We start from the raw sequence: 128,987 nt of genomic DNA, 5'->3' as shown, positions 1-128,987 counted from the left end.
CTCCCGGGCAGCGGGCCCAGGTGGATAGGTAGCATGAAGGGCACCGGCGCCTGGCAGGACGGCTCGCGGAGATACGGGGGTTACGGCTCCCGGGCTGGAGTGGGAGAGGGAGGGTACCCGCGCAGGTTCCCACGCCGCCGGCGGGTGCGCCCTGCCCGGCGGAAGGCGTGACCCAGCCGCGCCCACGCGGCGCCTGAGCGGGGCGCCGTCCTCGCCGGTCCCCGGCTTCGCTAACGTTGAGCGCGCGCGCACGGCGGCGCCGGCGGCTTGATCCCGGAGGCGCAGCGGAGTGGGGTGCAGTTTGCTTGGGGAGGTCGGGATCGGAAGACTGGGTCTTCTGAGAAGCTCGTGGGAAACTTGGGTGTCTCTCTGACAGTCGACCTCGCCTAGATCTGGGCCGAAGGAAACCGGAGGAGAGGCTCGCAGCCCCGGGGAGACGCGACTTTCCCGGTCGTAACCGTTCCCTAGCTCCAGCCGTCTCCAGAACACATTCTGATTTTGATCCTAGAGGATCTTGCCACCTTTGGAATTACTGAGCGTGCTCAGCGCCCAGCAAGGTGACGGCGGCCGGCTTGCAGACCACTTTGGGGACAGGTACCATTTTTTTTTTTTTTGAGCAGCGTTTTTCTGTAATTCCTCCCGTCGTTTCTTCCCTCCCTACCCTGAACGTGCATAACCTCAGCCTCCATTCTTTTTTTCTTTTATTTTTTGGTAAATTAAAATTGCTTTTTACCAAACCACATCAAACTGGAGAATTATTTCAAGCGACACTTTGAAGACTGAATTCATAATACCCACTTCTCAAAATACACGTAGCCTTATTTTTCTAGTGCAACTCCTAATAAAGTCAATGTTCCCGATGAATCTGGCTTGACTTATTCTTCTAGATTCCAAGTATTATTTAACTTGCATTGACCTTCTACTGTAATCCTGAAACGCTATTTTGAAGTACTAAAGTTCTTTATTCCAATATTAAGCTTTATCGCAAGACGCAGTGTCTTAAGCCATTTTTGTTTTTCTGAATACATGAAGAAGCTGCAGGGTTTGGAAAATCAAGATCCTGTTTTGACAGATCTTCTCTCCCTTCTCCTTCCCCCTTCCTTCCTCCCCCCCTCTCTCTTTTCCTCCCTCCCTGTCTCCTGGTCTCTCTCCCTTTCTCTGTTTCTCTCCCCACCCCCAAGTACAGGGTGGCTTTTTTTCTAGGAAGCTGGTGCTCTACCACCTGAGCCACACCTCCATTTTTGTTTTTTGTTTTTTTTTTGTTTTTTGGGGTTTTTTTTTGCTGCTAATTGAAGAATGTTTTGTCTCAACAAGCTTGGAACCAGAATCCTCAGATCTTAGCCTCCTTGGTAGTTAGTATCAAAGGTGTGAGCCTCCAGCACCCCAAGGAAAAACATTTTAAAACCATTACTTTTCCTAGGAATTACATTGCTTCTTTTTCTGCTGGCATAAAGGTAATTATTAGGGTTACATTATCTGGAAGGAAAAGTGAGTTTATTAGTTGAAATCATGAGATCCCAATTTTTCAAACACTTTCTACTGTTCCATGACAAAATAAGAAACATCTACATTTAGTAATAAAAGCAGTGTAACTACAAAAGCATTTGGAAATGAACACCAAAAGCAAGGATAGGGTTGGTCAGAGTCCTTACCGTAAAGTTTATGAAGGAGACTGCAGGTACAAGATACTGGGTTAATGATTTAATATGATCCTGCAAGTTAATTTTTACTATGAATCATATTTGTGTTGAAAACAGCTCTTGTTCAGATGCATAGTTAATGAGCTGTTCTGATTTGTGGACTATTAAATATAGGTATTTAGTAGTTTTCTAATTGAAATTTTAAACTAGACTGAAATCATTAATACATAGTTAAAATGTAACATCAAATGAATTAGGGGTATAAGAAACTTCTTTTGTCATGGACAAAATTGGCTCAGAGCTTTTCTAAACTTGGACTTGGACATGTCCAGTGATAGAAAACTATTAACTACTATTGAGTATACCCATTTATTTATTTGGGGTGGGTGCTTAAAAATTATGAAGTAGTAACTATTACACATTGATATTTTCCTTAACTGCCATGCAACCTATGTAGTGTAATTAATGGTCCTTATTCTGTACATAAGGTAAACTTGTAAAGAATAAAACTATTCCAAAGATTCCATTTTGGTTTTTGTTTTTGTTGTTGTTGTTGTTTTTGACCAGTCCTAGGGCTTGAACTCAGAGCCTGATCACTGTCTTTGGGCTTTCCTAAGGCTAGAGCTCTACCACTTGAGCTACAGAACCACTTCCTGTTTTTTTCAGTGTATCCAGTACGGAGGAATCAAACTCAAGTTTTCGTGCATGCTAGGCACGAATTACATGTGGAAAGATGGTCCTCATGTCTCTCCTAAGCTTCTTCTTAGGTTTCTGGTTCTCCAGTATTCTGGTAAGATTGAAGCTATTGCCCTGACCAACCCATCCCTCCCCATCTCTAAACAGAAAAAAAGCTTGATTGGAATTTGGAATGGATATCTATTTAACATTCTTTAAAACTTAGGTCTGTACTTTTCTTTTCCATGCTACTCAATATAACAAACACTTTCAGGATAATGGATTTTTGTTGTTCCTCAAAATTTTCATTGCAAATATAGAGAAGACAGGGCAATATTGTTCTCACCTTCCTTGGATAGAATTTGTATTCCAAATAGTATTTTTCACAAGTCAATTCATTTGCCTTTATTTTAAAATTTTAATCTACAGACAAAACCTCGGATGAAAAGGAAATTTGATAATCTTATTTTGTACATTTTAACATAATATCCATTAAAAGATCAAGGCAATATTTTATATAATAAATGAGGAATATTATTTAAAGGCAGTAAATATTCAAAATAAAAAGTGCTTCTGAGGAAGGGAAATACTTAACAGCCCACTTTCCATACAGCTACATATGGTAATTCAAGCCACATCTTAAAATAAATGTTCAGTATGTATCAGATTTGAAGGTAGCTCTGAAACAGTCTGGCTGCCCTAAATCTTTATTTTTATATATAAGATGAAACTATGTCATTCCTTCATGTTTTATTGTTGAGATGTCTAATCTTGAAGATAGTTTAAAGATTTTTCTATTATAAATACCGAAAGGAATGATTTCTAAAAGAATCAAGCCCATCTCAGTCACTTGTAAACATCATACAACCCTTGAAATTTGAAGTATTTCTCCTAAAATGTTCAAAGAACTTTTATGTGGTAAATCTTTCTTAGGTCAAAGACAAATGCAAGTTACTCAACATTACATGTCATGTAATTCTCAAAATTTGAGGCTAGCTTTTTGTTTTGTTTGGGGGGGGAGGGAGGGTTCCTGACCCATGGCTTGAATTAAGAGCTATTCCTTTTAATTTTTGTGCTCAAGGCTAGCACTTCAACCACAGCTCCGCTTCTGGTTTTTTTGGTGATTAACTGGAGATGAGACTCACCGATTTTCCTGCCTGGGTGGCTTCAAACCATGATCCTCAGATCTCAGTGTCTTGAGTAGTTAGGATTACAGACATGAACCAAAGGCACCCAGCTAGAGACCAGTTCTTATTCACACTGATTTGTTTCCATCAGCTAATATCTTTATTTCATGAACTAAAACTCTTGTGAATACATAAAACCAGTCATATTTCACCTTTTCTAAGAGGGTATCAAATCATCAATGAGGGAAATCTTACTTTGCTGCTGTTCACTTATGCTTATCTAGTCCCAGCCTGTTCTGTTTCCACAGAATGACTCCTCCTTAAACACAACTACTTTCTACAGTGTCCATCCTTGTTATCCATGACCTGGAATCCCAGATACCTCACCTACATGGACAGAGCAAGGCAAGAGATTCCTGAGGTAGGCTTATGTCCCAAATCAGAAGGAAGAAGCTAAAGACTAATTTGGACTTCTCATGCCCTACAGATTCCAGTCCTGAAAGGAAGCTATCAATAAGCACTGGGGAAATACAAAGGAAACTTAAAATGGCAGATGCAATTACAACATTTTCACCGAGAGAGAACATTATGAATAAACTTTCCAACTTAAGATGAACAGCATACGATAGCCCACCCTGGTCACAAGATGCTGCAATAAATCTTTAATATACCTAGGCCTGTACACCATGGCCTAGAAGTCAGTGGTATTTCAGTACACCTCTTCTAACCAGTGAGTCTGCCTCTGCCTCTTGGGTGATCCTAATAGACAGTGAATGTGTGTGTGTGTGTGTGTGTGTCTGTATGTCTGTGTGTCCTAGGGCTTGAACTTGGACTGTGTGCTGTCTGTAAGCTTTTACTCCTCAAGGTTAAGACCTTACCAATTGAACGACAATTCCAATTCTACCTTTTTGGTGGTTAACTGTAGGTAAGGCTCACCCAGTTTTCCTACCCTGGTGGGCTTCAAACTCATATCTCAGCCTTCTGATTGGCTAGGATTACAGGCATGGAACCACCCAACCTGAATAGACTTTTAACATTGTAAGCACCTTACATAAACATATCTGCTCAGGAGATCGAGAACTAATACCTAGTTTATTAGTGTTTTAGTATAGCACATGTCAACTGGTGATCACATGCTTTTTAAACGAGTGTGTGTGTGTGTGTGTGTGTGTGTGTGTACCAGTCCTGGGGCTTGAACTCAGGGCCTGAGCACTGTCCTTGGGCTTTCTCAAGGCTAGAGCTCTACCACTTGAGCCACAGCACCATTTCTGGCATTTTCTGTGTATGTGGTACCGAGAAATTGAACCTGGGTCTTTGTGTATGCTAGGCAAGCACTCTACCACTAGACCACTAGGTTTAGTTTTTAAAATACAAAATTAGAATAATACAAATATTATGAATTTTGTGACATTTTCAGTAAATCACATAAATGTTTGACAGAAAGCTGTTACACATGTAATTTTCTTACTAGGCCCTAATGAATACTGACTCCTTGTCAAGTAGATAAAAATATTAAAACTTTGACAAGTCATAGAATTTATACAGCTAGATAATAGACTTTAAGTTTCCAATTGAAGCTGGGTGTGGTGGCTCACGCCTATAATCCTAGCTACTCAGGAGGTTGAGATCTGAGGATCAGGGTTCAAAGCCAGCCACAAAAGGGCCCGAGACTCTTAATTAACCTCTAGAAAATGAAAGTGGGGCTTGCCTCAAGGGTAGGATGGTAGCCTTGAACCAAAGAGCTCAGGGACAGCACCCAAGCAGAGTTCAAGCACCATGACTTCCCCAAAAAAGTTTCCAATTGATGAATATATTGTTAATGTATATAATTTCCATTAGTTTTTATTATGTAAAGTTGATTGGAAATATAAAATCTAGCAAAAATAATTCTTTTATACTTAGGGATAGATTCAACATTCCTCCTGTTCTGCTAATAAAGGCTAGTATAATTATAGGGCCACTGAATTTGAACAATGGATGTCACAGCAAAAAGCAAACAAATGCCTCCAGTACACAGAAATCCCAAGGTTAACTTGGTGGATTTTCATCAGAATCTTAAAATTTTTCTGTAGTTAATAGACAAAGTGCCGTCTGTGTAATCCAGTTGCTTCCAAGATGATTTGTGGCAATTGCTACATGCTCCTGACTTTTCCCTGGACTTTCAAAAACGGTGTCTGTTCAAGCCTTCAGGCCAGCATAAAATACACATCTGGATGTTTGAAATTAGGGTCCAAAATGGAGATTAACACCCCACAGGTTATCCTCAGGCATGTTAGTTCTCAGAATTATGTAACTAGAAGGCTGTTGTTTTATTTTAAAAAATTACATAGTTGCACAAAGTTGTTTCATAGAGGTTTAACTTTGCTGAGTTCTGAAAGTTATTTCAATACCGAGCTGTTTTTACATCAAATGATTGGTAAGAGAAATATTGCTGTTTATGCGATCACCTTTAACACAAAGCAGACTGCACAGTAACATAGTATCAAATTGCAGGCCAAACATTTACTTCACATTTAACAAAATCTGTCTTTCCCCAGATTTGAATGTGAAACTAAAGTACACACATACATGCATCTTGCTAATGAACATTATTTTTGTGCTTTATAAATGTTTCACATTCCTGTTCCTAAATGCCAAAAAATAAAAGGGGAAAAACAGGTTAAGTTTGATAAAACTTTCTGTGTTTAAAATTACCTTCCAGAGATACAGTATTCCAACTAGATCTGACAGATCAGGTACGTGATAACTATCCCAAAGATATAGGGGTTACCTTGACCTGTGCACTATATATTTAATGTAGCGGGAGGTTACATTAGTATTTTTTGGCAACAGAATCAAAATTTATATTGATCAATATATATGAATCACTTTCAAACCATATTCTATCACTTTACTTTTATAGTCCACACTGTAAACCTAAATGATTACCTGGATTCAAGGTACATCCTATTCGATTCAACAAATCAAAGTTCGATTTGGATCCTTATTTTGACTTATTTTAATGTGTTTATGTCATATTATGATCTGGTGCGTATGGCATGGCCATAGGACCTGACTTTTACAAAATAAAGGTATTTCAATGACTTTTTTCCTACTCTTTTCTCTAGACTTGATGACATCCTCTTTTTCTTCTCCCTCTGTCCTTTCTCCTTTCCTTCTTTTTGTGGTACTTAAGATTATTAAACCCAGGGACTCACACATGCTAGTTAGCAAATACCCTGGAGATGATCTTATTGGGATGTTACTAAAAACTTGCTTTATAAAATATAAACAATGCTTAAGAAAGTTTAAAAGACAGACATCCATTTACATATACTCTTTGTGGAAACATTTGAGCAACTTTACTTGCTGACTTCAAGAGTTCTTGAACCCTTTCTTGCAAAAACTTCATGGTGTGCAAATGGAAGTCAGATGAAGCATGCCCACCTTTATAGCCAAGCACAAACACTCTATATTTAATGGGGAATGAATATGTCAAAATGGAAAATCTATGGTTTGCAAACTGGATTCAGAAAGGATCAACTTTTACAAGAGAAAAAAAACCTGAAAATTTTAAGCTATAATGAAAAATTGCAAAAATGAAATTACAGCAAAAGATAATTTATTGCAAAGTCCACTGCCTGAATTTGAAATAGTATATCCAATGTCATCTCAAGTATTATCAAGCACCTGCTGTGTCCCAATTTCTGTGACAAAAATGACAAGCAAGATAAGTGGTTTTATATATACAGTTATGAACTTAAACTTTCAGATCTTAATTCAAGTTTATTGTATCTCAGGAAACTATGTCAGTGTAAAACCCTTAAAATGGAATTTTATTATATAGATTGTAAGCACCATTTCAAAGATGACAGATCCTTCCAATAAGATTACAACTCTCTTTTTGTGATTTAGTCTTTGTATACAACTGTTTTACTTGTTCTATCTGGAAAAAAGAACAGAATTAAATCTAAGAAAATGTGAAATATATAGGTTAGGTCAACTATGTGTGTCATCACATTATAAAAAAAAAGGAGTGTAACATCATTTAGAGTTTAATGTATTTTAAGAGTTGAAATATTCTGGTATTGTAAAATTAGTTTCAAATTTTAATGATTCAGGATAAAAAGAACTCAAAATGTAACACATTTGTAAAATATGTTTATGGCAGTTAAAAAAAATGAATTGCAACAAAACTACTGAAAATGAGCTATCTTCTTTTTCTGACAATCTTGCTTCAGCTGAAATTTTGTATCATGTTTGTAAAGAGTAAGGATGCTCACTGTTTTCTTTCCATTTGTCTTTTATGACTATATATGTTGTATTTTACAATTATTATGAAAAGAGCTTTTATTGTTAAATAAGTAAAATAATTTCTAGTAATTTGACTTTGATGTCTGTCAAATGTTAGTGTTCTGTAATTGTTTTCTACTGTGGTCTATACTGTACTTACTAATAAGCATGATCTTTCCTACTGAGGAGATCCTTTGGTTTCATTTGGAAAGACTAAAAAATCCTGATATTTTAGTTTCTACTACTTCAAAATACATATCAAAAGGCAATTTTTAAGTCACTTCACATTCCTGACATACAAATAGTAATAACACAAATATTTAATGTTCAAACATGATTTGGTAAATGCCAAAACACTTCTTATAGAAAAAGTTAAAAGTGAAAACTTAAAAAAAGTCAAAATGTTTCTTTTTTTCTATGCTCTAGCTCCAATTCTCCTTTGGTAGTTTGTCTTCAGGTTATTTTTTTTTTGGGGGGAGGGGCAGTCTTGGTGCTTGAACTCAAGGCCTGAATACTGTGCTCTACCACTTGAGCACCACTTCACATTTCTTCTATGTATGTAGTACCAAGAAATCGAACCCAGGTCTTTATGCACGCTATGCACCAACTCCTGGCCATCTTCAGGTATTTTTAAATATAGTGTCAGATTTAGATGTGAAAGTCCCCTAACTTGTACTTATGAGACAAACTGAGCCAGCAACCTGAAGGGTAAAGTCACTTTGCTTTACCTTAACTCACACATAATTTCATAAGTTTATCAAGAAATTTCTCTTAAGTTTCTGATGGAAGAAAAGTTTTTTGTTTGGGTCCCAGAGTGTTGAAGATGTTTAATTTGTAATGTTGCTATAAAAGAAGTTTTCTTTGGTTAACACTTCGAGTGACTGGATTTTTAACCTACAGATAAAATGGACCACTGTGGTTCCATTAGATTACTTGTTGAAAGCTGAAATGAATACCTTTACAATGTGACCATTCAGTCTGGTATTTGTAAAACTTCAGTATTTTCCCCTATTTCTCATGTTAAAGAAAGAATTTCGTAATTTCAAATCAAAGTCAACACTGCAATGAGGAGAGCTTTTCTACTTTATTACAAAGAGAAGAAGCCTTTATGTGGTCAGAAAATACAAGATTGATCTTTTTCTCTTCCTATGAAACGCTGCTGTTCAAACAGCCAGAGTGAATTGTCTCAGTTCACTTCTTCAAGTCCCATCACATTCACTTGGGTATGGATGTCCTTGGCTGCTGAAAATCTGGCCCTTTAGTGCACAGGGCGACAAAGTCCCCTGACCAGCAGTTCCAGAATGTCCCATTTTCATATATTGCATCCATGCACACCTCCTAAAAATGAGGTACAGCAGGGCAAACATTTTCCAAAATAGATGTCATATATATAATATATACACATTCGTACATACATACCTTTATTCATGTGATGTCCAAAAATTTAAAAAAAATGTACACATTTATTACAAAATCGTAACAAAGACTGGACAGTGTTTTGCTCATTCTGGAAAGATGAAGCTCAGTAATAACACAACCCTGGAAACCATCCAGAGATTGTGGCAATATCTTTCTTCTAAACAGTCAGATATTCTTGCATTAAGCTTGGCGAAACTGCCTTTCAAAAACAGAAGGGGAAGTAAAATGAAGGAAGCAGACCTTGCTCATCTTTCCAAATGAAATACGAGAAGGATCTTCACATAAAAATGCACAAACATTTGTTATTTTATTACCAATAGTGCTACAATGAACAATGCAAATTTTGTGGTCTAATTTTGTTGAGTCTTTTGTGGGTTTTCTTTTTTACATTTAAGAAACTAAATGGTAAACTTCTGTCAGTGTACTTGCTTGTCTTTACAGACCCAAGTATGTCTGCTGGCAAAAAAAGAAAATAAATGAAGAAATTCAGACCCTGCTCAAACTAGAGAAAACAAATTATAAATTTAGTTGTTGGGCAGCACATAATTAGTAAGGCAGGACCTCAAATGGTGACCCTCTGCGTAAGCCAATTGCCAGATCCTCAAGGAATTAAAACCAGGGTGCCTGAGCCACATCAGTTCTGCAGTTATGTTGAGTATTGTGCTGAGACAGCCATACCCTAAGAAAAGGGAAGTCTTTTTAGAAGGCTTGCTGAGCAGGGTTGTAGTTGAAGGTGGATGGCAGGTGAGGCCGTTCTTCTAATTTGTCATATTCCAGATGGAACTCCTATAAGTAAAAATTAGGAAGTTAGGTTACCTTATCTTCTTTTGATCTGTCAAAACATATTTACTATATGGAAAGGCTCAAGGTATGGCTCAAGTGGGAGAGTGCAAGTAGCTACTATGAAGTCTTAAGTTTTAAGGTTATTATAATCACAGTAACACCATAAAATAAACACACATATAGTATAGACATGTCAGTTTTGTTTTTCTAAGTAAAACGCAAACTTTCTGTGTCCCAGCTGAAATTCTGTATCTCTATTATGTATCTAAAATACAGTCTCTGCTGGGTGCTGGTGGCTCACACCTGCAATTGTGGCTATCAGGAGGCTGAGACCTGAGGATTGCAATTTGAAGCCCATCAAGACTGCAAAGTCTATCAAACTCTAATCTCCATTATCACCAAAGGGAGGGAGGAGTCAGAAACTGAGTTGTGGTTTAACTGGTAGAATGCTATCTGAGCAAAAAAGCTCCATGACAGTACCCAGGGGCCCTGAGTTGTCAAGCCCAGAAACAGCACAAAACAAAACAAATGATACTTCCCTTTTAGTGACGTAGACAAACTGAAATATTTGACTTAGTCTATGAAAAGTTTATAATGAATATTTCACAACTACTTGTTTTAAAAAGCAAACATATTCTAGCCTTATTAAAACCTGAGTAAAGCAATGAGCTTAAAGCCCCCACATCTCGAAATCCTGACAACATACAATTTATCTGCTACTCAAAATTAGACAGTAGTTTTGTTGCAGGCATGTCTGATTGCTCAGATTAATCAGCAGAAAACTGAGAGATTCTGTTCTCAACAGAAAAAGCTGGGTATGGTGGTGTGCATCTGTCCTACCACATACAATGGGAAGCCTAAAATAGGCAGGTTTCAGCCCAGACCAGGATGGGCAGGAAGGGTGACTCAGTACTAGAGTGCCTGCTTAAGCAAGCTCAAGGCTGGAGTTCAAAACTCAGTAACAGCAAAAACCAAACCAGACCAAATCAAATCTCTTGAGCTCCAAAATTACTAATTTTCAAATGTGAATTTAAAGCTACTATTACAGAGCTGCACTTGTCTGATTATGAGTCTTACTTGTATTGAAGACTAAACAAATAACACAAAAAACCATAGACTGATATTTTACCCTATGTTTCTGGTTTCAAACATTCATAGTGGATGTTTCCATTAGTAAATGAAAATTTTCATCATAAAATGAAAAATATAAACCTAGAACACAACGATTTAATTTTCTGACATAGATACTATTTTAACAGACTTAAGTACAATTTTAAGTCTAATAAAAAAACAAATTTTATTCTTATCTAATTCTATAAAGCAGAAGCTATTACTTGATTTTACACCGGAGGACAGCAGGCTTATCATAACTTACCCACGTTATATAACACTGGCACACCAAGAAACAGGATCCAGACCCTTGATAACAAGGCTTGTGTCTTTTCTTATGTAACATTATATTATTTTGAATTATTTTGGACCTCCCCCCACCCAAATTTACTTCATTATACCTCAATCCAAAAATGTAAAAATCAAGTCCCCTTACAAAGGTTAGTAAAGAAGGTACACCATGGTGACTTTACCCTTTTACAATATCAAGTAATCAAAGAGCAAACAGTAGTAAAGAACAATGAGCAAACAAGCAGCATCCCACAACCGGTCTGCTTCTACTTCACTCGCCTTTCCTCACCTCTGTACAGACATTAATTTTTTTTTTAACTGTCTGAGTACTGAAATTAGTGGAAATAATTTGTTAAGGCATCTTTTGAAATTATAATTGGCATTTTTAGTTTCCAAGATTTTTTTTTTTTTTTTTTTTTTTGCCAGTCCTGGGTTTGAGCTCAGGGCCTGACCACTGTCCTTGGACTTTCTCAAGTCTAGCGCTCTATCACTTGAGCCCCAGCACCACTTCCAGCTTTTTTCTATGTATGTGGTACCAAGGAATTGAACCAGGGTCTTTGTGCATGCTACGCAAGCACTCTACCACTAGGCCAAACTCCCGGCCCCTTAGTTTCCAAAATGCACAAAAGGTTTTCAAAAAGCTTTTTGTAACTTTGACAAATTACCAGCTCTATTATTTACATAACAGAAACCTAATTTTATTCAAACCGGTGAAACATGTCGTAGTACTAGAATTTAGATACATTAACTTCACCAGAGTACAAATTCTTTCCTTACAAATGAGAAGATCACATTAAACACAGGAAGCCCAAATATCTTAATAATTTAAAATAACTGCAGACCCAGAAATGATACAGATCAAATTTTGATTTTAAATTTTTGTCTTTACTATATATTTATTTTCCTTAAAGTATATAAAGCTAAACACACACTGGTGCCTACTTGTTCCCTTACCTTATTAAAACTCAATTACTGATAATGTTTTCTTTTTTATGCTGAGGTTAAATGTCTGTATAAATCATAGATACACACACATATACCTTGCATGCTCTATAAGATGTTCTATACTGTTCTGTACACCAGTCCGAATGCTTGGAATACTTGTGGGCCCCTAGCAGGAGTGTAATTACCATCTGATAAACTAATAAAAACAAATGTATTTCATTTGCTTTAGCAACAGAACACTTAAGTTTTCAAATAACATCTAAAACACATGTACTAGATGGTCTGAGTACATCATTAGTTTTTGAGGAAATTAAATTAGGTAGGTTTCAATAAACACAAAGTACTACACACAAAAACACTGATGAAAGGTTAGCACATGGAATAGTTGGAAAACTGATTTTTGTCAGCAAAGTTACAAAAGAAAAGTAGAACAAAGTAACTTTCTTCAGTCCATTTTTCTCTCAATATTTAGTACAAGAGTCTACATGAATAGTCAATAGTTCATATTTGCAATCCTTATAATCTGTAAATTAAAACTCAGACTTTTTCCCTGTGATGACTAGATAGGTGAAAAGCCAATTAGATACTGTTTTTAGGAAAATCTTAGCTTTGTACAATTTAACACAGTGACTATCAAAATACATGACAGGGTTATATTTATTGTGTTATTCAGTAGATATAAAACTGTTTTGTATGTTTTCAATACTTACGCAAAATTACAAAATCTCTTCTTTAGTTGAATACTTTTCCTAATAGGGAAATTAACTGTTTTTGGATACTTTCCGAGGTAGAAGCAAAAGACTTAACTAGTTAACACATTACTGGAAAAGATGTACTAGACATTTGAACTTCCTTTATAAAATCTAGTATTTATACAGTTGCAGATGGAAAAAAAATATACCTTAGCTACTTTCCTCCAGTTAAGACAGTCAAAGAAGTAATATGTTCCCCTCTCATATGTATTGGTTTTCATTGTTGGTTCCATGCCCGGTGCCCTGGTAATCCATACTCGTTCTTCTTTGTGGTATCTCCAATCACGGTTAAAACTTCAATTTTTAAAAGAAAAATATTATTTTCCTGTGACCCATACCAAATATTAAAAGATTTTGTATAATTTTTCTCAAAAAATTATATGTGAAATACTTAACATGGATGGTATCTTAAACCTGACTTCTGTTATTAAATATAAAAGCATTAAAATACACACATATCTTATTTAGTTGAAGAAAGCTTCTATGCAAACAAAAATGGATTTTACAATTTCTATGCACCAGGCACTAGTGGCTCACACCTGTAATCCTATCTACTCAGGAGGCTGAGACCTGAGGATCGCTGTTTGAAGTCAGCCCAGACAAGAAAATACATGAAATTCTTATCACCAATTAACCACCAGAAAACCAGAAGTAGAGCTGTGGCAAGCCTTTAGTGCAACAGCTCAGGGACAGCATTCAAGTCCCATGAATGACCCACTCCAAAAAATAAATAAAAGTTTTAGAGCAATATGATTAAAAATCATGTCAGGCCAAATAGTTATATTCCAGAAACTTCATTTATTTAACAATCCAACGATTTTGTATTAAAAAAAACAAACAATAAATGTAGGGGCAGGGAGTTTGGCCTAGTGGTACAGTGCTTGCTTAGCATGCAAGAAGACCTGGATTCGACACCTTAGTACCACATATATAGAAAAAAAACAGAATGGTGCTGAGGCTCAAGTGGTACAGCTCTAGCCTTGAGAAAACCCAAGGATAGTGCTCAGGCCCTGAATTCAAGCCCCAGGACTGGCAAAACCAAAAACAAAACAAAAAAAAACTACTGTCTATTTGAATTAAATATTTAAATTCATACATTTTACCATAAGTGATAAAAAAGAATATTCATTCTGAAAATATTGATGAATTTTAAAAGTTTAAACTTTTTTTTTTGTCTGGGCCTGGGCGCGGTCCCTGAACTCTTCAGCTCAAGGCTAGTGCTCTACAGCTTGAGCCAGTGCCAATTCCAGTTTTCTGGTAGTTAATTGGAGATAAGAATCTCAAAAAAAAGAAAGAAAAAAGAACTAAGAGAACATCAGAATTCATGCAAGAAGCAATAGGGGAAGTATACCTCTTTATAAACTGGTGAAGTAATACTTAGAGGAGGCAAAGTGTCTCACAAAAAAGAAACCTCCACATGTAAATAAAATGTCCTTCCACCAACATGATAAGGTAGTTTACAAACTTCAAAAACAGATAAAAGACAACTACCAATTATAGATGCAAGGACTAAATGTATCTTATTATGAATAAATTACAAGACTAGCTCCGGATTCTTACTTTACAAAAAAATAAATCCACTATAATGAACAAGTGATAAAATATTTTGAACATACAGCTCTACTGCAGCTAAAAGTTGTAATACATCTCCTCCATTCATGTAATAGAGATAGAAGAGAAGGTCTTCTCCATATCGGCCAAGTTTTATTGCAGCCAGCTAGAAAACAAAATAAATTATTCTGAATGTAAAACAAAATTTAAATTCCTAAAGTAGGACTGCTACCACAAAAGCAAAAAGTGAAAACTCTCCATATAAGATTAGATAACTTACTATGTAATTACAGATAGTTCTAATTTTAAAACTGTTTACTTAAATGACTAAAGTCATTTCAAATTCTTCCTTTTAAGGATCTGTATTCAAGTCCCAATTCTATTATTTATTAATTTGACCAAGTTCAAGGTACTGAACATCTATAAATTTTTCTGTAAAATGTAGACAATGAGGGGCCGGGAGTTTGGTCTAGTGGTAATGTGCTTGCCTAGCATGCACGAAGACCCGGATTTGATTCCTCAGGACCACATACATAGAAAAAAGCTGAAGTGGTGCTAAGGCTCAAGTGGCAGAGCTTCAGCCTTGAGAAATCCCACGGACAGTGCTCAGGCCCTGAGCTCAAGACCAGGACTGGAAAAAAAAAAAAAGTAGACAATGACAACCATGGGATTATTTTTTAAAGTAAATAAAATTAAATAAGTGAGAGTATATGAAAACATCCCAGTAGAATGTCAGATACATGGAAATTTTTAAGTGAAGGTTTGTAGGAATCAATATTTAAGAATGATTCATAACCAGTTATATGTTTTCAGCAATTCAAAAAAAAATTGAAGATGATGCTATTTTGATAAATGACATTCTTAATTTCCTTCCATAAGGTAGAAAATAACTGCTTATCAAAGTATAAACTGCAGGGGAATTTAACAGTTTCAAAAGCTCACATTAAAATAAACCTTAGAGAGCATTCCAAAACAAAATCTTTTTTTTTTTTCTTTCCCAGTATTGGGCTGGAGCTCAGGGCCTGAGCACTGTCCTTGGGTCATCAAAACATTAAGATCATAAACTAAAACTGAAATAAAATCCCATATATAATTGAACGAACATACAAAAACATATCCCCGGGCCACTGCTACTTATTTAAAAAATATTTTGCTATCTGAATTGAAATGGCACCTGAAAAATAGATAAAGTTCATGCTGTCTGAAGTAGAATAATAAATTATACTCACCTTATCCCTAATGTGAATGTTCGTTAAGTACTCAGATGGAACATGGAAATCTGGACAATAAAATGAAAAACACCTTATTAACTGATTCTCAGAAAACTCTTTTTATAAGTTCTGAACAGAAACAGATTCTCCTACCTATGTCTTGCGGTCGACATGGTGAAGATGCCCAAGGTGATGCAAATTTGGGGTAGAGATTTCTGGATAAAGGAAGAAAAGAAGCCACTCTGAAGTCCAAAGTAGAAAAACAGCCTTCTTACTTTATACTATGAAAACAGACCTCAAATGCAAAATGAACATGTTTACTTCTAACTTCCTTTCTTGGGTTTACTATGATTTTTATAGCAGGAAGCTAAAACAGGCACATATATTACACTTACACACACACACAGAAATACACTATATATATATAGTATACTATATATAGTATAGTATATATATGCTATATACATATACATATATGTATATATATATAGTTTTTTTTTTTTTTTTTTTGCCAGTCCTGGGCTTGAGCTCAGGGCCTGAGCACTGTTCTCAAGGCTAGAGCTCAGCACCACTTCTGGCTTTTTTCTATGTATGTGGTACCAAGGAATCGAACCCGGGTCTTCGTGCATGCTAGGCAAGCATTCTACCACTAGGCCAAATTCCCGGCCCATACATATATATAGTATATACACTATATACACTATATATATATGTGTGTGTGTGTGTATATATATATATACACTGCAGTATTCCAGCAATGTAACATAAATGTCAAAATACACAAAGTATACAATTTAAATTATTTATTCTTTTTTTTTTTTGCCAGTCTTGGGCTTAAGCTCAGGGCCCTAAATTATTTATTCTTAATTGGCTTATGAAATAAGAATGCTTTAAACCATCCATTCTATGCTAAGTTATATTACTTTCCCATTAATGTTTGGCCCTACTTCCTAAATCAGTAATTAGGAGCAAAATTTCAGATCCATCAAATACTTACTGAGTTCCGATTATATACCAGGAACTGTTCTACGAGGTGTTTAGAACACATTAAACAAGCAAAATAAGGATTGCTAGCAACATATGGGGTGACTGGATGAAAGCAGAGAATTAGCTTAATAAATAAACATGTATTAGGGGAAAGTCTGGAAAGAAAAACTGGCATCCTAATTAAGAAAGATGGTCAGTTTAGGTCTCATAGGTTGTTAAATGGGAATAATTGACAATATAAGGCAGATAATCCAGTAGAAGACTATTCTAATGAAAGGGAAATGCTTAAGCTAAGAAAAGACAGAATTGACATCTGAGGATAGCAAGAAGGCCAGTTGAAGCTAGAATGCAATAAGCAAAGGGAAATGTTATAAAAGTGTAGCAGGAGACAGATCCTCCCAATGCAAGATCTCACCTACTAATTGGCTAAGAGAGTATCCAGGAAATCAAGCATTATGATTCAAACCAGAATGGTTGAATTCAGTCATGTGGTTAGAATTCTTGCCTAACATGCATGAAGACCCGGGTTTAATTCCTTGGTACCATATACACAGGGGAAAAAAAGCTGGAAGTGGTGCTGTCTCTGAGTTCTTCAGCTCAAGGCTACTGTCCTACCCCTTGAGACACAGCACCACTTCCCATTTTCTAGTGGTTAACTGGAGATAGGGGTCTCATAGTCTTTAGTGCCCAAGCTGGTTTTGAACCGAGATCCTCACATCTTAGCCTCCTGAGTAGCCAGGATTACAGGGGAGAGCCACGTCGTCGTCGTCAGGCTGCTTCTACCTTTCTTACTAAAAACAACAAGATCATTACCAGACAGAAAGGACAAGACAGGAAGAGAAGGAACTTGGTATTCTCGAAGTGTAAAACAGTTGCATAGAACACTAAAAGAGTGAATGGGGACCTAGAGATGTGGCACAGGAGACACAGCACCAGCTTATGAATGAAAGCACCACATCCAGCATTCAAGTCTCCACCCAGAAAGAACAAGCCTGTATTCTAGCTACTCAAGAAGCTGAGATCTGAGGATCATGGTTCAAAGTCAGTCCTGAGCCAGCCCAGGCACAAAAATTTGTGACTCTTATCTCTTCATCACCAGAAAACAGGAAGTGGTGCTGTGGCTCAAAGTGGTAAAGCACTAGCCTTGAGCTGAAGAACTCAGGGCTAGCACCCAGGCCTTGAGTTCCAGCCTCACAACTGACAAAAAAGAACAAGTCAGCATATCAAATACAATTATGTTTGGCAATATTAAGGCCCCAATTTTGAGATTATTGGTCAAGAATACAAAGAAAAGACAAAGCAGTAAAGTTGTCAAGCTATATAACTAGTGTTGTAGATTTCATCATTCAAGTATGACAAAGGGGAAAGGCAAAATATTAAAAGCCATATGTAAATAAATAATATTAACCAGAATTTAATGGGTTAGAAGAAGCAGTACCCTGAAGACAGAGACAAGGGTACTGAGGAACAGTGAAAAGGTAGAAGAATCAATGTATTAAAAGATCCCAAAGGAATTCAGTGATTATAAAAGTCACAGTCTTAAAACAGGAACAGCTGGCAAGCAGAAAGCATGGCAGCATTCATTTAAAACTATGGAGACTGTAGTTACTAGCAATGGTAAAATCAAAGGATGAATAAAGATGTACACAGCTGATGTATAACAAAAGAGAAAATGATTGGAGAAAAATTCAAGAAATCAAGATTTCAGCATTTTGGAAAATTTGTATGTGTATATATTAAAACTGCAAAATTACAAGAGAAATACTGTTTCAAAGTGAAAATTATCTAAAGGTTAATATAAAAAAGAAAGATCCAAAGACTAAACTGATGATAGGAACAATGAGTAGCAACAATAGATGATAGAATTTGATGGCATGAAATTAAAAACTGAAGTTTTCCAGGCACTAGTGGCTAACACCTGTAATCCTAGCTACTTAGGAGGCTGAGATCTGAGTACTATGGTTTGAAGCCAGCCTGGGCAAGAAAGCTTTTGAGATTCTTATTTCTAATAAACTACTCAGAAAACTCCAGAAGTAGCAATGTGACTCAACTGGTTGAGTGCTAACCTTGAGCAATAGAAGCTTGGGAACATCACTACGGCCTAGAGTAAAACCCACGGAATCAGCAAAAAATAAAAATTGAAGTTTGAGATTGAGCATAGTATGGAATGTCTGCAATCATAGCACTCAGAAGGCTCAGGCAAAAGGACTCTATGTTCAAAGATAGACTGGATTACGTGGAGTGATCCTATATCAAAACAAAAAAAAAGGCACAAGTCTGAGATTCAGAAATATTACAGTCAAATATGGAAGGAAAACCCGACTTACTCAGGAGAGTTCAGATTGAGGCCTAATGTTGTTAAGTCACTTCCTAAAGCAAGATGTACCATTCCTGGATCTGTCTCTGCTGCCCTGATAAATGTTAACAGGCCAATCATTCCAAATTGGTCCGTCACCATCCCTTGAGGAATGTTAGTAACCCGACCTGGTTAAGAAAAATAGTCATTATTATTTTTGAGGAAAAATTGAAAAAAATGTATTATATAATATCTTTGATATATTTATAAAGTCCCACCATCAGGTAACACCTGGATCCCTTTTTTCTGTTGATTATTATTTTGTGTTGTTGAACTTTTATCTCCGGGAAATTTGGGTCCATCTGTACTTGAAGTTGTCTTTCCAGATGTGTTCAAATTCTAATATGAAAAAAAAATTAAATGTGACGTTAGAATTTGTTAAGTGTATAAATTCAAGTTTATATATTAATGCTTTGCTATCAACTCTTTATTATATTTAAATCGGTAGTAAAGTATTACCTGTTTTTCAAATTCTATGTGAAAACTGTTTGAATTGTCTCATGACAGATAAATAAATCCTGTATCACTACACTTTAATATGTAATGGATAAGAATTGGCAGAAAATGTTTTTATCTCGGATCTTACGTGAGAGGATAAAATAAGTCATCTTTCACATTCAGGGCTCTATGTTTTGGGACACACTTTAAATTACATCTTCAAGGCTTTCAAGTAAAAGAAGGACTACACATAGTATAAAGTATCACCTAAAAGAATTATCACCAAAATAAGCTAGGAATGTACTTTCAAAATTCATACTTAAAAAATTCTTACCCAATAATCTTTATGATTTATTTCAATAATATACAGACTCCCATCTCACACACACACACACAAAAAGCTATTTTCAGTAAATGTGGAAGAAATAAACACATTTGTTATGTCAGAAAGAAGCTGAGTTGGCTGAATCAACACAGGTATAAAATGTGTATAAAGATTCTTCAAGGAGAAAACTTACTCAAGAAAAACACAGCTCCTTAGAAGTCTATATTATCAAACTTCATGGGATCCAGCTGACAGGGACTACAATAAAAGTCTAAATTAACTCTGAGAAGTTCAACAGAAATTTGCAAACCTATATGAAATAGGAAAAAAATAGGCTATCTTCTAAGTTAAGGTTTTTCCACATTCTTCAGAAGTTAGAATATTATACATATTCAAGATAAACAGTTTTGTAATATTATTTAGTAAGTAATTGTTAATATAAGAGAAGTATGAAAGGAAGAAAACTGTAACACTCACATACATAATTCTCACTACTTACAGATTTACTGTCATCATTACTTGACGTTGGATCTTTATAGCTGGAACCAGGTAATGCTGGAAAATCTTCGTTGTGTATTGAGAAGTCCTGGGATTGCTCATTTGCTGGTTTTGTTACCATTCCAACTATATAGTAAAAAGAAAAAAATTCAGAAAAGCTATTAATAATTTTGACCTAAAGGCTTGCATCAAATATCTGACTATATATTATAAACACCAGCTAATTGTATAATAAAAATAGGCAGAATAACTTTTAAAAGAAAATGTTAGTATTCTATTTCAAAGTAATGTACAGCAAGAAAAACTGCAATCAATTATAAAAGTTTCATTTCACTTTAGATTTTCTTGAGTCCACATTATACATGTAAAGTATGTAAAAATAGCGAAACAATTCTTCCACTACACTTGTCATAAGTAGGCTCTTATTAGTCGGTGCTCCACAATTCAAGAACAATCTAGACAAACTAGAGATATTCCAAGGAGAGCAACAAAAATGATTAAAGGATGAAAAAACCAACCTATGAGGGAAAGTTCAAAACATTGCAGTCTGAACTGAGGAGTAGTAGCTCAACTTCCAGCACAGGATCATTTTCTGTAATTTTGGAAGACTATTTTGGAAATTAAATTGTTTCCTTCATATATTTCCAAGTCAAATAAATCCTTCATGGTTGACAACAGAAAAATATTATGTCTATTACAGAATAACTGATGAACAGGTCCTTCCTCAAAGGAAACAATTACATGGTTTTTTAAAAAAGAGTTATGACTACCCTGTCATCAGAAGATTTTTCAGGTCTAAATTTCTGTACTGTTATTGTGTACGGTCCCTTCTCATTTTTATTTAGCCAAATACCTTATTAGACAATAAAAAATGGCAACAAAAGATATTTATGATGATCAAGCATTTACAAGAACTATATATAACTCATGAGCAGTGGTGCTTGAGGGGGCAATTTTTCTGCTAGAGGCCATTTGCTGAAGTCTAGAAACATCTGTGTCACAATGGAGGGTGCATCCAGTAGGAGGAAGCAAGGAATGTTGCTAAAATTCTATATAAAGAGGATGAACTTCCCCTACCCACCATATCCCTCCTCTACAAAGAATTAGTAGGGTCAATGTTGGGAAATTCTGGCTGAGAGAAACATCTTCATTATACAGTTATTCTTAGGCACTGAGAATGTACTCTCAAAAATAGTAATATCTGTAAAATTATAGAAAAGGTCACAAAATAAATCAGTTAAGATAAACTAAATTAAGTAGAAAGCACAAATAAATATGTGTTTACAAACATATTTATGCATATGGTATGTGTGGGGGAAACTGAAAACTTCCTTGAGCCATCAGAATAAAGCTTAATTACCATAAGGAGCTCTTCCAGCCAAGGGATTTATTAATGGAGTTGGGTTACCACTTCCTTCCCTTCTGTTTCGGTCTGCTAATGCTGGAAAATCTGAAAGGTCCAATCCTGTCACATTTTCACTTCCATCTAAATAATAAGAATGAATACTAGTTACTGATTCGACAAACATTTAAAACAAAAACTAGAAAAATAACCGCAAAATAACTTTTCCTAAATAACAGAACACCATAGTGGTATATGAAGGTGCTCAAAAGTTCTGTGGATTGATTTCCTAAGAATTTCATAACAACTGAAAAAAGCAATATGCAACCACAAATCCTAGAGATTAAAGAAAAAAATAAGGAGTTAAGATTGTATATTATGTCCAGATGGAAGGTGGCAATCTAAAATTATAGCTTGCCTGATAACGAGGTAAACTGTTGGAATATAACTTCCCTCCTTATTTTATCTATATACGTTGTCTCTGAAATGCCTGGAGCTTTTGGAGACATTATCTTTAGCAAATGGCCAGAAAAATACAGAGGCATAGATAGTGGAAACTTGTCAGTTTCATAGACAAGTATGTTTGGCTGTATGTCTGGCAGGAGAGTAACAGAGAAAAAAGATGGGTAGAAATAGAGCTCCCACATCTGGGCAGTAGTGGGGGTATGTGATGTATAAAATGCATAAATTTCTATTACCTCTTACACAGTAGGCGCTCAATAAATACAAACTGAGTATTTTTTACTTTCATGCATGGAAAATCTGTTTGAAACAAAAATTCTTTTTTCTTTCTTTCTTTTTTTTTTTTTGCCAGTCCTAGGCTTGAGCTCAGGGCCTAAGCCCTGTCCTTGGACTTTCTCAAGGCTAAAGCTCTACCGTTTGAGCCTCAGCACCACTTCCGGCTTTTTTTTTCTTCTATGCATGTGGTACCAAGGAGAGGAATCAAACCCGGGTCTTCATGCATGCTAGACAAGCACTCTACTACTAAAACAAAAATTCTAAGCCAAATTTTCAACTTTTTTATTTCAATTATCTTTTTCCCACTTCAACTTTTAGTACTCATAAACTTCTACCTTAATGTTTTAAGAACTTAATCCTCAACTTACAACTTAGCCTATGTATGTTTTCTGTTTAATATTGCCTTATCTAATGTCTTATATTCATTTCAGGTTCCTGTCATTTTACAATTTATTTTTCTTCAACTTTTATAATGAAAAGAATCTCAAATTTTATCTTAAGATTACTTGTTTGATAAACAAGACTCTAGTAACATGCCAAGACAGGTGTTGAATAAATTTTAACCCCCAAAATTTAATAAACGCCCAAATTTGTATGTTTAGGAAAAGATTTGAAAATAATTTTCATTATATAAATTATAGTTAAAATACAATTTTCTTAAATTATAAAATTCTATATCTGTATATAAAACCACAATAATAGTCAGATACACTTACTTTATTTCATTTACATTTGGGAAAAATAAATTCAATTTAGCTAAGCACCAGTACCTTATGCCTATAATCCTAGTGACTCAGGAGAGTGAGATCTGAAGACTGTGGTTCAAGGCCAGCCAGGGCAGGAAAGTCTGTGAGACTCTTACCTCCAATTAACGATCAAAAAAACTGGAAGTGGAGCTGAGCTGAGGTTCAATGGTAGAATGCTAACTGAGCACAAAAGCACAGGGACAGTGCCCACGCCCTGAATTCAAGCCCCAGTACTGGTACACATACAAAAAAAAGTTTCCAATTTTACTGTGGTGTATAGCTTAAGTACATAGACATTAAACTATGACAAAAAAGTAAAAACAATGAAATACAGCTAAATACTAACTTGTATTATTTTATCATCTTGAATGCTAAAATTTGGAATTCCTCAAATGTTTTAATTTTGTTTAATCAACATATGCTATTAAACATATATTAACATCTAAAAATTAAAAGCTCACAGCCACAAATGACATCTTTTAGGTTTTCTTTCACCCTTTTAAACACGTTCCATCTACCATATATATGTACATATATATATACACATATAAACATATATATGTGTGTGTTTTTATATATTTGCACATTTTATTTCAATAATCTTGTTCAGTTTGGCTCCAATAATCCTAACAACATCCTTTATTTCTTTTCTCAGAAAAATGTCTGGAGACAAAGGTAAAACAACAAAACAGCAGTATTGCTCCCTATTCTCTAACTGAAGTACTTGAAATAAATCAACAGGCTTTTTCACATACACAATTCTGAAACATACATAGAACGGGATCAAAATCCGTAAGAGTTAAGTGATAAAATTAGTATTAGAACTTTTAAATTGTGTTTTAATGCAACTGTAAATTTTCTTCAAGTTGCATCTCTATAATCAGAATGCTCTAGTCAAAGTAATTATTCTCATAGGGACAGGGTTGAGGACAGGAAAAGTTGATCTACTCTCCCTATAATTTTACTGCTATTATACAAATCACTATCATATTACTATGCCAGGTGAAAAAATTTATCTCTATTATTCAATTAAAATTTATTTCTGATATTTTGTCACTAAATTCTACCATTTCATACAATAAAAAAATCCTATAATAAAGAACAGTGTGTTGTCCATATTTCAGAAATCTACCATATTGTTTTTATAGGATACTAGCTCCAGGATAAGCTTACCTGTTCCATTAAAAATGTTACTTGATAAGGAGTTATTCATTCCAAATGCCTGATTCCTGTTCATTCCAAATCCAGACATACTGGGTACATAGAAAATAATTTTAGATATGCAATAAGAACACTAACTTTGAGATGAAGAGAAACAAAAGTGCAAACTTTTGGTCTCATACAAAACAACAATAGGTTTCAAAATCAGTACTAATTTTATTTCTCTGAGTTTAGTATTTATTTTTATTTAAAAACTTCTCTAGAGTCCTTTCATGAACAAGTGAGAACCACAATACTTTAAACAGATGAACTGAAATACAAGGAATTTATATGAACCTTGAAAAGAAAGGGTATCATCTTATACTCTTGGTGAACCACCTTACCACATATTAGATATACTTTAGCATACTTGGTTTTCTTTGCTTTATTGTTGAAGCATGTTGTTACTTTTCAACATATTAATACTTATAGTTTCTTTCCCAATTTAAGTATAATTTCCCTCATTGTCAAAGTCCATGTACATCATTGTAGCCTCTGCTTTTAAGTGTTCATTAAGTCATAAGAGGCATTTAATAAATGTTATGCTGACCTAAATTAAGTGTTTTTCCTTAAATGAATTCAGTTTTCTACAAACACATTAATAATCTCTCTATAATATCCTCAATTCTAGAATAGGGTTCATCTGATAGTTTCTCTTTTTTCTGCAAAAGCCCAATAAGCATTATAAGAAAAAAAAAAAAAAGAAAGAGGCTTAACTTAAAATGAGGCCAAACAATTGTGTCAAAAGAATGTTAATATGGGGCTGGGAGTTTGGCCTAGTGGTAGAGTGCCTGCCTAGCATACACAAAGACCCGGGTTCAATTCCTCGGTGCCACATACATAGAAAAACCCAGAAATGGTGTGGTGGCTCAGGGTAGAACACTAGCCTTGAGGAAAGCCCAAGGACAGTGCTCAGGCATTGAGCTCAAGCCCAGGACTGGCCAAAAAAAAAAAAAAAAAAAAATCAAAAGAATGTTAATATAGATTCTAAAATGAGACTATATATCTTTAATATCAAATAATTGTCTAGTAAGAGTTTGTTAGTGTTGAGCATGGTTAAATTGTTTGAAGATCCTTTGTAACATTCAGCCCAAATCTGTAGAACTTTTTGATATAATATGCAGTTGGTAAAACAATACTCTAGAAGTGAATAGGTGAGTGAAATTAAGAATTTAACATGACATTTTAACTATTGAAGACATAGGGACCTGCAGACATAAGAGTAAATGCTAAGAGACAAAAACATGTATTTTATAATATAATTCATCAATAATAAAAATAATCAGGGCTTTAGAAATTCATATTATATTTACAATTTATATGCAAAGTAATTTAAAAAACAATTAAAATGTGAAAAAAATGGAAAGGCAAATTTTGTGCATTCAATGAATAATGCAAATAATATTGCCTAAGCAATATTATGCAATTAGGAAGCAATGAAGATAAGAACCTTGATAACTGTTTATAAATAATAATTTTTAAAAGTAAGAGGAATAAAATTATAGAAGAAACACTCATGAGCCTACATAAAAGAATTGGGAATGCCAGGAGTTTGGCCTAGTGGTATAGTGCTTGCCTAGCATGCATGAAGACCCGGGTTTGATTCCTTGGCACCACATACATAGGAATCAATCAATCAATAAAAGTTTATGGGATGTGGATTGAACAGGAAATGTGCTATTTTAACCCAGATTTTACAAGTACTATATATAAGAAAGTAAAGGAAATGAGTATAGGATGACAACTGGAACCAGCCCCTTTAGTCCCCATATATATATATATATATATATATATATATATATATATATGTATATATATATTCATATGGGTATATATGCGTATATATGTATTTGAAACTTAAATGATGCTTTTCAAGAAAACTTTCTATTTTGGGAATAATTATACAAATAAACCAAATAGTTTGAAAATATTATCAAAATGGTCAATAATTACTAATTGATATAGTATATGCAATAGACAGTACAAAAGGAAGTGAAAAAGCAAAACAGCTCATTACTGTTTTGAATCCTAGAAACAACATTGTGCTTAAACACTTACACAAAATCTTTTAAAGTCTTTGGTTAATAAGCAACCACAGCACAAAATTATATCTTAGCTGAGAAAGTACTTAATCAAAGGGCAACTACAAAAAAAGACAGCAATGGCAGTGAAACATGTCTCCTTCCAGTCCTATTCATGAACCTAGAACTTTTAGCACACAGGTGACCAACCTCACTTAAAAAGGAAGACATATCAATAAAAGCTTTTTGGTGCCAACCTAAGAATGATCCTTTTCTAACAATACCAAGATTTAATGTGCTTTCAAAAATCATGCTTATTTCATGAAAAAATACTTTTTAGTTTCAGGAGGGTTCAAGTTGTGATATGTAACAGAGTCTTTACTCACAAGTATGAAATGAAACACGCTTATGAGAAGCCAAGATTCAAGAAGAAGAACACAGTGTAGAATATGAAAAGGAAATCGAGGATGCTCCCCCCCCAAAGACAATTATACACAGTATCAATAAACATCTTACCTGTTCACAGTAAAAGGCTGTCGAGAAGGCTGCTGCTTTGGCATACATATTATGCTTGGCGAGCTTCTGTTGGGGCTACCTAACCCTGAACTGCTCATGCTATTTGTCCTGCTAGGAATTCCAATGCCCTGACCAACCTGGGAGTGGTTCATCATATTCCTAGGATTCATAGGCAAAATACCCCTGAAAAAGAAGTCCATTAAACTAAATAAGCTCTCTACAATCACTCATTAAAATTCTCTATAAATAAATGGTCTAATCCTAGAATCTCAAATATACTTTTAAGTTTGAATTCCTAGTTTTTATTGAATTCCTGAATTAAGTCATCTTCTATAAAAAAATTAAACGACAAAATTAAAATGGGCAAATACAGTGGAACTAAATAAAGTACTATGTAAAGTAGGAGAATCATTGGTGTGATTACTAAATTACAAATGTATTTCACATAAACACTTAGAATAATTTCATTCAAAATCCATGTCATTCTAATTTCTCCATATTAATATGCATAATCTACATTATCTCTTATTTTATTTTCATTACAGCAATGGATGTGTGGTGAGGGAACAAGGACTAGAATTATTTGAGGAAGTCATTTTAATTTGCATATCTTTAAGAAAAGAGAATAGATTTTGCAAACTTTCATCAGGTGATTATTAAACCTTGATCCACTCAGTTGACCAACTAGTATACTAGCTGCATGATAAAAACATCTTGCACAATACTTATCAACTTGCAACATATAATAAGCATAGGTATTTTTTTTCCCGCTAGTGAAAGGAACTGGGCCAGAAAAATCAAATAATTACCTTAATAAAAAAAACTACAAGCTTGCTTACTCCACAAAGATACAGCCTGATAAATAATTCTAGTCCATCAATAAATACCTGCTTGGAGATGGAGGCGTGTGAAGTGACATTGTTGGTACCCCTGTTGTTGGCGTGACGTGGCTCGGTAACTGAGTGCCTTGTGATAAGCTGCGATTTAACTGAGGGGTATTGTTGCTCATCCCCCTCATTGGAAGGCCTAGTGCACCTAATAAAAAAATTCAGAAGAAGGAAATTCATTGCCCTCAGGAATGAAATTGATATCCATCTTCTGGAGTTGGTCATTTTAAACATTTGTAAAAGATCTAATGTAATATGCAGATTTTAAGTGGACACATTCAGTTCACTCCAAATGGATTCTGATTTTAATTTTTAAAAAAGTTCTACTCCGAAATTTATTATTTTAGGAATCTTTTCCATATTTCTATTTTACAACAAATTATGTTTATCAAGGATTGTAAATATAATGAATATTATTTTTAAATTTATTAAGGGCATAGTTGCAAAATTTGCACATACAAATATGCCTTTAAGAATTTTTGCAAATTTCTCTGTGTCATACACAGAAAAAACATTCAGCCTCACCTTGCTAAAGTAACTTTATTCTTATTTAATCCTTTCAAATGTGTTTTAGAAAGTCTCTTTATTATGAATATGTATGTTTATTAACAAACATAAAATGCCAGCAGCCATTAAAAACCCAATCTGATATAGATAAGACAAAAACTTAAGATATGTATATAGATTTTAAGGTATGGTGGTCTTGTATCTTTTTTGGGGGGTAGCATATCTGGGGCTAGATAAAGGGATAAACACGTTTCATAGGTGTCACTTTTAGTAATAGTAAGGGTTTACAATGAGATATAAAACTATAAAAATTAATCAGCTTGGTCAAATTTATTTTTTTAATGTATGGGTTTTACTCAGACAAATACAGATTTTCTTTAAAATTCAGAATTACTATAGCTTTGTACACATTTTTCCTTTTTTCAAAGAAAGAATGTACAGCTGTCATATATGTTATTATCCTACCTATAAATGCCTCCTGTCTCCATCTTCCCAACCCACTTTTTAGTGCTTTCTGTTTCTAGTCTGTCGAAGAATGGTATTTTGGTTAACCAAACTTATTTTGAACTGTGACTAAATAGAAATCAAAATAGGATAAGAATGAATTAGTAAGTGCTAAAGTATTAGTGCTAAAGAATGTAAGGGTTTGTTTTTTTTTTTAAATCTTCTTTTGGTCTAAAATTTTCAAAGACCAGATTTGGAAATTATGACCTCTAGATAAATGGAATACTACATATATGATGAGTATTTATAAATATTTTCTTTCGATCATCTTTGCAAATTTTATCTTTGGCATAACAATGTATAGCTTTCAATATAGAGACTTTGCTAAGAGGGACCTCAAACTTCGAAATTGTAGGTAGGTTGGGGGTGTGTGTGTGTGTGTGTGTGTGTGTGTGTGTGTGTGTGTGCGCCCATCTGTTACAGGGGCTTGAATTCAGAGTCTGGGTGCTCTCCTTAGCTTTTTCACTCAAGGCTGGCTTCTCTAGAACTTCAGTCACAGATCCACTTCCAGTTTTATTGGTTACCTGGATGTAAGAAACTCACAGACTTTCCTGCCTAAGCTGGCTTCCAACTATTACTCTCAAATCTCAGCCTCCTTTATAACTAGAATTAGAATTACAGAATTATAGGTATTAACTAGAGCAGTTAGCTCTAGTTAAGTTCTGTGACAAAGAAAATGCCACTAGCTCTGGCAGTTACATCTAAATCTAAGACAAAATAGAGATTTGGTATGAACCTATTTAAGGTTCCTTTTAGAAGAACTCAGTCCTCTCCTTTCCTCACATATGCAAGTTTTCCATAGATATTTCCATAATGAACCACCAAATTTCAGCTTTTCACGTAATTTGTTCAACAAATACTTACTGTGTGCCTAATATGTGGTGAGCACAGTTGTAGCTGCCAGGGATACAACAGTAAATAGGACAGAGAAGACTAGCCCAGGGAGCTTAAATTCTAATACCTAAACCCCACTGTCCTAAAGTCAGCTATGGCTGCAAATTTCCAATAGGAACTGTTTCCCAGTTACTGATCACCAAAACATATGCAATTTTAGGTAAAAAAAATCACCTAGTCCAATGTTGACATTTTACAGATAAGGAATTAGAGCCTCAGGTAAGTTAACTGAATTCTCCAAGGTGACATCAAGAACCAGGACTAGAATTTAGATCTCTTAAGACCTTGTGTTCTTTAAAGGCAGCATTATGGAAGGCAAGGACAAGTCTGTCTCTATTAGCAATATGAGGGCCTACTGAATCATAACCTCTCAGAATTTTTTTTCCAGCCTTTTCTTTTTAAAGTATGTTCTAATTTTCTTCACATATTGTAAATGTTAACTTCTGTCATCTTGCCTTCTTGTTGTCAGTCTTTTAAGTTTGCTTTACCTTTTTACCCTTTTCACATATTACTATAAACATATATGGACTTTCTACATTTGTATTATCCTCTTATATAATAAAGTTACTTAAAAATATTTTAGATAATGGAGATAAACTGAATATTAGCAAACAAAATTTCTGAGGAAAAAAACTACAAAAGGTAAGGATATTTGCTCAAATTCTAAAAGTAGAGAAGATGAAATCAAATAATTTAATTTTAGCTTTCAAAATTCAACTTTATAAAAACAACTAATAAATTTAAAAATCTGAGCAACATTTGTTGAGCTAAACAGGAAAGATGAAAAGAGTGAAGTACATGACTAAAAGCTGAACCATCAGCCTGGTGCTAGTGGCCTATGCCTATAATCCTAGCTATTCAGGAGACAAGACAGAGAACTGAGGATTGTGATTTGAAGCCAACCAGGCAGGAAAGTCCATAAGTCTCTTATTTGCAAGAAACTATCCCCAAAAAAGACATAAGTGGAGTTATAGCTCAAGTAGTAGAGCGGTCTTGAGCAAAACAGCTCAGGGACAATGCCCAGACCCTGAGTTCAAGCTCCAGGAACGGCACAAAAGAGAAGGAAAAACAAAAACAAAATAACTGAACTGTCAATCTTGAACGTTTGGTTATTTTAAATTTAACTTAAAACTGAAGTTCTTTAAACAGAATTAGTAGCACTAACTAAGCACATGCAAAGGTCTATTTTCAGGAAAAAATATTAAGTCATTAAATGAGTTACTTCAGTCAAAATATTACAATTGGACATGTTCAGGGGAAGAGAAAAATTAGCATTTTACTAATCAATTGGAAATAATCCACAAAATAATCTCCAAAATATTAGAAGTCCAGACTAGGGGAGAACGGAGGAGGAGATGGAAAAGAGGGAAAGGAGGAGGGACAGAAAATTATATATGAGTCTATATGTGAGTAAATAACCAAGAGGACAGAATTAAAATTTACTGACCACTGAAAAAACAAGCATTTGCTATTATCTCATTTTCTTAACAATCCTATAAAGGATGCACATGCACATGCATGCAGCGTGTGCACGCACACAAACACTTTTATAAATAAGGTATTAAAGAATGAACAGTGAAGGGGGTACAACTCTTTTTCTTTTAGGATTATATGAACATACTCTAAATAAATGACTTCTGAATTGTTTAAACAATTATGAATGAATTAGATTCTTCATTGATCTTTTTCAGAAAACCTAAATATGATCTAAGAAATTATTCCATTAATTATTTCTGATGCACAAATATCTTCTCTAAATACTTATGGCAAGATGTGTCATCCTATATTTAACCTTTTCCTAGTGCTAAATAATATTACAAGTTATATGGAAAACAAAATTGTAAGAACAGCAACCAAATCCCTAATAGTCATCTTTAATGAAGTTCCCTGAAATTTTTATTAATTGACACAAGGGAGTTTAAAGTACCCGTTCTATTCTCTAGTATTCAGTTTTCTGTAGAAATCCATTGTTATGCCCATACTAAGAAAGTGTCCCAATCCTAAATGATGCTTTATCTCAATGTCTTATTTCCAACCTGTCATGCATGCAGTTGATAAACATTTCCTGTAAAATGGTTTTATGAGCTAGCGTGGGATCTTTCTCTGCTTTCTGGACACATGACTCATGTCATTCTGCTCTGTCATGCCAACGCAGAAACTGGGATCAAAGTAAGTTTATCTTTTTAAATTGTTTATGTCAGAAATGTCACATTACAGCAAAATACATACATACTGCTTTTCTCATAATGCCTTGGATGTGTGCTTACCAAACTTTTTTTTCCTTGACAGTCCTGGGGCTTGAACTCAGCCTGGGCACTGTCCCTAATATTTTTTACACTTCACCACTTGAGCCACAGTGCTATTTCTAGCTTTTTCTGTTTATGTGGTACTGGGCTTCAGGTATGCTAAACAAAAACTCTTACCACTAAAGCCACATTCCCAACCCCTTACCAAACTTTGGAATAACTGATCTAAAAGTAATAGAAGGTATAGTTAGTAGTAGGTTATACTCTCAATGAGCGTAATATAAAAGCTAAGAACTACATTTTACAATCAAAGAAATTAATCCCCCTAAGCACACAGTAAAGGACTTAACCCAAAAGAAGTTATTATTTGAAACAAATAGCCCAACAATCCTTGGTAGTGCTAGTGCAGTGAGACCTCCCTGTTGCCCCTGGGATGCAACCCTAGGCAAGTTTAAACTGTGCTTGAGTCTGGGCCCCAGGCCCTGCAAGTAACCTTAGGGAGCTAGACATCTGACAGGACAGAGAGCAGTCAAGGGAAAGACAACTGCAATTAGGAGTTTGTGCACTGGGGAAAGAATAAATATTGTTTTATTATACAATTTTCTTCACTAAATTTATAGAATTCAGAAGTACACAAAATTTCAAATATCCAACTAAAGTATAAACAACAAACAAAATTGGACATAAATATATTTGCTCAAGATCACAAGCAGAGAGGCATAAAGATAACTACAGAATTTCTGATTCCTATTTCAATATCTTTTCATAATTTACGGTAGTTGCTAACTTTCATATTACTCAAGGAACCCTACTATCTGGCTCCCATTATCAGAAACTGATTTAGTCTGATTCTAAGTAACCTGTTAGAGAGTGTGGATTGTAGCAGCATTGAAAACTACTATTTCATAGCAATAAGTCCAATCACAATTAGAATTCTGTAAGAACTCAAAAGATTTCCTAATTACTATTCTAGGATTTATAATACTACATATTCAATTAATAATCTTCTTTGTTTCCCTATTCCCTTCTTCAAACCTGTCCCTGTGCCTTTAATACTCATAATACCATCCTACCAAAAATGTTTTCAAGACTTACACAGACATGTTCACCGCTACACTATTTACAATAGCCAAGTTATGGAAACAGCCCAGATGCCCTTCAATAGATGAGTGCATCCAAAAAAATGTAGTACTATACACAATAGAATTTTAGAAAAAATAAGATTATTCCACTTACAGGGAAATGGATGGACCCAGAACAAATCATGATAAGCAAGGTAAGCCAAACTCATGAGAAAAATGGTGCATGCTTTCTCTCATATGCAGAAGCTATAGCCAAAATATACTGGGAGATACAAGACTTTGGCAGTCACACAGGGAGACCAAAAGAGGATAATTTCAGGAGAGGAATTCAAAGGCACAATGCCTTTGTGTCTCTGATCATACAGATTTGTTTTTCTCTTTGTCTTTCTTGTTTGTCTATCACTGGGAGGAATGGAGGGCAAAGAAGTGGAGGGACGAAGGGTGAACAAATGCAGTACACATTACACTGAAAATGAACTATATAACTTGTGGGTGGGAACAAAAGAGAAAAACTGGGAGAAAGCAAAGGCCAGGGGTGACATTGTATGTACAAAGTCTTTACCTGACTTAGGAAATGGTAACCCCTCTGTACATCACTTTATAAAAAAATATATATACATACATATGTGTGTGTGTGTGTGTGTGTGTGTGTGTGTGTGTATCGATATTTAAGGCTGGTCTAGTGGTAGAGTACTTGCCTAGCATGCATGGAGCCCTGGGTTTGAGTCCTTGGCATCACATACACAAAAAATGCTATAAGTGGTGCTGTGGCTCTAGTGGTAGAGTGCTGGCCTTGAGAAAGCCCAAGGACAGTGCTCTCAGGCCCTGAGTTCTGGCCCCAGGATGGTGAAGTGAAAGAAAAGGAAAGGAAAGAAAAGAAAAGAAAAAGAAAGAAAAGAAAAGAGAAAAATTGTTTAAAAACAAAAAAATGCAATTAAAAAGAAAAATGACAGGAAAAAATACTCAAGAGGAATTCTTGCCCATTTACTTAAATTTAGAGATACAAAACAGACTACTTAAAAATAAACACATAGGAGTCTGACCTTCGCCACCACCAGGAAGACACCATTGAAGACGCCATGGGAACTTCAATGGATGATGAAGTGATACGGAAGTGTCTCCTAATTGATGGAGACTGCATGGGTGATGATTGGAGAATTAATCTGCTAGTGAAAAGTTTTGTTAAATGGTGCAACTCTGGATCCCATGAAGAAGGCCAGTACCAATGATGCTGAGCACCTTGTCTCACTTTGTGAATTTTCAATGGGCAAAACTTTGCTGGTGCATGATATGAATCTCAGAGAAATGGAAAATTATGAAAAGATTTACAAAGAAATAGAAGGTAACATTGCTGAAGCACATAAAAAAAAAACTTGCTGAGTGCAAAAAGGAGATTCTTAAGCAAAACGAATATGGAAGAATCACCAAGGATGTGGTGCTTTGGCATCAGACATTAAAGGAACTAGAGGCTCTGGGACAAGAATTAGAACATTTTTCACATAGTAAAGAAGTGTTGAAGATAAGCTAAACTTGAGATGCAAACAGTTTCATGTTCTTCTTAGTACTATCCATGAACTTCAGCAAACATTGGAAAGTAATGAGAAGCTGTCAGAGGGAGAAGGTAAGAAACTTTCATGGATATAGAACCTAAGTCATAGACAGGCTAGTCACTCATTCCCATGGATATTAAAATAGCTACATGACTGTGGTATGTTTAGAATTTGTTATATTCTTGAAATATTTAGTTTTGGCAGAGAAATATTTTAGTTTTAAATATTTACATTTTATTCATATTTATACAAAAATTATTTCAGTATATATTTGATTTTATTGAAATGAGGGATTATTTGTTGTTATTGTACTATAGTTTGAACTTAGGGCCTTGCATTTGCTGGGCAGGTACTTTACTATGTGAGTTTCAACTCTCACCTATATTTTTTTCTTTCCCCACCCTTTTCTTTTTATTGGTACCAGAGATCAAACTCAGGACTTGGGGCTACCTGATCTCGCTCTGCTTTCTTGCTCAAGAGTGAGCCATGCCTACTGCTTAGCTGAAAATGGGAGTTTGAGATTTTTTTTTTATTCAAGATTCTTTTGAACTGTGACCTTCAGATCTCAGCTTCCTGAATAGGGCAGGTTGCAGTCCTGAACCACCAGTACTCAGCTCAATTTTTAGTCTTAAAAATAGGAAATAACATCTAAAAATGTTTTAAAGTTGCATGATTTTGTTCCTTACCACTCTAGGTAGTTTTTGATAACATTGATGATTTTTATAAAGAAAGACTGTAAGAGGGTGGCATTTCTGGTATGTACATGAGGCAGTAAAGTCCATGAATAAAACTTTCGGGGACCCAGAACCTATAAACTATATGCATGATGTTTGTATATTCCTTGTGGGAAAGGATTCCCACAAAGGAATGTTGGGGATTGCTGATTTAAGAGATAAATCTTAAGTATTCTATACTTGAGTATTAAATGCTAGTATTAAGTTTTAGTATTTTTTAAATTTTATTTTAATGTATAGAGGTGTTACAGTTATATTCGCCAGAAAGTGCATTACTTCTCACACATTGATATCCCTTCTCATGTTTTTGTCCCCATTTCCCTCCCCCACCTCCTCCTAAATTTTAGTATTTTAATACTTGCTTTAGTATGTAATACTGGAGAAACGTGGTTAAGTGTTTTGTTGTTTTTTTTTCCTCTTTGGTTCCTTAAAATCCATTTTTAGTAGAAAACTAATAAAGAGTTGTTTTAGGGAAAAAAACAAAACACATAGGGTAAGACACCTGTAATCCAAGCTCCATTTGAATGCTAGGCCAGGCAGGAAAGCCTGTGAGACTATGATCTCCACTTAACTACCAGAACACAACTTGGAAATGAAGCTGTGGCACAAGTAGTAGAGCACTAGCCTGAGCAAAGAAGCTCAAGGACTGTGTCTAGGCTCTGACCGCAAGCCTCAGAATTGATTAAAATAAATAAATAAACAAACACAAATCAATGCTATGTTTGAGGTATTTTGAGTTTGTTCAGAAAGAATTAATAACTCCAATTTAGGGACTGAGAAGGTCAGAACAAGCTTCCTGAGGAAACAATGTATGAATTAAATAAAACAGGAGACAAATTCAATCTGAGAATGACAAGTCCTATGAGGACAAGTGAGACAGGTCTAGCGCTATGACTGTAATCTCGGTTACTCAAAGACAAGATGGTAACTAGTCCTTCCTAAAGTTTTGAAATCCCTGTCTTAAACACAAACATGTTTTTAAAAAGAAAAAAAAAAGGAAATTGAAGACTTGATCTCTCAGCATTAAGGATATGTAAGAGAAGCAGCATGGATGTAGCTAATTTCAGCAATTCCAATTATGAGAAAATTTTGCTGTCAGTACCATTTTAGAACCATAGACATGTGGCTGAACTTTTTTTTTTTTTGCCAGTCCTGGGCTTGAGCTCAGGGCCTGAGCACTGTCCTTGGACTTTCTCAAGGCTAGAGCTCTACCACTTGAGCCTCAGAACCACTTCCGGCTTTTTTCTATGTATGTGGTACCGAGGAATCGAACCCGGGTCTTCATGCATGCTAGGCAAGCACTTTAACCACTAGGCCAAACTCCCGGCCCGTGGCTGAACTTTTTAGGACTTTCATAAGATCATAACATGTATTATATGCATTTCCCAAGTGTACTCTATATTCCTCCTTGATCTACATTTTTATTATAGATTAGTGACATTCATTCACAAAATAGTGCAGACATCAAAATTTAGAACTATCCCTGCTCTTCTCTTCCACACACATCCTATATCAAATATCCCAAATCTGACCAGTTTTCCAATACCTCCATCACAAGTCCAAGTCCTCATGCTCACACTACTACTGCTGCAGTCGCAGTTGTGATGTGATACTTGTTTCTTGCCTAATCTAGTCCACTTTCCACAGAGTAAAATAATTGTTAAAAAAAAAAAACAGGAGAAACTTCCTTAAAATTTTATTTAAAAAATACAAGTGTAGGGAAGAAAGATGGCACCAAAACAATGGGGACCCCGTCTAGCTCTCTCCCACAAAAAATACAAGTATATCTTAAAATCTTTGTCATTAAATTTAGAAAAAAAATCTAAATTTTTTCAGATGTGGTCTACACATCCTACTTCACTTGCCTTCTCTCTTGGTTCAGTTTAATAAGCTTTCCTACTTATTTAACATATTAGTATTCTGTGAGGTACAGGGGTTCATATTACAATCCCAACTACCTAGAAGATAGATTGAAGATCTTAATTTGAGGCCAGTGCAAGATAAAGAAGTTAGCCATCCATGCCAAAGAACAATCTGAATATATTGTAATTCCACCAACACAGGAAGCATAAGCATGGTCCAAGTGGTAGAGTGCCTAGGAAGCATGAGACCCTGACTGAATTCAAAACTCCAGCACCACCAATAAATAGTAGTTCATGCCTGTAAATCTAGTTAATCAGGAGGCTAAGATCTAAGGATCACAGTCCCAAGCTAGCCCAGGATTCCATCTCCAATTAATTAGCAAAACACTATACTGCAGGTGTGACTCAAATGGTAGTACCAACTGTAAGTAAGATTGCTGAGTGACAGCTCAAGGCTCCACTACAGTCTGTTATTACAGTCAGCTACACAAAGTAATGCTATCCGTGTAACATATAAATTCCTTAGTCTCTCAAGCAGTTGTGAAGATTAAATGAGTTATTTTACATAAAGTACTTAAAATAGTATCAACCACACTGTAAATACTTCATATAAGCTGTCGGGGGTTTTATATAAGGGGGACAGTAAAACATGCCTATGACAGAAGCCAATAGGTGATACTAATGAGGAAAAATGAGACAGTCCGATAAACTGAAGGTTTTCAGCAGAAAAACAGATGTTATATGGATGAAAGTCTTAGGCTACAGATTTGCTTTTCAATTTGGCAAATGGCAAGGGCTTCAAATGCATCTCATAGGAAAGGGAAGTTGTATTTTTGGCTGAAATCAACTTGACAACCTAACAGAATTCCTTTACCTTAATAAAGTGGACCACTCCCAAATCTAAATTATGCTGAGAATGTTGTTCCCCCTGCCAAAGTAACTTATAAGTTAGTTTCTTCAAAGCCAGTATCTAACATAAGTTCATCTGTAACTTTTTTACTGTTTTTCAAAAGACGTAATTACTCCTGCTTTTGAAATAACCAGAAGAATCAATCTCTGACTACTTCATAGTAAAATTATCTGTATACTTACACTATTAGATTAGATATCCAAATATCTTGCTAAACGCGCATTCACCAAATATCTACCAAGTGCTTGCCTATTTAATACAGGGTACTGAAGATACACTGGTAATTAAAATACACAATGAACAGTGAAACATCACAATAATGTCTACTGCATAGAGATGAATGGTCTCTACACACAATCTGCATTATGTAGCATGGCATAACACAGATGGTAGGTACTCCGAAATAAACATCAATTCAATTCCATAAGCAACTAAAATGAGCCTTTATTTACAATTCGAATAGCATCACATGTGAACCTCCCATTAAGTTCTAGTTCTCCACAAAGTAAGCAGCCTTCACAAAGTTCTTTAAAATCCATGCATCCATGCATCCATGCATCCATCATCCATCCATCAAAAGGATATCTGTTGGAAGCATTAGATTAGGTCACCAATCTAAAGCCAAAGCCTAGATCCCAGAAAGATTTGTATCTTCTTCCAACTAAAGCCCGTCTTTTAAATAAATATTATAGTTTCATCCACATAGCTAATTATTTTGCATATAGGAAGCAATGGACACTATTCTCAAATCCTACAACAAGGAAAGGTCACCCCAAATAACCTCAATGTATTGAAAAAGAATGCTTAATTCCCTGTTCCCTGCTGGTTTCAATCTAGTAGATAACTACAGGAAACTTAGAAGCCTTTAAACCTATAAGATCTCAAATCTTACATATACATTCAAAGAAAACAAGTATGCTTGTTTCTATAGACATTATTTAGTTCACAGAAGTCACATGAATCTTTAGATGAAAAGCTACTTATACTTGTAGATAAAATCATTCTATACTGAGATCATACAATCCTCTAGAATTTCCTAAGTATGAACTATTTACACAATCATTTTACCCAAATCTTAAAAAAACACAGGTTCTAGCAGTTGTACATCTATTCCACAAGGAACCTTCCCCACACCTCACCCCCCACCAGTATTGGCCTTTCGCTCAGGGCCTGAGCACTGTCCTTGGGCTTTCTCAAGACTAGCACTTTACCACTTCAACTACCATATCACTTCTCACTTTTTTCTATGTATGTGGTACCAAGGAATCAAACCCAGGTCTTTATGCATGCACTCTACCACTAGGCCAAACTCCCAGCCTTCCATGAGGAAGTTTCTTACCTCCGATGAGTTTATCCTTCCATCTTATTTTTTCTAATCATCAAGAATAAACAACATATAAAAGACCATTTGAATGGCGTGAATTTCTGATTAACTTTGCAAATAAATAATACAAAGTTAATGGTGCTCACTACTTTTTTGTAGAAAAAAGAACTTTGAATTTTATCAACCTTAGTGTACAATTACTATAAATACTACCATAAGAATACCATCTCTCATGTACTCCTATCCACTAATTTCTTATTTATCCATCCTTCATCAGTGCTGGATCCTCATATTTCATCATTCTGACTTAAAGTTAAAACTCTGACACTCAAAGTCCTACAAAGGAGCAAGGACTCTTCTGTCTAAAACGGTATTTGTTCAGATTTTGCACTGTTGGCCCTTCAAGAACTCTCCTAAAAGAAACTGGCAATTAAGTTGCCTTTTAGTAGCAGGTTCTAAATATATCCTGTGAAAAATAACTGCAACTTGACACAAAATGATCAGTTCAGTTGATCTAAGGTTCAATTTTTCAGTAGGTTAATACCTAAAATATCCATTTCAAAGAGTAAGCTACACATTCAAAAATGCTATCATGCCTTGTTAATTGAAATATATACATTTAATATAGTGAAGTTCAACATGAATGGTAGGCATAAATAGATTTTTAAACTAGTAAGTACTTTCAAAGTATTTTCCTAAGAAAAATAAATTCAAACATTGATTTATACAAATCTAGAAGCTAACAAAAATCTATCACAAAACTGATGATACCGTTATTTCAAACCCAAGAAATTTGTGTCGTGCCAAACTACAATTCATATTGCTTTTTTAAAGTCAGATTGGATTTTAAAGAGTCTATATAGCTGATTATTATCAATGTTATTCTCTCATAAAATAAGATCTGTTCTCATGAGAAATTTTTCTCCATTCTGTAATATTTTCTGCCATGATAAACTGGGGCATTATGATAGCAAAATAATATCTTTACCGCTGCTCTATTGAAATAATAGATACATTTAAAATAGCTACATAGGGCAAGGAGTTTGGCCTAGTGGTAAGAGTGCTTGCTGAGCATGCACAAAGACCCAGGTTCCATTCCTCAGTACCACATACACAGAAAAAAGCCGAAGTGGTGCTGTGGCTCAAGTGGTAGAACACTAGCATTGGGGGGGAACACAAGGACAGTGGCTCAGGCCCCGAGTTCAAGCCCCAGGAATGGCAAAATAAATGAATAGAATAAAATAGCTACATATTTCTATGGTAAGGCTTCCCAGAAGGGTAAGACAGTCTAAACATAACACTTTACTATCTAATAGTAGACTGAACATCTAGAATCTACTTGTGTGGCTAAATCAGCTATATCTTAGGCAAAAAAAGGCTTTAAAAAATTTTTTTAATTGGAAGAAAGCTGCATATACATATATGAATTAATAACTATTATTTAGTAATTTTGTACTAGCCAATTATATTTTACAATAAAGAGGAAAACCACAAATGATGGGGGGAAAAGAAACAATGCTTGTACACAAAGTAAGTTTCATCCTCCCACTAAGCTAAAATTGATATTAAAGGTAAAATGGTGTGAAGAGCTATTCTAATGCCTATCAGAATCTTGTTTCTCCTTATATAACAGGGAAAATTCCAAACCATACAACCAATTTTTATTTGAAGGTGGTTAAGCTAATCAGTCATTAAGATGTCTTCTCAAGTTATTCTATTCTTTGATAGGAATTTATGCACTTACAATTCTTCCTTTCCATTAACAGCGATACTATTAACTGAGGTAAGATTTCAGCTAATTTTCAAATAAAAATGGCTACAATCATTTTCATGTAATATTTTGGCAAACTGATTTTGAAAAATAAAAAGATATTTTATAATTCCAAGTTTCATAAACATTTTATTTGGTGACAATATCTATCATTTATTGAGCGCTTACTATGCGTTAGGCACTGTGCCAAGCGCTTCATAAGCACTATCATTTAAAAAAATCTATAAAAGATTATAGATTTTCATTATAAAAATGAAAAAAGAAGGAAACTTCAAAAATTAAAGTTCTACCACTAGAAAGAGCTAAATAAAGCAAAAGAAGTATTGTTGAAGAAAAATATACACAGATCTTTACATAGATGGCTTACAATAGAATAAAAAATAAATAAACCAATCAAACAAAAAAGTCTTTTAAGCTTCTCTAAGTGAAAATACAGACTGCCTACTTTTGTTAGAAACTAAAAAAAAAATAACTATGGAGGAACATACAGATACAAAAGATATCAAAAGGAGTCTCAATCTATGTTACATACAAATAATAACAAATTTAGAATGAGTAAGGCCCGAGATGAAGTTTTGCTAATGTAAGTAAAACAAAACTCTAAAAACTATCTTTTCTCTTAAATGCAAAAGAAATCCACAGGGTCAACATGGCTGATTATTTACTTTTCTTTTTAAAGAATATCAGAATAAATGAAATTCTTACTTTGTTGCCCGTATAAACTTGCCCCAAATTGAGACAGCTGACCTGATGTAGATGGTGATGCCAGCATCTAGAAAAAAATTAATTATATTAGAACACAAAGCAAGATGTACATCATATGCTTCTCATTCTTCATAAAACATTAACAAATATTTTGGTTCCACATTTCCTAAAGAGAATACCAGATGAAATTAAACTTTGGAATGGAAGTAAATTTTCACATTGTTAAGAATCTTTATAAACAATTACACAAAATTAAACTATACATTCACTATTACTTCATTAAAAAAAAAGACTAAGCCAATAAAACACAAGGCTAAAATCTCAGAAAGTCAGCTCTGTAATGTTTTAAACTACTTGATTCTCAAGAAAAGAATACTACCTACAGAAGTTTGTATTTTGTTATACTATATTCTGATTTTTATACATATATATGAATGGTGTTTATCAAATGGGGTGAAAACTTATTTGTACATAACCATGTAAATGAAGAGGACCTAATGGTAAAAGACAAAAGTACCAAAATATAGATATGGCTAATTGTTTATATGAACAATCAGGACAGAAGTAGGACTAGAAATAAGGTACTCTGGTGCTAGAAGTAACAGTAGGGAAAAGGAAATGAGTAAAGAATCGTAAAGAAAACAGAGGCTGCTCTAACACTTTTCTGGAAAACGAAAATCATGCTGACACTGACTACAGTTAAGAAAACCAAGGAAAAAGAACATTTAAACAATGGCAATTTTATAAGTTTTCATGATTATATTTCTTGTTAAAATTCCTAAATTGCTCCAATTATTCTCAAGTTTGTAGAATTTGTTATACAATTAGTTTGAAAACTCATACACATTACCCAAAAAAGAACAGTATGTATAATGTACTTATTAATTTTGTAATAAGGCATCAAATCTTACATATAGTCCTTCTCAAATTCCTATGTTGTATAATCTAGACAAACCATACTAACATTCAAACTATATATTCTTAGAATGTGCAGTCATTTTAGTCTAATTTCTCCAAAGGTTATGCATAAATGAGAGACAATGAAATCAAATGCCCTCTGACACATGGGGAAGGGAAGGAATAGAGAAGAAGAGGAGTATATCACAAGGCAGACAGGTTGTGGCTTCCACGGCCAGATACTGGAATCCAAGAGCTGTTAAGAGTGATCCTACATACTACAGTATGTAATAGCAATTGTCATTTTCTTTATTGCTCCTACATGAAGTTTAGTAATGTATTACAGGAATAATAATTTAATGTTAGGTATTTATCATCTTTACTTATTCATATAAAACAAGCATTGATCTGTGGGCATGTGGATGTATACTCCCATAAATGTGTGAAAACTACAAATATATCCTGGTACAAAACCTATCCTTATTCATATATTTAGAAATTACGAAGGCATATTTCATGAAATAAACCAGTGCTAAGAATGGACCTAAATAAGTTAAGGAATGTGAATGGAACAGGATTGCTGTTCTTGGGAGCAAAGAAAATTTGCAAGACATGTATCACCACAGTATCAACTATGACTAACACACAACAAAAGTCTGATCAAAGTCAATGACAAAAGTGAACTTGTTAAGAATATATATAAAAAATCTTAGACCAAGAACACCTTACAGTAAGAAATGTAGCCTATTTAAAATGATTCCAGTTTGTAGTCAGAAAATAATCTGGTGTAAATCCTGGTTCTGCCAACTTACCTATGAATAGTGCCTCAGTTTTCTTCCTGTAAGTTGAAATATTTCACACCCACCTCATAAGAGTTGAAGTGTAGATAGATTAAAGTAGGTAAGAAACAGAGCAAATACTTAATAAATTATAAGAGCTGTTAATAATCTAATCTATAGTCCATACAAGACTCTTAATAGCACAGAAAAACATTTAGCTTGTGAGAAATGTATTAAATAACATTATTTCTAACATTTTTGTCAGAAGATCTAAATATGGAAGTTAATCATAATAATCCAAATGTTAAGCAATCTACAACATACACTGTCATCAAATGATATAATACCTAGAAAAGATAATAATGCAATTCCAGTTACTTTCCTAACACACCAAATGGCATCTTTATCACTTTCATATAGCATATTTGAAAGCAGTCAATAAATTAGGACTGCATTTTTGTGTTTCTTGTTACACAGGCACTTTTCCAATCATCTGCAGACAAGGCTGTCCTGTTCACTTTCTATACAGCTCAGGCTGACTTTGAATTTGTGATCCTCCTGGCTCTGGCTTCTAAGAGCTGAGATTAAGAGTCTAGTAAAACTGTACTTTCAAAATGCTGTCCACTGCTTTTGTTTGTTTGGTCTATCATGGGACTTGAATTCAGAGCACCCAGGCGCTGTCCCTGAGCTCTTTTGCTCAAAGCTAGAGCTCTACCACTTTGAAGCCAGTTTTTGAGTAGAACTTTTCATCTTCAGATCTCAGCCTCCTAATTACCTAGGGTTATAGGTGTGAGCCACTGGCATCCAGCAATTTCCACTGTTAACACACACAACACTGACATTTATGAACCATTAACAGTCTAAAATTTTTAAATGTGTATTTGAAGACTAACAGGCAAACCTGGCTCTGCAATCTATAATGACACATACATTTAATCTCATTTTCCTCATCTTAGGTGACTACTTCAAATATCTTTCTCTTCCAACAAATATACTACCAATCATTCAATGACTGTAAAGAAACATTGCAACGAGTTTGGTGAAGATAATATTATTGCCTTGGGGCTCTAAAATAAAAAAACTGTGTTTAATAAAAACTCTCTAGCAAAATTTTTAAAGAAGTAATTTAAAGTTATGCTTGTGTATGTGCCAGTACTAAAGCTTGAAATCAAGGGCCTTGAATTCTTGCTTAGCTTTTTTCCACTCAAGATTGGTATCCTACATCTCCATACCAACAGTTTAAATTTTAAGCTGGTTTTTTAAAAGTTTGTTGTACAACATGCCTAAAGGGACAGTGACAATGCACGGTAACCAGGAAAAAGCAACAAATAAAAGATAATTTGGGGCTATATCTTATCTACACAAAAGATCCAAGGGTAAGGAAGAAAGCACATGCATACCTGTGTATATACACTCACAGAACAAACAGGAAAGAAGCCAGGGGTGGGCAGAAAACTAAAGTAGCCACTAAGTCATAAAATTTGGTATTTATGAATCAGATAAAGTGAGATGACTTCGTTAAGTATTCCAAGCACTTTTTAAAATTAAAGTGTTCAAGTATATCTAGCTATAAAAAAATAGTGAAAGGCTCAATGTAATTAATTCCTGAATTTTTTTAATAGTCTAAGCACAGATGTACAGATGATTAGTTTAAGGAATGTTTTACACTTGAAATGCTCTTAGTATGAATCTGCTAAACTGTTTTTTAAAGACTATTAATTACACCTCAATAGCAATCACTGCAATGCTTTCTCAGAAATGTTAGCTGTTTTTAACTTAAAAAACAAAATCATGCCTGGTACTGGTGGCTCATGCCCACAATCTTAGTTACTCAGGAGGCCGAGATCTCGGGATTATGGTTTGAAGCCAGCCCAGACAAGAAATGCCATGAGGAGCCAGGAGTTTGGCCTAGTGGTAGAATGCTCACCTAGCATGCATGAGGACCCAGCTTTGATTCTGTGGTACCACATACACAGAAAAAGCTGGAAGTGGTTCTGTGGCTCAAGTGGTAGAGCTCTAGCCTTGAGAAAGCCCAAGGACAGTGCTCATGCCCTGAGTTGAAGCCCCAGGCTTGGCAAAAAGAAAAAGAAAAAGGTCATGAGGCCACCAAAAGCCAGAAGGAGAGCTGTGGCTCAAAGTGTTAGAGCACTAGCCTTGAGCACTAAAGCTCAGGGTCAGCACCCAGGCCCTGAGTTCAAGCCTCTGAACCAAAGCCCCAGGATGAGGACCAAGACCGAGACCCACACAGAATAAAATCTTGCATGTATAGGTTGAGCATTACTCAAATTATTCAAAAATCAAAAAAAGTTCAAAAATTCTCAATTTCTAAAATATTTTTGACACATTAAAAGTTTTGGATTTTGGAGAATTTTTGTATAAAAGATTCTCAATCATTGAAAACTTGTTTTGGAATATTTACCAATGTTCCAAACACTTGTTTATTTGTCTAGGGATAACTTAATCTGTATTGTAGCAACATTTTCTTGTTACTTGAATGACTGAAACTAAACAGTGTATCTATTTTTTGATATTCTGAAATTGGTTATACTTTGAAGATTTATCATTTTACCTCCATTTTGTAACCTAACTAGGTTTTCAGTCTTTCAGTTATTAAATTCAAGACACAAACATGAGAAGGGGTACCAATGTGTGAGAGGCATGCACCCACTACTTGACAAATGTAACTGTAACCCCTCGGTACATTACCCTGACAATAAAAATATTTAAAAATTATTTAAAAATTTAGAGGATAGTAGGAAGAGTGTGGACACATACATAGCCATTTATGGCTACTCAGATAGGATATTTTAGCTGAGATCTAGATGTAGCAAGAGAGAAAAAATGACAAACTTTGAAAGTACCATTTTCCTTAGAGAGAAAAGGATTCAAATAGCTTGAAATTCAACCAAGCTAACTCCTTTCTGCATGTAAATACTAATATGAGAAAACCCACTGTAGGCTAACACTACACGAATTCAAACTAATTCCTCAAAATAGTATATAACCTATTATTTATAGTTTTCAATTTTTTAAAGTAAACAGTGAATATTTCAATTCATATCTTTTGAGAAATGTTAAATAAAAGAGGTCCCCACAACTTTGTTCTTCTTATATCATTATGCTTAGGCATCATCAAAATGAGTACACACCTCAAAGAAGTCTAGGTTTTTGCTAACTCCCAAGAGTTATCCATTATTATTTGCAGATTATATATACATATATATGCATATAATCATTACACAAATATCTAAAACATTAAAAACCGGAAATTAAAATGGAATCTTGATAATCACATAGAGAAACATTTGTTGAAAATTACTTAATCAGCTCCAAGTTTTAGCTATTCAAACTTATACCTACCTAGGAATTATGTTAGATAAGACAATTGAGATATACACAAACTGAGTAATAGATCCTAAGACAGATAATGATATAGCTGATAGAAGCTCACTGTAAGATTTTCAAAGTCCACATTCTGCCACCAAAATCTAACATAATAATGCCATTAACTGGGTGCCAATGGCTCACACCTATAATCCTAGCTACTCAAGAGGCTGAGATCTGAGGATTGTGGTTCAAAGCCAAACCTGGACAGGAAAGTCTGTGAGAATCTTACTGCCAATTAGCCACTAGAAAACTGCAACTGGTGCTGTGGCTCAAATGGTAGAATGATACCCTTGAGCTAAAGAGATCAAGGAGAGTGCCCAGGCCCAGAGTTCAAGCCCCACAACAAAAAAAAAGGAAAAAAGAAAAAAAGAATATTGTTGGGCAGTTGGATATAAATTAAATATTACATACACAGAGATTCTATACATTGGTTTAAAAATCAAAGTTGAAAAGGCATGAAAATGGCAACTATAAACAGCCTTTTTAAAAGACACAAAAGTTAAAAGGATTATAGTGATATCCTTTTGAGAAGTCAATATTGGTAAAGATGGGCATTTTTATGAAAGAAAAGAGATATATAAAGGACTTTAAGATGATAAAATGGATATGGAAACAAGAGGTTTATCTTGTGTGATTATTATTACTTGAAATAGGAAAGGGAAGGGGGGAAAACAAGATGATTGGGAGGGGTGGGGTGGAGGGAAATGGGGAAAAGAACATGAGAAGGGATATCAATGTACAAGAAGTAATGCACCTACTACCTTTAACTGTAACCCCTCTATACATTATACTGACAATTAAAAAAAAAAGATGTTAAAATGGTCTTTATAAAGCTAAAGCTATGATAAAATTTTTTGTAGTTTTGATACAAATATTATGACAAAGCAGAATAAGTTTAAAAATAGGTATAAGAATAGATACTACATATTAAGATTTTAATTAGCAGAAACTAAACGGTCTAAGTCAGTAGGGAGCAAATCACAACATGTGGGCCAAATTTGGCACACCGCTTTTGTGGAGAGCATAACAGTACACTTTTTTACATTATACATTGTATAATAATTATACAATGTGCATAATTTTACCTCTTCATCTACAAAGCCTAGTCCCTATTTGGCCTTTTAAGAAAAGTTTTCTGCCACGCAGTGGCTCATGCCTGTAATCCTAGCTACTCAAGAGGCTGAGATGTCAAGATCGAGGTTCAAAACCAGCCAGGGCACCAAAGTCCAAGAGACTCTTATCTTCAATTAACCACCAGAAAACCGGAAGTGGTGTTGTGGCTCAAAGGGTAGGGTAGTAGTAGCCTTGCTGAAGAGCTCAGGGACAACACCCAGGCCGAGTTCAACTTCACAACAGACAAAAAATTAAATAAAAAGTTTTCTGACTCATGACATGAAATATAAAATGGTGAAAGAACAACTGGATAGCATCAGAGGGGAGAAGGGGAAAATATATGACACCTTACAAGTTATACTTTAAACATACATTCCTAACAGGCATAAATTCCTAAGAGAAATAAAACAGAAAAGTACTAGAAGTACTGGAAAAAGTACAAGATCTCCAAAACAAACAACAACAAAGAAAACATTGAAAAATTCCATAAAGAAATGCTAAATGTTTGAAACACATTTAACCTAATTTAAACATTATAGAATATCTTCATGTAATAAAACAACCACAAAGTATATCGTTCACAGAAACAAGTTCTAGGTAATTATGTACCAGTTTGAAAATTAAATTTTGACTGATACCAGTGCCTCATAACTGTAACCTAGCTACTCAAGAGTCTAAGATCTGACAATCACAGTTCAAATCCAGCTCAGGCAGCGAAGTACATTAAACTCTTATCTCCAATTAAACACATACACACACACACCAAAAAAAAAAAAAAAAAAGGAAGTGGAGATGAGGCTCAAGTGGTGGAGTGCTAGCCTTTAACACAAAAATTCAGGGGCAGCACTCTGGCCTTGAGTTTGAGCTCCAGAAATGGCAAAAAGAAAGAGGGGGGGGGGAGGAGGGAGGGAAGAAGGAAGGAAGGAAGGAAGGAAGGAAGGAAGGAAGGAAGGAAGGAAGGAAGGAAGGAAGGAAGGAAGGGCAGACAGATGAGGGAATGGGAGAGGGACAGGAGAGGGAAGAGGGGAGGAGAGGAAAGGAAAAGGGAGAGGAATATGCTGAGACTTATCATCTCAATAGAGAAACAAGAAATGACACTAAAGTAGGTGACCCACCAAAGAAGAAAAGACAAAGGGGAAATAACTATACAGAAAAGTCATATGTTCCATGAGTGTGTGTGTATAAAATTAGTGATATGTGTACATGAAAAGAACAACCTTTGAATATTAGCAAGACAAAAAAGCTGGCATTCTTTTTTGTCAGTAAGGGATTTGAATTCAGGGCCTGGGCTTTGACACTGAGTTTACTCAAATTTAACACTCTACCATTTGGAGCTACAGATCACTTCGATTTTTAGGTGGTTAATTGGAAATATCTCACAGACTTTCCTGCCCAGGCTGGCTTCGAACTGTGATCCATAGATCATAGCCTCATGAATAGCTAGGATTACAGATGGAACCATCCGTGCCCCCCTAATAACTGGCATTCTTGATGGCATAAAGTTTTCAAGCAAGGCCTGGTGCTTGTGGCTCACACCTGATTCCACTCAGAATGCTGGTATCTGAGGGTCACTGTTCAAAGCCAACCCAGGCACTAAAGCTCATGAGACTCTTATCTCTAATTAACCACAAGATAACCGGAAGTGAAGCTGTGGCTCAAGTGGTAGAGTGGGTGGCCTTGAGCTGAAGAGCTCAGGGTCAGTGACCAGGCCCAGAGTTCAAGGCCCACAAACAACCAAAGTGGAGGGGGGGAGATTGCTAAAGAGACAAAAATTGGTACAGACTTTCTGTCAATATATTACAGAAATTTATATAATCTTAAAACACTAACAGCAAATTTTTAGATAGCTACTATGTAATTATAATCATTTTAGAGATGAGAAAACTGAGTATCAAGAGAAAGTTCTTGATAGTAGGCCACTGAAGATATAAAAACATACTTAGTTGGCCCAGTGGCTCATGCTTGTAATCCTCGCTACTCAGGCGGCTGAGATCTGAGGATCAAGGTTCAAAGCCAGCCTGGACACAAAAGGACCTGAGACTCTTATCTCCAATTATCCCCTAGAAAACGGGAAGTGGGTCCTGGCTCAAGGGTAGGGCAGTAGCCTAGAGCTGAAGAGCTCAGGGACAACACCCAGACCCAGAGTCCAAGCCCTACGACTGGGGGACGGGGAGAAATTATTGGACCAAACATGGTTATTTCTGTGATGAATCAATTAAGTGTGACAACTAACACACACTGAGTAAGTAAAGTATATTCACTGTGGAAAACAAATATTGAGGTTCTTATTTTAGTAAAATATTGTTACTTTTGTGATGGATCAAACAGACTGATATGACAACTAGCACACACTGAGTAAGTAAAGCATACTGCACTCTAGAAAACAGATATTGGGGTTCTTGCTTTGTCAGTCCTGGGGCTTGAACTCAGGGCCTGGGTGCTGTTCCTGAGTTTCTTTCTGCTCAAGGCTACTACTACAGTTATGAGCCACTGGCACCCGGCCATGATTCATTTTTTTATCCATGCTCTAATCTCATGATGCAGTTGGAAATATTCATACTTTTCTTGTTAGAATTGCTACCATCATATTTTATTACCATTTTTCTATCAAACTTAACTTTGATTATATGGTTATACAATCATAGCAACATACCCTATGTTGTAGTTTGATAGTTTCTGCAGCAATATTATCAAATATATACCCTCATTTTTTTATCTACATAGACATATAAATAATTTATATTAAGTAGAAAAAAACCTGAAGGGTAAGCAAGATAACAGAAAATTACATGATATCCTTCCATAAGGTATTTAAGTATATACTAATCATAAACAAAATCATCACTCATATAATTTGAAAATAGCACCCCAGAAAGTAACTGTTTCTTCCAAAAATGATACAATTTTCAAATAAAATAAAAGGGATGGAGGAAATACTAAAACGGGTGTGGGGATGAGGAAACCAAAGACCAAAACCAAAATCCTGACTTAAACCTAGATGAAGCCAACCTGTGATATTCTAGAAAGACATAGAACGACTTATTAAAATTAACTTTAGTGAATGAGGATAATATTTTTACATACCTTAGAACATTAAAAGTTTTAAATCAGTTAGAATATCATAAGGCTAATAGCCATAGATTGTTATGTAGATAGGCAAAATAGAAATTGTAAATTTGTGAAGTATGAAAGGAAAAGATCAGGACAGGTACAAAGTACAACAATGAAACTGGTTTGATTAAACAGGTAAAATATAATTTAAAGTAGTTGAAATTTGAAAAAATGACCTTATTTAAATCTTTGACAAAGTTGCTACTTATAACTTGGTTGTATTCTAGGCAGTGTGTGTGTGTGTGTGTGTGTGTGTTTTTCTTGCTTTGTTTTGTTTTTGTGGGTCCTGGGGCTTGGGCAATGTCCCTGAGCTCTTCAGCTCAAGGCTACCACCCTACCCTTGAGCCAACCCCCACTTCCCGTTTTCTGGAGGTTAATTGGAGATAAGAGTATCAGGTCCTGTAGTGCTAGGGCGATGCTCAGATCTCAGCCTCCAGAGTAGTTAGGATTACAGTAGTGAGCTATCACGCCACTCTTTGTGTTCTTATTGTTAGTACTGTTTTGTTTTATTTGGTGCCAGCACTGAAGGCTAGCTCTTACTCTTTTGTATGTTTTTATACTCATTCACAGCTAACTTTTTAACAAGGGAACCAAGCCCTGAGTTGCCACTTCACACAGAGTAACTGAAGGTAAAGACTCTTAAGGTCTGCAGGGACCTTGATCCTCAGATCTCAACCTACTGAGTAGCCAAGATTATAGGCATGATGCCCACTGGTGCTCAGCTCTTAAGACTTTTTTAATTTTAAAAAAATAATAATAAATTGCAGAAATACTAGTATTCCAAAGAGTACAGTTCACATCTCTATAGTAGCAGGCATTCTATCACTTGAAGGCTATGTACCAAAAATTTAGAATATATTTCTTCAATATATTCTATGTAAGTATCCCTAGAGCTGAAAGAAAGATATTCTATTCAAGGTCTAGGATATGACTCAGGTGGTTACCCAGTAAGGATAATGGTGTTTTATTTTCTGTTTTTTGGTTGGTTGTAAGGGCTTGAACTCAGGCTCTAGGCGCTATACCTGAGCTTTTTTCACTCAGGATTAGCATTCTACCACTTTGGAACACAGCACCACTATGGGTTTTCTTGTGGTTAATGGGAGATAAGTTTCCCATGAACTTTCCTGCCTGGGCTGACTCTGAACCATGATCCTCCACTCTCAGCCTCCTGAGTAGCTAGGATTACAGGTGTGCCCTAGTACACTAGCACCCAGCAAGAATGCTTTATGAAGCTCATCAACCTCTTTATATCTCTTCCTTGCTTAGCATGTATACATTTGCTGTAATACAAAGTTATTTCCCATGTTAAATAAAAAAAGAAACAGATGACCCCAAAGTTATATGTTTGTTCCACTCCTACCACAGTACTACGAAATCTCAACTGAAGAATCACAACACATTTATTTTCCATTTGTATCTCATTAGACTAGGTCTTTATCTCCAGGACCTACCACTATGCCTTAGCACAGGGTCACTGGACCACAGAAAATATCCTGAAGCTAAAAATGACTTTTCAGGACCTAGAAACAGATAGATACTGCTGAGTAAATACAACGTAACTGATTAACTTACATCTTTTTCTGACCGATGTGGAAACATAGAAGATTGGCTGTAGTACATGTTTTCATCATGGTAGTCACTGTCGACCCCCTCTACAAACTTCTTTCTTGAAGCACCAAACATGCTGTTTGTCACCTAAACAAAAATATTATTTTTATCAAGAGTAGTATTTTGGAGTGTCCAGCTTAACCTTACTCTTAGGTGAAAAGCAGAAGAAAGCACTGTCAAGACCTAGAAATTGATCACCTGAGGGCTGATGGGGCTCATGATATTAGCTATCACATTCTAACTTATGTTTTATTTCTACGTTCTAAAATAAAGAAGTTAATCTTAAAAGTTTGTCTTATGTAATAGTTCTGCTCACTTTTATTAAGTTAGAATAGCCTAATCTTGAAAAATGATAGTCCCAAACATATATTTTCCTGTAAGATTCTTTGAAGCATTATGTGGGCTCTTCAAAAGTATCTTTCATTATTAATGTGTATTATCACTAAACCTACTTAAGAAAATTGTTTTTCAAAGTATATTTTTTTTATAGCACAACTTCATTGAAATACAAAATTTTTAAATGATTAATGTAATGGCATACTAGAAATCTTATCTCGGGCCAAAATAGTCATTTTCATTCATCGTGTCTGTGTAAACTTCCTAAAATTTCTAAACTCTGTGCTCTTTTTTTTTGTCAGTCATGGAGCTTCAACTCTGGGCCTGGGTGCTGTCCCTGAGCTCTTCAGCTCAAGGCTACTGCCCTAACCCTGGCACCACAGTGCCACTTCCAGTTTTCTGGTGATTAATTAGAGGTAAGAGTCTCACGAACTTTAGTGCCTGGACTGGCTTTGAACTTTGATCCTCAGATCTCAGCCTCCTGAGTAGCTAAGATTATACGTGTAGGCCACCACATCCAGCAGCTGTGCTAATTCTTATGGGCTTTTTTCTTCTAGATCTAAAACTATCAACTGACTATGTTAATCTAAGGCCAATGTACTCTGAAATTCAAAACAAACTGTAGAGAAATTGTAGAGAAATTTTAAAGATTTTAATACGATGGCTACATATTTTCACAAGTATCAACTTGAAGGGAAAGTCACCTCAAATATGATGTCTGCACATTCATTGTGACTAAGGGTATATTTTCCACTACAAATAATAAGTGCCCCCACTTTTTTTTTATTTTTAGATTTAAAGAAGTATGGTTAAGGCACTCTACCTAGTGGTAGAGTGCTTGCCTAGCATGCACGAAGACCCGAGTTCGATTCCTCAGTATCATATACATAGGAAAAAAGCTGGAAGTGGTGCTGTAACTCAAGTGACAGAGCTCTAGCCTTTAGGGGGAAAAATGCCCAAGAGCAGCACTCAGGCCCTGAGTTCAAGCCCCAGGACTGGCAAAAGAAAAAAAAAAGCTATGATCAAATGTTATTTACCAAGGCATGATAAACATATTATAGACTATAAAGCCAAATTTGATGTGAAACTTTGTTGAAAGCATCTACAATATTTAATGATAGATTTATACCTTAAGTTCCCTGTGAAAGCTGTAGAAAATACAATTACTTAACTATTCTTCCTGAAGTCTGAGAAAAATCTGCTCAAGTAGACATATCTGAGAAAAATCCACTCAAGTGGACATAATCTTAAAAACACTATAACCTTAATTTCCTATGCTTTTAAGCTAGTGAATTCTTTTGGTGTTAAACAGATTTTTTTTTAATCTATTAACTCATTAAAAGGTAAATACTTATTCTTCTTGCAGAAGTAGACTTTCTGAAGAATATCATAAACAATTCTTCTATGATTCTTAACATTATTTCACAGTGAGGTCCCACATATCTATCCACCAATCTCTAATAAGTATTCCATAATAAAGACAAAAATCATTTTTTCTAGGGGAAGGAGAAGTTCGGTAGTTAAAATGCAGCAAAATATGGGGCTGGGAGTTTGTCCTAGTGGTAGAGTGCTTGCCTAGCATGCACAGAGGCCAGGGTAAGATTCCTCGGTACCATATACATAGAAAAAAAGCTGGAAATGGTGCTAAAGCTCAAGTGGTAGAGCTCTTGCCTTGAAAAAGTCCAAGGACAGGGCTCAGGCTCTGAGCTCAAGCCCAGGACTGGCAAAAAAAAAAAAAAAAAAAAGCAGCAAAATATTAAAAAATTAAGTAAAATATAAAAAATTGTAGCAAAAATTACTTTGTAGTCTACAAATTAATACTCAATATATATGAGATTTTTAAGTGCTTTGTAAGTATTAAGACTATAAAGACATATTTAACTCCACAGAACCTGTATAGTTAAGTTCTAAGTCAAAGAATCTGAAGAAATATCATATAAAATTCAATGAAATTTCAGGTCAATACCAGGGCATTTCTCACTAAATTTTATAACATTCAAATTATTCAAACTTAACTCTTTTTTTGACAGTTTGTATATTTATCATGAAAACCAATGATAAACTTCTAGAATTCAAAAACTGTAATTAACTGTAATAGAACTTTAAAAATCAATGTTTAATACTGTGGAAGACAAAATGTATCAAAGAAAATCACAGAAATATTCATTTTAGATCAATACCAGAATTTTTCAAGTGTATATGTAGAGAAAGAGAAGATATATATAGAGAGAGATAGCTATATCTTCTTTCTATATGAAATAATGACAAATGCTTGTAACAAGAGAATTCCATTAAGAGATAGCAAGACCTTCCATGGTATGACTAAAACTAAACTTACTGCTGAGTACATTACTTAAAAGATACTAGCTAAGAGTGAGATTACTAAATACCCTGAAGTTCTGAGACGCTTTGGACTTTATTCTGTAAAAGATGGAAAATTCAAAGAGGTATTTGGATAAAGTTTAAGAATGACATAACTTGGCTTCTGTTTTGTTTTGAATGATTCTATGGAGGAGATAAACAAACTTCCTGTACAAGTGCTCAAAAATGACAGAAATACTAGATACCAAAACTTTTAGTATGGTCAATACAACACGTGTGTAGAAGAAAAATGCTAACTGGGAAAAACAGGAAGAGGTCCTATTTTTTTTTTTTGCTAGCCCCTTGGAAGGACAGAGTATGAAAGTCAGAGGCAGAGAAACCAAATACAAAAATTTAGGTGATAAACAATGCCAGGTTCCCCTCTTCTACATCTCTGTAATTTCAATTTTCTCTATCATATCCTTCCATTTCTATTATTTACTAGCACAGGGAACTCCAACAATATCTATACAGATCTTTATCAATCTACTTTTACTCCTACTTTCCCACACTATTCCAAATGATATCTGTAAGGAAAACTTTCTGAATTTCAACATAAACTTTAAGACCCTCAGTAATCTGACTTTCTTGCCTGGTGCCTCACACCACTAAGTCAGTTACCCAAGTACAAGTAAATTATTTTCAACTTCAAATCCATTTGCATATGCTAATATATCTATTTAAAATATTCCTCCTCTATTGTTCTTTGAAACTTTCCTAGTAACTTAAGATTCTTGCTTAGTCAGTAAAAATATTTTATCATAGCAATTATACAATAAAATTTATGCTACTGGCCATGCATCAGTAAATATTCTACAATGCTACAAACTATATTTATGTAATCATTATGCTAATATAGAATAACATTTACTAACCCTATTTTGTAGCTGGGAAATTCTAAGGAATACATTAGTTAGGTAACTGGTCTTAAGTACTCTAATATTGTAAGTAAATAGATAAGTTTTGGCCTCAAGCTAATGAAGTCTTCCTTTTAGCCATTGTAAGACACAATTTACACTGCTGTATGTTTTCTTCCTAAACTCCAGAGAAAAGCAGTAAAGGATTAGTTAAAACAGCAAACAACAAAACAAAATGAGATACACTTGGCTATCACTTTTCATAAACATATTACTCCAAGTTTCCTTGTTCTAAAGTACTGTTCTAAAATGGTAGATAATCAATATGCTTGGATCTATAAAAACTAAAAGTTCAGGTAAATTTCTAAATCTGTAAGTTCTTAAGTAACTTATAATATCTTCAAAGGAAATGCTGCCATAACTTGGGAAGAAAAATAAACTAAAAACCCTGAATTCAAATGACTACAGTTCTCTTCAGAATAAGTTTCTTGGAATACTAACAACTTAAACCAATGGTGTCTCTGGTTTCCAAGGCCTGTTTTTATGAAACAACTTTCAGAAAATCCAAATATAAGAAAATACCTGCTCTGAGGGTAAATTTTATTTAAACAACAGATACACATCATTTAATCAACCTTTTGTTGTTGTTGTTGTTAAAGTTTTAGCAAGGATTTAGTATAACAGGGTTAAAGTAGGGGAAAAGCAGAAAAAGAGAAACATTTCTTGCTTGCCATATAAAAATAGAAAGTAAAGGCTCCTTAGTCATTTCTTATCATGGATATTGCTAACTGAACAAAGAACTTAAGTTAAAGTCTTAAGCAGATGACATGAGCTTTCATAAACACTCCTCTGATTAATGCTACTAGAAAACTCCAAGTTTACTGCCACCTTCTTCCCCTTAAAACAAAAAGTTAACAGGTAGATGCACAGGAAATATGACTGGTTGAAAAGGTGCTTTAGAAAAACTTAGGGCTTATTTAAACATTTCCACAATCATCATTTTGAAGAGCAGTTAAGTTTCTAGGCAGAGGTTTTTCAAGGATTACAGGGTGTATCCAAAAGTACAAGATGGCTTGTCCCTGAAAGAAAGGAATGGAGAAGAGGAAATACCACTTTTCCTAATCTCAAACTACAATGTGGCATGTTTAACTCCTATTTCCAAATAAACACATATACATACCACTTATGAAGCCCCCAAATCTGCAAACTGAAGACTGCTTCCATCTATAAAATGTTCTCTGATTATTTGATTTTAATCTAGGGATAGTGTGTTGTAAATACTTCAACTAGAATAAACTGATTCCGTGTTTCTTCAAAATCTAAATGTCTTAATCTTACTGGCTATACTAATAAGCCTCATAAAGATTCAAATTAGAATCACCATCATGTAAGCTTTACAAGTAAGTGTAGGACAGTTAAGAGTGGCTCATGTGATTAACTGCCTAGCAAACTCTAAACACTTAGTTCTTTAAAACTCAACATTATCAAGGGGGGAAAAAAGAGGATGTGTGTAACATACAAAACCAAAGTTCTAGTCATTACAAAGGTATACAACATATGCCAACTCAAATAAATATCCTTTAAAAACAGTAGATCTGAGGGAAGGGAAATAAGGACAAAAACATGAGAAGGGGTATTAGTATGTGAGAAGTAATGTATCTACTGCCTGACAAATGTAACTGCAACCCCTCTACACATTATCCCGACAATAAAAAAAACAGATTTGTAATTAAAGCCTAAATTAAGTACTTGCTCATAAAATATTAGGATGTGAAATTATAAAATACAAATGGAAGGACAAATAACAGCATTTTTTAAAAGCCTGTAAGCTTTGAATATAAAACAAATCCACTACACATAAAGAAAACATTCTGTAAAGAGTAAATCAGCCAGACACTAATGAGTCATGCCTACAATCCTATCTACTGAGGAGACTAAGATCTGAGGATCACAGTTCAAAGCCAGCCAGGGCAGAAAAGTCCCCATGAGAGACTCTTATCTCCAATTAACTACTTAAAACTGAAAAAGGTGCTGTGGCTCAGCATAGTAGAGGGCTAGCCTTGAGCAAAAGAGCCCAAAGACAGCACCTAGGCCCTGAGTTTAAGCCCCAGAACCACCTCCTCCCCCTGCAAAAAAAAAAAAAAAAAAAAAAAAAAAGATTATCTTAAGCCAGAGGAGAGGAGGACTAGTTTAATACAGAAGGCTGGGAAGACTTTAACTACATACTGAAAAAAAAGCAGACTTCTCATCTGCTTTGCTGAGGGACACAAAAGATTCAATAAATTTAAAAATTATAGAACTTAAAGAGAGGAAATGAGACCTGAAATGTAAAATACTTTGCATTCCGATCTCTTTAAGCCATACACACTATCTGAAGGAATGTTATTAGTCACAGACCATATTAAGAATGTTTTTCCTGAATTTCAGTTTTTCTTTTAATTTTAGCCTCCTTTACTCTGCTTTCTACATATTAATAATGCATTGTTCTCTTATCCAAACAGTAGTTTTACTGACATTGTTGTTCTTTGTTCTGCAGTTGCAGACACAACACAAAGGGACCCTTACACATACCTATGCCTGTTACTCTGTAGATGCTGAAACTCTATTCCACCCTCAATCCCAGAAACAAGCCAGAGTAATACAGTACAATGATTTGCAACAGTCTTCACAGAACAGTAGTAGGACAGTCTTCAATAGTAGTAGAAAAGTCTTCAATAAAAGCTTGAAAATCAAGAAATGAGTCTAGCTGGGTACAGTGGCTCATGCCTGTAATCCTAGCTACTCAGGAGGCTGAGATCTGAGAATCGCAGTTCAAAGCCAGCCTGGGCACTAAAGTCCATGAGACTCTTATCTCCAATTAACTACTAGAAAACAAGAAGTGGTGAGTAGCTCCAGGGGTAAGGTGGTGGCCTTGAGCTGAAGAGCTGAGGGACAGTGCCCCGACCCAGAGTTAAATCCTCACAACCCGTCCCCCTAAAAAATTTCCAATAAAATTTAGGGTATTGAAGACAAAAATGTTGCTTTTGATAACTGGAATTGAAAGTAATTAATAACCTCAATTTTAAAAAGTCAATGTTATCAAGTCTGGTCTGGTAAACTGAAATTATGTATAATATGAAATAAACCTGGGAGAGCTAAAGACACAATTTTCAAAAACTTGAGAAGTCAGAGCCTCAAAAAGTAGTTACAAGGTAAGTAAAGACTCTGGTTATATTCCTTTAAAATTACTTCTGAAAATCATGCCTAATATAAACAGAAAATGCTATGAATATTGGCAGTTCACTCTCCCATACACAAGGATTTGGCTTAATAGTTTATTCAACAAACAGTTGAACTGTGTACCATATCTTGAGCCTTCTTTCAAACATATATTTATTTTAACTATCAATATAAAGACTTGGAGAAATGCTCCAGTCTTCCTGTCAAGGGTTCAAAGAAAAAGACATTTGAGTTTTCTTTCTTGTACAGAGTAAAACCAAGACATATGAGTTTTCTTTCTTGTACAGAGTAAAACCATTACTACCTGTCTAAAACCTTTGTAAAGAAAACAACACATTCAATACTAGTGGGAATGTTAAGATTTGCCACCTTCCAAGATTATAACATATGATAAAATTGTCTTCAATGTGGTCAGTTCATGTTTTCTCTTTTTTTGTCTTAACTTCTTTTCTGAACATGAGTTTCCTGTTTCTGATACAGCATGTGGAAAATACAAAGTTTTTAAAGAAAATTAAGTTTCTTTGTATTATAATATTAATGGCTTATTTATAGCGACTTAAACAATTCAATTTAAAACAGACTTGAATGATTTTAAGACAGTTCTATGAAGAAACATTTGTGAAAAACATTTGTAAACTAACAAAATGACTCATTGGTAAAATGGCCCAACATCCACCCTCAAAAATACCAGTATTTCCCCCAGTTTTTTCCCATTGTATACTTACCTGTGCAACTTCTTTCAACATTTGCTATTCTGGGGATTGGAAAGCTCAGAGCTGGAGGCTGAAGTGAAGAAGGAAAGGTTGGAGGGTGAGCCATGGCACCAGCCCCACACTAGGAGCTCCCCTGAGATATTACAGCAGGGTTGACACCATAGCTCTGAAGTTCAAACTCCAGCAAACGATAAGAAAGGAGTCCAACCAGAACATGATAAACGATGGGATTCTTCTGCTCTTTGAAAAATAAGGAAATCATGCTATAAAGATCTGAATGTCCAGTTTCAATATTGACTCCCTGTTCACCTTCATTATTTATTATCCAACCCCAGAATCATCTTTCAGACTGATTTAAAGTTCTAACAAACAAAAAGGCAGCACTCTCTCTATAAATTTGTAAACTTTTCCAGAATATTCAAAGATAGTGCTTACCTGGACATCATGAAAACATGTATAATATGTTCAAATAAGTGCCTAGTCACTTACTCAATCTCTTGTTCTCCAGAGTGCTAAGGCTCTCATACATGGTAAAACCATCAACCAGCAGAATGAAAGTGGGACTGCATGGGATATACTTTGTTTTAAAAAAAAAAAAAAAAAAAAGGTAAGCTAGAGATGACTTTGGGTTTATTCCTTGGGAGGAAATTAAATTTTCTGTATTAATCTTTTTAAGTAAAGATCTTTTCATTAGGGGGCTACTTTAACCAAAATACATGATAAAGAGAAAAAAAATGTTCTACAAGAAAGGTATTTAAAAAATTTTAAAGACAGGGAATTTGTTCACTGTTTCTTACTATTTTTGCAGTGTGGGCGATCCAAGTCAAGGCCTTATATCTGCTAGGTAAGTACTCAACTACTGAATTACATTCCCAACTCCAACTCCTCCTCACTTTTATAAAAACATATCTTTTTAATATAAGAAGTAAATCACTACTTCAGAGAAAAATGAATTCTGGTATAATTATTAATAAAAGTACATGCTCATTTATTTCAAGACAACATTCAATAGCATGGATAATGAAACTGGCAATCCTATAATCTTTTTATTTTAAAATTATAAAGATATATCAAAATCCTGAATGAAGCATGAGGAAATTAATAATGAAAAGTATTCTTTCAACAAGGGTATACTGAACTTTTAAGCACTTCTAAACATCTGTCCACATAAATTAGCATAAACACTCACTGAACTGTACTATACAAAATGTTTTCTATCAGCTTGTTTTATCAATTTTCAGAAAACAGGAACATAACAAATAAAAGGGAAGAAAAGCAAAACACATTTATAGTAGTTTCCTACATTTTTGCTAAGGCCTAAAGACCTATTTCTTTCACCACCACTGTTCCCTAACTAGACCATTTCCAGATCTTTACACTATTCTTTAGGAATGCTGTTTCCTTAGCTATATCTAATAGGTTTCCTACTTTATCCACTTCTGGTATTCAATGAGTGAGAATCTCCCAATTTAAAGTACCCAATTCCCAACCACTTTTTCTTTCTTCCTTTTCTCTCATTTCTTTCTCTTTTTTTGCCAGTCCTGGGCCTTGAACTCAAGGCCTGAGCACTGTCCTTGGGCTTTCTCAAGGCGCTCTATCACTTGAGCCATAGCACCACTTCTGGCTTTTTTTCTACGTATGTGGTACTAAGGAATCAAATCCGGGTCTTCATGCATGCTAGACAAGCTCTACCACTAAGCCAAACTCCCAGCCCCATTTTTAAATTTTTTTTTTTTGCCAGTCCTGGGGCTTGAACTCAGGACCTGAGCACTGTCCTTGGGCTTTCCTCAAGGCTAGCGCTCTACCACTTGAGCCACAGCACCACTCCTGGCTTTTTTTCTATGTATGTGGTACCATGGAATTGAACCCAGGTCTTCATGCATGCTAGACAAGCACTCTACCACTAGGCCAAACTCCCAGCCTCCAACCACTTCTTCTAAGTTACCTTTGTCATTGTCATCTGAGACTTTAAGTCTTTTCATGACACTGATATCATGTCAGATATACTAGAATGTCCTGTAATTTGGGTTTGTCTTTGTTTTCTCATCATCATATTGAAGTTACATATCTCAATGTTACATCAGTAAGGTGATAACATCTTTTTCAAGTGCAGCTTATATACTGCACACATTCCCAATATTAGTACATAAGGTATTTATTATAGCTAACATTAACCTTCATCTTGGTGAAGGGGATACAATTTCCAATGTTCTCCATTGTAAGTTTTTTGCTTGTTTTTTGTTTTAATTTGTCATAGTACTATGCTTGACCTCAGGACCTGGGTGCTGTCACTAAATTTTTTTGCTCATAGCCAGCAATTATCACTTGAGCCACAGGTCCACTTCTAGCTTTTGGATAGATAATTGGAGATAAGAGTCTCACAGACTTTCTGGCTCAAGTCTTAAATAGAAGCATATTAACAGCCCAAAGTGCCACAAACAGGAGACAAGAATAGTTCAAACTTCAAATTTTTTACCAATGTTCTTTTAGTCTTAGCACAGCACCTTTATTTTTTTTTTCTCTTCAAAAAAGGTTTTCATCACTCTCCCTAGAGGTGACTTCCTTTCAGAAAAGTGTATTCCTTGTCAAATAAATTCTCCTGTCACTTTTGCTTAAAAAAAGAAAAAAAAAAAAAAACCACACAACTTTGTATTTCATTAATGTCCCATCCAGATTAAACAATAAATGAATGATACAATATCTAATTTTGCTCCTCCAGCTAAAATAATGAATAACTGACATATTTATGGTATTATTAGATTCCAGAGCAGCTTGGGGGAGAGAATTCAAAGAGATGATCCAGTATTAAACCAGGTGGGGATGTGGTGGCTTACGCCTGTAATCCTAGCTACTCAGGAGGCTGAGATCTGAGGATCAAGGTTCAAAGCCAGCCTGGGCACAAAAGAACCTGAGACTCTTATCTACAATTAACTTTTAGAAAATGGAATGTGGAACTTGGCTCAAAGGTAGGGCAGTAGCCTTGAGCTGAAGAGCTCAGGGACAAACCTCAGGCCCAAGGTTCAAGCCCCATGACCCACAAGAAAAGAAAAGAAATGATCGGGTATTTTGCATTATGGTAAACAGCAGAAGTACTGTAATTATTCCAATCATGAACTGGAATTAATTTACAAATCTGTGCTGTTTTATATTTTTTCCCAAATTACTGTAAGTCTGAGATCAGATTTCTTATTTATATATACTGAGATTTTTGTATTGTAAGATTACATGCCTTGGGGCCAAGAGTTTGGCCTACTGATAGAGGGCTTGCCTACTGTGCACAAAGACCAGGGTTCAATTCCTTGGTAGCACATACATAGAAAAGGCCGGAAATGGTGCTGTGGCTCAGGTGGTAGAGCTCTTGCCTTGAGAAAGCCCAAGGTCAGTGCTCAGGTCCTTAGTTCAAGCCCCAGAACCAGAGAAAAAGATTATATAACTTACATGAGCCATGACTAAACATTGACATAAAAGCTTATTTTCTTTACCAGATATGATCTTCAACTAAATTATAAACAATCTTAAGCTTTCAACTTCCAGTCAAGATGGAGGAATAGTAGAATATACTGCCCAACCTACCAAGACAATTTAAAAAGTGGACAAAGTATTATGGCAGAAAGGACTAAGAGGTCACCTTAGGCCTTGTCAAAAAAAAAAAAAAAGAGAGAAAAAGAAAGAGAAACAAAAAAAAAGATAAATATATTTTTTGAGCTTATTTTTTTCAGGGGGAGGGGGAACGTGGAGCATGGCTTAGTGGTAGAGTGCTTGCCTAGCATGCACAAAGACCTGGTTCAATTTCTCGCTACCACATACATAGAAAAAGCTTTAAGTGGTGCTGTGGCTCAAGTGGTAAAGCTCCAGCCTTGAGAAAGCCCAAGGACAGGGCTCAAGCCTGAGTTCAAGCTCCAGGACTGATTAAAAAAATTTCATATATATATATAAAATTTGTAAAGCAGATATTATCTATCTACTTCCTATACACATATACAAAAACAATGGCTTCTAGACATAACTATACTTGCTTGAAAGAATTTGGGGTATAATAAAGAGAAGCCCAGGTAGATAGAACCCAAAATTCTCTGTGAATGAAAGCATTGTTTAGGGTAGACCATGGTAACCAAAGTAAGCAGACTACACTAGAATATTAGACACACGATAGCTGTATAGGAAAGGTCTGTGCAAATTTGGAGGTGGGGAGGCAGATAAATACACACTACTATAAGAAGCCTGAGAGTCACTTGGAAGTAACAAAAAGCAAATGATCCTTAAAGCTGTCACAAGGTTAAGAATCATTTGTTTTTACCATGCAAAACGAAGAAACAGGGCTAGGAATGTAGCCTTGTGGAACAGTGCTTGCCTAACATGCATAAAGCACTAGGTTCAATTCCTTGTACCATATACACAGAAAAAGCCAGTAGTGCTGTGGCTCAAGTGTCAAGAGAGCTAGCCTTGAGCAAAAAGTGTCCAAGGACAGTGCCCAAGTCCTGAATTCAAGCCCCAGGACTGACAAAAAAAACTAAAAAAACAAAAAACAGAAACATCCCAATTCATAGAGTACCTATGGCTCAGGAGCTGGGAGAAAATGGCCCTAAACTAAAGGTCACTCTGTTTAATGAAACTTTGAAAACCAAAACAATGGAAGTCCCAAAGACGTACATTCTAAGTAATTTACCTGCAACATCATGAAACCTCAAGAATTTTAACAGAAATATAAAACAATGTTTTACATTTAGTAGAACGACTTACAAAGGACTGATGTCCAAGCAAAAGATCAACCAAGCAAAATAGTCAAAAATAGCAACAACAACAACAAAAAATCAAACCAAAAGAGACATTGTTCCTACTGATAGAAATAACAATATAATTAGTAGAGGACATTATAATTAAGGTTAAAAAAAAGGTTAAAAAAAATGACTGCCAAGGCTGAAAGAGAATAGTAAACTGAAAAACAGTAATAAGAGACTATCTTAAATAGAATATGAAGAAATAAATGTGAATGTCAGTAATATGGAGAACAATTTCAGGGCAATTTAATTGGAGTTTCCATATGGCAAACAGTAGAGAAAAAAATATAGGAAACACAGTAAAGGCAAAATAAGGGAAGAAAAAATTCATAAAAAAAACACCATATCTGATTTTTATAAAGGGTATAAAGATGCTTGTGTTTCTTGTGAAGCACAACAAATTCGAAGTACTAGAGTTATAAAAGAGACCAGTTTATATAACAATCAAAACATACTTAAGGGACATCACAAATAAATAAAATGACAAAAGTAGCCAAAGGCAGAAAAGATACATCAAATACACGGGACCCAAAATAAAACCCACAGTATATTTTCACTAGAATTGAGATCATGCTATGTAGCCATACCAGTCTAGAACTTATCATCTTCCTGCTTTAAGCTCTAGAATGCTGGGGGTCTAAGGCATGCAGCACCATGTACAGCTGAAACACCACTTTATTTGAGGGTACTATAGAGCTTTGAATTCAGAATAATCACTTTGAATTCAAGAACTATCACTTGAGCCACACTTTCAGCACTTTTTATTCAGGCTATTTGCAGGTATGTGTATACCCTGATGGGTTTACCCAGGGGCTTAATCTCAAGGCCTGATCAGGTACTATCATTTAGCTTTTTCCATACAAGGCTGGAACTCTACCATTTGAGCCATATCTCCTCTTCTGGTTTTTTTGCTGGTTAACTGGAGATAAAAGTCTCAAAAGCTTTCTCCCCAGGATGCCTTTGAATCTCCATCCTCAGATCTAAGATCTCAGCCTTATGTGCAGCTACAATTACAGGCATGAACCACAAGTATTTGGCTTGTTCTGCCTACCTCTGGGTTGACAAGCACCTAGTTCGGGAGGTGGTCTCCCAAACTTTTTTACTCAATTGAACTACATCCACAATCTTCCAGATCTGTTTCTTGAGTAGCTAGGATTATAACTATAAGCCACCAAAAACGTGTAGCAACATATTTTAAAGTTCTTCAAGAAACACTGTCAAAATATTCATTACCCAGAAAAAGTATCTTTATAAATGAAGGTAAAATACTTTTCTGATATTCAAACCCTAAAGAATTCTTTGCTATCAGAAATGCAATAGGAAAGTTTTTTTTTTAATTCTACAAACAGTAAAGACCATAAATGAAGACAAACAAGAAAGGGAAATAAGGAAAATAAAGCTAAGTTAACAAAAAAATAAATAAAAAGAGAAAGGATGAAAGAAAATGAGGGGCCAGAAGTTTGGCCTAGTGGTAGAGTGCTTGTCTAGCATGCACGAAGACGTGGGTTCGATTCCTCGGTATCCCACATACATAGCAAAAAGCTATGGTGGTGAGGCCCAAGAGCTCTAGCCTTGAGAAAACCCAAGGACAGTGTTCAGGCTCTGAGCTCAAGCCCAGGACTGGCAAAAAAAAAGAAAAAGAAAATGAAAGGATGAACACTAAATCTATTTAATTATGGATGACAAAAAGTAGAAACAAAACTATCACTATCATTCAAAGAAAGAACAATGAGATTATGAAAATCCAAGCAAAAACCATTCCCAACAGGAAGAGAAATTCAAGGAAAGATGTAGAAAAAAGAATTTAAAACAAGCAAAGTATATATGTATACATATTAGAGTACATACAATTAAAGAACCAAAAACACCTGTCAAAACAACTCAAAATGCTTCATAATTCAACCAAAAAGTATTTACAGTCTTACTATATATGTTAGATATTATTTCCAGAAGGAAAGATCACAGAATGTGAAAATATAGATAACTGTCATTTAAAAAGTATATTGCTAAGCATAGATGAGAGGGAAATTTAGCATCCAAAAGTATTTTAGGTACATAAAGAAATTATTACAATAACTACATTCTTCAGCCACAAAAAGATTATAAAAGAAATAAGCAACAGAAACAAAAACCTAAGCTTGGAAACTTTAAGTCACCTACAAATACAGTAAGAATGACAACATATAAAAATAAAATTTAAAAATAATTACATACTAGAATTTTATTGTTAGTGAAATAGACAAATCTCTAATAGAATTAATGAAAATGAAGATGAAGATACAGAGTAAAGAATTTTAGGAATGAAAGTGCTTCTTAGGAGGTAGGAGAATGACAGAAAGATGTCATAAATACATAAACAAACATGTTAAATTGAAAACTTTGTATATCAATTCGAGTATTATAAAAAAAAGGCAAGATTCACACATTAGTAGGAAAAATGTATATTCTTCAGAGGAAAAAAAACTTAAATCAGAAAGTAACATTAGGAAAAATTTCTTTACCTTTAAAAACATACCTATAAAAATTCCTATCATACCTCATATTTATGGCAATTTAACTCTTTTCCTCTATGACAAGTAATAAAATGAGATTACTACTAACATGTCAATATTTTATCAGAGGTAAAAGAAAGTTCAGAAAAGAATGTCATCAAAATTATAATAAGTTCCAAAATGGCCATTTCCAAATGATATCATTAACATAAAAATATAAAAGACTACAAATACATTATAAAAATAACAAAGCTTCATAAGATTGAGATACAAAAATTAATTTTAAGAGTTAACCATTTCAACTTAACAATAACAACTTTAAAAATACCATTTATAAAAGAAATCAAGACATATTTATGCATAAAGAACATAAAACATATTAAACATATAACAATAAGATAAAATATAAAAGACCTTAATATGTAAACTCATGGATAGAAAAAATTATAAATGTATCAAGTCTTTGCCAACAAAAAAATTCAACAATTTTGGGGGTTGGGAGTCTTTTAAATTCTTATTCATCATATAACAAATGATCAAGAAAAACCAAAACATTCATGAAGACCAATATTAACACAGACATAATTATTTAAAACAAAACTACAGTGGTTTAAAAAACAAGATACAGGTACAGACACAGCACATCAAAATAACAGAACAAAGACAGAAGTAAGAAACTCATGTATATAAAGAAACCCTGCTTATAACCAAGGAGCTAGGGAACACTGCTGATTAGTTTACAAAAATCAGATCAAAGTTAAATACAAAAAAGCACAAAAACTTATTTTAGAAGAATAAACAGAATATCTTTACTTGCTTTCTCTGACATCGCATCTCAACAAACTGGAAAAAAATTGAATTCTGACATTATCAAATGGCAGATGAACATAAATGTTATGAATAAAACTAAAAATTGGTATATACATGCCCATATTTCTAGAAGATCTTTTAAATTTAATATTCTTGATATTTTAGAGTGACTGAGATAACTTTTCTAACTTCATAAACCTCCCTCTGGTTATTTTCATGTAATGTTTTGAAAATATGATGTCTTTTTTTCTGGCTCTATTGTCTTATCATTTTTATTTCAATGGTTGTTATCCACTTTTATTCTTTCAACATTACGCACTTAGGAGGGAATATGGGTGAATCATTTTCAAAGAGTCCACAGAGATAGACTCTACTAGTCGCTTTAACCTTATCATTCTGTCCCTTTTTCCTCATGCAATGAAGCTGGCAAACCTATCCTAGTTTCAAACTGATAAAATACATTACCAGTGAAACATCTCAATGCTTCTACTCTATAGCCGCAAAAGTTGATAAATGTAGTTCTTTATATTAATTCTCATATACATGTATTTTGGTTTTGAATGTGTGTCTTTGTTTCTGCACCAAACCTAGTGCCTAGGCACTGTCCCTGAGCTTTTGTGCTTACAGCTAATGCTCTACCACTTAAGTCACAGCTCCACTTGAAGCCTTTTGGTAGCTAACTGGAAACAGTCTCATGAACTTTTCTGTCCAAGCTGCAGGCTCTCCTGTCCATGCTGGCTTTGATGCTTAGAACTTGCCTCTTGAGTAGCTAGGATTACAAGTGTGAGCTACCTGGTACCAACTGTCACCATATTAAAAACACTCATGGGGGCCGGGAGTTTGGCCTAGTGGTTAAAGTGCTTGCCTAGCATGCATGAAGACCCGGGTTCGATTCCTCGGTACCACATACATAGAAAAAAGCCGGAAGTGGTGCTGAGGCTCAAGTGGTAGAGCTCTAGCCTTGAGAAAGTCCAAGGACAGTGCTCAGGCCCTGAGCTCAAGCCCAGGACTGGCAAAAAAAAAAAAAAAAAAACACTCATGGGTTTTGGTTTTGCCATTTAGTTGTCATATTTTGTATGTGGGAATTAAGAATAAATGGTAAAAAAAAAAAGGCTAACCTGTCATAATCAGTAGAATTATGTCAGAATCAGCTCTGCTTGCTTCTATATTTTAGTTAGTCTGCAGAAATATTTATTCTGACATATTTTAGCTTAATAATGCATTCCATATTCATAACTGAAAAAATTATTTGTACAAGAAATTGTGAGAATATTTTATATTATATATATAAAGCCTAGTAATAATGCCCAAGGTAGAATCATAGTTCCAAAATGGCACACAGGTGTGGTGTGCCATTTTAAATCTTCTTAGAAAATAAAACAGCCTGTCAGAAACCACATGACTTAGCCTAACAGAATTTTTTTTTTGCCCAGAGAAATTACTTTAAAGAAAAATTATCATCAGGTGCCAGTGGATAATTTCTGTAATTCTAGCTACTGAGAAGCTGAAAGCTGAGGATAGCAGTTCAAAGCTAGTCCATATAGGAAAGTCTGTAAGAATCTTATTTCCAATTACTCACCAAAGAAGCTAGAATTGGAGCTGGAGTACTATCCTAGAGGAAAAAAGCTCAGGGACAATACCCAATCGCACCCTAGGCACATTTGCACGTGCGTGCACGCACAGACACACAGACACACACACAGACACACACACACACACAAATTATGACCACGCAAAGGGTGCGCTATTTGAAGAATTCCGCCAGGCATGGTGGGAAGTGTCTATAATCCCAGCTAAGGAGACAGAAAATACAAGATGCAAGTTTGAAATCATTACAGTCAGTATATAGACAGTGAGATCCTATTTTAAAACAAAATAAAAACAAAAGTACTCAAGTGGTATAGCACTTTTCTAGGAATTGTGAGGCCATGGGTTTGAAACCCAGAACCACCAATAAAAGAAAACACATGCTACCTCAACAACTGATGATTTTTAGATAGTAAGGCAAGGAAAAATGAGTTTGAATATAACACATTCAAGGAAAGGTTAGCATCACAGAGCATTAAGCCAACCAATGAACAACTCGAGAAGATTTCTGGTTGTCCATTACAGCAGAAACAAATACCAGGAATGTCAAATAGCTGACTTCTGTTGCTCACAGTATGATTGTGCCATGAACCAAAGCAAAGCAGCACATATCCTTTAGATATATACTCTATAGACAAAATGATATATCATAAAGATCGATATGTGTCTATGATATACAAACTCTCACCTTAATTTTAATTGTGTTCTTAAATTTATATGCCAGTGATTTCATATAGAGATTCCATTCTTAAACGTTTGTTAAACCTGACATTTGAAACACAATGCAAAAAAAAATAAAATCAGTTAATAAAATCTTTTAATTAAAAAAATGTCCTTTCTATTAAGAAGCAACTTCATTTCAACAGCTTTATTGCTCTGGGTGAATAAGATGTAACAAATCATCACTCTTGCAGTTTTCACTATTCTCTATCTCTCATTAGAGATAGCAAATCACAGCCATTTGTTTTGAAGAGTTTCAAGACAAAACTGTCAATTAATTCACTGTATTCTAGGCATTTGCTATTAGGATCATTTCTTCACCAGCTCATTCTTTTCTAATACCAAACAGCAACAAAAACTAAAATCTATTATCTTTTTTCTGGGCACCAGATCTATCATGACAACTCTTCAACTGCTAAATATCCATTTAGAGAATGTTCCCATTTATTTTCTTTTACTACAAATTCTTTATATTCATTATGAACCTTTGACATACTACAATGACATAGATTCTAAAGTGCTTTGAAGCCAGTGGATTTTGAGTATATCAGAGGAAATCAACAGGAATTAACTATGTCACAATTATAACTAAAATATTATCAACTGAAAGATGATAAATCTGGATTGTAGATAATATATTTTAATAATATATAACAAAATGAAATTGAGATTCACTGAAATTTTAATTAAAATCTTAAAGAAAAACATTAATTTGTAAATAGTTCCACATACTCTAACATATAAAACAGAAATATAGCTACCAATGCATTTCTGTATGCTAAATAATTAGGTAATTTTATGTTTTTAATGCTTTATGCTATGTAGAAATCCTTGGTGAATCTGTCAGACTGGTTTAAGTAACAGACTTTAAGCAAAAGAATTATGTTTAAGTGGTTAAGCAGTAGATTATCTAAGAAATTGTTCAGGATTGTGGGCTTAGAAATTTACAATACCTTTATCCTACTCAAAATAACAGAATAAGGCAACACTTTTCAAAACAAATAAATGTTTGCATGTGTGAACACACATATATAGTAAAAATTACCAAAATAAAAATGAAACACAAAAGTCAAACTAATGGGAAATGTGGTAGGAGATGAGCTGTGGCGTGAGACATTTCTATATAAGTTTATAAAAAAAAATCTGCACAAGGGCTGGGAGTTTGGCCTAGTGGTAGAGTGCTTGCCTAGCATGCACGAAGACCAGGGTTCAATTCCTCGGTACTACATGCATAGAAAAAAGCCAGAAGTGGTGCTGTGGCTTAAGTGGTAGAGCTCTAGCCTTGAGAAAGTCCAAGGACAGTGCTCAGGCCCTTAGCTCAAGGCCCAGGACTGGCCAAAAAAAAAAAAAAAGAAAGAAAAAAAATCTACACAATACCTATTTTTTAAAAACAATGATAACATCACACCTACAGTTAAACAGAGAAAGGTATGAAAAGACACACACAAAATTCTTGAATCTGACTTTATTACCTGGTATAATGTATATTTGTTTATTTATTTATTTATTTGAAATAGGAAAGGGAAGGGGGAAAAACAAGATGATTGGGAGGTGGAGGGGGGGGAAATGGGAACAAAAACATGAGAAGGGGTATCAATGTGTAAGAAGTAATATACTTATACTTACTAACTGGCAAATGTAACTGTAATACCTTTATATATTACCCCAACAATAAAAAACATTTTTAAAGTAAAACACACACACACACACACACACACACACACACACACACAAAACTGTTGAGTAAGCTGTGAAAGTAAACTTTCACATTGTATTTTATATTTTTCTTAAACATTTTCCAAGTAGCATCTGTTAGTTTTATTATTTAAAGTTAAATAACAGTAATAAAAAGCAAAAGACCTCCTACTGAAAAGTTCCATTCAGAGTAAAAATTGTGAAAATACATGAAAACACATATTTCCAGATTTCATCCTGTCAGTTTTTTCGATGTTTCATTACTGAAATCACATACACTGAATTCTCATACTAGGTACTATGCTTACTAGATGAACCAAGACAAAGAGAAATGATTCCAGTGTCTAGGAGCTTATTACACACAGCAGCAAAATCTTACATCTTTCTACAATGATGGAAGCTTTCTAATCTATATCCTTCACTACTAGAAGCACATAGCTATTAAACATCTGAAATATAGATTGTGTGACTAGCAAACCGAACTGCAGTATTAATTAATTAACCTGAGTTGAAATGGCCATTTTTTGGGTAGTACCTACAGTATTAAATAGCACAAATCCACAGAATAACCAAGACCAACTAATGATAACAATGTATTATGGTAAAAATTAAACTGGAAATACACAGAAAGGCTATCAAAGCAAGAAAAAAGGAGCACCGACTGAGCCCATAGCAGATTGGCCTCTGGAAAAACTGAAACTCTTGAATCATACAGAGAAAGGTAAGGCGTTAAGTGAAGAGAACCAATATTAAAAGCTTGAAGGTGTACAAGGTGTGCATGCTAGGGATCGTCAAGCAGCTTTTCATTACCAAATAGAAAAACCTACTAAAAGGACTAACACAAAAGGCACTGGGGAAAACATTAATATTTTTTAAAAGCATGTAGAGGTCAGAATGCAAACTGATTATGTAAAATGTTTAAGAGTTTGATTAACAAAGGAAAAGCTATTAATGAGTTAAATTTGTAATTAAGATGATTTAATTTACAAAGGATCCTTCTCTGGATAAATTGATGTATGTAAGAACATCTGGCAAAACACCTGGCATTAACATGTCCTGGGCAAAGTTTGATAATGTATGTAAAAAGAACAAACTGTGAAACATTTAAATATACTGTCTCATTTGAATTAATACACTAACCTATCTACTGAAATAAACTTTATCTACTGTGTGCAAATTCCAACATTCAATTAAATTTATAGTAAAAAACAAAGAATAAGAAGTACTGCAATAAAAAGATATGAAACCAACCCAGATGCCCCTCAGTTGATGAGTGGATCAACAAGATGTGGTATTTATACACAATGGAATTCTATGCTGCTGTCAGAAAGAACAAGAAGGCCCCATTTGTAAGGAAATGAAAAGACTAAAAAAAATATCATATTAAGTGAAGTAAGCCAGAATCAAAGGAACACAGGCTCAATGATTTCCCTCATTTGTCATAATCAGTAGAAACCTTGGGCTCTCCTAGCAGAGATTTACAATAGAACAAAAACTAGATACATAAGGCCATATAGAATGACACTAAATGAAAGGACCTCCAGGATATAGAAACAAAAGCCATATAATGAGTGATTGTTGTCCTTAATGTACTATGTTATCTCTTTTGCTGTCCCTTGGTTATCTCATATTGTTACAGTATTTCACCTGGTTATCTGATATATTGTATTTGGTTATTTGAAGTCAGATAGGGAAGGGAGGAAAACAAGATGGGGGCGGAGTGGGGGAAGGGAAATGGGGACCATGTCATGAGAAAGGGTATCAATGTTTGTGAAGTAATACACCTTCTATCTGGTGAATATAATGTAACCCTCTATTAATTACAATAAAATATATGAAAATAAATAAATAAATAAATAAATAAATAAAGAAGTACTGCAATAAAACCAGTACTTCAACTCATACCCATTCAAAAGTAGTCAAAGCTAAGAAAATATGCCTTCCTAGACTAAATTCCTACAGTTCAAACAGGTCTACAAAGACAACTGAAGAAATTTTCTTCTTGTTAAACTTGAATATCAGCACATGATCAGTATGCTTTAAAAAACATAAGAATCTAAAGTGCTCTAAAAGTAAAAGGGAATTTTTACTTTAATTATGAAAAATAACAAAATTCCTCCAAAGTCAAAAATTTTAAAGTCTAAGTTTTTTCTTAGTATTCACAAACTAACAGATGTTAGTACAATACAAATTTTAGCTTGCTAATTTAATACTCATTTGAATATCCACATATTCATCACACTAGCAGAAAATTATATCTCTGTCTTTCAGGGAAGCTTCAAAATTTTACAGCCCAGATTTAAACTATTTCAAAGATTTAAACTATTAAAAACTATTCAATGCATAAACAATTCCAACATAAGTATCATTATAAAACAAGGAAAGGTACAAAGAAAATGTTTTTTGGATTTTTTTTTTGCCAGTCCTGGGCTTAAGCTCAGGGGCTGAGCACTGTCCTTGGATTTTTCTCAAGGCTAGAGTTCTACCATTTAAGCCTCAGCACCACGTCTGGCTTTTTCTAAGTATGTGGTACCAAGGAATCGAACCCGGGTCTTCATGCATGCTAGGCAAGCACTCTACCACTAGGCCAAACTCCCGGCCCCCAAAGAAAATGTTTTACATGAGAAAATCCTGACCAAGAATACACTTCCTAGAAAAGTTCAAAATTTGTAACATTAGGAAATCATGACTGGAATAAAAGAGTACTTTTAAAGAAGCAAAAGCAAAAATAAGTAAATGTCTTCGAATGTACAACATAATCTTGCTTTATTCCTAAGTATCAATTTTACAATACTATATGAATATAGGTACAAGAGTCAAACTGACTATACTGTATCATATAAAACTCATACTCCAGAGCTCCAGATTATGAGCTCTGAAATGCCACATAATCTAGAATCACAATATTTTTAGAATAATGTAGTAGAACCTACCAAAAGTTCAAGAAGTATGACATTCAAAATCTTATGAGGAACAACAGCAAGTACAAATAATGAGCAAAGACTATGTTGGTCAAGTCTATGAGGACACACAAAAAAGTTATAGTACAGTTTCTAAAGTTCTGGCAAGAAACTTCATACACTGAATTAATTCAAAGTCTAGAAAGGTTAAATATATATATATATATATATATTTAAAATTAGAGACAGTTTCCAAAACAGAACCCAGATCTTGTAATAGAAGGCTCTGTTCAAATAAATAAAACAACTGGTAGGTAAAATTGGGTAGCTAGCTAAAGCTCTTGCTCTCAGATTAGCTGCCTTCTAGGCCCGAAGTAATGAAACTGCTGAGGTACAGGGAAGATATGGATACATATTTGTGAAAGATGTCTAGAACTTTATTTTTAGATTACTAAATAATACTAGAGCACTACAAATGAGTAATTTTTCTTTCTAAAGTATTCAATTTAAATGTTAAGTACTATCTCTAAAATTCATCTTTTAAAAACTCAAAAAGAAATTTGTTATATCTGAAGTATCTTTCTTGTGTACACACACACACACAAGGGACAGATAATATTAACCAACTTATTAAATGAAAAAAACAAGCATTGTAAGGACAGTAAACAAATGACAAATTCACAAACCTAGGGTGTTAAATATCTCCAACTTATTAAATGACAAAACAAGCATTGTAAGAACAGTAAACAAATGACAAATTCAAATTGGGTGTTAAATATCTTGAGTCTCATTCTATTTCTAATACAATCTAATTTTGTCCACATTTCTGTGATACTCATGAAAAATACAATTCAAAATTTATGTTTTAGTTTTTCAAAAAGATATGCAAAAGCAATCAGCATTTTGTTTTCTGAACCACTACCTCCAAATCCAAGCATGAAGTAATAAAATATATGATAACCAACATTTGAGTTATTAATCCAAAACTATTTTGATATTCAAAAATACACATTATCAGCATGCTTTATTTTGAAAAATGTTACCATTTCAACTGTAAATTCGAATGTGTCTTTATGACTGCAACTATAATTTTTCAAATTCACATAAATCCAGTAGAATATTTCCAACTAAACATGACACATTTAACTCTTCAATATAGCTATAACCAAAATAGAAGGGAGGGAAAAGAAGGTCTTACCTGGTAGTTTCTTTTCTCAGATAATGTATGTCCATCAGTCCTCACCATAGAGTCGTGTCCTTTCCTCACAGTACTGGAGGCAATCAAATAGAACTGTCACTCAAGGGTCGTGTCACAGGAAGGACCGCCCACCAGTTCTCCCTCTAGAGTGGAATTATCCAAAAGCCATCAAAATTACTAACATGTTATATGAACACCAATAAAATAAATCCAATATTACACATACACAAAAAATCCTAATTATTTTATAGTTTTATTTAGGGAGCACTAGACTGGCAGATATATTTTTAGATAAACTCTTCCCTCTTTACTCCTTTTTTTACATCACACACCAAGAAGAAATTTAAAGTGATAAAAATTGAAGCATATAAAATAGCTCACCTTTTGACAACCACTTTCTGTTCTCTTAAATATTGCCTGGTTAGTCTCAGCAATACTAAATTAATTCAGATTCAGTCATTTAACTGAAGTCTTATATACTAGAATAGTAATAGCAATCACATTTTTTGGGAGGTTTTTTTGTTTTTGGTACTGGTCCTCAGGCTCAAACTCAAGGTATGGGCTCTGTCCCTGATCTTTTTCGCTCAAGGCCAGCAATCTACCCACTTGAGCCACAGTTTCACTTTGCACTTCTAGCTAGTTAACTGGAGATAGACTTTCCTGCCCCGGGTGGCTTCAAACCATGGCCTCTTGGATAGCTAGGATAATAGGCATGAGCCACCAGCACACAGCTAGAAATGTGTTACTTTTATAGCTACTGATTATTGACATGTGTAAAGCTTATTTCTAAGATAGAATGAATGAGTGTATAATATTTTAAGGTGATTTATAAATGTAAACCTAATTCAGTATTCTATTAAAGTTCACTCCAATGAGCAACAACAACAAAAATGTCAACTTCCATGGATGCTTTTATCTTTGGTCTCCAATTATAATAAGCATATTCCAAAAAAAATCACTTTTGACAACTGGGCAATACTTGGACAAAGATAAACAAATCTAAAAAGTGTCCATACCTGTAACATATTATTACTATTAAAATTATATTCACACTTAGAGTAACAGTATCACAAGAAAAATAGTTCAGAAGTCAATGAGTAAATTTAAAATCATAAAGAGAACATTATCAGTATTATTAAAAACCAACAAATATCCATATGGGTTACCTCTAAAAACTTAAGATGGGCAGGGAGCATAGCCCAGTGGTAGAGTGCTCACCCAGTATGCATAAACCCCTGGGTTCAATTTCTTGGTACCATACATTCAGAAAAAGGCATTAAGTGGTGCTCAAGTGGCAGAGCACTAGCCTTGAGCAAAAAGTGTCCAAGGACAGTGCAAGACCCTGAGTTCAAGCCCAGGACTGACAAAAAAAAAAAAAAAACCAAAGACCTGGGCTTGATTCCTTAGTACCACATACATAGAAAAAGCCAGAAGTGGTGCTACAGCTCAAGTGATAGAGAGCCCTGAGAAAGCCCACGGATAGTGTTCAGGCCCTGAGTTCAAGCCCCAGAACTGGCAAAAAAAGAAAAAAAAGCCAGGGGAAATTAATACTATTTTTTAAAGAATTCATGTGATAAAATCCTATCTTCTAGCTCCTATTTTACACGTACTAGCACAAAGTTACTTGGCACTAAGTTTTTTTACTCAGTTACCATCTTACATTGTATATATTTAAATTAAGTACTTTAAGATGTCTGACTCTACAGCAAACCTGCAATTGCTCATTATCAATTTATACGTACAATTTTTGCATGTACATTTTAAATTAAATATATCTAAAAATGATAAAATGGTTTTAGCCATTTGTATTACTACCACATATCATTTATCATTAGGCAAGCAATTAGAAAATCTGTCATTTACTTGATCACTCATTCATTTATAATACTGAACCTAGAAAGGTTTTGCACATGATAGGCAAGCACATATCCCTAGCTTGGAATTAGGTTACTCAGAAGGAAGCATTACAAAGTGAAGTGGATGTCCAAAGTCAAGTAACATATTTGATTTAATTTTAATGACTGTCACACCAAAAAAGAGAACAAAATTGTTATTATTGCATCTCCTAAACATTAACCTTGTTTTGATATTGAAGCCATGTAACTTAAGCTTTGAAACAGTATGTTTTACCATTAATACATCATGCTGACTAAACTCAATAGAGAACAGTATAAAATTTCAGCAATTATTTTATTTTCCTTATAAATATATTTTGTTTAAAGTCCAATATAGTGTACCCTTTCACCAAAGGTATTTTTTGGGTGCCAGTGACTCATGCCTATAATCCTAGCTACTCAAGAGGCTAAGATCTGAGGATTACAGTTCAAAATAACCTAGGTAAGGAACATTTAACTAATTATCAAAATGCTACAAGTGGAGCTCTGGCTCTGTTGTACGGCCCCTGAACTCAAGCACAAAAAAAAAAATGGAAGGAAGGAAGGGAGGAAGGGAGGGAGGGAGGGAAGGAGGGAGGGAGGGAGGGAAGGAGGGAGGGAGGGAAGAAAAGAGAGGAGAGGACAGGACAGGATGGAAAAATCGACTGATTTAAATCTAAAACCAAGCAAAGCAATTTTCAATACAAAAATGTAGTCATTATACAATCTAATTATACTAAGAATGAAATTTTATATGCTAAATATGAGAATAATCAAATTATTTAATCAACAAAAGTAATCTTCATTCTGGAGAACTACAGATTTTAATATAATGGAAAAATTTATTTTTGTTCCCCCCTCTATAAATAATCTTAAATATCCTATGATCTAGGTTTCAATCCATAATCAACACTGATTCTAACCAATACTGGAAGTGATCTTTCTAGAAAACAGTAGGGAAATGAATTGGAGGCACTTTATTTTCTTCTGAGAGAACATGAAAAAAATATCACCACTGTCTTCACTATAATGTAATAAAAATGTTCTATTAATCCATTATGTTGATAATCTTCATACCGGATATAAAAGAGGATGTATGTACAAAGAAACAAGCAAGTAAGAGAATATGAACCCTACTAAGTTTATATACATTTTTCAAAGAACCCCATAAATGTTCAAGAGTCAGAAAAGACAAGTACATATTTGCAAAGTATAATGAAACTTCCTTTAAGACAAGGGTGTCGTCTATGATAGGAAAGAGAACTTTTGTGTGTGCTCTGGTTCTAGGGCTTGAAACAGAAAGCCTGGGTAGTGTCCCTGAGGTTTTTTTTTGCTCAGGACCATCAATTAGCCACAGCGCCACTTCTGTTTTCTTGTTGGTTAATTACAGATAAAGAATCTCTCCAACTTTCCTGCCCAGAGTGACTTTGAATCAAGATCCTTAGATCTCAGCCTCTTAAGTAGCTAAGATTACAGAAGTGAGCTATTGGGGCCTGGCTAGAAGAGGTTACTTTTATCCATCTTAAATAGCAAACTAGAGCTCCTGGGTCATTACATGTAGTTTTAAAGCTGATAGAAGAGGTATATGGACTCTAAACAAGTGCCTAATATTCTCATTGTGTTAAATCAATCATCTAAATAAGGTCCACGTTAGGGGAGACAGTGAGGCACTAGCATTTGTAGAATAAATAGAAACTGCCGAATTAAAGAACTCTTAGAGACCCTGGAAAAAGAAATTCTCTGAAGGCATTCATAGTCTGGAGAAAATGCCTTTCAAGAGAAATATTCAAAACAATTCTGCAAGTTCATGTTCACATCAACCAAAAGAGAAAGACCTCTTAACACAGGGTACGGGTTCAGAAGGTAATGAGTGTTTAAACAATCAAATGAGTTTTACAGATGCCACGGATAAGCCCTACAAGCTTAACAAAACCAAGCTCCAAAAAGATCAAACTGATGCAAGTAACATGAAATTTTGCCATGTAAAAGTATTCAGATCAAAAAAATCCTTAATTAACTCATTCACATAATATTCTAGGGAAGGCAGAACTATAAGGATTAAAATACTGTAAAACAATGTTTTTGGCTATATGAAATTTTGAAATATTAATACCTCAAATTTTAAAAAAATATTCCATATAAACTAATTAACTCGGAAAAGTGGACAATTACCATGCTTTCATTTTTCTCCACTTAACTGCTCAACACCATTCAAAATAATATCCAAGTATTTTGTAGGCTGAAAGCAGTATCTAAAATACCTAAAATTTAGTAGTCATTGTAAGTCTTTAAGTTAAAATGTAAATTTATTTAGCTTAAGATCATTGTACCTGCTGGACAGGTTTTACTTAATACAAAGGATATATTTAAGGTTGGCTATTAATTAAAACAAGATGTGACTAATTTCATTAAGCTTAATAAAAGCTCCTGTGAGCCATTACCATTAAACCTTAGTATTTTTAGATACAACTATGTTAATCAAACTTTTCTTGTTAATAGACCCAGCAAAAATGCAATCACAAAATACTTCCTTGTTGCTATAAACTAATTTTTTTTTTTTTTTTTTTTTGCCAGTCCTGGGCTTGAGCTCAGGGCCTGAGCACTGTCCTTGGACTTTCTCAAGGCTAGACCTCTACCACTTGAGCCTCAGCACCACTTCCAGCTTTTTTCTATGCATGTGGTACCAAGGAATTGAACCCAGGTCTTTGTGCATGCTAGGCAAGCACTCTACCACTAGGCCAAACTCCCGGCCCCTATAAACTAATTTTTAATTTGGCTGCAAGAATAAATGTTTTCAAAATCATGAGCTGATGACTATGGAACATATGAGAAACTAGCAGATAAAAGAAAACTCAAAATTTCCTTTTCATATTCGTCTAAGAAAAGCGCTATACTAACTAAAAATATTTTTTCTTAGTATCTTAATAATGTAAGCCTTATCGTTCTATAATTAACATGCAGAAATATTCCCTTGAAATCATAATTCAATATGCTATAATTTTTGTATATCTTCTATTTTCTATAGTGGTAGCTTTCCCTTGAGTCACACCTGCAATCCTTTTTATTTGCTTTTTTCAAATAGGGTTCACTCCCCGCTCCCCCCTTAGCTAGCTTCAGACCATAAGCCCCTACCTACACCTCCTGTATAGTTGAGATTATATAGGCCTGACCATCATACTCACTAGTTTGCTGAGATGGAGATGTGAATAACTTTTTGCGTGGTTTCAGAGAACTTAGAACCATCATCCTCCCAATCTCTACCTTTGGAGAAGGTGGGATTACAGATATGCCTCATCATGACCAGAAGCCTAATACACTGCTTCTAACATGTATGTATTAATTCTCACAAATATTCCAATAATTCTGGACCTAGTACAGACAGCTGCAGAGATGTTAAGAACAGTGTTAGCATAGAAGGACTTAAGCAAAGCTAGAACATATACTGTAGCATTAGGGAAACAAGAAGATTAAGGGTATAGTCAAAGTAGTGAATATAATGATAGGTAAAAACTAAGGATATTGCTTACCATTTGCCTGTACTAAGTAAGCATCAGCCATACCAGCTTTCTCAGTGTTTCTCAAACATAGTTTTCCATTTAGTGCCTTCATATTTATTGCTCCGTTATGGTGTTACCCTAATTTTTCAATGACAAATGTCTTGCTGACATTAACATTCTTTGCTGTCTATAGCCAAAAAAGACTTCCCAGAATTTCCCACTGCATGAATTTTCATATTTTCTATTCTCATAGAATCCAGGTCCCTTCAACAGAGGAACCTTGTCTATAGTGCTTACCACTGTTATTTCAAGTACTACAAACAGTGACACCCAATAGATATATTTTTATTGGCTGCACCACAAGAAAGATTAAATCTTTTACTAACTTTAATTTTATGAAAGTGTGAGTTTCCTTTAGAGGACTGCAGAAGAAACATCCTCTAATAAGACCAGCTTCATCTTAAAAGTTGGTTACTATGAATCATTTAAAATAAACTTTTTTTTTTGCCAGTCCTGGGCTTGAGCTCAGGGCCTGAACACTGTCCTTGGACTTTCTCAAGGCTAGAGCTCTACCACTTGAGCCTCAGCACCACTTCTGGCTTCTATGTATGTGGTACCAAGGAATCGAACCCGGGTCTTCGTGCATGCTAGGCAAGCACTCTACCACTAGGCCAAACTCCCGGCCCCTAAAACAAACTTTCTAAAAATACGAATTTCCTGGCTGGGAATGGTAGAGTGTTACCCTAGCATGCACGAAGACCCACGTTCGATTCCTTGGTACCATATACATATAGAAAAAAGCCAGAAATGGTGCTGTGTCTCAAGTGGTAGAACATTGTCCTTGAAAAAGCTCAAGGACAGTGCCTAGGCCCTGAGTTCAAGGCCCAAGACTGGCCAAAAAAAAAAAAAAAAAAAAAAAGAATTTCCTTTCATCCTAAAGAAGAGACTCCTTGAGTTTAATATTAAACTATATTTTTCACATAATCTAAATTTCCAATTGCAAACAATTTCAATTTTGTTAAAATTTGGAAGCCTTAAAAGTGCTTTAATAGAATCTTTCTGAACTTTTACTAACTTTTTTTTAGAGTTTTTGCATTTGCTTTTTTTTTTCTGATAATGCAGCATCTCAAACACTCTTGGTTAACTCTCCAATAACCATTCTACCGTGCTATCACAAATGGTTTTTTTTTTTTTCTCACAAGATTCAAGAGTGGTCCCAAGGTATGGGAAAGGCCCATGAAGTCATTTAGTACATGACAGACATGTACTTCTATGATTCTTATAGGCTTGCCCCCAGCTGCCTGTCTGTATTGTTATTTTTTTAATTGTAATGTATAGAGGGGTTGCAGTTATATATTTGCCAGATAGTAGATGCATTACTTCTCACATATTGATACCCTTTCTCATGTTTTTGTCTCCATTTCCCTCCCCCAACCCCCGTATTGTTAATTTTTTTTATGGCCACTGAATGACATTCAAAATACCCAACTGGCCTTTGGCAGAATAAAGATTTCCCCCCTTTGAATCAATACTGTAATACTACCTTTTACTGACTTATTAAAGGGGGAAAGAAGAGGAGAAGTTACATCTTCATTTAACTAACTAAATCTTAGGATTTCCTTAATTAAAAATACAGGCAAAAGCCAATAGTGGGTATTAACAATTGCCCAACGACAGTTCCTGAAGCTGGAGATCAACAGTTTATGTTGACCTCAGGAGGCTGAGATTTGAGGATCATGTTTCAGCAGACAAATTCATCAGACTCCAATTAACTAGCAAAAAGTCAGAATTGGAGGCATGGCTCAAATGGAAGAGCACCAACTATAAGCAAAAAAGCCAATCCAAAGTATGAGACCCTGAGTTTACACCACAAAACAATAACAATTAAAAGGAAAATTTCCACTTAGTCCACCAGGGCTTTTTAAAAGAAGTAAAGAAAAAGAAGATATATTTAAGATTATAATCTCAAAATAAAGCAGGAACCTAAGCACTTTGCTTCATCCCTCTACAGTACTCCCCAAGAAGGGTTGGACACAACTTCTCATATCTGACCCCTCTTCCTCCACCAATTTGCAAATTAGGAAGAGGCTCTAACTCTAAATATGAAAGGTCAAGAATACTATGGTCCCATCTGCCTCCAAATCATCTCACCCATAGAGCTACTACTACCTAGATCAATGTAATAGCCAGCAGCTCTGCATTACAGAAGAATATTAAAGAGTAGAGAGCTCTGAAACTCTCCAAAGGAATTACTTTACTTAGAACAGTGTTGGGAAGTTCAAGTACTCTCAAAACATGGAAAGTAAAATGTGTACCAGAAAAATGGCACTTGAAATGTAAAGGGGAGATGTCAAGGAGATGTCAATGGAAGATAGGAAATGCAGTCAGAATATTCAATGCATGTCCTATAATATTAAGGAAATTGAGGGCAAAGGTTGGGGTGGGAGAGAGTGGTGGAGCATGATGAGAGAGGTGACATCAATCAAGATGCATTGTATTCATAAACTAATTTTTACAAGTACTAAAAAGTAATAAAAATATAATTTAAAATATGGAGTATGGTAAGTAAAACACAGTAAGCAAGCAATCAACAAAAAAAGCTTAACTAGAAATAGAGGAGAATTTTTTCAAACTGATAGGAGGTACATATGATAAAATCAGAATTCAAATCAAGCACCAGCTGTTTATTTCTGCACTCCTAGGTACCTGGGCAGGCTAAAAGGATTGAAGTTCAAGGGCAGCTAATGCAGAAAAGTCCATGAAATCCTTGGTCTCAAGTAGGCCAGTGGCATGTGCCTGTCATCCAATCTTTGACAAAAGCTGAAATCAAGAGGAATGTTCCAGTCATAGGCATGAAACTCTATGAAAACTATCTCAACAAAAGAAACTGGATTTGGTACTACACATCAGCCATCCCAGCTATAATGGGAGACTTAAACTAAGTGGTTCACAATCCAGACACATATCTGGGCAGGAATGGGATATTCTATTTTAAAAATAGGAACAAATCAGCCACTCGGGAAAGCAGTGTGGAGGTTTCTTAAAGAACTCAAATCGATTCCGCTATATACCACTTCTGGGCACCTACCCTGAACATCATAACCCAAGATATGATAATGACACCTGTTCAGCTATGTTCATCTCTGCACTATTCACAATAGCCAGGCGATGGAAACGACCCAGATGCCCTACTGCAGATGAATGGATACAGAAAATGTGGTATATATGTATGCATATATATATATATATATATATATGAATTCTACATAGCCAACAGATAAGATAAAATAATGGCATTTTCAGGGAAGTGGATGAATCTAGAGCAAATCATGTTGAGTGAGACAAGACAAGACCAAAGGAACAAAAGGCGCGTGGTATCCTTAATATGTGGCTATTACATCCAAACAGTACAAGAGGGAGGACTCAAAAGTTGCATACCCAATGCTATGGACAACCTAGAAATATAAACACAACTACATAGTCATAAAACCTTATGACTCTATAGACATAATGTTTTATTACATAGATTATTATGTATCTATGACATACAAACCCTCAGCGTAATTTTGATTATGTTCTAAAATCTAAGTGCCTGTGATTGTATATAGATTCCCTTTTTGAATACCTGTTTGTTAAACACGTCATTTGAAATATGATGTGAAAATCAATGTTAATAAATTCTGTAATTAAAAAAACATTAAAATATATATATATATACTTGGCTTTTAGTAAGTTAGTATTCTCAGTATTCTACTGTGTTAAGGAGAAGAATCTCAGAATTCCCTAAAGCAACGTAATTTAATATTTGCTTTTTTGAAATCCTAGTTATTAAACATTGAAATGTCAAAAAAAAAATAGGAACAAAAAGGGGCCAGAGACATGGCACAAAGGGAGAGAGCATCTGCTTAGGAAGCATGAGACTGAGTTCAAAATCCTAGAACTGCTCCATCCTTCGAAACAGTTCATATCACAATGAAGAATAAAATGCTACTTTCTTCAAAGATGAGGAACAACACAAAGCTGTCCATTCTTGCCTACTTCATCCACACTGCACTGAAGACCATTACCCAGAATGAAACAGAAGCATTCAGTTTAGAGAGCCAAACTGCCTCTAGTTTAAATTTATGAAGTAAATTCCATTTCTAAATTACCAAAGAGACTAACTAGTTAAGAGTAAGCTTAACAAAGGCCTAACATTCATACTCAGGAACACAAAACATTGTGGAAAGAAATTAAGGAGCTATATAATGGTATCCCATGTTTATTGAAGACTCAAGATAGCAATATACTTCAAACTTTTACTGATTCAAAACAATCTACCTGGCTTCTGGGCAAAAAAAACACAAGTTAATTCTATCTGTAAAATGGAAAGATTTCAATTAACTTTCTGTAACAACCATAAAATATATATATGACAGCCAAGCATGGTAGCTCAGTGGCTCATACCTGTAATCCTAACTACTCAGGAGGCTGAGATTGGAGGATCACAGTTCAAAGCCAGGTCTGGCACTAAAGTCTGTGAGACTCTTATCTCCAATGATCCACTAGAAAATCAGAAGTGGCGCTGTGGCTCAAGTGGTAGAGCACTAGCCCTGATCTGAAGAGCTCCGGGATAGCACCCAGGCCCAGAGTTCAGGCCCAGAGCATACATATACAAGGTAATTTTAATCAGAGTAAAAGTCGAAGTCCTTATGGTGGCTTAAGAGTCATGCCTCATTTTTCTGTATCCATCTACCATTCTCTTCCTTTCCTGTGGCACATCAGTCACTCAAACTTCCTTTGCAATTTTCAATCAAAAGACAGCAAATCTCTTTTCATGGGGTATATACTCTTTGTTTCTATCCCTTCCTGGACTTTTGTCACGGATATGTACACAATTGCTCTTTTCCAGGGCTCACTCCTTTCCTTTCTTGGTAAGAACTTCACTGATCAGACCATTTAAATCTGTTCCCCAAATATATGCCATACTCCTTTTTCTCTGTCATAATACATGGGTTTTGTTTTGGTTTTTCATTTTGTACATTGCTAGGTTGTCTTAGAACAGTACCTGGAACATAGAAGCTAATGAAAAACTTGCTAAAATAACAAAATCAATAACAAAGTATCTAAAAGAAGCTAAAAGTCACTACTTGCCTTGCCTACAAATCACTCATTTTCAAATATGTCCATAAATATTAGAGTGATTTTGAAATTCACTAAACAGCCTAAGTTTAATAAAAACAAAACCTAATTTTAGCATTCAATATCTTCACTACATTTTATGTTAATAGCTAGCAGTCTACCTAGTTGAAAGTACTTGATCAATCATGGCGTAATCTTTCTGTACACTAATATCACCTTATGTTGTGTCACTTTAAACATTATTTATCTACTCCACAGAATGTAGGAAGAGACCAGAGACCTATTATTACTTTTAGCCTACATTTAGCCTTGCTTTTTTTTTGGGGGGGGGGGGGGGCACTGACTCCAGCGACATCCTCAGCCCTGTCTTTAGTCTTCATATTACTAAGAATGAATTTAGGGGGAAAAAATGGTTTCAATATTTATTACAACTGCTTAGATTAACTATTCAGTAAAATTTTAAAAAATAAAATGTTTAAATACTGTCATTTTATGTCTTGAGCAATTTTCATACAACTGTATACACTATCACTAACAATATAAAAGTAGACAAGAAAAAACATCTTTATCCTGGCTTGATATTTTAACAAAAATATTATTTGTCCAAAGCTGGCTTCTAAAATTAAAACTAGGCCGGGGGTTTGGCCTAGTGGTTAAAGTGCTTGCCTAGCATGCATGAAGACCCGGGTTCAATTCCTCAGTACCACATACATAGAAAAAAAGTCGGAAGTGGTGCCGAGCCTCAAGTGGTAGAGCTCTAGCCTTGAGAAAGTCCAAGGACAGTGCTCAGGCCCTGAGCTCAAGCCCAGGACCGGCAAAAAAAAAAAAGAGATAAAATTAAAACTAACCAATTCTATATCTTGAGATCTAGATTATTATCAACAATAAATTCTTTAATTTTAATTTCCATAATTACAGTCTTGGAAACTTTTCTAAGTAATGTGCTAATTTTATTTTTCTTAGAAAAACAGACATACTGCCAGGTGCTGGTGGCTCATGCCTTGTAATCCTAGCTATTCAGTAGGCTGAGATCTGAGAATCACAGTTCAAAGCCAGTCAGAGCACAAAAGTCTGTGAGACTCTTATCTCCAATTAACCGCTTACAAAAAACAACGGAAGTAGCACTGTGGCTCAAGTGGTAGAGCTAGCATTGATTTGAAGAGCTCAGGGACAGCACCCAGGCCCAGAGTTCAAGTCCCACAACTGACCAAAAAAAGAAAAGAAAAATAGACATATTAAATATATGATGCTTGAGAATATGACTATGCCTACCATTAAAACTACTAAAATTATAAATGAGTTTACCTTGACCAGATATTGTCTAAATATGTTTTACAAATAAATTTTAGATGAGTTGTTATCAATTTCTTTCTTGGTGGAACTGGAGTTTGAACTCTGCCACTTGTTTTAGATGAGTTGTTATCAATTTATTTTTTGGTGGAAGTAGAGTTTGAACTCTGCCACTTGAGCCATGTCCCTGGCCCTTTTTGCTATAGCTTTTTTTTTTTTTTAATTTTAGACAGAATTTAAAGTGAGATAAGACTATCACTAACTTTCTGCCTGAGTAGCCTCAAACCATAAATTACTCCAAGGAGCCAGGATTGTGTGAGCCACCACATTTATCATAGTTGTCTAGTTTTAAATTATCTGCCTTAGTATTAAAAAAATAAGACTCTGGATGGCAGAATTCTAGTTTCGTAGAAGTTTACTTGAAATAAGCTTTTATATTAGCACAAAATTAAATAATCAGCAAACCTAAAAAGCATGTAAAGGGAATAATTAGACTTTACCAGAACAAAACTAAATACAATGTTCTTTCTTTCATACACAACACTTTTCAGATTCATTACTTTGTAATTCATTTTCCTTGTTTTGCTACCTCATCTAGTTAGTACTATTCTGCTTTCCTTATATGGTAGTACTTTTAGTGCTTCAAAAAGCTCAGTCCACAAAAGAGTTCTTACAAATTTAGTGAAGAAAGAAACAGCGTAAAATTTTCACATATACTACAGACACAAAGAAAAAGCAATAGTTCCAAACTACTGCACTAGGATTTTCAAGGCTCCTTATAAATTACAAGTGTATTTTTTAAAACAAGCACAATATTTACACACACACACACACATGGTTGGCTAATGATAAAACATAATACAGCTATAAAAATGAGAATAACTAAAGGAATATTAATAATCTACACCCTTACAAAAGAGACAGACTTCCTGCTACATATAGATACAAAACATAAACTGTTACAATACATAAACTGTTACAATATATAAACTGGTCTGGCAGGGGCTAATTTTTAGATATTCCACCATCTCCCAATTCCCATCTCAAGTCTAAAAAGCCAGATATTTAGTTTAATAAAAATGCATAAATAGTAACATTGTACATCAGTACAGTGGCAGTAGAAGATAAAAATAGTGATTGGAATAACATCTTTTAAAAACTACCTGGTTCATTACAACTAATAATTAGGAATTGTTATAATACTTTCAATATACTTTACAGTTAACTAAATTTTCTTGCTCTTACTAACTCAAATGTCAGTGGCAATACTCACTGCATGTATTATTTGGAGACTTTTCACAACTAGTTATTTGTTCTAGTGCACAGCTTATAAATTAGAGCTCAGATTAGAATATCTAGATCAAAACCCACCTGAGTCTAAATATGGAATCCTTCCCAAATTCAATAGTCTATTGAAGATAAGAATATATTTAAAGGTAAATATATGATCTGATTCCCTTTCAAAAAATAAACAATAGGTGCTACATTAAGTATTTTCCCTGAATTTCCAAGGGCTGGAGATACAGCAATGCTATGACTTACAGTACTGCAAACACTACTCATGTCATCTAGTCAAAATTTCTGATAGGAAACACGTCTAGACTTAAACTGCAATACTGTATTCTTCTTGTTTACATTTATAAATGTGTTACAAAAAGGACAAAGGACAGACTAAAATAAACTGTTGCTACTTCTTTTGACTCAAAGCTTATCTTTAATGTAACAAATTCCTCCAAAAAGAAAAATAACAAAAAAATGCCTAAAAGAACCTTATGTCTAGGAGCAGCTGCAGTTATTCATCCTCATTTTTCAAACCTGAAGTTTTTTTCAGAAACCTGAAGGAAAGATTAGTCAGTTAGTTAAAATCAGTAAAATTAGCCTGGTGCCTGTGTAGTTAGTTCATGTCTGTAATCCTGGCTACTCATGAGGCTAAGATTTAAGGATTATGGTTCTCAACCAGTCCAAACAAACTAAAAAGTATGCAAAATTCAGTCACCAATTAGCCAGCAAAAAAACCTGGACCAGTGATGAAAAAGTCAATTGAGAGCATGAGGCCCTTAGTTCAAGTTCCCAGTACAGAGACAATTTAAAAAAAAAAAAAAAAACAATATAGTAACTGGTGATATTCAGGAAGACTAGTTTGGTTTCAAAGATTTCAACTTGAACAGCTCCAAGTCAGCACAATACAAACAATACTTTCACTGATATAAAATGCTATATAATAGGGGCTGCGAGCATACCCTAGTGGTAGAGTGCACGCCTTGCATGCACAAAGCCCTGGGTTCAATTTCTGGGTACCACATATATAGAAAAACCTGGAAGTGGTGCTGCAGCTCAAGTGGCAGAGCACTAGCCTTAAGCAAAATGTGTCTAAGGGCAGTGCCCAGGCACTGAGTTCAATCTCCACAACTGGCCAAAAAAAAAAAAAGTATACAAGAGATACTACCAACATAATTCCTTGCCCAAATCACAGGAAATCAATTATTTTCCTTAAAAACACTTATTTTGGAGTTCCGAATGTCAGAATTAGCAATTCTGACCACCTAAATCTAAAACAATGTCCAAGTTTTCTGTAGTATTTTGAGTAATATATACACACATACATCTATCACAGAGTTGTAAAACAAGCACATTTAATATAGATATTAACTCCTATTAGTGACTGTTATTACGAATTTACATTTTTGTTATTTTAATTCAATCTAATAATGTTACATCTTACTGCAAATTATATCAAATAACATTTAAAATTTGCATGTCCCAAATTTAAATACCAAATCTGACCCATTACTATCAAAACTGAACTACTGGCTCTGGTTTATCTGTATCACAAACAACTTCTCAAAAAAGATACCAACTACAGGGTTTCAAAAATCACACAGATCTTAATTTAAAAAAAAAAACAGCAAATATGTACACCAAAATAATTTCACCTAACACAAAAAGCATATTATACCATGAAACTTGTCATTTTAATTTACAAATAAACTGCAGCAACTAAAATGTGCCCCTGAACTATAGATGTTATTATTCCACTGTTACAAAAAAAAAAGCCACTAAAAACTGATACCTGGGGCCAAAGAACCAATATAAAAGATATCATAGGGGGTGGAGGGAAAGAAATGGGGACAAAAACATGAGAAAGGGTATCAATGTTTGTGAAGAAATGCACCTTCTATCTAGCGAATATAATGTAACCCTTGTATTAATTACAATAATAAAAAAAGAGCGGGAGGAAAAAAAAGATATCACATAATGGTGATTTTATTTCTTCAGCTATCCTTTTTGTGATCCTAGAATTATTAAGAGCTATGGAGGATTACCTTGCTAGGTTTTTTTTTTATTGTAATTAATAGAAAAGTTACAATTATATTCACCAGATATACCTTGCTAGTTTTCAAACCTAGCAGTCTCCATGAGAAACAATTCCACTTATACATCTCTTTTCCACAAAATGAACTCCAAATCATCCTCTATACTAGCTCAAGCATCACTTCCCTGAAACCAACTCATTACCTTCAACAAGATTTTTCTACTCTACCATGTTTTTACCGTTTGCACAAAAGCTCAAAACCTGAGAATCACTCAGTACAAGTTTAACAGAATAAATCACATAGTAATATTGAACTGTTCAAGGAAAAGTGAACATGAAAACTATTGCTAATTTCTAAGGAAAGTCTACTATCTAAAACTCCAAAACTAAAAACTTGTAGAGATTTTCACTACTGTGGAGATACATAAATTGTGGAAGTTTACAGGTTTTCCTATATAATTTTCCATGAAGACAGCTCCCCCAATTCTGTCAGATGTAAAACTCTTTCAAGACCTCCTCACACTAGGCACCAGCTACGCAGAAGGCTGAGAGCTGAAGGATCATAGTCAAAGGCAGTCTAGAAGAAATTTCCAAGACCCAATCTTCAATTAACCAGCAAAAACCTGGGCTGGGGTTAACTGGTAGAGTGACAACTATGAACAAGAAAGCTGACTGAGACCTTGGAGTGCAAGCCCTGGTACACTGTACACACACGTACGTACGTACGTACACGTGCACACACACACAAATTACTCTTTACAATAAGGCTTATGAAGACTTATATAAGACTATAAAATCTACCATAGTATTTTCAGTTGAGACAAAGACTATGTGTTAATTATTCTTCTTCCCTTATGACTTAGCCCACTTATGCAAAAAAAAAAAAAACACTTTAAAAATGTTTGTGAAATGTTTTTACTTTCATTTATAACCCTGTAAATCATGCTCCTACCTCAGACTTCTACTCCTTCCTCCTAGAAAAACAGGCATTTACATTTTATGGTTTCTGCTCAAAATCTCTACGCAGGTCTTCTCTTGAAAATCTTATTGAAATAATCCTCTTCTTCAGCACTAGTTAAATGCTATTTTTATGTTTTGCATTCATTTTTTACATGACTATCTGAAATTAGGCTTATTTACTTTTTTTATCTGCCTTCTCCAGAATATTAACTTCAGGAAGGTAAAAACATAGATCATCCTTGTACATCCAAAACATCTATAAAATCTAATAAAATAACTCAAACTACTATTTAGCTTAAAACACCAACTCATAGAGCCTAAAATTTACACTCACTCCAAATGCTACTAAACTAGTTTTATATAAAAAGTCTTAATGCTTTCAAAACATAAAATTTTAGAGTTTGCGGACATTTAGAGATCAAGTCCAATAGTTTTCAAACTATACCTTGAAACATTTGAGTGTTTTACAAATTTGTGCATTATTGGATTACAGTTGTTGTGCAGATACGCATATATTTTTATGGTATGTCTCAAACACACAAACACAGACATGCACACAAACCCACTATGTATCAATTAAAAAACACCTGGAAGATTCAGCTGCCAGGCTATCTAGTTTTCCTACAGACCCAAAGTTTGATCCAACAATCTAAGAATATAATTTAAAATTTTTCATATATAAATAAAAATTAGCAAAGGTTATAGCTCATCGCTGGGAGTATGGCCTACTGGTAGAGTGCTTGCCTAGCATGCACGAAGCCCTGGATTTGATTCATCGGTACCACATACATAGAAAAAGCTGGAAGTGGTGCTGTATGTAGCTCAAGTGGTAAAGCACTAGCCTGGAGAAAGCTCAAAGACAGTGCCCAGTCCCGAGTTCAAGCTCCAAAACTGGCCAAAAGAAAAAAGAAAGGTTACAGCTCTTAACTATTTTCTAATTTCACACCACACACGCTCACTCACACATAACCATAAAAACTACACTTGCAGCTGGGTGTGGTGGCTCACGCCTGTTAATCCTAGCTACTCAGGAGGCTGAGATCTGAGGATCTCAGTTCAAAGCCAACCCAGGCACTAAAGACCATGAGACTCCAATTAACCACTAGAAAAAACTGTAAGTGGAGCTGTGGCTCTAGGAGTAGGGGAGTAGCCTTGAGCTGAAGAGCTCAGGGACAGCGTCCAGGCTCTGGGATAGAGCACTAGCCTTGAGCTGAACTGCTCAGGGACAGGGACCAGGCCCAGAGTCCAAGCCACAAGACCAAACCAAACAAAACAAAACAAAACCCACTATAACCATGGGCAAGCACCTAGTGGCTCACTTGTAATCCAAACTATTCAGGAGGATGAGATCTGGGAATTGCAGTTTGAAGCCAGTCCTGGCAGATAAGTACATCAGACTCTTATTTTGAATTAACCATCAAAAAGCAGGATTTGGAGCTGTGGCTAAAGTGGTAGAGTACTAGCACTGTGCACAAAAACTCAGGGACAGCAACCAGTCCTGATTCAAGGCCCAGGACGAGCACACACATAAACGCACGCGCGCGCGTACGTGCATTCACGCATACACACACACTATTTTGCACACTTCTAAAACCAGGCAAAACTCAAAGCCTATCTCCTCAGCATATGATCTCTTCAGAGAAAAGTGTAATAAAGAAATTCCTAAAATGTGTCATTAATACCTTATGGGGGAAAGGGGAGGTACTGGTACCAGGGCCTGAACTCAGATTCTTGTATTCTTTTGCTCAGCATTTTTGCTCTAACACTTGCCAGTCCGCAAATGTAAATTTTTGCCCTAGAAACAAAGTCTTATAAACTCTTCTGTATCAGCTGGCTTTGAACCTCAAATCTTGGTCTCTTAAGTAGCCAGGATTATTGGTGTGAGTATAATTCTTATTTTAATAAAATATTCTTACACATCTGAGCATTGTCCTTGAGCTCTTCAGCTCAAGGCTACCACCTACCCTTGAGACAAGCCCCACTGTGCGTCTAGCATTTGCGCATTTAATATTTCTTATAAAGAACTAAATTCCCTGTCAGGAATTTGGCCTAGTGGAAAGAGTGCTTGCCTAGCATGCATGAAGACCCAAGTTTGATTCCTTGGTACCACATACATAGAAAAAGCTAGGAGTGGTACCGTGGCTCAAGTGGTAGAGCTCTAGCCTTGAGAAAGTCCAAGAACAGTGCTCAGGCCCTGAGTTCAAGTCCCAAGACTGGCAAAAAAAAAAAAGAGAGAGGAAGAACAACAACAACAACTACTACTACTACTACTACTACTACTACTAAATTGCAAAGAATTTATTATTTCTTTAGAAACAAGCAGCTGTTGAACACTGTCAGAAGTCCAGCATGAAGACTGACTTCAATCTTTTGATGATAATGCTCCTCATGATTCCCAACATCATTTTCACAATGACCAAAACAGAGGGATTCTCAAATGGTAAGTTAACATCAAAACAACAACGATGTGAAACAAAATCATATATGGAAGTGCTTTGCAAGCTATAAAAATATCAAGCAAGGAAATCAGTTTTTTGAATGACCTGTTCAACTTAATGAAATACTCTTAAAAAAATAATATGTATTCAGGATAAGCAAAAAAAAAAAAGCAATGCAATGTAAAAAGTGACACAAAAGCACATTCCTGTCAGATATGATACAAAACCAAATGCTTCTCCCAAACATATTGTATTACATAGTCATTACATTTTGTCCAGATGCTGATACACAATGGAGTTTCTACATCTGAATATTTAGAGAAAAAGAATGATGTAGCTGGGTGTGGCAGCTCACACATGTAATCCTAGCCACTCAGGAAGCTGAGATCTGAGGATCAAGGTTCAAAGCCAGCCTGGGCACAAAAGGACCTGAGACTCTCATCTCCAATTATCCCCTAAAAAAATGGGAAGCGGGACTTGGCTCAAGGGTAAGGCAGAAACCTTGAGCTGAAGAGCACAGGGACAGCGCACAAGCCAAGTTCAAGCCCCATGACCCACACACACACAAAAAAGTTGTATTAATGTTTGAAAAATAAAGCAAGTCTACCATTGTTACTAAATTGCTAAGATACATCTTGCTTATTTTACCATTCCTAACATAGTAAAAATTTCCTGAGTATGGACCCGCTTTCACATTAAGACATTTCCATGGTGTAAAAGCAAAGAACTTCTTGCATCCTAAATACTAATCAAAATTCTCTTTAAAAAAAAAAATGCACCTTCTTTGTTCTTTAGTCATCAAAAAAAAAACCCTGAAAAATGTATAGATAAATGTAATAGTAAAAAGCAATTAAACAACAAACACTAGAATCTCCTAAATCAAGTTGCAGGAAGTTTTCTGCATTTGGATTCCCACCTCTCCAAAACAGATACAAAGTTGCGTCACTATCTCTTATCCCTAAAAAGCAAGATGCTTCTCAAAATCAATTTTTTTTCAGCTCTCAGAAAGAAAAATAGGGTATGCACATACATGAGATTACATCTTCATCTCTCTCTCTCTCTCTCTCTCTCTCTCTCTCTCTCTCTCACACTCACACACACACACACGGAAAGCAAAACTTCCAGATAAACGACAAATATATCCAAAATATTTTATGTATATGCAAATTACATAATGACCAGAAAAGGTAAACGTCCTTTTTCTAAATAACTCACTGTTTTGCATTTTACATAATGTTTTATGTACTCCCTCAGATACTGTAAAACATTTTATTATTTTTCGGCATTTTATTATTTTAAACCACAAAGTGATTTGCAGATAAGTGCATCTGTATTCAGGAAAATAAGCTGTCAGAAAACACTAATGATCCTGTTTCTAGGTCACCCTTCGTAGTATATAAAATGAAGATGCCATATCAGCATGATCTGAAGAGCTGAATTTTAAAGCAGAAATCAAAGGATGATAAAGAGAAAAATGTAAAACTGAACACTGCTTAAGTTTAAAAAAAGCTCAATTAATAAACAAGTAAAAATTATAAAATTAATTAAGATGGTGTGGGAGCTCATGCCTGTAATCCTAGTTTTTGAAGAAGGATCATAGTTAAAAGCCAGCTGGAACAAAAAGTTCCTGAGGCCCCTCCCACTCAATCAATAAAAATTGAGGGTAAACACGGTAGCAAGTGCCTGTCATCTCAGTGACAAACATAAATAGGATAACTATGGAGGCCAGCTTGGAAATAAATGTGATCTTTTCTCTACTTGATAAACAAATAAAAGCAAAAAGGAGTAAATGTATGGCTCAAGTGGTAGAGTGCCTACATAGCAAGCACCCAGTACAGCAAAAATAAACTTAAAATCCTACTTTTCCTTCTACTTACTGTGTGTATGTGTGTCATGGGGCTTGAACTCAGCCTGGCGCTGTCCCTGAGCTCTTCAGCTCAAGGCTACCACCCTACTCTTTAGCCAAGTCCCACTTCCAGGTTTCTAGAGGTTAACTGGAGATAAAGAGTCACAGGTCTTTTTGTGCCCAGGCTGGCATTGTACCTTGATCCTCAGATCTTCAGATCTCAGCCTCCTGAATAGCTAGGATTACAGGTGTAAGCCACCTCCTTCTACTTATAAAGACATTGGTATCTTTTTTTCAAAATATGAATTAAATTCCATTAAGTATCACAAGCAGAAATCATCTTTGGTCAGAAGATCATTAATTTCAACAAACAGAATGACTCTCTAGATTCCTTGATCAATACCTTTGCCTCAAAAGCTGGTACCATAGTTTCTTCTGCTTGTTTACAAAATCCACTGAAAGACCAGGTAACAAAATCATAAATATTTAGTAGTATCTTTTCCTAACCCTATCACCACTCACATAAGTTTCCCCCAAATAATATTCAAGCAAACATAAAGGTTCAAGTTTGCTTCTATGAAAATAGAATGAACCTAAAAAAATTAGCTAAAAATACCATTATCTTTACTATTATTTTTAAAGAACAAATGACGATAAACTTTTTCCTAGCTTATTAATACTCATAAAACCATATATATATATATATATATATATATACACATATGGGAAGGACACATTTTTTCTTTCTACATTATCACAAAAATCTTATGAAGCAAATTCGTCACTAATAAAGAAAAAATCTAACTTCCCAAGAAGTCAAAAAAATCCACAATGGTCTTTCAAAATACAAGTATTTTTCAATATGGTATCTACTAAAGAAATGAAAACTAGAACATGTGGATTCAAAACCTTTTAACTAAAATCTACTTATAAATCAGAAGTGCTCATTTACTTTTGAGCAAAGAAAATGTTCAGGTCTTAACAAAAGATCATGAAGCATCTCTATGAAATCAAAATGTAAATATCTAAAGTTACAAAGTGGGGGAGGGGTGAGAGGAAGTAGTTACAGTAGTTACTTCTAGGGAAGTACAGCATTTTGAGTTGTTTTTTTTTTTTAATTTTCATTTTGTCAGGTACTGTTTAGATCACAGAGTTACAAACCACACACACATACACATATAAATTTCCTTTAAAGTATCACAAAAACTGAAGAAAAGAATTTAAGGCTGGATTTATTGCTTCATAAAACCAGTAAACAATTCTCTTAGTCTCTCAAATCAGATTAGGTTACAGGTATCTCTACTCTGTATTATTAGAACAAAAGGACTATGCCCACAAATGAAATGTACATTACCTTGCTTGGACTAATAAAACGTTAATTTGTAAAAAGTATGATAAAGTACTTTATTTCCTTGTCTACAATGCAAAAAATTCTCAAAAAAATCACTATGACTCAAGTCTTCATAGAAAATGAGGTAGGAGGTACCATTTTAAGATTAATGTAAATCTAACAAAGTCAAGAAAGGTGGGCAGAGCAGAGGAATTTTTGTCCTCCCGGGTGTATTTTGCACTTCTTTTCCGCTAGATTTACCATTACAAAAGAACTGCAAACTATAAAGAAGTGCAACATATACTCCCTTACTAAGAATCTTGATCCAAAAAAGAAACATTTCAATGAAACATGATCTGAATGTAGACACTTAACCATTGCAATGTGCAGGGCACTGGTAATCAACCCTTTAAATGAGGGGGGAGGAAGATGCCTTCCAAACTCCCTCAAAATACTCGTTGACATTTGGGGAAGAAATCTTGGCAAAACTACTAAACATTCTCAAACTCAACATAAACCTGGTATGCAAGTAAACTCCATACTTTATCATCTCCTGTTACACTTTTTCAAAAGGCAAATCAATAGCAGCACTAGCAGTTCATGAGCTCCAAAAGTTCCTAGAATCAAGTCTGACAGGAAATGTGTTCAACTTATGAACATTAAAACTCAATACAGCCTCCCTCGTGAACGTATTTGGTTAACTCAGGACAGTACTTTGTTGTTTTTGCCCAAAACCCAAGGGTTCAGAACAGTATACTTCACTAGGAACTGTCCAGATGGGTAAGAAAGGAATAGGATTCTGAGCAAGAGTTGTATGAAAATGAAACAAAATGTTACACTCGGTCTTCCGGATGTTGAAAAATGAAGCTGTCTCTGGGTATTGGAAGGAAGTTGATGTTTATGCTCATTCGGAGGCAGTGGTACCCATAAGTACCGACTTTTGTGGTAATAATACGGTACTCATAGGTCCTAGAATAAATGCAAATTCTAAAAACTTGGAAATGCTGTTACTAAAAGCACACTACAACCCACTTTGGCTAAGAATTAAAGTAACCATGAGCAGCTTTTTTTTCCCCTGCACAGATAACATTAGTACCTCAACTAAGAACTATTGGGGGAGGTTGTCCTTAACCCGGCTCAGGTCTCCCATGAAAAAGAAAAGAAAAAAAAAAAAGTTTTAACTAGATCTAAGATGGCAAAGGTGGAAGGGGGGGCCCTCGGCGGAAGTAAAAAAACCTAGGGTTGCAACTTCACAGTCAGGGGGCGTCTCGGCTTCTCCGCCGACCGTCGAGACTCCGCGCCAGGAAACCCTCACTCTCTGGATACAGTGACAGAAGGAGCATCACAGTTGCACTCTCCTTTCTCCCTCCACCTTGCATGGCCTCCGGTACCCCAGGGCCTGCAGGCTCCTGAGGCCCGTTAGCCGGTCCAGTGTTGTCTCCCCCTCCTCTTCTCCATACGTCTTACACACTTACACACACACACACACACAAGTGGCGGATGTGCGTGTGTGGAGAGACTGTGCAGGGCCGGAGGACCGGCCAGCTGCTTGCTGCCCCGCAGGTTGGCAGGGCAAAGGGAGTCCGGGCTGCTCGGGTGCCGCGGCGGCGGCCGCCTTTCCCTCCTAGCCCAGGAAGCAGCGCGGCGGCGGCGGCGGCTGCTCCCCGGCGCTGGCGGGAGCCCGGGGGGGGGGGGAGCGGAGTCCCGGGGAGCCCCGCCGCCCGCCCGCCCGCCCGCCGCCGGGACCCGGCCTGGGCTCCGGAGCCGCCGCGGTGAGCCGCCCGAGCTCGGCGGCGCGCTACGTCCCGTCTGCAACCCCCCCTCCTTACACACCCCCTCCCTCCCGCCCTCCCTCCCTCCCTCCGCCGCCGCCACCCCCCTCCCCGCCCGCCCCGCTCTCCCTCTCTCGATTGGAGCCCAGACAAAAGCAACGGGAAGCGGCGGGCCGGGAAGCTACCCGCGGACCCCGGGAACAACCGGACCGGCCCCGAGGCATTCCCCTGTCTTGCGGGAGCCCCGATTCCGCGGCCCCCGCCGCGCGCCCCGCTGCCAGACTTCCGAAAATTGGCCAAAAACTCACCGCATGAATTTTCTTGTCCCGCGGATCCAAGATGGCGACGTATCCACCGCGGAGGCTGCTGGGAGCAAGACCTTTACCCTCTGACCCCCGCCGTGACCCCCGTCGCTCCGGCTTCCCTGAAGGCGGCGGCGGCGGTGGCGGCGGCGGCGGCGGAAGGTGGGAGCGGCGAAGGCCGGCAGGACGGGCTTGGCAGCGTGGGGGGAGGCGGGTGGACCGCTTCCTGCGAGCTGGCGAGCGTTTTGGAAGAGGCGCTTCCGTTCCCCGGCGTCCTCTCCTCTGCGGCTCCTCCTGACGCCGGGAGGCTCGGCGCTCCACGGCCGCCGGGATAGGCCGCGGGGCCTCAGTGGCGGCTGCCGTCTTCCGGGGCCGCTGTGGCTCGGGCCCGGGGGTCTAGGGGCGGGGAATGGTGCGATGGCGTCGGCCCGCCCACCGGGAAGAGCGGAGCGTGTTTGTGTGCCGTGTGGGTGTCTGCGTCGGTGGCCGGCACCTGCGTGAGCCGGGGCCCGGCTGCCTCCCACTTCCCGCCACACACCTGACCGCCGTCCCCCTCTCCTCCCTCAGGCCCCGCCAACACGTCCCGCGCCCGGCGCTGCAAGCCGACACCGTCTTCGGAGAAGTGAGTTTCCCTCGGGCCGAACCCCTGGGGTCTGCTCGCCCCCTCCTCTGTGCCTTTTTGTTGTCCATGTCCCGGTGTGTGTTTGTGTGTGTGTGGAGGGGGGGAGCTGAGGGGGAGGGGGGACGGGGAGAGGAAGTTATAGGCGCTGGGTTCCAGAAGCCCTGTTGTGCAGATAAAACCCACGCTAGCCCAATTAGACTTAGCCTCTTAACTCCTCTGATCCCTTTGGGGGAGCTTTGACCGGGCTGGTTTCGCAATTCACGAGACTGTGTGAAATGGTGATGATGGCTTGAGCGAAAAACTTCAGAGTGAAGTCTCAGCAGTCCAAAAGAATAGTTGTCAAAGTTAAACTTCACCCTGCTCCCACCCCCCCTTTTTTTTTTGTAATACAGTCATCTCCCCTTGTTCCTTTCTATATCCACAAACTTCACTTTTTTTTTTCTTATTCCAACGTATTTCAGACTTGAAGCCACTTCGTGTTTTGAAGTTGTGTAGGTTCATAATGTGGAAGTTGTTATTTGTATGGTACCGTTTGTTAATGTAAAAAGTACACTGAATTTGAAGTAAATAAATTTTCTGCTTTCCTTGGTTGTTTCTTTTGTAAAAATCATCTTTTCTTTCCTCCTCCCCCAAAAGAAACCCTCCCCACAATAATCTGCCATAAATTTACTATCGAATGCCAAGCCATCCTTGAGCTCTTCAGCTCAAGGATAGCACTCTACCACTTGAGCCACACAGCACCAACTTCGGGTTTTCTAGTAGTTTAATTGGAGAGAAATCTCACGAAGTTTTTGTGCCCAGGCTGGTATTGAACCGCAGTCCTCAGATTTCAGCCTCCTGAGTAGCTAGGATTTCAGGTATGAACCACTGCCACCTCCCCACCCCCCCATCCCCCTCACGTCGCGAAAACTTTTTTTTATGGTATTCACTGATGTATAAATTTGTTTAAACCTCAAATAATGTTAGGGTAGCCTGAGAAAACAGTTTTCCAGGTTGTTCATTTCATTAATCATTCTTCTTTGCTATGTTTTGGTTTTCTTTTTTACTTAAGGAAAATTCAGTGAAGACAGACACAATTCTTGATACTCCCTCTATCCCAGTCTTGTCCAACAGTTCTTTCCTTCTTTTTCTTGGTCTTCCTATCATGTTAGTATTTACTACCAAAATGTAGTGTTGTAAAGAACTAGATGTGCTTCTTTGTGTATATAATATGTATGTATAAACACAAGTACATGTGCATATGAGTATGCATTACTAAGCACATTATGTTGCTAATGATTTGGAACCATAAAAAAGAAATGATAAAGTACCTTACACTTACATACATAAATACTATAAATTACTCTTCTACACTTAGTTTGACTTACATATAAAACCTTGTTAAGGCCAAAATATGTACGTACTGTCTCCATTTTTGTATTCTTAGCATTTTCTTCCAGCCCTTGAAATGAAGCTGTGCTATCTATTTTCTAGGGAATCTATAAGATTATTACTGAAGAGAAGATAAAGTTAATTGGTGAAGCACAATGGCATGGCAAATCGAAAGATCAGAAACTGAGCAATCATTTAATATAATTTGAATTCTAAAATATGCCTAAGAGTTAACTTGAGTGATAATATAAAGGTTCAGTAATGCAGATTATAAGCAACAGTGTGTTACACATTAATCCTCAGGTGTTATTTTAACAAGTAACTTTCTTAATAGTGCTGATAAAAATTTAAAAAAAAAAAAACAAAATAGGATTTCTTACTCTCAGTATAATCTGGTAGCATACTGGAGCAGTATATATCAAAACCTGGAGCATGTGCTCTTGATCCAGCAATTCCTCTTTTAAAAATGTGTCATGAAGAAAAGATTCTTGTAACAATGGCATTCCATGAGTTTTTGCTGCATTGTGTATACTAGAATAAGCAACATCTTTGCAGTGAACAGCGCTCAGCAGTTAGTGCTAGTCATTGATAATAGAGAACTCATTAGAAAATAGAGGAGCCTAGCTACTCAGGAGGCTGATATCTGAGGATCATAGTTCAAAGCCAGCTTGGGTGAAAAGTCCATGAAACTTGTCTCCAATCAATACTCAGAAAACCAAAAGTGGCACTGTGACTCACACTGGTAGAGGGCTAGCCTTGAGCAAAAAATTCTCAGGAATAATGCCCAGTCCCTGAATTCAAACTCAATAGCCAACAAAAAAGAAAAGAAAAGGGAAAAATAAGATTTAAAGAATAGACACTAAATGGTGAAGTACAAATAAAGAAAAAGAAATTGATAATCCTAGAAAACAGCAAACAGTACCACATACCCAGTTGCCAAACCTGAAACTTATTCCCACCTCTTCTGCTCATCCACAAATAAGCACTAATTGCTTCTAAATCTAAGATCCAGCCTTACCTCTTCATTTCAACAGCCATTCTCTTCAAACTACCATTCGTTTCTCCTATTAGAACTTTTGAGGGGTGTGTGGGGAGGTTCTGTCCTTGGAGTTTTTGTGCTCAGAGCTAGTGCTATATCACTTGTCTTTTTTTGGTAGTTAATTGAAGATAAAAGAGTCTTAAGGGCTTTTTATTCCTTGGGTGGCTTCCAGGCTCAATCCTCAGCTCTCAGCCTCCTGAGTAGCTAGAATTATACACGTGAGCCATCAGTGCCTAGAGATTTTTTTCTTTTTAATTTTTTTTTTTTGCAACTCTCTGGAATCTTCCAAATTGCCATCAGTTTTTACTTCTCGTTTTGTTTTCTGCACATCACAAGGTTGTACAAGGACATTAATGTGTAAGCATCCAGTGTTTCTTGAGTGTCTTAGCTTTCTACTATATATGTTGTAGGAGATTTACTTATCCACTCTAAAATCTTTTTAATGATACTTTTATCACCTATAGGATGAAAGCATAAACTTTTTTCCAGAAAAAAAAAAATTTGATAAGGAAAAATAGTTAAGAAATAGCAATAGCAGAAATAGCACACAGTTAAGGCTTAATGCAATCTAATCAGTTTTAAGCACGTTTATGTGTGTTAACTCATGATCTTCTTACATAGTAGGAAATGATACAAGTCTGTTACAGATTAGAAACTGTACTCGTTTAAAAGAGGGAAGTTTACACAAAGCTGATGTGTTAGAGATAGCTGCACCAAATGGTCTTTTTGAATGATGCATAGGTTAGTTGAATATAAAGAAAATGATGCTGGGTGCTGCTGGCTCACCTGTAATCCTAGCTACTCAGGAGGCTGAGATCTGAGGATTGAGGTTCAAAGCCAGCCTGGGCACAAAAGTCTAAGACTTTTCTCCAATTAACCACCAGAAAACCAGGAGTGGTGCTGTGGCTCAAGAGGTAGAGTGCTAACCTTGAGCTGAAGAGCTCAGTCAAGGACAGCACCCAAGCCCAGAGTTCAAACCCCATGAGCTACAAAAAATAAGTAAAATGAAGAGAATTTTCAGTGATGGTAGTAACATGAGCAAAAGACTTGGTTTGGGCCAGAAGCGTGGCCTAGTGTTAATGTGCTCACCTAGCATGCATGAAGCCATGGGTTCGATTTCCCAGAACCACATACATAGAAAAAACCAGAAGTGGTGCTGCAGCTCAAGTGGAAGAGTGCTAGCCTTGAGCAAAAAGTGTCCAAAGACTCTTGAGTTCAAGTGTCCAAAGGCTCTAAGTTCAAGCCCCAGAACCGGAAAAAAAAAAAAAAATGTTGGTTTGCTAGGGCTTCCATACAAAATTCTTAGTGTGAGTAACTTAAAAAAATAAATTTATTCCTCACAGTTCTGGAAGCTACAACACAAGTATTAAACATTTTTCTAAGGACCCATCTCGCTAGTGGATGGCTGTCACTTTTCAAGCATCTTCACATGGTCTTCCTCTGTCCAGGTCTGTAGCCTAATAAAAGGACACCAGGTATTTGGCACTTATCCATGTGACCTTATTTTACCTTAATTACATCTTTACAAGCCATGTCTTCTGTCTTTATGTATATGTGTGTATGTATATGTAAGTGTGCATTAATGTCTTTCAATCATCTTAGTAATTCCTTCTCCCCACCTCCTCCCAGTGGTCCCCTACTACACCTACATCTCCCTATAATCATCCACAAATGAGTAAAAACAATATTTGGCTTATCTCAACATGATCTCTAGTTCCATCCATTTTCTTATGAATGACATCTCTTCCATTTATGGTGAAGTAATACTCCATTTTGTGTGTGTTTGTGTACACATCATACTTATCCATTTGACATTTGGCTATTGTGAACAGAGCTACATTAAACATGGGTATACAGGTGTCTTTCTTGTATACAGATTTACTCTTTCAGATATATGTCCAAGAGTGGTGTGGCAGGGGTTGTTTGGTAATTTTATTTTTAGTTTTTGAGGAACTGCCATACTGATTTCCATAGTGGTATTACCAGTTTACATTCCCATGAGCAGCATAGGAGGTTTCCTTTTTCCTACATGTTATTGCTTGTTTTCCTGATGATTGCCATTCTGACTGGAGTAAAAGAATTTTTTTGTACTATTGATTAATGTTTTCTTTGTGACTAAAGATGATGAACATTTCTTTGTGTAATATTAGCCATTTGAAATAGTTTATGGGCTGGGAGTTTGGCCTAGTGGCAGAGTGCTTGCCTACCATACCCAAAGATCCAGGTTTGATTCCTTGGTACTAGATAGAAAAAGCTAGAAATGGTGCTGTGGCTCAACTAGTAGAGCACTATTCTTGAGAAAGCCTAAGGACAGTGCTTAAGCCCTAAGTTCAAGCCCCAGAACGGGCAAAAAAAAAAGTTTAATTTTGAAATACTGGAGATTAGGACTTCAACATATGAATTGTCTTGGGCAGGACACAATTCATCCGCTAACACACAGGGCAGCAAAATGAACATAAGCCAGTAGGTCAGAATCAGAAGGGCAAATAGGATTTAGATAGACCAGGGTAGTAGGAATTTGGAGTGCTATGGATGATATATTTGGTTATTGATGATGGATGGTTATATGTAAATCACTGATATGTGGCCCATTGCTAAGATTCAGTTCTAACCAAAACGGGGAGGAAATCATTTGTTATAATAGTTTGCCATTAGATATGGTATCAGATCCACATTTGTCACCTAACATATCTCACTAAAATAGATTATGTAGCTACATATCTCAAGGTCTACATAAGTTTTTATCCATTCACATTAATTTCTTATAGTAAGACATTTCCTATACAATACACAAGGATCAGAGGCTATTTTGTCAATTAGCCTTTGTTAAAAGTACCATTTTTAGCATACTAAAAGTATCTTAAAAATATTATCAAGGTGTCTTCTCAGTCAAAACACCAGTTATTCTGCACATTACATAGTTATTACAAGTATCTTCATTTAAAAAATTAAGCCAGGTACGGTACTGCATGCTCATAATCCCAGCTACTTGAGAGTTAGAAGCAAAAGGAGAGCCTGAGCAAAATTAGCAAGACCTTATACAAAAACAAAAGACATTGGAAATCCTGCATTCTATCTTGAGTCATTAAGTCCCTCCCAAAAAAGGTTTTAGAAAGATATGTAACTGTAAATCAATTTTAAACAAACATAATTCAATCTGTTGACAAGGGGCACCCAGTTAAATAGTAAAATAGTGAAAGTAACCTGCATATGCATACCAGGCTTAATGAAAGAATTACTTGTGCCTTCTAACTAGTAACAGCCTTGGTGACTCATTGAAATGATAACTTGGCCTATTTTTTTAAATACAGAATTTAAGCTTACAGCAAAACTATATTCAGTGTAAATGAAAATTAGATGAAGTGATGACAAATGATAATTAAGTATATATAATTCTAGGGAAATCTTGGGCTTGTAAGAGAAAATAAAAACCCTCTACTTCAGACAGTTCATTCTATAATTCTTAGACTCAAGAACTGTTTTTATGTTAACCTCAAATTTCTCATTGTGTTTTTCTTTTAAAAGTGGTGATATCAGAAATATTTCATGAATGAATCATAGAGGAGCAATTTTGTACAAATAGATGATATAATCAGTTTCCTATTGCTAATCAGTTGTATCACCCAGTTTGTGAAGAATCAGTGTTTAGAACACACTACAAGGTACAAGAAGTAATGAAAAGCAGTGTGGTAGCCTACATCTGAATCAGCCTACTTCTGAGTGCTTGTAAACACCATAATGAGAAGTCAATAAAAGGCAACACAATTCAGTTCTGCAAGGGTTAAATAGAAGCCCTGACATATGTTTTCTTCTAACCATCCATCTTGCATTCCATTACAGTGCCAGGAAACAAAAGTCTGGTTCAAAAAACTATACATATTCGTTTAGTACACATCAAAAACGACAGTTTTTGAAATCAAAAGCTCATGATTTAGTCAAAAGCTAAAGAGCAGTTTATTTCAAAAAAGGAACTTGTGGATTATGTGGTTAAACATAAATAGTATTAGTTCTCAAAACCTGCATTGGAAACTTCTGTGAAGCCCCAAATGATTTAAACAAACAATAGTTACAAATACAAGTATGTCTTCAGTAAGACAAGTGTTTCACTGAATTAACAGGATGTCTTAAGTGACTAAAGTTTAAGGAAAATTTACAACAAATGAAGGATGCTAGTGTACCGCTCTGAAATCACTCAAAATATAAAGGACAAGAGGAGTTTAACTTGTCTACCCAATCTGTAACAAATTCGGTAGCATTCCTAAAAACATCATAGGCTTAGCTTCTTTGTATAATGCTTAAAATCATGAAAGCATATGTTCTAAAAAAGTATGTTAAAAGAAAAAATGAGCTGTAATGTACTTTAACTGAGATAATCAGCATTCTAAAATAAGTCTATGGCAGTAAGTAGCCAGCAGCTCTAATAATGCTATCATTTGGCAGAGAGGCATGTCCTTCTGTACATATTCTTTTTAAAATCACAGTGAATCTGCCTTACATACAGAATGAGGTTACTGTTTACTTATGAAAGTATTTTGTATTACTTGAGTATCTTTGTTAAAATTTTTCAGCCTTTTGTAAATCATAGGATGACTGTAGTGATAGTCAATTATAAGCAGACTATGCATATCCCTATATATTTCAAATAATATGTAATGTTTAAAATACCACAATAATAATGAAAAAGAATGTGGAGTAATTTTATAGTAATTTTATTATTATTAAGGTGGTGCTTCCATCTTATAAGTCAGGTAGTAAGTAAGTAAATTTTTTTGGAGGGAGGCAGTCTGGGACTGAAAAGAAAACTACTTCTGGTTTTCTGTTTGTTATTTGGAGATAAGGGTGTCATGGATTTTCTTGCTAGGGCTGACTTTGAACTTCAGTCCTCAGATCTCAGCTTCCTAAGTAGCTAGGATTATAGGCGTGAGCCACCAGCACCTAGCAAGTCTCTTTTTATGCCCACATTACTGTCCACAAGTTACATAGTTCATTTTCTACATTGTGCATACTAAGTGGTATGATTGTATTTGGAATTTAGGCCTCTAAGGATCTCATGTAATGGGGAGTTTTCAAAACTTTGCATTGTTTTCATTTTACTTTTCCTAAACTTTTGTAAATTTTATCCTTTGTAAATGTTCCAGATATTAACATAAAAATGCTTTAAATACAGCCAGTTTTGAGAATGATAGAATAAATGTTTCCTCACTAAAGTACAGTATTGCACTCAATGTTAGTTACTCATCATGACTCTGTTATGCCTTCATTGCGTTTTGCCTCTAAGAGATAGGAAAACCAAACTTGTTCCCTGCCCATGCACCACTCAGCACATACCAACTTTGGTAATTCATATGTGAAGTTTATTTTCCAACATACAATACTATCGATTCTGTAGATGACAATGTAGAAGAGGACATGACAGTTGATGGTCATCTAATTAAGTTCTGACACCTGCTACCTGGAGATAACATCAGGTCCCACAGGTGAGGACTGATCCCTACTTAAGACTGATCCCTACTTCATATGTAGAAGTTAGCGTCCCTTTTGCCTTTTGACTGATAGACTACACACACCAGAATTCTTTTTTTTTTTTTTTGCCAGTCCCAGGCTTGAAGTCAGGGCTTGACCACTGTCCTTGGGCTTTCTCAAGGCTAGGGCTCTACCACTTGAGCCACAGCACCACTTCCAACTTTTTTCTATTTATGTGCTACCAAGGAATTGAACCCCAGCCTTCGTGCATGTGAGGCAAACAAGCACTCTACCACTAGGCCAAACTCCTTCTTGTGACCATCTCCTTCAAGTCAGTTAATTTGCTAGAGAAAGTCACAGGACTGAGGAAAACACTTATGCCTACCCATTTATTACAAAGAAGATTAGAAAAGACACAGATGAACAGCCGAATGGAAGAGACACATTGAGAAAAGTATGAGAAAAACACGAACATCCTATGTTCTCTTCAGGTATACCCCTTTCTAGGAACCTATCAGCTAGAAGCTCTCTGGACCAAGTCCTTTTTAGTGGAGGCTTCAGAGCATAAACATGATCTATTACATCATTGACCAATGATAACTCAACCTTCAGCTCACTTACCTCCTTAGAGGTGTTAAACTATTACACTATAGCTTTACAGATTACATTCTGCTGCTTTTCAATCCTTAGTATAAACACTTGAGGAACTATGGCTACACAATGTGATGTTATTCATGCAATTGCTACAGAGTAATAATTTTTTAATGGGCTTATTATTGCTACGATTAACTCTAAAGATAGTGAGTAGTAACAAATTCAGTATATAGACAAAGGTTTTTGTTTTGTTATGTTTTTTGGGCAATCTCCCTGAGCTCTTCAGCTCAAGGCTACCACCCTACCCTTGAGCCAAGCCCCACTTCTATAGATTAATTGGAGTTCAAGAGTCTCAGGTCCTTTGGTTGTGCCCAGGCTGACTTTGAACCTTGATCCTCAGATCTCAGCCTCCTGAGTAGCTAGGATTTGAAGCACAAAATATGGGTTACCAAGTTAAATTGGATAGCTGCTACATACACATGACATCCAGAGAATGGGGAAATATTTTATATACATCACATGGTTTTCTTGGGTACTAAATGACTGTGATAATTTACTAGAAATTTCTGTGTCTTTTATATCACCCTGCTATTTTATCTAGTCATGTTATGTTTATGGAAAACTCTTAGTTTTGTGTTTTTATGACTTAGCAACAGAGCTCCTGAACTCTGGAATTTCCTAAAAAAATAGAACAATCTTTTGTTCTAATGAGATTACTCTTAGAGATTAAACAATACCTTAAGCAAGGAATTAAACTAACAATAGCACAACAGTGGTGCACATATAGCTAGAGATTTTTGTACATATATTCATCCTATAATACTGAGTGGGAGTTTTCCATTGCTGTATAATTGTGATTATGCCCCAAAGCCAAAAATAAAATGTACTAGATTATTCACATTCTATATAATGCCATAGTACTAAAGTAAATAGTGTCACAACCAGCCGTAACATACCATCACAAAATCACAGCAAGAGAAATGGAAGGAAGCTTGATCTAGGTGGCTACCCAGGAGAATCTGAAGATCTACAATGAAGCCTCATTAGAAATACAGCTTCCAGACACTGGCACACAGAGATTATCAGTTAGTCTCACCCAATTAAGGGTAAATATTTGTTCTTTTCACTCTTTTTTCTGCAACAAACCGATAGGATCAAACTTCTAAGTTTCTGAAAGCCATGTTTCTCCCAGTTTCCAAGTCTCCATGAACTACAGGTTTGTGAGGAGTAAGAAAAAGGTGAGAAGAGCTTTAAATTAAGCTGTATGTTAAAGCTTTTTTTGGGGGGGGTCATGGGGCTTGAACTCTGGGCCTGAGCACCCCACTGCCCGTTTTCTAGTGCCCAGGCTGGCTTTAAACCAAGATCCTCAAATGTCAGCCTCCTGAGTGTCGAGGATTATAGATGTGAGCCACCATGTCCAGCAGCAAGACTCATTTTTTAATCTTAGATGGTAACTTTTCTAAGAAATTCAGTAGGTAAATATCATAGATTCTATGTAAGATGGTATTAGAGTCACACTCCGTGAAAGAAAAAAAAGGAGATCCTACCTTACTGATCTTAGAAAAAGAGATTTAAAAAGTTTAATAAGCTAGATATTCTTAAAGTGTACACTGAAGTTATATAGTTCATTTCAAAATACACTTTCATTGAAATCATTCATGAACTTTATGACACTCTGCAATTTTAAAACATCATTGCAAGTAACTTAAAGATGTGTCTAGAACTGAGTTTTGGTGACAATTTGTGGGTCCAGGTAGAAAGAATAGGTAAGCAACAATCCTTTATGGTGTTAAAAATGCTTGGTGATTTTCTTAAAAATCTTATAACTTTTTGCATTACTACCAGCTACAGAGGTTAGCATTAGCATTAATATTATTTAATAACGCTATTGTCTGTCACAGGCAACAGTGTCAAGACAATCTAGATAGTGTCATCCAATTAGGATTTTAAACAAGAGCAGAATTAAAGATCAAAGGAGTCTGAACTACCACCTTAATTTTAACATTGGCCCTCCCAGTGGAGTTGCACAGAATTTATTTATGTATTTACTTAGTGCAAGGACTAGGGATTGAACTCAGGACTTCATCTTGGCTTTTTTACTCAACGCTAGTTAGTACTCTATTTACTATCTTAGTCACATCCACTTCCAAGATTTTACAATATTTTAAATCAGCATTTTGGTTGTTGTTCTTGTTATTTTGTTTTGCTTTTGCCAGTCCTGGGACTTGTACTCAGGGCTTCGGCACTGTTCATGGGGTTTCTCAAGGCTAGACCTCTATCACTTGAGCCATAACACCACTTTCAGCTTTTTCTATGTATGTGGTACTGGGTCTTCATGCATGCTAAACAAGCACTCTACTACAAGGCCAAACTCCCAGCCCTAAATCAGCGTTTTTGTTTTTAACAAAACAATATACAGTTTTATTCAAAAAAGAACAAAGAATAAACCAAAAGTTTTAATACTATTTAAGATTTAATATTCAAGTTAATGAATTTTATTGATAATTACAACAATATCTTGTATGTATCTTAGTCAAACTTAACCTATAAAATGCTTTAGTGATTTGGTGTGAAATACAGAGCACTGGGATTGTGCTGGGAACAGTACAAGTAATTTTCTTACCCACTTCAGATCTAAAAACAAACAACTGAATCATTCTTTCATATAGAGAATGACAGGAATACATAGAAATTACCCCTGCACTCTTGCTGACAAATATTTACCATCTACCAGGCATTTATTCAAACAGAAGGAAAATAGAGCAGTAAGGAAGGTAGTTAAGGTTCCTGTTCTGTGAAGAAAATAGACTAAACAAATCATAAATATTCAACAATAATGTACAGTGAAGAGTATAAAGGAAGATAAGAGCTAGAGAGTGTCAAGGAAGTAAGATGCCTTTTCAGATAAATTGGTCAGTGAAAGAGTCTCTGACTAGGTAACATTTCAGCATAAAGGTCTACAGGGACTGAGATAGTATTAAGTGCATGTTGATATGTATGTTACTTAAATGTCAAGTTGTTAATTCAACACCCCCTTGAAGATAACTTCTCTCATGTTGCCAACGACCTAATCCAAGAGACAATTAACTTATCTTTGCAGTAAGTAGCTCGTTATGTACAGTTATATCTTCATATATAACATATATGTACATATAACTTTGTGTACTTTGCTTGCAAACATGAAGTTAATATTTATTTTAAAGACTTGATTTTTTCCTTCTATGAAACAATTCTCAAGCCTAGTCTACATCGTCTCCTTCCCTTTCTAAATGCATTTTTATATTACTTATTTGCTAGGTCAGGCTGCTGTATGTCTGTTCATCTTCTATAAGTACACTTTCCAAAAACAAAGAACAAATTCTTATCAGCATATTTTTCCCACAATCTGTTCACTATATTTGTACAACTCAAACTTACACTTGATACCTATATTCCATGTTTAGCTAAGAGTATCCATGGAATGATTTTTAAATTCTGTTATACTCAAATTGAAACCTTTATAAGTTTGAGACTATATTTAATACATTTTCCTGAGTAAGGGAACAGAATCAGAGAACTCTTTTCTCAGTGGAGGTTATAGTTCTATTATCTGAAAAAGTAAACAAAGTGGCATTTCCCACAATTCAGATATAAACTGTTGATATTAAAAATTACTAGGAAGAGGGCCGGGAGTTTGGCCTAGTGGTAGAGTGCTTGCCTAGCATGCATGAAAACCCAGGTTTGATTCCTTGGTACCACATACATAGAAAAAAGCCAGAAGTGGTGCTGAGACTCAAGTGGTAGAGCTCTAGCCTTGCGAAAGCCCAGTGCTCAGGCCCTGAGCTCAAGCCCAGGAATGGAAAAAAAAAAAAAATTACTAGGAAGAAATGGTTTAAGCCCAAAATGTTTGTGCTTTATATTGGCACCACAATATTTTGCTTTTATATCTATGCAGTCTATATATTCAAAGGAAACGGGTGACATGTTAAAAGTCTAACTGCAATGAAGCAAGAAGCAGAAAGACCATTTAGTATGCTGTAGCAATATTTCATTTAAATGAAGATAAGTACTAGAGCAGGGATTTGATGAGAAAAAGTTTTCTTATCAAATTTAAAGAAAAGCTCCAAGACCTATTTAGTTTATCATTCATGCAAATATTATGATCATATATATATAGGTAAAATACTTACAAAATATAGGTAACCAAAAACCCAAGTCAAAAATCACTCAGATCTTCACAGAATTTATGGATAGTCTTGGATTCCTTCTTATTGTATGTATATTTGTATATTATAGGGTTATTCAGAAGCTTTCATACCAAACATTTTTACTTAGTACCATATATTACAATAATTTTCCATTTCTTTAAAAATTCTTCTGTAACACATTCTGTAACACATATCTGTTTTTAATATAGCATAATGTAACCATTATGTAAATATAGCAATTTAAGGATTCCACTATTGTTAACCTCTACATATTTCCCGATTTTTCTCTGCTATAAATATTAATAAACTGTATAAATGTATATTTCAGAGTTTGTTTATATTTCTGATAGACTTACTTGATGACCAATTGTGAGAACTGTTAGTATTTTAACATTCTATGTGAACTATAGTCATGTTGGATTTCTGGCACCTGAGTTTTCACATCCATCTGTTTACAGGGCATTATGCCCACTCATTAGGTTTAAAGTCATGTGTAAAGCAAGATGGCTGATACAAATATATGTACATATATACACATATCTAAATATGTATTTAAATATATAAATATATTTATTGAATTATGTTTTGGAAATACCTTTAGTCATACTCATTTAAATAACTTTCAATTTGGCAAATATAGAAAGCAAAATATCACCAAGCTCTTTACTTAGCAATAGAGTAATTTCAATATGAAGATAAATTTAAAGTTGAAAGTAGAAAAATTACATGAATAAATTTTTAGAAAATAATTTAATATACTATTGAAAGAGGAAGAAACTACCATTATTTGGTACTTGTTATAGATGAAATGCTTTTACAAAATTTGTGCCTATAATTCTCTTAGTACTATGAAATAAATATTCCTACTTTACAACTAAAGAAACTTGGATAAATGGCTTATATAATATCATGCATAGAGAGTGACCAAGATAATTTCAAGCCATTTTGTATGTGGTGTGTGTGTGTGTGTGTGTGTATGTATGTGTGTGTGGTGGGGGGGAATCCTAGGGCTTGAATTTAGGGCCTTAATGCTGTCCTTGAGCTTTTGTGCTCAAGGCTAGCAATTTACTACTTGAGTCACAGCTCCACATCCAGCTTTTTTGGTGAGAGATAGGAGTCTCATGGACTTTCCTGCTTGGGCTCACTTCAGACTGAGATCCTCAAACCTCAGACTCCTGAGTATCTAGGATTCTAGGTGAAAGCCACTGGTGCCTAGCTTCAAAAAATTTATTTTTATCCAGTTAGAAAGTTGTATACTCACTCATTCTTTCCTTTCTTCTACCTCTCTCTCACTTCCCCTCCTTCTACTTCCCCCCACTTTGTAATACTGAGGTTTGAACTAATGGCCATGCTCTTGCTAAGAGCAGGTAATCTACTTGGCCCATTCTAATAACTGTCTCCTACTCACTTGCTTCATTCTTTTCTTCCTTTCTTCTTTTGTCTTTCTTTTTTCTTTCTTTCTCTCTCATCTTCCCTTTCTCCTTCCCTCCCTCCCTCTTTCTTTTTCTCCCTGTCTCTTTCCCTCCCTCCTTCTCTTTCTCTCTTTCTCTTTTCTATCTCCTTTAAAGTCTTTCTTTCTTTTTTCTTTCTTTCTTTCTTTCTTTGCTTCTTTCTTTTTCTTTCCTTTCTTTGTTTCTTTCTTTTTCCTTCTTTCTCTCTCTTTCTCCTTTCTCTCTCTCTCTCTCTCTCTCTCTCTCTCTCTCTCTCTCTCTCTCTCTCTTTCTTTCTTTCTTTCTTTCTTTTCTTTCTCCAGTCCTGGGGCTTGAACTCTAGGTCTGGGTGCTGTTCACAAGTTTTTGTGGACATGCTACTGTTCTACCACATGAGCCACAGATCCACATTTGACTCTTTGGTAGTTAATTGGAAATAAGTCTCATGGAGCTGACTTTGAACTGTGATCCCAAGATCTCAGTCTCTTGGGTGCCTAGCATTACAGGTATAAGCCACCAGCACTTGACCTTTGTATTTTTATTTATTTCTTCTCAGTTCTAAATTTTGTTGGAAAGAGGGACATAATATTTTTACTTTTATTCTTTTTCTTAGGTTTTCTTACATGTCATATATGAATTTACTTAGGAATTCTGTTATAAGAGTTATCTAATTGCCAAGTAAGAAAATTTTACTGCCAAAATGTAAAATACTTTTCTTACTGATAACGATATTTTAATTACCCAATAACCAACAGGAGGAAAATACTTCAGGTATGTTGGATAGGAGGGATGCATAGTAACAGCACAATTTACTTTGGAGTGCCACCTACTGGCAAAAAAAGTCAAATATTTGACAACAAATTATGTAGAGAAATGAAAATAAATTATTCGGCACTGACATCAAGATAACATCTAGGTGATGAATGTAATTTCCAGATCTTGTCTCCACACAGAAACATCAAATTCAGGTCATTGAATTCCTAAATGATTTCACAAGAGCAAAAAAATTTAGGAAAGATGGGGCCAGGAGTTTAGCCTAGTGGTAGAGTGCTTGCCTAGCATGCACAAAGAGCCAGGTTCAATTCCTTGATACCACATACATTAAAAAAAAGCCAGAAATGGTCCTGTGGCTCAAGTGGTAGAGTTCTAGCCTTGAGAAAGTCCAAGGACAGTGCCCAGGCCCTTGAGTTCAAGGCCCACGACTAGAAAAAACAATTCAGATAAGAGATTATAAAACCAGTGTGCATAGAAATAAAAAAAGGATGAATTGAAGAAAACACAAAGGACAGTTCCATGTTTCTCAGGTACTGTTGTTTGAATGTGTTCCCTCCAAAATCCAAGCCATAGAATTTAGTGGCCAGTGTGATGGAAGTGGGAAGCTTTAAAAAGTAATTACATCCTTGAGAGCTTCTACTCTCATGAATGAGATGAAAGTCTTTGAAAAAGCATACATGCAATATTTGGCTTGCCTTCCCTTCTACCTTTTTACCTCTGAAGACATGGTGTTTCTCATCTGTAGACACTACAATAATGTGCCATTTGGGGAGTAAAGAGCATTATAAGCTAAACACTACATCTTCTGTTGCCTTTGATCTTAGATTTTACAGCCTCCAGAACAGGCAGAAAATAAATTGTTCTTCTTTGTAATTAACTCTGTCTCAGGTATTGCAATATGACATAAAAAAATAGAGTAAGACCATACAACACTCCTCTCATAAGTTTGCATAGTGTGACAGACAGAGAGAGTAAAGTAAGAGAAGAAAGTGAAATGAACAAGTGACTTGGCCACAATGTCTAGCACAGAGCTACTCCAGGAACCCCAGTCCCACTCAGACCCCAAATACTCTAGGCTCCACATAGACTGTTGCAGTCCTAGGCTACAGGCCCAGGGTAATACCAGGCTATCGTTTACTACCTCAGTTCCTAGAGTAACTCACATGGACATAGGCTCTAATACCAGGCTAGCCTCTGCAGCTTTAATACCCAGGGTTTAGGCTTGCCTGAGTAAACCCAGTGCCAAGCCAGCTTTCACATACTCAACATTCGTGCTTCACTCCCTACATTCAAGGCCAACAACTTTCCCCTGAAAACTCAGGCTCCAGGCCAACTACTATGAACACAAACACCAGCCCTGATGGAGGTAGGACCAGGTCCATACCCATGACCCAGGAACTATGCCAACCCTTAATTACCTAGAAGAAAGAAACATTCAGTTTATCAAAGATTAAGCCATGAAGCAACAAAATCTGAACAGAATAGTAATGATATGGGGGTGGGGGTGAGATAGTGGCTGCTCTATTATAGTTTGATGAAAACAAACATTCTTCCATTCCCCTTATCACTATAGCAAGCTCCCACCTTGAGCTGAGCATCGGTGGTGCACACCTGTAATCCTGGTACTCAGGAGACTTGAGATCTGAGGATCACAGTTCAAAACCAGCCCAGGCAGAAAAGTCCACAATTAACCAATGACAATAACTTAGAACACTATCTTATCCTAGTCAGAATTGCTATCTTGAAGGAAATAATAATAGATAACAAATGTTGGTAAGAATTTTTAGGAAAAGGAACCTTTTTTGTAGGATAAAAGAAACCTAAAGTTCTGACAATTTCACTGACTTAAACAAGAGTATAACCAGCTAATAGCAGAGTCACTATTACTCTTGTCTCTTAACTGCTAATCTAATGGACTCTCCAAAATATAATGTTGACTCAAGTCCAGATATATCACATAAAACAAAGTGAGCCAAGGATTGGGGATAGAGAAATGGGGACAAAAAACATGAGAAAAGGGTATCAATGTGTGAGAATTAATGGCACCTTTCTATCTTGTGAATACAACTGTAAACCCTCTATACATTACAATAAAACTTCAAAAAACAACAAAGTGAGCCAAAAAGTGGAAAGAAAGAAGAGAAGAAGACAGAAAATAAAAGAGAAAAGGAGGATGGAGGTCAAGTTTGACATTGAACGCTAGGGGAAAATGTTTATAAACTAAGGAAAATGGAATTGAAAGACATGCTGTCTTTTATGAAAACTTTTAACTTTCATTCCTAAACTTATTAAACAAAAGGAACAGCTATATATATTTGTCTGTTAATCTATTTGTATCATGAGAAGGTTTTCTATTGGTATTTTTGTTTTTATTCTTTTTTTTAATGAGATGATGTATGTCATTGAAAATGTGGCTTCAACTGATTTGGGCTGTAATTTGTAGTCATTATGCAAAGAATAAAAATGAGTCTGTTGTATCAAGATGCCTGGCTGAGAGCCATAGAGTCAGAATAATCTCTCATTTATTTCACTGGACATTTATTCCTTAATCTAGATTCAAAGAAGACAAAGAGCAAGATAACAAGGGCCACTAATAATCTAAATTGAGGAGCACTGTTAATTTGATTGAAAAAAAGAGACGTAAAAAGAAAGTAAATATAAGGTACACACATATACCTAGAAGATACATCAAGAATTCATTTCAGAGCCAGGCACAGTGGCTCACACCTGTAATCTTAGCTATTCAGGAGGCTGAGATCTGAGGATCCTGGTTAAAGCCAACCGGGACAAGTCTGTGAGATTCTTTATCTCCAATTAACTAGAAAACCAGAAGTGGTGCTGTGGCTCAATGGGTAGAGTGTTAGCCTTGATATGAAGAGCTCAGGGACCGCACCCAAGCCCAAAGTTCAAGCCTCATGACTGACAAAAAAAAAAAAATCATTTCAGGTCTGCGAGTGTAGCTATAGTGGTTGAGTGCTTGCCTAGCATGCATGAAATCCTGGGTTTGATTCCTTAGTTACACATGCACAGAAAAAGCCAGAAGTGATGCTGTGGCTCAAGTGGTAGATCTCTAGCCTTGAGAAAGCCTAGGCCATGAGCTTATGCCCGGGGACTGGCAAAAAAAAAAAAAAAAAAAAAAAAAAAAAAAGTTCATTTCAGAGGCAACCAAACATTCTAAATTGAAAATGGATCATAAAAGTACATAGACATAAAAATATATGATGGGATATATACTCTGTAGACAATGTTATTTAGATTGATATATATATATGACATACAAACCCTCAGCTTAATTTTAATTATGTTCTAAAATCTATGTGCCAGTGATTGTATATAGATTCCTTTCTTGAATACTTGTTAAACATGACATTTGAAATATGATGTAAACATCAATGTTAATAATAATCCCATGCATTCTGTCTGATCACAGTGGAGTCAGACTAGTTCTGAACAATGCAGTAAAAAGTCAAAAAACATGGGGCCGGGAGTTTGGCCTAGTGGTAGCGTGCTTGCCTAGCATGCGCAAAGACCCGGGTTCGTTCCTCGGTACCACATACATAGAAAAAAGCTGGAAATGGTGCTGAAGCTCAAGTGGTAGAGCTCTAGCCTTGAGAAAGTTCAAGGACAGTGCTCAGGCCCTGAGCTCAAGCCCAGGACTGGAAAAAAAAAAAAAAAAAGTCAAAAAACAGTCAAACACTTAGAAGCTGAACAACACACTTCTGAATAACTCCTGGGTTACAGATCAGATCAGAGAAGAAATTCAAAACTTCTTTGAATGTAATGACAATCAAGATACATCACAAAGGTAATTATAGGACACAGCAAAGGCAGTTCTAAGGGGCAAATTTGTCACACTAGGAGTGCATATTAAAAAAACAGAAGAAGAGCATGTAAATAACCTAAAAAAGAAATTGAAACACCTAGAGGAGCAAGCAAAAGTTAATTCTAAAACAACTAGAAGGACAGAAATAACAAAAATAAAATCAGAAATATCAGTGATTGAAATAAGATCTATACACAAAATAAATCAAAAAGTTGGTTCTTTGAAAGAGTCAACAAAATGGACAGACCTCTGGCAAGATTAATCAAAAAGGGGAGACTCAAATAAGATTAGAGACCCCATGGGAACAGTCACAACCAATATCTAAGAAATTCAGTCCATTATGAATAAGTACTACCAGGGCCTATATTCAAAGAAACAAGAAAATCTAGTAGAAATGGATGATTTCTTAAATAAATATAGGCTACCCACACTGAACAATGAAGAGGTAAGCAAATTGAACAAACCAATCTCTTACAATGAAATTGTGGAAGCAATCAGGGAAATGCCAACCAAAAAGAGCCCAGGTCCAGATGGTTTCATTGCAGAATTCTACAAGATGTTTAAAGATGAAGTAACACCTATACTCTTGAAACTCTTATGAGAAATAGAAGCAGAAGGAGCAATACCAAACTCATTTTATGAAGCTAATATTACTCTCATCCCCAAACCAGGGAAAGATCCAACAAAAAAAGGTACCTAAAGACCTATCTCTCTAATGAACACAGACGCAAAACTCCTCAATAAAATACTAGCCAACAGATTCCAGAAACAAATTTTAAAAATTATACACTACGATCAAGTAGGCGTCATCCCACAGATGCAAGGCTGGTTTAACATTCACCAATCAATCAATGTAATACATCACATCAGAGCTAAGCATAAGAATCATGATAATTTCTCTGGACACGGAGAAGGCATTTGACAAAATACAACATCCATTCATGTTGAAAGCACTAGAAAAAATAGGAACAAGGGGTACATTCCTTAAAATAATGGAAGCCATGTATGACAAACCTACAGCCAGTATTATACTAAATGGTGAAAGACTGGAACCATTTACCTTAAAATCAGGAACTAGAGAGGGATGCCCACTCTCTGTACTTCTCTTCAATATAGTGCTGGAACCCTTAGCCAGAGTAATAAGGCAAGAAAAGGACATCAAAGGGATCCACATAGGGAAAGAAGAAATTAAACTATCCCTATTCGCAGATGACATGATCCTCTACTTGAGTGACCCAATAAGCTCCACTCCCAAACTCCTAGAATTAATAAACTACAAAGTGGCAGGATACAAAATTAACCTTCAGAAGTCAGTAGCCTTCTTATATACCAACAATACACAAACAGAAGGCCAAATCAAAAAAATGATCCCATTCGCAATAGCCTCCAAAAGAATAAAATATTTAGGAATTAACCAAAGATGTAAAGGAATTATTTAATGAAAATTATAAAAGCCTAACAAAAGAAATTAAAGAGGACACTAGGAAATGGAAAGACATCCCATGCTCATGGTTAGGGAGAACTAACAGTGAAAATGGCTATACTGCCAAAATTGATATACAAATTCAATGCAATCCCCATCAAAATCCCAAAGACATTCTTTACTGAAATAGAAGATACAATCCAAAGGTTCATATAGAACAAGAAAAGACCTAGAATAGCCAAAACAATTCTAAGCAAAAAGAGCAATGCTGGTGGTATTACAATACCAGACTTCAAACTCTACTATAGAGCCATAATAACAAAAACCGTGGGGCCGGGAGTTTGGCCTAGTGGTTAAAGTGCTTGCCTAGCATGCATGAAGACCCGGGTTCGATTCCTCGGTACCACATACATAGAAAAAAGCTGGAAGGGCCAGGAGTTTGGCCTAGTGGTTAAAGTGCTTGCCTGGTATGCACGAAGACCCGGGTTCGATTCCTCGGTACCACATACATAGCAAAAAGCCGGAAGTGGTGCTGAGGCTCAAGTGGTAGAGCTCTAGCCTTGAGAAAATCCAAGGACAGTGCTCAGGCCCTGAGCTCAAGCCCAGGACTGGCAAAAAAAAAAAAAAGAAAGAAAAAGAAAAAAGCCGGAAGTAGTGCTGAGGCTCAAGTGGTAGAGCTCTAGCCTTGAGGAAGTCCAAGGACAGTGCTCAGGCCCTATGATATTGGCACAAAAATAGACCAGAAGATCAATGGAACAGAATAGAAAATCCAGAAATAGAACCACATACCTATAGTCAACTTGTATTTGACAAAGGAGCCAAAGATATACAGTGGAACAAACGCAGCCTATTCAGTTATTGGTGCTGGCAAAACTGGGCAGCCACATGCAGAAAACTAAAAATTGACCCTAGCCTTTCGCCATGCACAAGCATTAACCCAAAGTGGATCAAAGACCGCAATGTCAGATCAGAAACCATGAAACTGCTAAATGATAGAGTAGGAGAGACACTGGAATTCATAGGCACAGGCAAAAGATTCTTGAGCAGAATCCCAGGGTCATAACAGATTGGAGAGAGACTGAATGAATGGGACTACCTAAAAATAAAGTTTCTGCACAGATAAAAGCATAGCCACAAAAGTAGATATACAGCCAACCAACTGGGATATTTACTAATAATACATCTGACAAATGCTTAATGTCCAGTATCTACAGGGAACTCAAGAAACTAATCCCCCCCCAAACCCAACAAACCATTCACTAAATGGGCAAGGGAACTAAAGAGAGACATCAGAAGAAGAGATTAAAATGGCAGAAAAGCATATGAGAAAATGTTCATCATCCATGCTCATAAAGGAAATGCAAATAAAAACAACCCTAAGATTCCACCTTGCCCCAACAAGAATGGCCAAGATTTTGAACTCAGACAATGACAGATGCTGGCAGGGATGTGGAGAAAAAGGAACCCTACTGCACTGCTGGTGGTAGTGTAAACTAGTTCATCCACTCTGGAAAGCAGTGTGGAGGTTTCTTAGAGAATTGAAAATTGACCTTTCCTACAATCCCGCCATACCAATCCTGGGCATCTGTCCTGAATATCATAACTCAAGATATGATAAGGACACCTGCTCAGCTATGTTCATCTCTGCACTATTCACAATAGCCAGGCGATGGAAACAACCCAGATGCCCTATTGCAGATGAATGGATACAGAAAATATGGTATTCTACATAGCCAACAAAGATAAAATAATGGCATTTGCAGGGAAGTGGATGAATCTGAAGCAAATCAAGACAAGACCAAAGGAACAACAGGTACATGGTATCCTTAATATGTGGCTATTAGATGCAAACAGTACAAGAGCGAGGACTCAATATTTGCATACCCAATGCTGTGGACATGGTACCGGAAATATAAACACAACTACATAGACATAAAAACCTATGAATCTATAGACATAATGTTTTATTACATAGATTAATATGTATCTATGATATACAAACCCTTAGCCTAATTTTGTTTATGTTCTAAAAACTAAGTGCCAGTGTGTATATAAAGATTCCCTTCTTGAATGCTTGTTTGTTAAATATGTCATTTGAAAGATGATATAAAAATCAACATTAATAAATTCTTTAATTAAAAAATCAATGTTAATAAAATATTTTTTAAAAAGAAAGTAGAAATGGAAAAGTTGCTCTATTATCATCAAAGTTCTCTGGCCAAAGGGAAATTCTTGCTTCAGAGGCTGATAATAATAAAAAGTGAAAGGAAAGTAAAAAAAAAAAATTGTTAGAGATACAAAGTGATAATGGGGGGGGAAACAAAGTTAATTGTAACAGTTTGGAAAATGATTCAGAATTGCATAAAATTACATCAATCTGCCAGGCGTGGTGGCTCAAGCCTGTAATCTTAGCTACTCAGGAGGCTGAAATCTGAGGATCAAGGTTCAAAGCCAGCCCGGGGAACAAAAGGACCTGAGACTCTTATCTCCAATTAAACCCTAGAAAATGGGAAGTGAGGCTTGGCTCAAGGGTAGAGTGGTAGCCTTAAGCTGAAGAGAAGAGCTCAGGAACAGCGCCCAGGCCAAGTTCAAGCCCCATGACCCACACACACACGAAAAAAATTACAGCAATCTACAATCTCAAAATCTATCAACAGAAACATGTGTGTTATTATCTTGGAAATATAAATAATTAGGATGGGAGGATTGGAAACTATCAAAGTGAAAATTAAGGAATAAGTTACATATAAAATGGACCATAAACTAATTTTGAATGTACAGATAATATTTTTAGGAACCCATTTTGACTAGAGTTTAAAATAAATTGTAACAAGAGAAAGACAAATTTGATGTTTCTGTCCTCTTATCTGTTTTTTTTCTCTATTGTTTTATTGGGGGGGAGAAACATTTTTTTCCTTAATAATCCTAATTTGCAGTTTTCTAGAAAGAGTAGCCAGGCTATAGTTACTGCTATTTATAGACAAGTGGTCAGTCAAAATTCTTCTATAGTCCTATATCTATTCTTGATATACTAGAGGAAAAAGCCAATATTGGGCCGGGAGTTTGGCTTAGTGTTGGAGTACTTGCCAGCTTGCACTAAGACCGACTTCAATTCCTCAGTACCACATATATAGAAATCCAAACATGTGCTGTGGCTCAAGTGGTGGAGCACTGGCCTTGAGGAAAACCCAAGGACAGTACTCAGATCCTGAGTTCAGTCCCCAGGACTGGCAAAAATAAAATAAAAGCTAACATTGCTCGATTTTCTTATCATCTCATAATTTAAGAATTTTGGGGGTTAAAATTATATTAGAGTGCTTTGATCTGAGCATATAGCAGTTGCCTATGCCATTGACAATATTTTTTTTGCCAGTCGTGGGGCTTGAACTCAGGGCCTGAGCACTGTCTTTGGATTTTTCTCAAGGCTAGTGCTCTATCACTTGAGCCACAACACCACTTCCAGCTTTTCTCTACGTATGTGGTACCTAGGAATCGAACCCGGGTCTTTGTGCATGGTAGGCAAGCAATCTACCACTAGCTCAAATTCCTGGCCCATAGACAGTATTTTTTATGATCAAGATTTCTGGGAGCTTAAAAGCAGCAACTTCAGGTGATCTCCCAGGAGAAGACTTAGGAATGACCTGGATACTTATTTTCCCCCTCTCCCTTCTAAAAGTCTGACTGTTTAAAAATCAGATGAAACACAGCCATCTGGAATGCTATTCTCTCCAGCACATATGCTGCTTGTGATCATTTTCTTAAATCAGCAGGCTATGTTGACAGAGGGCATCAGCATTAATATACTTCACTTTTGTCCTTTTGTGAACCAGTCCAAGGAATCTTTAACCACATCCTTTTCCCCTTTGCCTACTCAGTTCTGTGCATCTGAAATATTTAACCTAAAAGGAAACTCAGTGAGAAAAATATCACCCTTTATATTTATAAAACAATAATATCATGAGTTGTCAGAGCAGTAAAAGGAAGACAAATGGTGAATGGCCAGTGGTGCTTACAAAGAACTTGCTGAATGCAGATACAAAGTCATAATTGGAAAGGTAGATTTTATATTCGAAGATAAGTGGTTATGACTGAGAGGAACTTATTTCTAATTCACCTAATTCAAGCTTTATTTATAGCACCTACTACATGGGCCAGGCACTATTTGCTTCAATTTAGTTCTCACTAAAAGCCAAGTATAGTTTGTTCTTAGTCTATCTTGACTACTATAAGGAACTATAGACTAGGTAATTTTAAACAACAGAAATTTATTGCTCAGTTATAGATGCTGGAATGTTCCACGTCAAGTGATCAGAAAATCCAGTGTCGGGGGGCAAGCTCACTCTTTCTTTCAAAAATCATCCTTTCTGAGCTCTCTCATAGTAGAGTGGGAAACAAGCTCATGAGTGGGAATATTAATCCCACTCAGGAAGGCAGAGCACCCTTGACCTAATCTCCCTTCTCTACCAAGACCCACTTGTTTGTTAATGTATTGCATAGGAAATTACATTTGAATATAATCATTCAGACCATAACGTGCTCATGTTGGGATACAAAGATGAATAAACCATAACCACTGCTTTCAAGAGGTTTTAGGAGAATGAGATTTAGCAGATAACTGTCATTCAATGACAATGTGATAAGTACAACTGAAGAGACTGATAAAGGTTTGGAAAAGTTTTCTTCAAGAAGTGAATATTGAAAGAAGTCTTGAAGACATAGCTTCATGGAAAACCAACAACTAAGGCTTCACTATTACTGGAGAATCCATTTACATTGGTGAGTGTTAAATTGATCATGGCAGAGCCAGATAACAGAGGTCTCATATGGCATGTTAAAGTATTTTCCTAACATATTTTTGATGGACTATATTATTCTACCAGAAATATTTGGAGGTTAGAAATTTCAGGAAATATATCAATATACTTCCTTATAGTATAACCCTTTGAAAATTTCAGTGTGGTATTTACTATACAGTGTCAATTTCTACACATATTATCCAGTGTCTGACCACGGAATATTTATCATCTCTTGGGACTACAAATACATTTTGGGAAATAGTGCATGAATCTTTTAATTGGCTCAATAACATGGGCAGATTTGCATTTTAGAATGTTATCCACTCTGTAGATGTCTCCCCAATCTAATGACTATTTCCTATGCTATGCAGAAGCCTTTTAGTTTAACTCAATTCCATTTTTTCATTCTTGCTCTTATTTTGCTTATTTCTCTTCAGAAATTTGCTGCCTATGCCTATAAATTCTAGTGTTTTACCTATTCTTTCCTGTAGTAGCTTCCAAGTTTCAAGTCTTACATTAAGATTCTTGAACAGATACTGACTGGTACTGTGTAAGAGATAGGATCTAGTTTCAGTTTTCTGAATGTGGATATCCAGCACCAGTTATTGAAGAGGCTACCTTCTGTATTTTCTTTGGGTCCCTTTGCCTTGTTTTCTGTCCTATGTGGATGCTAGATACACATGTCTGTAAACCCCCCCCCCCCACACACACACATACACACCATCATGTTTGTAATTATGGAACTGTCTAAAGGTATTTTGTAACAGTGAAGACAGTGTTACAGAATGACAGTATTGAAATATGATGTATCTGTGAATGAAGATAGCAAAATGAAACTCACTGAATGCAGTTGAATAATAGGGGACAAAAAGTATAGAGAAAATACGAGTTGAGGAAGTCAATGTGATTAAAGAACTGTATATGCATGTATGAAATTCCCCAGTGAAATCTCTTTGAACAAAAACTAAAAAGAGTATGTCAGGAATATAAAACAGGACCTGTCTGGGATGGGGGTTACAAGTGAGAGGGAGATAATGAATGGAAAACATAAAGGAGTATGTACATGGAACTTTATATAGCTTTATGTACTATATATACTTGAATACATGTGTGAAGGTGAAACAATGAAGCTTGTTGAAACTAGTTTGGGAAGGAGACAGGGAAGATGCCAAAGAAGTTGAGTCTGATGAAAATAGATTGTATGCATAATTGGATGTGTAAAAATGAAACTTTGGCCAGGCTGGTAATCCTAGCTACTCAGGCTGAGATCTGAGGATCACAGTTCAAAGCCAATCTGGGTACAAACAGTCCATTAGACTCTTATCCCCCCCCCAAAAAAAAACACAAGTTCAACTCTGCTCGTGAGTGGCTACCTGTCCTGTTATTTTGTGACATAGCAAGCAGGTGTTCACCAAATACAGTCCTGACCTTGGATTTCCCAGCGTACTGAACCATGCACCAAACACACGTCTATAATTCCTAATTTACTTAGTTTACAGTGTTTTGTTTTAGCAGGAGAAAAGGACCAATTTTTGGTCATTATGGATAAAGCTGTTTTTTTTTACCAGTCCTAGGCCTTGAACTCAGGGCCTGAGCACTATCCTTGGGCTTTCTCAAAGCTAGAGCTCTACCACTTGAGCCACAGCACCACTTTCAGCTTTTTTCTATGTATATGGTACCGAGGAATCGAACCCAGGTCTATATGCATGCAAGGCAAGCACTCTACCACTAGGTCAGATTCCTGGCCCGGATAAAGCTATTTTTATGTTTATACAAAAGGTTTTTGTACAAGGTATCTTTGCTTTTCTCAGGCCAGGAGAGAGATTTCTGGGAAATGTGATACTTAATGTTATAGGATTGCTGAGTGTTTTGTTGTTTGTTTGCGGTTTATTTTTGGTTTTGGTGCTCAGTATCCTAACCTAGGATCTCATACCTGCTGAGAACATACTTGTACTTTAACCTAGAACTATTCTTTAGTCCCTGGATTGTTGAGTTTGTTTGGAAAGATAAATTGGCAGTCGAAACAGCTGGATGAAGAACTTACCAGCTTTCCAAGAATATGTTAAGAGAGGCCCTGTTTACTATAGACCAAATCTAGTCTTTATCTCAGGTACTGCATTAAAAACAAAAATGAAAACACAGGGGAAAAATTATAATACATAAGCAGTTAAAATAAAAGCAATAATTTATTTGTTCCTAACTTGCAATTTGAGCTAGAAGGCTTACCTATGTTGTTTTGGCTATGGTGTCTCTGCTTTGTGCTTCTTCTGGGTGATCTACATAGTTTTGCTTTTTGTCTCTGGGGCTGCAGCTGGCAGGATGAGTACACTGGGATCTGGCTGAGCAGCTTTCTCTAGCAGGGTAGTTGGACTTATGATGACTCTGGACTCCAAAACCAAAATAAAATAAGCCAGTATCTTTTAGTCTTCTTGATGTTAATTTCTCTTTCTTTACCTGTAATTTCTCAGCTATTGTTTCTAATAGGGTGGACAATCGGGACTAATTTCTAATAATATGTTCATCTTTTACCTAGAAAAATTAGGAAAATGGGTTGAGACAAGGAACTACCTCCTATAACTTCTTAGTTAAAACAAAAGATTTTTAAAAAAATTAGATCAGACTAAGTATTAGATAAGACCATGCTTTCTAAAAGTGTACAGGGGGAAAAAAGAGGGCACATTGCACTGGAAATCTCCTGCAAAACACAACAAACAGGAAAAAAAATAGCACAAAATTCATTTTATGTTCCAAACAAGGTGTCTATTCCTAAAGGATCTTCCTACCAGATGGTGACTTCTCAGTCCATCTAAACTGCATACATGCATGATCATGGCACATGCCTTTGACCTCATTTCATTTGAAAGATCATCTTTTGTTTCAGCATTAGATTATCATAGCTTCTGATTTCTACCAGAGCAAAAACAGCTCCTTCATTAGAAGGCAACTCAGTTTGGTGCTAGTGGCTTATGCCTGTTCTGTAATCCTAGTTACTTAGGAGGCCAAGAATATTAAGATCACAATTTGAGGACAGCTCAGCCAGAAAAGTTTATAATACTTCTTCTCAACCTATAGCTAGGCATAGTGGCATGGCCCCGCCATACCAGGAGGATGGAAGGCTCAAATTGGGAGGTTCATGGTTCCAAGCCAGCCTGAACAGAACAGTCTCAAAGACTGTTATGGTGGCACATGCCTGTGATTCCAGGGATGATGAGGATCCTGAGAGTAGGTAGACAGCAGTGTAA

The 128,987-nt window shown here is 35.7% G+C and overlaps 2 protein-coding genes and 1 pseudogene across 10 annotated transcripts; 2 read left to right on the top strand and 1 right to left on the bottom strand.

Moving 5' to 3' along the window:
* Nucleotides 1-8,779: 8,779 nt before the first annotated feature.
* Nucleotides 8,780-100,311, bottom strand: Cnot2 (CCR4-NOT transcription complex subunit 2). 9 transcript variants are annotated; one of them, XM_090328242.1, is made up of 17 exons: nt 100,230-100,311; nt 76,481-76,623; nt 60,313-60,370; nt 52,779-52,901; nt 41,920-41,986; nt 27,831-27,978; nt 26,944-27,126; nt 24,380-24,459; nt 21,741-21,866; nt 20,382-20,506; nt 19,338-19,458; nt 19,091-19,247; nt 15,930-15,991; nt 15,795-15,844; nt 14,631-14,731; nt 13,164-13,308; nt 8,780-9,919 (listed from the first exon to the last, which is right to left on the bottom strand). In XM_090328242.1, the coding sequence occupies exons 3-17, from the start codon at nt 60,331-60,333 to the stop codon at nt 9,833-9,835; spliced, it is 1,596 nt and encodes a 531-aa protein (XP_090184368.1). In that variant the 5' UTR covers nt 60,334-60,370; nt 76,481-76,623; nt 100,230-100,311; the 3' UTR covers nt 8,780-9,832. The 9 variants fall into 9 exon arrangements, with proteins under 9 accessions (XP_090184368.1, XP_090184364.1, XP_090184366.1 ...); XM_090328238.1 differs by lacking the exon at nt 60,313-60,370 and having other exon boundaries at nt 8,780-9,052; nt 9,812-9,919; nt 76,481-76,553; nt 100,230-100,309; XM_090328240.1 differs by lacking the exon at nt 60,313-60,370 and adding an exon at nt 84,558-84,671 and having other exon boundaries at nt 100,230-100,307.
* On the top strand, nt 34,122-34,721 carry LOC150067213 (THO complex subunit 7 homolog pseudogene; annotated as a pseudogene).
* Nucleotides 100,261-101,636, top strand: LOC150067211 (uncharacterized). Its single transcript, XM_090328247.1, has 2 exons — nt 100,261-100,385; nt 100,791-101,636. Exons 1-2 carry the CDS (start codon nt 100,261-100,263, stop codon nt 101,083-101,085), a joined length of 420 nt encoding a protein of 139 aa, XP_090184373.1. The 3' UTR covers nt 101,086-101,636.
* Nucleotides 101,637-128,987: the final 27,351 nt, after the last annotated feature.

Source organism: Megascapheus bottae, chromosome 2, assembly GCF_031878675.1.
Source record: "Megascapheus bottae isolate mThoBot1 chromosome 2, mThoBot2.hap1, whole genome shotgun sequence".
Classification (NCBI taxonomy): Eukaryota; Metazoa; Chordata; class Mammalia; order Rodentia; family Geomyidae; genus Megascapheus; species Megascapheus bottae.
This window is presented reverse-complemented; position numbering and strand designations above follow the sequence as displayed.

Bases quoted from the DNA above. Each gene is read 5' to 3' on its own strand.
- LOC150067211 (XM_090328247.1), top strand. From the start codon at position 100,261: ATGGCGACGTATCCACCGCGGAGGCTGCTGGGAGCAAGACCTTTACCC. The intron at 100,386-100,790 runs GTGGGAGCGGCG...CTCCTCCCTCAG, and splicing joins GGCGGCGGCGGCGGCGGAAG to GCCCCGCCAACACGTCCCGC.
- Cnot2 (XM_090328238.1), bottom strand. The intron at 24,460-26,943 runs GTAAGATGTTTA...CTATGTACCCAG, and splicing joins CAGCCTTTTACTGTGAACAG to TATGTCTGGATTTGGAATGA. The intron at 15,845-15,929 runs GTAGGAGAATCT...TTTATTGTCCAG, and splicing joins ATGTCGACCGCAAGACATAG to ATTTCCATGTTCCATCTGAG.